This window comes from Chiloscyllium plagiosum, chromosome 9, assembly GCF_004010195.1.
Source record: "Chiloscyllium plagiosum isolate BGI_BamShark_2017 chromosome 9, ASM401019v2, whole genome shotgun sequence".
Classification (NCBI taxonomy): domain Eukaryota; kingdom Metazoa; phylum Chordata; class Chondrichthyes; order Orectolobiformes; family Hemiscylliidae; genus Chiloscyllium; species Chiloscyllium plagiosum.
This window is the reverse complement of record NC_057718.1, coordinates 39,476,635-39,595,785: the sequence shown is the minus strand read 5'-3', so window position 1 is coordinate 39,595,785 and position 119,151 is coordinate 39,476,635. Positions and strand designations below refer to the sequence as shown.

The following is a 119,151-nucleotide window of genomic DNA, read 5'->3' as shown; positions in this document are numbered from 1 at the left end:
GATGTCAGGGGTAGGTTCTTTACCCAGAGAGTGGTGGGGGCATGGAATGCGCTGCCTGTGGGAATGGCAGAGTCAGAATCATTGGCGAACTTTAAGTGGCAATTGGATAGGTACATGGATGGGTGCTTAAGCTAGGACAAATGTTCGGCACAACATCGTGGGCCGAAGGGCCTGTTCTGTGCTGTATTGTTCTATGTTCTACGTTCTATGTTTATGACTTGTTCTTGTGAATTAGCTAAAGTTTTTACAGGGCTGACAGATTTCATTTTTAAACTACCACACAACAAAATAAAGCTTAAATAAGCAGCTGTCTCTTCCAGAAAAACAATATTATGCCTCTCAAACTCACAAAAGTGACCTTGCCATTATTGTGAGGGACAAAGCATTTGAAAAACTAGTGAGACTAAAAGCAGACAAATCACCAGGACCTGATGGTCTGCATCCAAGGATTTTAAAGGAACTGACTGCAGAGATAGGCACTGGTCAAAATATTCCAGAACTGAGTAGATTCTAGGAGGGTTCCAGAAGATTGGAAAATCGCTAATGTGACACCCCTATTTCAAGAAGGGAGACAGAAAGTAGGAAACAATTGGTCAGTTAGTCTAACAACTGTCATTGTGAAATGCTAGAGTACATTATTTTGGAAGAAATAGCAGGACAGTTAGAAAAACCTTTGGAAAGTGGCTGGTGCATTTTTCATTCTAAAGGGCATTGATTTAAATTGATATTGCAAAAGCAGAAACAAACTTTATGATGTAAGTTTAATTTAGATAAATGCGAGGTGCTGCATTTTGGGAAAGCAAATCTTAGCAGGACTTATACACTTAATGGTGAGGTACTAGGGAGTGTTGCTGAACAAAGAGACTTTGGAGTACAGGTTCACAGCCCCTTGAAAGTGGAGTCGCAGGTCGATAGGATAGTGAAGGCGGCGTTTGGTATGCTTTCCTTTATTGGTCAGAGTATTGAGTACAGGAGTTGGGAGGTCATGTTGCAGCTGTACAGGACATTGGTTAGGCTACTGTTGGAATATTGCATGCAATTCTAGTCTCCTTCCTGTTGGAAAGATGTTGTGAAGCTTGAAAAGGTTCAGAAAAGATTTAAGGATGTTGCCAGGGTTGGAGGTTTTGAGCTGGAGGGAGAGGTTGAATAGTCTAGGGCTGTTTTCCCTTGAGCGTTGGAGGCTGATGGGTGACATTATAGAGGTTTATAAAATCATGAGGGGAACAGATAGAATAAATAGACAAAGTCTTTTCCCTGGGGTGGGGGAGTCCAGAACTAGAGGGCATAGGTTTAGGGTGAGAGCGGAAAGATATGACAGAGACCTAAGGGGCAACTTTATCACACAGAGGGTGGTACATGTAGGGAATGAGCTGCCAGAGGAAATGGTGGAGGCTAGTACAATTGCAACATTTAAAAGGTATCTGGATAGGTGTGTGAGTGGAAGCATTTGGAGGGATATGGGCCAGGTGCTGGCAGGCGGGACTGGTTTGGGTTGGGATATTATGGCTCTAAAAGCTGAACAAATCAACAGTCAACATGGTTTTGTGAAAGGAAGATCATGTTTGATAAATTTGCTAGAATTCTTTGAAGATATATCAAGAAGAATTGAGAAAGGGGAACACACACACACACACATATATATACACACACACACATATACACATATATATAGCATTTGGATTTTCAGAAAGCATTCAAATAAGGTATCATATGAAAAATAGGAGTCATGACATTAAGGGTGATGTATGAGCATGGATTGAGGATTGCTAAGATATATCAAGAAGAATTGAGAAAGGGGAACATTATATATATATTGCATTTGGATTTTCAGAAAGCATTCAAATAAGGTATCATATGAAAAATAGGAGTCATGACATTAAGGGTGATGTATGAGCATGGATTGAGGATTGCTTAACACACAGAGAACAGAGTTAGGATTAATTTTTCAGGTTGGAAAGAAGTAACTAGTTGGGTGGCCAAGGATATTAATGACTTGGAGGAGGGGAGAAAGCGTAATGTAGCCAAACTTTCTGACAATCCAAAAAGTAGATAGGATGGCATATTGTGATGAGGAATTAAGGAATCTGCAAAGGGATACAGATTGGCTGAGGGGAAAATCTTGACAGGTGGAGTTTAATGCAGGAACGTGTGAGGCCATGCAGTTTGGTAGGAAGAATCAAAAGGCAGACTATTATAGAAATGGAAAGAGACTCCAAGCATGCAGTACAAAGAGATCTGGATGTTCATATGCATAAAACAGAAAAGAAGCATGAAACAAAGAGGCAAATGGACTTTATTGTTAGGGGCTGGAGTTTTAAAAATAGTAAAGTCTTGGTACAATTGCACAGGGTGTTGGTGAGATCGCATCTGAGAAAGGACTGTGTGGTTTTATTTAAGAAACACTATATTGGCATTGGAGACATTCCAAAGAGATTGATTAGACTGATTCCTGGAATGAAGGGTTGACTTATCAAAAATGGCTCGAAGTTTTAGGGCTTTATTCATGAACGTTAACGTTGTGGGCGGCACGGTGGCACAGTGGTTAGCACTGCTGTTTCACAGCGCCAGAGACCCGGGTTCAATTCCCGCCTCAGGCGACTCTCTCTGTGGAGTGCTAACCACTGTGCCACCGTGCCACCCACTAGGAGAATGGGTCTGGGTGGGTTACGCTTCGGCGGCTCGGTGTGGAATTGTTGGGCCGAAGGGCCAGTTTCCACACTGTAAGTAATCTAATCTAATCTAAAAATGAAAGGTGGGGGATCTTCTTGAAACATACAAGATTCTGAGGGGATTTGACAGGGTAAGTGTTGAGAAGAGGTTTCTGCTAGTGAGGGAATCTTGATCCAGGGGGTATACTTAAAAGGGGATACTCAGTTAAAACTGAGTGCAAAGGACACTACCCAGAGGATAGTGAATGTTTGGAATTCTTTCCTCCAGTGAGTTGTGGAAGCGACATCACTGAAAGTACTTAAAAGAGAAGTTGAGGTTTTTGAATTATTGGGAAGTTAATAAGCTGGCACAAAAGAAGAGTTGAGGCTGGGGCAGATTATCCATGATCTCGTTGAATAGCACAGCAGACCTGAGGGCTGAATGGCCAACATCTGTCCTTATTTCTAATACTCCAAATAGCAATTTTCTTTCTAATAGCATTTGGTTGGCACTAATTTTTCAAGAATGTAATGTTACTTGGTTAGAATTTAGGATTGAACAGAATATTCATCCATGACAGACCCTGTTTTAAGATCCTTTGATCGAAAGTGAGATTACGGAGTACTTGGATGTGAATGATAAATAGGGCTGAATCAGCATTGCTTCATCAAAAGGAGGTCATGCCTGACAAATCTGTTAGAATTCTGTGAGGAGGTAACGAACAAGCAAATTTGACAAAGGAGACCCAGGGGACATGATCAATTATGGATTTCCCAAAGGCCTCTGACAAGCTGCTTCACGGAAGGTTGTGAGACAAAATAAGTGGCCATGGTGTTAGGGGCATGATGCTGGCATTGATACAGGATTCACTGACTGGCAGAAGGCAGAAAGTGGTATAAAGAGGTCTTTCTCAGGATGGCAGCTGGTGACTTGTGGAGCTCCGCATGTGTCAATACTGGGACCACAACTGTTCATATTATACATCAATGATCTAGACGAAGGATCTCAAAGTATTGTTGCTAAGTTTACAGATGACACAAAAATAGATGGAGGGGCAGGGAGTGTTGAGAAGACAGAGAGGCCGCAGAAGGAGAGGCTTGGAGAGCGGACAAAGAAGTGGCTGATGGAATACAATGTGGTAAAGTGAGAGGTTATGTACTATATAGAACGAATAGAGACGTAAATTATTTTCTAAATGGGGAAAGGCTTTGGAAATCTGAAACACAAAGGGACTTAGAAGACCTGGTTCAGGATTCTCTAAGGTTAACACGTAGGTGTTACAGTTCGGAAGGCTAATGCAATGTTAGCATTCGTTTCAAGAGGGCTAGAATACAAGAACTGGGATGTATTACTGAGGCTGTAGAAGGTTCTGATCAGACTGTTTTTGAAATATTGTTAGCAGTTTTGGGCCCCATATCAAAAGGAAGGATGTGTCGGCCTCTGAGGGGTCCAGAAGAGGTTTACAACAATGATCCAAGGGATGAAGGGCTTGTCACAAGAGGAGCGGATGAGGACTTTGGGTCTGTACTTGATGGGGTTTAGAAGGATATTGGGGGGGGGGGGGGGGGGGGGTCGGTGGGGGAGTCCACATTGGATCTTACAGAATACTGAGAGGCCTGGATAAATTAGACATGAATAAGATGTTTCTACCCTAGGAACTGACGGCACAACCCCAGAGTGATGGGTTGACCTATTAAAACTGAGATGATGAGGAATTTTTTCAGCCAGAGGGTTGTAAATCTGTGGAACACATTGTCGCAGAAGACTGTGGAGGCCAAATCATTGAATGTATTTAAAACAGAGATAGATAGATTCTTGATTGGTAAGGGGACCAAAGGTTCTTGGGAGAAGGCAAAAGAATGGGTTTGAGAAACATATCAGCCACGATTGAATGGCGGAGCAGACTCAATGGACTGAATGGCCCAATTCTGCTCCTATACTTTATTGTCTCAGGTAACTCAAAACGCAAGTTCTCCTGAAATCTGCAGGAAGAAAACAATCCAAGATCTCCAATAAGTTTTAGTTTTGTTATTATGACTCCAACATATTAATTTTGTACTGTGCAACATAGTCCTCAAAAGTACATGTCATGCATAATTCCACACACAAGCATTTAAAGGAAATGACTGAGGAAGGAACAAACTCAGTATCTGTTGAGTTCTTGTTAAAACTTAGGAATTACCCAGTCTAAAGGTACAAATAAGAAGTTATTCAGTGATTGTCATCTCCAATAAAAACAGTGATATTAGCAATAATAAAATCATGCATTCTGTTACTTTTACCCCAACTCTTTCATTCCAGTCTTTGAAACATAAAAGGAATAAATTAATTCTTCCTGTCCATTTACTCAGTTTCTATCAGCTATTATGTTGTGTGTGAATGAGGCAGAGAGAAGGAAATGGGGATTGGGAAGTTGTCAGGAGGATAGAGTTTCAAAATTGACAAGCTTCTGCCCAACACTTTGATAGCTAGGCCTTCACTGTTGCAACAGAATCATGAGTCTCACTGACCATTTCATTTTTTTTATTGTTCTACTCATGATACTTCCCTCATACTTTTAGAATACAAGTCTAACATCATAGGGTTTCAAGTAAACATCATATCATTGAGCTTCAAACAGAGGAACTCGGAGGACCATTACATGAATAATTTAAGTCAAATATGCTTCCTAATGTTATGCCCTGAGAACATAATTTTAGGTCAATTAAATAACATCCTATAGTATTAATAATCTTTGTTCAATTCACAGACTATACATATTTCCAGCATAGAAGGAATCCATTCAGCCCATCATGTCGATGCCAGTGAACAAAGATCTGACGACAACAGTCCAATTTACCAGCTCCTGGCCCACAGCCCTGGAGGCAATGGCGATGCAAGTGAATATTTAAATGATGTTTCAATGTTATGAGAGTTTCCGACTCAACCTTTTTTTTCAGGCAGTGAGTTTCAGACTCACCCCCAACCTTTGGGTGGAGGAATTTCTCCTTAAATCCCCACTTAGCCCTCTATTTCTTACCATAAATCTATGCTATGGTTACTGACCCATTTACAAATGGAAAAAGTGTGTCCTACCCACCATATCAATGTCCCTCATAGTCTTATCTACCTCAATCAGGGCTCCTTTCAACCATCCAAAGAAAACAACTCCAGGTTATTCAATCTTCCCTCATCGCTCAGACCTTCCAGCCCAGGAACATTCCATTAAATTTCCTCTGCATCTTCTCCAGTGCAATCACATCTTTCCTATAATGTGGTGACCAGAACTGCACACAATACTGCAGTTGTGACATAACTAGCAGTTAATACAGTTCCAGCATAACCTCCCTGGTTCCTGTATTCTATGCCTCAACAAACAAGAGCTAGAATCCCATAAGTCTTCCTAACCATTGTTTCCACCCACTCTGCTACCTTCAAGAATTTATGGATATTCACACCAAGGCCCCTCTGATCTTCAGTAATTTCCAGTGCCTTATGATTCACAGCGTAATCCTTACCTTGTTAACATTCCTAAATAAATTACCTCACACTTTTTGAGATTGCATTTCATTTGCCACTACTTTGTCCACCTGACCAGTCTGTTGATATCCTTCTGCAGTTTATGACTACCCTCCTCACTATTTATCACCCTAGCAATTTTAGTGTTCTCTGCAAACTTCTTGATCACACCCCCTACATTTCAGTCCAAATGATTAGTATACCACAAACAGCAAGGACCCTCACACCAACTCCTGTGGAATCCCACTAAAAACAGACTTCCAGTCACAAAAACATCCCTCTACTACCAACCCCATTCCATGCCTTTCAGTCAATTTCAGATCTAACATGCCATTTTGGTTTGAATTCCTGACCTCTGATTTTTTTTTTGTCCAGTCTACCATGAGGGGCCTTCTCAAAACCCTTTAGTATAGTCCATGTAGATCATACTAAATGCTTTACGCTCATCAATTTTCCTACATACCTTCTCAAAATATTCAATCAAATCTGTCAAACATAATCTTCCCTTAACAAATCAATTTTGACTATTCCTGATTGATCCATGTCTCTCCAAGTGCAAGTATATCCTATCCCTCAGAATTCTTTCTGTCAAAACCCTCCATCTTACAGCCGATCTCAGTCATAACTATGATATCATACTCCCATATGGCAACTGTGGCCTCAGCTTGTTTGTTTTATTCCTTCGGTACTTTGCATTAAAATATATCCCATTTATCTTTGCAAAACTCACTTGTTTCTTACCTAGCCTATATTTCCTCTGCCTTTCAGCATTTTAACTTCTAATTCCAACTCTGCTCTCTCCCCTCTAAATTACTTGTCAGGATCCCAACCCCTGTCAATCTAAATTAAATACAGCACAACAGCCACACATTGGCAAGCCTCCGCACCAGAGTATCAGTCACATTCCTGTTCAGATGTAACCTGTCCAACTTTTACCGTCCCACCTCCCCCAGAAATGAATCCAGTACTTTTGGAATCTAAAGCACTCTCTCCAGCATCACCCCTCTGGCCATGTTTTTATCTGTTCCACACTTCTATTCCTATACTCTCTACTGCTTAGCACCAAATAGAATCTGGAGATTATCACCTTTGAAAACTGATTTTAAATTTCTTACATATATCTGTAATGTCGGCTTGTAGGATTTCATTTCTGTTTCTTTCTCTGTCATGGGTCCAAACATGAACCACAACCATTGGCTGTACACCCTCCCCTTTAGGAGGCCTTGCAGCCATACTGTGACATCTTTGACCCTGGCACCCAACAGGCGACAAATGTCAATTATATATTAAGAATGTGCACTCATGTAGCTTTGAACTCATTTAATGCCTTTCCTAAAGCACTATATAATCTATTGCCCTCTTTCTGAAGTGCAGTCACTTCTGCTAAAGATAGCAGTAATTTTCATAGATCCAAAATCTACAAACAGTAAATCAATCGACGATCAAATAATTTAGCTTGGGTGGAGATGTTTCAGAGATAAATGTTAGTTAGGAAACTAAAGGGCTATGCGTTCTTTTTCAATTAATGTTGTGGAAAATTTATGTGCAGCTGGACAGATGGACTTTTTGATTAACAAAAAAGACAATGGCCCAAATCTTCCAATGTCTGGAGCAAAATCTGGATTTAAATCCCTGCTGCCTGTGACGAGTGTACGAAAGTCCTGGTGCACTATATTTGCTCACGAATTTTATACTTCCGTTAGGCTGATTGCCCTCTCCTTCTTGGGATTTGGCCAAAAATGTTGGATTTACCTAATATTTATGTTACGGGAATGTTACAGTTCAAAATTATATTTTACCTTGGGTTACATTTTAGCTTACTTGTTCTAAAAATCAATTTAGATGGGACAGATCCTCAATGACAACACCTTGCATTTATAAAGTCTTTAATGTGGTGTAATGGCTGAAAGCCCTTTCTAGGAGTATTATCAAACAAATCTAACAGTGTGCCAAATTAATAGATAGGTGCAGCGTGTGCGGGTTGGTTTTATGGATAAATACATTGAAGAATTGACTAGAAAACATGCCATCCCATCTGGGTAATGTATAATCAGAAAGGAATAATTAGCAATGTAACTTTTCAGGTCCAGTGACCCTTCCTCAGAAAATGTGAGATTATCCATTTTGATAGCGAATACAAGGCAGCAGATTATCATCTGAATGGCAATAGTTTCGGCAAGGGATTAAGTGCAATGAGACCTGGGTGTCCTCATGTCCACAATGAAAGTAACCAGTCAGATGCAGCAGGCATTGAAGATGACAAATGGTATTTTGTCCTTCATAGCAAGAAGATTCGGGCCTAGGAGTATGGATGTCTTGCTGCAATTGAGTAATGTCTTGTTGAGACCACACCTGGAGTATTATACACACTTTTGGTTTCCTTATCTGAAGAAGGATGCTCTGGCTATGGACAGACAGTGACAAAAGTTTACAGGACTGATTCCTGGGATGGCAGGAATATCATTTGAAGAGACTGGCTTGGTAAGGTCTACATTCACTGGAGTTTAGAAGAATGAGGGGATAGCTCAAAAGCCAATAAAATTCTAACTGGACTGGACAGAGTAAATGCAGGAAGGGTATTCCCAATGACCAGTCAGTTCAGAACCCACGATCACAGTTTAAAGATATGGGGTAGGACTGAGATGAGAAGAAACTTCTTCATGCAGACAGTAGTGAAATTCTCTTGCCACTGCAAGTGGTTGATGCCAAAACATTGAATGCTTTCAAGAAGGAACTAGACATAGTTCTTAGAGCTAAAGGGAACATAGGGCACAGAGAGAAAGTGGGAACAAGGTACAGTGTTATGTGATCAGCCATGATAATATTGAGTGGTGAGCAGGCTTGAAGGGCCAAATGGACTACCCCTGCTTCTACTTTCTATATTTCTATGGACGAGAACCAAATACTATCTTAACCTTGCATTATTCCTAGTTTAAGTTTTACTTCTTACACAAAAGTAAGTAAAAGTGCTTCACGTGTATATTTACTAAAGAACAACCATAGCCAGTGTGAAACTTGGTAGTCTTTCATCAAGGTTTGGAATTCCAGCATCAATTCAAAAGACAGGCCACATCTGAATATATCTTTTGTCCAGAAGTTGTAAGTGAAACTTTGGCTTCATCAGAGTGATTGCTGAGAATGTTCAGTCAATTTACAATATATCCCACACCCATTGCTGCTATTATTAGGTTTACTTTTCCTATTGGCATGGAACAGTCGTTCTGAATGGTTGAGTTGGCCATAATCACAGTTGCCCTTTCTGTACAATTTTGCTAGTTTCTCCATTATGTTGAAAATACTGGTTTCCTCCTGAGCTTTCCTCTAACTTAATTTTGTTGGTAATGTTTTTTAGAAAAAGACTAACAACTAATTCATAAAACAGTCACATCTTTAAAGGAAATACATGGTAGTATTTTGAACTTAGTGGACCTTAAATGAAAAGTCAAAATGTTCCTTAAAGTCAAAGTACATAGATTCACTAATTATCTTTCCTCATTATTTTTGATAAAGCATCTAAGTCAATTTGAGGCCAAGTTGAACACAGACAGATCCTGTGAAAGTTATTATGAAGTTTCTACTAGCAATCTTAATTGCTTTCTAATTTCTAGGTTGTCCTTCATCTTTCTTTGCACAACACGATTACAAACCTTCAAGTACAACACTATTTTCTATCATTTTATTTTCTGTATTTTCTTGATGTTGCATTAATTTCTATTTTATACATCTAGAATATATTTTACTTATTTTGTTCACAGGCTGGAGTGTTTGCATGATTTCCCCCCAAATAAGAAGGGACCACAAGTTTACTTGTTAAATTTGCTGAAGGCACAAAGGTAGGTAGAAAAGTAAGTTGTTGCAGATATTGTATAAGACATTGGCCTGAAAGGGTTCACTCAAAAGCTTTGCACACTGATAAGTGGCTGCCTGCGAGGGGTTAGTCAGATATTCTACATTAGTTCTAAACTAGTCAGTTCTACAGACTACAATCATATAGAAAGACTTAGCAAACACTTCTCATGGGATAATGATGTATCTTGTCTACCATTAATGCCAGTTTGCTCAGTTAGCTGGACAGCTGATTTGTTATGCAAAGGAACACCACTGCTCTGGCTGAGGTTACCATGAAGGTCCTACCTTGCAACCTCACCCCTTACCAGAGGCTTAGTGACCCTCAGATTAAACTCACCACCAGCTACCTCTCTCTAAGTGATCAGCCCTACAACTTGCTGGGACTTTAGTGACTTTATGTAGGAAAGCTAATAGAAGTTTACTGTTAATTGTGAAGAGAATTGAAAAAAGCAGAGATGTTATGCCTTGAATGTGGAGGGCATTGGTAGGGGTCTTATGGCACAGTGGTAGCATTCCAACGTCTAGGTTGAAGTCCCACTTGCACTGGAGGTATGTCATAACATGTCCAAACAGGTTGATTAAATTAACTACTGAACATTATGATACCACATCTGGGGTACTGTGAACAGTAGTGGCCTCTTTAATTAAGGACAGGGGTAAATATGTTGGAAGCAATTCAGGGAGGTTTCCTAGTCCAATATCATGAATGGGCAGGTTGCCATTCGTGGACAGGGTACAGTTACATCCACTGGAAGAATTAGAGTCAAGTTGACTGAAGCAAACTTGATTGAAAGCAACTTGATCCATCTCGACGGATGTAAAGACAATGTTCCTTCTTACAGGAGAATCTAGAACTAGGGGTCACAGTTTAAAAATCAGGGGCCAGGCTTGATCTTATTGAGTGGTATAGCAAGTGGCTTACTCCTGATTTGAAAACATGCCCATAACCACCTGACCAGTAGGCGACTGAAGTCAAACAAATGAAACCTAAGAATACAAAATTGGTCAAATGACCTGCCCTGCTGTTCTCTCGACCAATTAGTTTTAAAAGTTGAAGAATGCTTCATTTAGTGATAATCCCAGTTGCCATATGTGGTTGTCCAGTTACAAACTGATTACAATTGATGGGAGTGGCTTACACTCAAGTTTACTTTGCACAGAAACCTCGGCATAGCTTCGTGTTGTTGGAACCTGTAGAGTGGCTGCTCATTTTGAGCCCATTTTACCAATAGCCTCCTACTGCAAGAGAGTCGACACCAGTCACTTATATATAAACAAACACATTTTACAATAAAATGAGGGACATGTTAAAGGGCTTTTGCTGCATCCTGCTAAATGTCTAGAATTATTACAGAAAAAAAAGTCTCTCAGATCACTGGAACAAAGTTGTGAACGAATTAAATTAAGCATCTTTCTCGAACACATTGTTTCCCCCACCCTGACCACTGTGGTTCGGCTGATGGTTGAGTCAACAGGTCATGAGTTCAAATCCTGCTGGAGGGCTTGAGCACAAAGCTTAATAAGGCTGATACTCCACCGCAGTATTGAGGAAAGAAGTGCTCTGCTGTTGGAGGTGACTTTTCTTTTGGTTGAGATGCTAAAGTAAGGCCCTAACTTCCTTTTCAGGTAGATGCAAAAGATTTCGTAACCTGAAAATGAGGAAATGGGTTATCCACAGAATGTCAGAGCCAGTTTGTAATCCCTCTGTCAACATCAGGATCATTGTTGCATTGCTGCTGAAAAAGTTAGCAAGTTTCCCAAGTTGCAACGACAATCACAACTCACATAAAGTACTTAAATGATTGTAAAGTGTTTTGGACTACCCTATGGTCCTACTTTATTGACTAGTGAAACATTGCAACGGCTGTAAACAAATTTGCATATTCTTGCTTTCCGCCGTTGCACCATTATTTAGAGAGAGAAATATGCTGTCGGTTGTGAATTTCGGCTTAAGGCGGTATGAAAGCTTTGAATGTATTTGTCACCAGACTTAACAACAGAACTTTCATTATTTTCGATATCGTTTGTTCTCACCTAGGAAAAAATGTTCATTTTGAAAGCCAGATCGAAATGAAACGAGCTCAGATCCACAGAAGGCAGCGAGGAAAGAAGAAAGTTCTTTCTTGCCTGCCGCAGACTGACGCCAATGGTAGATGATTGGAAATCCCCGCGCTTTCCGCTGGCTCCCAGAGAGTAGCAGCACTGCCGGCAGCAGCTTCAGCACTACCACATCCGTCCGCCAGCGTCAGCAGATGCTCTCGCCCCAAACCGAGCATTCATTGCACGGAGTCAAACACACACGAACCAGATTTAGCAACATCGGGCAAATTAATAGGCAACATTGCACATGAATTTTAAAAATATGTATTTTATCTATATTCCAGTATGGGATATGGAAAGAAAAACAGTTCATGGATACACATTTATTAAGACAAATGAACAAAACGTGTGCCATTCATGATAGCAACTCTCACAAATCTAATCAGACTTGACCTAACACGAAACAGAACCGTGAGTAGGTTATTTGTCTCTTTGATCCTATTCATCCATTTCTATGAAAATCGCTGCTCTTCTACCTCAATTTTACCTTCCTACTGTCGCCCATGTTCCTTGACTCACTTCGATTCCAAGAATTTATCATTTTTGATCTGAATAAGTTCAATGATGGAGTATTATAGTTTTTAGCATAGGCATTTCCAAAGAATTTGATTATTATAAGACTGTAATCCCTCATTTGAACTCTTCAGACTGAAAACAGCATGTCCCATGGTTTAATTTGTGGGTACCACATTCAAAAGTAACTGTGATAGTACAACACCTTAAATTAAAGCTATCATTTTTTTCAAAAATAGAGGATATGCTGGAGGATTTTGTTGATTAGAATATTGTTAGGATAATTTGTTACTGCTGAATTAAAAGTGGTATTCACAAACATACATGAAGACTATGAGATTTATGATATTTTCCTGCTGTAGGAATGGATGATTAGTGTGTCAGTGCCTTGTGAGTGAGAGTTAGTACAGAAGAGAGTACAGTAACACGCTGGAGTAGTTAAAAATGATTAATATTCCAGAAGGATGAAATGAAATAACTGGAAGAGCTTTTTTTCCACAGAATCAATCTTGCAAAGTTATCATTGTTTTGATATCATGTGTTGCCATTTGATTATTAAAGAGGCTAATGTGATGTCAGACCAGTCACATTTTATCCACTTTCTTTGCATTATTTAGAATGAGACATTGATACATCATGATTCTACCAAAATTCCCCATTGTACACTTAAACAAATAATTGGATCATTTTTAAAAGTAATCCATTGGAGCACATTTCACCATTGAAAATAGTAGTTTCAACTTTTTTGATGTATTTAAAAAGTTGTCACCACAAATCTTACTGAGTGGACAATTTCAAACTTAATAAGAAGGCGGTGCAAGTATAAAGTTTGTGATTGCTGTATATATTTTCTTGTCAGTTAGCAAGCAGCAATGATTTTTAAAAAGTGAATGATTGATATTACACATGATGTGAAATTACTGAGTGATAGTAACAGCTTGAGCCTAGCACTCTTTCAAATTATGTATTTGTGAAGCACACAGATTTAATATAGACACCGAAGAATGGCATTTAATTGTTTGGGTACCTAAATACTACTGATGCATTGCAAGAGATTGTTGGGCTGCAGCTAAGTCAGGTAAATCATTTTGAGCAACTATCAATAGACCAAAAGGTCCAGAACCCCATCATTTTGAGGCCCTAGTACTCAGCCTGCTTGACTGAGGCCTTAGAATCAGGTTTTGGGAAGTTGATAAAATGTAAATTGCAGGAGGGGATTATAAACGTGGAGGGTGGGTTTCTGGGTGGTAGCACCAGAAAAACAAACCTGCACCTCAGCAGCTCACAGAATAAGTCAACATTTTCATTTTGGTGGGCCTTTTCAGTTTCATTTGCCCACGAAGCTGATCATAGATTACATGGTGCAGACTTAATCAAGGCCCAACAAAAAATAACATTTGCAGTCCTGTATGTATCACATGACAACCAATTTCCATATTAAAGTGGAGGTTGCAACTTTCACAATAGGGACAAACACCTTGCCACTGTTAATGAGGCAGTCAACCGCCAACCTCATTTTGAGCCTTTTACCATCTATTAATGCTATGTGAAGGCATCTAAATCACCTGTTAAGTCCAAGACTAGGTCTTTGGGTGAAGGTGAAACTTTCAAGTGTATCACAATCAGAAAGTTATATTTATATTGCACCTCAAATATAGGAAATCTCAAAGCTGTTCACAAATCCAACAACAGACAAAATAAGACACCAAAGCATGTAATGACGTAATAGGACAGATGACCAAAAGCATAGACAGAAGTAAACATTAAGGAGCATCTGAAACAAGCAAAGGTGGACAGGTTTAGGAATGAAGTTTCAGAGATTACAGCCTCAGCAGATGAAAGCACAGGCATCAAGAGTAACGCCATTAAAAGCAGGGATGTAGAAGAGGCTAGAATTGATGAAGTGAAAAAGATCATGTGAGGTTTGTCGGGCTGGAGGAAATTACAATGAATAGAGTGGGCATGGAGGGAATTAATTATAAGAATGAGAATTTTTAAAGTTTATGAGCTGTTGGAACTGGGCTCCAATATGTTGCAGTGGATAATGTACCAAAGTAAGCAATGTGAGATGAAGATTTAATTTGATATTATGTAAAGTTTTCATAAATGTCTATTGAAACTAGAAGAAATGTAATGGCTCAAAGTTATTCATTTCTGGTTTCTCCAAGGTTCAATTTGTCATTGTACAATTTTAGCTGACACAGTGCTTTAATTGTTTGCTGAAACTATAGGGTGTATGATTTATATATTTCCATGGTCATGTTAGGAAACACTTAGCTAAGGTTGTTTTGAGATGAGAAAATGGAACAGTAAAGATAGGATAAGAACCAAATTGGTACCTTCAGGTTTGCAGGAAATACTTTCTTTCTCGGACTCTTTTTCACAATAATATTTGTTAGGGGGCATATTTTTAAGGTGAGAGGAGAAAGATTTAAAAAAGACATGAGGAACAACCTTTTTTACATGGAGTGTGGTTAGACTGTAGAATGAACTTCCAGAGGAAGTGGTGGCTGCGATACAGTTGCAATGTTTAAAAGACATTTGGATAATACATGAATAAGAAATGTTTGGAGGGATATGGGCCTAGCACAAGCAGGTGGGGCTAGTTTAGTTTGGGATTATGGTTGAATTAACTGGTTGGACCGAAGGGTCGGTTTCCGTGTTGTGTTACTATGACTATGAGAAGAGGATGTAATTTTGTGAGTTTTTCTTCAACAATTTGTACAAAAGAACCAGGATTAGAAAAGACAAACAATGACTGGATTTTGTCTATACCCGAGGAAGGAAACACAATCGTATTGTTTTGTTTCTCTGTACATCCATTGTTAAAAAATGTTGTTTGTATTCAAAGTTTGTGAGAAGATTTGTATCTGGTTTTGATCTGGTATCAAGTATAACAAATGGAGAATGTTGCAAATGGTAATCTGGTATCAGGAATCTTAAGAATATAAGAACTAGAATCGGCAATTCAGCCCCTTGAGCCTGTTCCACCATTTAATATGATCACGGGCTGATCTCATCTCAACTCCACTTTCCTACCCACTCCCCATAATCCTTTAACCAATACAAAATAAAAATCCATCTATCTTCTCCTTAAATTTACTCAACGACCCATGATCTACCATACTCTATTGAATACCACTGATTCATGACCCTTTGAGAGAAGTAATTTCTCTTCATTTCCATTTGAAATCTGCTATCCTTAAAACCATGACCTCTTTTTCCAGATTTCCCCACAAGGAAACCTCCTTTCTACGTCTACATTGTCAATGCCTTTTAGCATCTTATATTAAATAGATCTTTTTTCATTCTTCTAAACTCCAAACAGGATAGGCCTAACCTGCACAATCTACCTTCATAAGACAAATCCCTCATCTCTGGATCAATCTAGTTATATAGTCCCATTTGCCTCCAATACAATGACAACTCTATCAAGTAAGGGGATCACAATTGTACAAAGTACTGCAGGTCCTCAAAACTTGTCACATGAATGCATTAAGACACATGAAACTTAATTTGGTAGACAAATTTAAGAATGTTATTGTGAAGTGTAAGCTTTTGAATTTCATATTTGGTTAAAAACTTAATTTGGACTTCTAAATTTCAATTGCATCTTTTAAAAAAACAAGATAAATTTGAATGATCCATTATCAAATCTGATGGTAAATATTACACGTGGTTTCCAGTATAAGCTCATAGAAAACTCAGATTGTCACCTGTATATAAGAATACCATGAAAAGTGTTTTTTCATGTGTTATATGTAAAGTGTCGCATGCTCCAGTGGCATCTTGAAATACGGAACATAATGCAAGATTTTACTGCAATAGAGTTTACTTTTCGCTCTTCTTGTTCCTCCTCTGTTGCTCCTCCAGTCACTGTTTGACATGAGCCAGAGTCTCTGAAATAGGCTACTGAATGTCTGTACTGGACTCTTGGGTCTCAGTTCCTCTATCGCCACCATTCCTGTGACCGCCATGTCTGAGCTGGACCCATGTGCCCGGGGATGGGTGAGTCCACCCCTCCTGTTCCCATCTGATGCTGCCATTGGTCTGCCATCCATCCCTTTCACTGCTGAAGGATGTTTATCTGTGCTGCAGACGTCTGTGACTCTGTCAGCAGCACGGAGACTTTCTGTGCTACTGACCTCTGTGACCAGGCAGATTGCCTGAATGACCCTGGACAACCTAACTGATTTGACATGCACAGACACCTATGGCAGATTGACTAGATGCACTCCAAATCCAGATTAAAATTGCCACATTAAAAGAGACTTTACACCTGAAATAACAATTGGCAGGAAATTTGGAGTTGCCAACCAATCTGACTGCTGAATGTAGACGATGAGGTTCTGTCTAGTGTGTTGGTCAATAAGGTCAAGTCTGTTTGAAGGTTGGTGATCCACCTCTGTTACTGTGGTCACTTATGTGCACGGCAACAGAGTGGACACTTGTTTCATCTGCCTGGGCAAGGAAACATTTTTTTGGCAGAATATCACACACCTATCTGATAGATGTACTTTGGGAGGGAATCTGCAATTGGATCTGACTGCTGTACACAAAAGAGTTTCAATCAAAGGATAGGAATCAGAAAGCTTCCGAATCGGATCTGGAGTCAGGCAGGGTTGTCCTCTCTCTTGCCTTGTTTGTGTGTTGCACTGAGGCTTTCACGGAGTCCACCAAGATGAATGCAGGCTTTAGCAGAATGATAATTGCGGGCAGCAGAGGCCTACAGGTCAAGGCTTCCTGTACATGGATACATTGCTGCTTTCTGCTCAGATCCACTGTCAGTGTGCAGACTTGATAAGCATCTGTAACGAGTTCAATCTGACCTCAGGAGCCTTGGCCAATCAAGGCAGTGGTGAGACCAAGTTCTTAGGGAGCTAATTGACCAATCTTTTATTTTCTGCACCATCATGTCAGATTACTTGAAAATGCTAAGAATCTGGTTCAGAGGGGCAAGCTAAAAATGGGGAGGAGCAGAAACTGGGCACTTGCGAGTGCAGATCCCTCTCCAAATTGCATAAAAACCTTGTCACTGGGTATGAGCTGCTCTTGTTCATGCATGTGGCACAGCTCTGCCCCATTCCCTGATCCTGCACCACAGCTGGGGGGGGGGGTAGAGTTACCATATCAAAGTCTCTGGATAGAGTGTGAAAAATGTGCTAATGTCAACCTCACCATGACGGTCACATTTGTGTGTGGCTGCATCAAGCTGTGCCTAGACAGTGTGCAATCATTTAGTGTCACCACATGCAGAGATTCTACCTGTGAAGGGTGGGTCTGGCCATGTTGCAGGGGAACACAGTAGTTGGACCACGTTGCACCACTATCCCTCATGGAAAAATTTATACTTGCAAGCATCTTTGACCCACAAATCCATATGCAGCAGTCAGTACATAAAATCATCACAGGGAAAGATGATGTTTGATCTGTTAGATGGTTGTCTGAGCAGAACCATCAAAATAATTTGGCAGAATGTCTCATTGGCAGAATTTTCCAACAAGCACGGAGATGTAGTTTGGCTGGTGGTGAGAAGGGCACTACCTGTCAGATTTTTAATGTAGGCCTGGACTCTCTGCACCTTCAGAACAGTAGTACTGGTGAATAAACTGGCATACATTTCATTCTGGAATGTGTCTTTGCAAAGAATCCCTGAAGTGAGATGCAGAGGTTTTTGTTGAGGTTCATCCCAGGGAGATCTGTAACACAGGACTCTGTGCTCTATAGACTCTGTTCTGGGACATACATCAAGACAAACATCAACTGCGCCTGGAGATCCAGCAACTTGATCAAAGATGCTCTTTGGTCTGTCTGAAACTCGTTTGTCTTCCAGTGCAAAGAGTTGTTCTCAACTGAGTTTTAAAGACTGACACATTCTAAGGTGTACGACTGAGGGACATACTAAAGTTTGGGGAATCCACTGCCAAAGCACTGTAGGAAAAGGTCACCATCCAAGGCCTGTCTGCTATAATATACCGAGGGGCTGACAACATATTGAACACTTTGTGGCTAACATTGAAACGTGCATAGTTTCTGGTCCACATTTAGTAAATGTTTCAGTTTTGTATTTGGTTTGAAGCATTCAAGAGTGTAAAGTGCTTAACTGAGAAATGTAACTTTTCATTCTGTAATGTCCAACTAGAATTATTTTGTAATGAACTTGCAGATCATTTATGAATAAAGGTTAGTTTTGCAAATAGAACAATTGGAGGCCCATTGACACTACTGCAGATGGATGAGATGAGTACTGCAAAAGTACTTCAGATTGTGACTGACTGCATCATGACCTTCATGCTAACAATTAACTCGAACCAAACTAGAGGCACTTAAGGAACTGCGAACAATATTTTTACTCATCTGAACGAGGAGCAGGGATTCTTCTGGATCTGCCCTTTTACTGTGGGCTGCTGTTGGTAATATTTGCCCTCCCTTTCATTTGCACTCCCTCTATCCAGACTTACTGAAGATCTGGTGTACAGCTCACTGATGCTTCTCTTCATCAGGATCACTACATTTAGCTCTTGGGGTGCCACCAGTTCTCCTGACAGATTGTCACAGCTTGATGATGCAAGGAGACCCAGTGTATGTATCCATTTGCTGTCAGCATCAAGAAGGGCTTATGCCCGAAACGTCGATTCTCCTGTTCCTTGGATGCTGCCTGACCTGCTGCGCTTTTCCAGCAACACATTTTCACCACTGAGCTTAAGCCTGAATTGGGGTGTAAATCACTTCCTAGGCCAATGTTTCTGTTATAAACATTGGCATGATGAGATAGGATTTTGGTATTATAAAATATTTTACTTTTTTTTAAACAATTATAAACCATTATAGATAACACTGTGCATAGCAAATGTGATCAATACACAAAATAGAGTCACAGAGATGTACAGCATAGAAACTGATCCTTCGGTCCAACTCGTCCATGCTGATCAAATATCCTAAATTAATCATTGGCCCATATTCCTCTAAACCCTTCCTGTTCATATACCCATCCAGGTGCATTTTAAATTTTGTAATTGTACAAACCTCAACCACTTCCTTTGACAGCTCATTTCACCCTCTGCATGAATAAGTTGCCCCTTACATCCCTTTTAAATCTTTCCCCTCTCATCTTAAATCCATGCCCTCAACTTTAGACTCCCCCACCATGGGGAAAAGACAATGTTTAAAAATATCTGGATTATAGTGAAGCAAGTTTTGTAAACTAAATTTTATTTTGCATTATAATATTCTTATCATTGAAGGATTACAATAGAAACATTTTTATTTGACAGTGACTTAATAGGTCCAACTTTTCATAATAATAGGACTTAAAAAATCGTGACCAACTGGAGTTTTTAACAATTTAACCTATTTTTCTAATCAATCTATTCAGAGATGTTATTACTCACCTCTGAAGCAGGTGGGACTTGAACCTAGGTTTCTGGGTGTAGAGGTCAGGACACTACCACTGTACCACTCAAAGGAAATTGTTTTAAAGTATTCTGGTGGTAATATAATTCTAATAATTTTGCAATTGCTAATACTTCAAATATCTGCCATGAGTGCAATATGCAGTGGGTGCTGAATTAAAGTCTTCAACTGCAAACTTGATTATATCATCAAAGATTACAATGGTAATTATGAATCATTTTTTATGAAAAATAAATAGACAAGGTCTTTTCCCTGGGGTGGGGGAGTCTAGACTGGAGGGCATAGGTTTAGGGTGAGAGGGGAAAGATTTAAAAGGACCAAAGGGGCAACATTTTCACACAGAGGGTGGTGTGTGTATAGAATGAGCTGCCAGAGGAAGTACAATTACAACATATAAAAGGCATCCGGATGAATATGTGAATAGGAAGGGTTTTGGAGGGATATGGGCCAAGTGCTGGCAAATGGGACTAGATAAATTCAGGATAGCAGTTGGCATGGATGAGTTGGACTGAAGAGTCTGTTTCTGCGCTGTACATCTCTGTGACTCTATGTATAAGCTGAAACTCCAACCTGAGATGTTTTCTGGTATTTGTTTCCAGATTTCAAATCTTTTTGAATTAAATCTGGAGATGGTACGGATGGGGGTAAGAGACATCAACACAGAGGTGATAAATTATACCAGCTCCTCACTAGTTAAATGCATTGACTAATCTGTAGTCGTTCTTTATCTACCAGAACTCAATAGTCACCATTGGCAGAATTATTTATGCATTTGTGTGGTATTCCTGCATCCACTATTTTAATCCAGCTAATCCATGGCCTATATAAATAGAAAATAAAGGATACCCTATTCTTGCAAACATTGTTTTAATCCAGGTAATCCATGACCTTATTAATAGAAATTAAAGGAATGTCCTGTAAACGTGGTGAGCTTTTATCCACTGACATCACCAGCAATAATTTCTAGGTGAACATTGCAATATTAAAAGACACAATAAACCCTTGCCTGGTGCCATTAGGAATTATAAAGTTAAATCTACTGAGGAAACTGTAGAAAGCAATAGAGAAATAACACGATTCTCTCGCACAAGAAACTCACATGACCGACAGATTTACAGAGCCTTACATTTTGCTGTTTCCTCCTGTCAATGTTTATAGTGCAGTGCTTGGCTCAGGGGCAGGATGCAGGGTCAACTCCAGGGACCCGGCGGCAGTAGCAGCTGCCCGGCCCATAACAATAATAATAAACCAAAGTGTGTCGAGCAGTTAATGTTGGGGATGAACAGGGAAGGCAAGCAATGTTAGGATCGCACACCTCAGCGCCATTTTAAAGGCGACAGGAACTCTCCTTTTCGCCCTCAGATAGGAAAACGCCCGAATTTCACTCATAACGGGTTAGTGATTACAACCGCGCGTTACAAAGAAAGAAGTTCTCGAAGCAACCAGCGTACGTTTATCCCTGAAAGTCAGTCCACGAATATGAGGGGACTGAGATTTCCGACAGGTCGCCAGCGCTCCAACAAGGTGCCAAATAAATCACGGTGAAAGCCGCCTTACCTCCCGGAGCTGCTGAAGCTGGACTCGGGGGAAACCTTCGCATTACAGTCGGTGATGTGCTCTCCACTCGCAGCGCACTGTGTCAGCTAGACACTTTCAGGAAGTGGCAACATCTAAAATCGAAACTGACTGTAAAGGGAAACGCGGCAGCAGTCACCCACGTACAGTCAGCGCCTGGATTTCGACTTAGCCCTTTCCACTCTCAGCCATTCCAAGTTGTAACCATTCGTAATCACCACAACCCAACCACCCACCTCTTTGTGGGTGTTTTTGTTTCTTTCATCTCCACTTGCTTTTACTGACAACTATTGGCACAATGAGCTCACCACATTCAAAATCTAAACTTGTCGCTCTAATTCCATTCCCACGTCAGTGGACATGATGTGGAGTCGCCGGTGCTGGACTGGGGTGTACAAAATTTAAAAATCGCACAACACCAAGTTATAGTCCAACAGGTTTAATTGGAAGCACGAGCTTTCGGAGCGCTGCTCTTTTCTCAGGTGGTTATGGAGAATAAGACTGTAAGACACGGAATTTATAGCAAAAAGTTTACAGTGTGACGTAACTGAAATTGTATATTAAGAAAGATCTGGATTGTTTGTTAAGTCTCTCATATTTTAGAATCACGATGTTGCTTTCAGTTCTTTCATGTGTAAATCACAAAGCTTTTTTTAAAAGTTACATTCTCAAGTGAACTTTAACAATTGGTGTCATGTTGGCCCAGATAATCATTGAAGGTGTTAGCATCCCTGTGTGAGGCTGTTTGTGCCACAATGGTCAGACTGATTCTAATCTTAAGAAATGGATTTATAGAATGTAACATGGTTTCATGCAGTTTTGAGCAAAGTAAAATGTAATTCTGCAGTACAAATTCACCCCACAAACTTATATGTGTATGTGTGCTTGTGGGTGTGTGTTTGTGTGGGGGATAGTAATGAGTGTGAGAGAGAGTGTGTGTATGTGTGTGAGTGTAAAGGGATATAAGTCTGTGAGAGGGTGTGTGTGGGAGTGTATATATGAGCATATGAGAGAGTGTGTGTGTGTATAGTGCAATGGGGTCACCTGTAGTGTGACATGAACCCAAGGTCCCGATTGAGGCATCCCCATGGGTACCGAACATGGCTGTCAGCCTCCGTTCGTCCACTTCGCGTTGTTGCCTATCCCAAAGTCTGCCTTGGAGGACAGTCACCCGAAGGTCCGAGGTCGAATGTTCCGGACTGCTGAAGTGTTCTCTGACTGGGAGGGAACATTCCTGTCTGTTCATTGTTGTGCAGAGTCCATTCATCCATTGCTGTAGCCTCTGCTTGGTCTCACCAATGTACCATGCCTCAGGGCATCCTTGCCTGCAGCATAGATGAGATAGACAACGTTGGCTGAGCCATGTACATGTTAGGAGGTGTCCCCACGCGTAATAGTGGTATCCGTGTTGACACATTTTTCAGCATCCAACATGACAAGGTTGTATGGTATTGTCCTGAAAGCCAGGCAGTTTGCTACGAACAATGATCTGTTTGAGGTTTGGTGATTGTTTAAAGGTGAGAATTGGAGGTATGGGGAAGGTCTTGGCGAGGTGCTCATCCTCATTGATAATGTGTTGCAGGCTGCAAAGAACGTGGTGTAGATTTCAGCTCCTGGGAAGTACTGGACAATGAAGGGTACCCTGTCGGTTACAGCACGTGTCTGTCTCCTGAGGAGGTCATTACAGTTCCTCGCTGTGGCACATCGGAACTGGTGGTCAATGAGTTGAGCATCGTATCCCATTCTTATGAGGACATCCTTGAGTACTTCCAAGTGCCCCCCACATTCCTCCTCATCTGAATAGATCCTGTGTATGTGCAGGGCTTGTCCATAGGGGATGGCTGTTTTAATATGTTTCGGGTGGAAGCTGGAGAAGTATAGCATCAAGAGGTTATTTGTAGGTTTGCGATAGGATGAGGTGCTGAGATGCCCATCCTTAATAAAGATTCATGCGTCCAAGAATGAGATAGATAGTAGAGAGTTGTCCATGGTGAGTTTGATGGTAGGATGAAACTTGTTGATATCACTGTGTAGTTTTTTTCAGTGACTCCTCTCTATGGGTCAAGCGGAAGAAAATGTTGTCAATATACTTGGTGTATAATGTTGGTTGGAGGTCCTGCGTAGAGAAGAAGCCTTGTTCGAATCTGTTCATGAGAATGTTGGCATATTGGGGTGCAAATTTGGCCCCCATGGCTATTCCATGTGTCTAGATGAAGAACTGGTCGTCAAAGGTGAAGACGTTGTGATCGAGGATAAAACGGATGAGTTGTAGGATGGTGCTCGGAGATTGGCAGTTGTTGGTGTTGAGTACTGAGGCTGTTGTCACGATGCCATCCTTGTGGGGGATGCTGGTGTAGAGTGCTGAAATGTCCATTGTGACGAGGAATGTTCCCAGTTCGACTGATCTGTGGGTGATGAGTTTCTGTAAGAAATCCATAGTGTCGCAACAGAAGATGAGGGTCTCCTGTACAATGGGTTTCAAGATGCCTTCGACATAGTCGAAGGCAGGGAAATGTGTCACCCTGAGTCCCATTGCCTGATATGATAGGACATGCTGGTGTATTGGTTTTGTGTATCTTTGGAAGGCAGGAGAAATTGCCTATGTGAAAAGTACGTGGGATGTGTGCGCATCTCCATCAAGGATGGGCACCTCAGCACCTCATTCTACCGCAAATCCACGGATAACCTCATGATGCTACACTTCTCCAGCTTCCACCCAAAACATATTAAAACAGCCATCCCCTATGGACAAGCCCTACGAATACACAGGATCTGTTAAGATGAAGAGGAATGTGACGGGCACTTGGAAGTACTCAGGCTTGCTCTCATAAGAATGGAGAATGATGCTCAACTCATTGGCCGCCAGTTCCAATGTGCCACAGCGAGAAACGGTAATGACCTCCTCAGGAGACAGACACGACTTGCAACGGACAGGGTACCCTTCGTTGACAAGATTTAGAGTGGTGCTGGAAAAGCACAAGCAGGTCAGGCAGCATCCGAGGAGCAGGAAAATCAACGTTTTGGGCAGGAGCCCTTCACCTTCCTTGTCCAGTATTTCCCAGGAGCCGAAAACTACTCCATGTTCTTCGCAGCCTGCAACAAATTATCAATGAGGATGAGCACCTTGCCAAGACCTTCCCCACACCTCCACTTCTCACCTTTAAAAAACCACCAAACCTCAATCAGATCATTGTTTGGAGCAAACTGCCCAGCTTTCAGGACAATAGCATACAACCTTATCGCAGTAGATGCTGCAAGATGTGTCAGAATATCAACATGGATACCACCATTACTTGTGGGGCACCTCTCACCATGTATGTGGCAGGTACTCATGCGACTCAGCCAACGTTGTCTATCTCGTACGCTGCAGGCAAGGATGCCCTGAGGCAAGACAAGCAGAGGCTACAGCAACAGATGAATGGAGACTGCACAACAATCAACAGACAGGAATGTTCCCTCCCAGTCAGAGAACACTTCAGCGGTCCGAGACATTCGACATCAGACCTTCGGGTGACCGTCCTCCAAGGCGGACTTCGGGACAGGCAACAACAAGAAGTGGGTGAACAGAGGCTGACAGCCACGTTTGGTACCCATGGGGATGCCTCAACCGGGACCTTGGGTTCATGTCACACTACAGGTGACCCCATTGCACTATATACACACACAGACAGACTGACACACACACACGTGCAGACCCTCTCTCCTATGCTGACACATACACTCCCAGACACACCCTATCACAGACTTCGGTGTGAAAGATAAGGCTAAAGCTTTTACAGCAGTCTTCAGGCACAAGTACCAAATGGGTGATCCATTTTAGCTTCCTCCAGTGGTCCCCAGCATTACAGATACCAGTCTTCAGCCAATTTGATTCACTTTAAGTGACATCAAGAAATGGTTGAAGGCTCTTGTTGCTGCAAAGGCTACGGGCCCGGACAACATTCTGGCAAAAGTACTGAAGACTTATACTCCAGAACTTGCTGCTCCCCTAGCCAGCTCTTCCAGTACATTTACAATACTGGCACCTACCCAACAATGTGGAAAATTGCCCAAATATGTCCTGTACATAAAAAACAGAACAAATCCAACCCAGCCAATTACCATCCCATCAGTCTACTCTCAATCATCAATAAATAAATGGAAAGTGTCAACAGTGCTATCAAGCAGCACCTCAGCAATAACCTACTCAGTGGTGCCCAATTTGGGTTCTGCCAATGCCACTCAGCTCCTGACCTTATTACATCCTTTGTTCAAACATGGACAGAAGTGATGAATGGCAGAGGTGAGTAAGAGTTACAGCCTTTGACCTCAAGGCTGCATTTGACTGAGTGTGGCATCAAGGAGAATCAATGGGTATCTGGGAGAAACTCTCCAGTAGTTAGAATCATATCTGACACATAGTGAGATGGCTGTGACTGTTGAAGGTCAGTCGTCTCAGCTCCAGGACATCTCTGGAGGAGTTCCTCAGGGTATTGTCCTAGTCCCAAACATCTTCAGCTGCTTCGTCAATGACCTTCCCTCCATCACAAGATCAGAAGTGGAGTGTTCAACGATGATTGCACAACGTACAGCACTATTCACAGTTCTTCAGACACTGAAACAGTCATGGAGATGTACAGCACAGAAACAAACCCTTCAGTCCAATTCATCCATGCCGACCAGATATCCTTAATTAATCTAGTCCCATTTGCCAGCACTTGGCCCATATCCCTCTAAACCCTTGCTATTCATATATTCACCCAGATACCTTTTAAACATCGTAATTGAACCAGCCTCCACCACTTCCTCTGACTGCTTATTTGGCCACACTTTGAGTATTGTGTACAGTTCTGTTCACCGCATTCTAGGAAGGATGTGGAAGCTTTGGAAAGGGTTCAGAGGAGATTTACTAGGATGTTGCCTGGTATGGAGGGAAGTTCTTATGAGGACAGGCTGAGGGACTTGAGGCTGTTTTTGTTAGAGAGAAGAAGATTGAGAGGGGACTTCATTGTGATATATAAGATAATCAGAGTGTTAGATAGGGTGGACAGTGAGTGATGGTCAGCATGAGGGGACATAGCTTTGGATTGAGTGGTGATCGATATAGGACAGATGTCAGAGGTAGTTTCTTTACGCAGAGAGTAGTAGGGGCATGGAATGCCCTGCCTACAACAGTCGGAGACTCGCTACCTTTAAAGGCATTTAAGTGGTCATTGGAACAAACATATGGATGACAATACTATAGAGTAGGTTAAATGGATTTCAGATTGATTTCACAGGTTGGTGCAACATCGAGAGCCGAAAGGCCTGTTCTGCGCTGTAATGTTCTATGTTTTACATTCACCACCCTCTTTGTGAAAAAAATTGCCCTTTAGAACCCTATTAAATCTTTCCCCTGTCACCCTAAACCTATGCCCTCTAGTTCTGGACTCCCCTACCCCAAGGAAAATACCTTGTCTATTGACCCTATCCATGCCCCTCATGATTTTATAAACCTCTATAACCCCTCACCCTCCGACCCACCAGGGAAGATGTCCAAATGCAACAAAATGTAGACAATATCCGGGCTTCGGCTGACAAGTGGCAAGTAACATTCATGCCACACAAATGCCAGACTATGACCATTATCAAAAGACAATACAACCGCTGTCCCTTGATGTTATCATCACTGAATTCCCCACTATCAACATCCTGGGGGTTACCATTGACTTGAAATTCAGCTGAACTCACCATATAAATACAGTGGCTACAACAGTAGGTCAGAGGCTAGGAATGCTGCAGCTAGTAACACACCTCATGACTCCCCAAAGCCTGCCCATCACCTACAAAGCACAAGTCAGGAGTGTAATGAAGTACTCCCCACTTGCCTAGATGATTGCAGCTTCAGTAACGGTCAAGAAGCTTGACATCATCCAGGACAAAGTAGCCCTCCTGATTGTCACTACATCCCCAAGTATCCACTCCCTCCACCACTGATGCTCAGTAGCAGCAGTGCGTACTATCTACAAGATGCATGCAGAAAATCACCAAAGATCCTCAGACAGCACCTTCCAAATCCACAACCTCTTCCATCTAGGAGAAGGGCAGCAGATATATAGGAATACCGCCACCTTCAATTTCCCCTCCAAGCCACTCACCATCCTGATTTGGAAATATATTGCTGTTCCTTCACTGTTGCTGGGTCAAAATCCTGGAATTCTCTCCCGAATATAGGGTCAGCCTATAGCAGGTGGACTGCAGCGGTTCAAGAAGGCAGCTCACCACCATCTACTGAAAGGCAACTTGGGATCAGCTATAAATGCTAGCCAGTGAGTGAATCTCACATTCCACAAATGAATGAAAAAACTCTATCCAGCTTTCTTGGCATTCTGTAATTTTCAATGAGACTTTCCCCACCGTCCTAAAATCCATTAAGTACAAACCAATATCCAATTTAAACTCACTGACTCCCACGGTTACATTAATTTTATATCCTCAAACTCTGCTTCCTGTAAAGACTCTGTTCCATTCTCTTAGTTTCTATTGCATCTGTTCTGATGATGTCAGTTTCTGAAATGTCCACCACCTTCTTCAACCAAGGTTTCCCCACCACTGTGGTTGACAAGGCCCTCAACTATGTCTAACCCTTTTCTTGCACTTCTGCCTTCACCCCTTCTATTCCCTCCTAGAAAAGCAATAGGGACCCCTTGTACTTATTATCTACTCCACCAGCATCCACGTCCAAAGGATCATTAGCCACCATTTCTGCCACCTCCAGCTGATTGTTATCATCAGACATATTTCCCCTTTCCTCCTGTCAGCCTTCTGCAGGGACTTTTCCCTTTGGGATATTCTGACCACTCTTCCTCCACTCCTAACATTTCCAAGCTCATGGCACTCACATGCAATCGCAGAAGGTGTAATAACTGTCTGTTAATTTCCTCCTTCCTCGCTATCCATGATTCCAGACACACTTTCCACGTGAAGCAGCACTTTACGTGCACTTCACTGAATCTCGTCTACTGTATTTGCTACTCACAATATGGTCTCCTGTACATAGAACATAGAAAAATACAGCGCAGAACAGGCCCTTCGGCCGTCTATGATGCGCCGACCTGTGAACTATTCTCAGTTTGTCCCCCTACACTCTCCCAAAATCATCCGTGTGCTTATCTAAGGATTGTTTAAATCTCCCCAATGTGGCTGAGTTGACTATATTAGCAGGTAGGGCATTCCACGCCCTTACCACTCTCTGCATAAAGAACCTGCCTCTGACATCTGTCTTAAATCTATCACCCCTCAATTTGTAGTTATGCCCTCTCATACAAGCTGACGTCATCATCCTAGGAAAAAGTATTTCACTGTCTACACTATCTTATCCTCTGATCATCCTGTATGTCTCTATCAAATCCCCCCTTAGCCTTCTTCTTTCCAATGAGAACAGACCCAAGTCTCTCAGCCTTTTCTCATAAGACCTTCCCTCCAGACCAGGCAACATCCTGGTAAATCTCCTCTGCACCTTTTCCAATGCTTCCACAACCTTCCCAAAATATGGGGACCAGAACTGTACACAATATTCCAAGTGTGGCCGCACCAGCATTTTGTATAGTTGCAGCATGATATTGCGGTTCCAGGACTCAATCCCTCTACCAATGAAACCTAACACACCGTACGCCTACCAAGGATCTTTCCACTGACCCAGTACTCTGCCTTCCTGTTATTCTTCTCAAATTGCATCACCTCACATTTAGCTGCATTGAACTCCATTTGCCACCTCTCAAGTCAACTCTGCAGTTTATCCAAGTCCCCCTGCAACCTGTAACATTCTTCCAAACTGTCCACTACTCCACCGACTTTAGTGTTGACTGCAAATTTACTAATCCATCCACCTATGCCTGCGTCCAAGTCATTTATAAAAATGACAAACAGCAGTGGTCCCAAAACAGATCCTGTGGCACACCACTAGTAACTGGAAAAAGTGAGTACTGCAGATGCTGGAGACCAGAGTTGAAAAATGTGGTGCTGGAAAAACAAAGCAGGCCAGGCAGCATCCGAGGAGCAGGAGAATCGACGTTTCAGGCATAAGCCCTTCTTCAGGAATGAGCATTCCTGAAGAAGGGCTTATGCCTGAAACGTTGATTCTCCTGCTTCTCGGATGCTGCCTGGCCTGCTGTGTTTTTCCAGCACCACACTAGTAACTGGACTCCAGACTGAATATTTTCCATCAACCACCACTCGCTGTCTTCTTCCAGAAAGCCAGTTTCTAATCCAAACTGCTAAATCACCCTCAATTCCATGCCTCTGCATTTTCTCCATCAGCCTACTATGTGGAAACTTATCAAAGGCTTTACTGAAGTATGCCACGTCAACTGCTCTACCCTCATCTACATGCTTGGTCACCTTCTTAAAATACTCAGTGAGGTTTGTGAGACACGACCTGCCCTTGACGAAACCATGTTGACTATTTCTTCTGAAGCAGTCCACCAAAACTTGTCACCCTTTGACTGAGTGCAGACAGGTTGGCCTGAAACTCTCAGATAAGCAGCAACTGTGCTTTCAATGGCAGAAGGAGTGACCCACGCAGGCTATCAAGCTTATCCAGTCCCTGAACTCCCTTTCAGCTCTGATTGCATTCGCGGTCCAGACTGCCCCCAACAAGAAGCTGAACCTCAGTTCGTTTCTGTGAAATACTGCAGTTGCTGGAGATTTGAAATGAAAGCAAAACTGTCTGTTCCCAGAACCCATTACAGACTTCATCATGTTCCCGGCCTCAGGCTGATCTTCCACTCTCAGACCAGTTCTCCCTCTCATTTGCTGCTGACAGACTAACCAGTAATCCTGCAACAGCACACATGGGAGAGAAAACTACCTCTGACTGGAGGAGCAGCCCTCTCAAAACGAGTAACCAAATTTCAAATGAAGCCAGACATTGAGTCATGTGAATTGCTGTGGCAGCCCACGTGTGGGTCATGGGTTGTAGATAGGGCACCCCCCCCGTCAGGTCAACTGAAGTTCACAAGTCATAAAGTCAGATGTACAGCACAGAAACAGACTCTTCGGTCCAACTCGTCCATGCCGATCATATTCCAACACAATCTAGTCCTACTTGCCAGCACCCGGCCCATATCCCTCCAAACCTTCCTATTCATAAACCCATCCAGATGCCTTTTAAAATGTTGCAATTGTACTAGCCTGGCAGTTCATTCCATACACATACCACTCTCTGCGTGAAAAAGTTGTCACTTAGGTTTCTTGTATCTTTACCCTCTCACCTTAAATGTATGTCCTCGGGTTCTGGACTCCCCCACCCAAGGGAAAAGACCTTGCCCCTCAGGTTTTTACAAACCTCTAAGGTCACCCCTCAGCCTCCAACACTCCAGGGAAAACAGCCCCAGTCTATTCATCCTCTCCTTTTGCTCAAATCCTCCAACCCTGGCAACATCCTTGTAAACTTTTCTGAACACTTTCAAGTTTTACAACCTCCGATAGGAAGGAGACCAGAATTGCACGCAATATTCCAAAAGTGTCCTGACCAATGTCCTGTACAGTCACAGTATAACCTCCCAACTCCTGTACTCAATGCTCTGACCAATAAAGGAAAGCATACCAAACGCCTTCTTCACTATCTTATCTACCTGTGATTCTACTGTCAAGGCGCTATGAACCTGCACTCCAAAGTCTCTTTGTTCAGCAACACATCCTCAATGAGTAATTAAGAACCATTAGTATCTGTGAATCCATATTGCAGCTAGAATCAATTTTCTTAGCATACGATAAAATAAGTTTGCAAAAGATGGCATTACTCGTTAAGAAAAATATCATAGCTGCACTCAGAGGGCACTTTGGAGGGCTCTTCCAGCAAGGCTACTATAGAAGGATCTCAGGAATAAAATGTGGGGAGACAAAACATAGATCGGGTAACTGTTTCATGAAACACTTATATTCTATCCATAAAAAAGACCCTGAACTTCCTGTTGCCCATTATTTCAACACACCGTTATTTCAACATACCACTGTTCCCTGGCCAACATTTCTGCCTCCGGCATGCTGCGCTGCTCCTGCAAATCTCAATATAAGCTGTAAGAAAAGCATCTAATTTCCTGTTTGTGAACCTTGCGGTCTTCCAGTCTCAATATTGAGTTCAATAATCTTTGGTTCTGAGTGCCTTCTTCCAAGTTCTTACCAACCCTCACACCCCTAACTCTGTCAAAACATGGGCAGCTTTCATCACAGCCAACCCATTTTCACCCACTAATGGTCTCCATAAGCAGCTTTTCTTTCTCCTCCCCTCATCATTACCCATCCCTTTATCTGCCTAACTTCTGTTCTCTCTCTTTGTGTTCCATCTCCATCTATCATTCACTCCTTGACCACATTGTCCGCCTGCCCTCTGTCTTTAGCACAAATTACACCTTTTCCTGGTATAATCACTGAACCCAAAACATTGACTTTGCTTTCTATTCATGGTTTGTGCCAGATTGGCTGAGTTTATAGAGTCATAGAGTCATACAGCATGGAAACAGACCTTTTGTCCAACTCGTTCATGCCAGCCAAGTTTCCCAAACTAGACTAATCCCACTTGCCTGTGTTTGGCCCATATCCTTCTAAACCTTTCCTATTTATATACCAGTCCAAATATCTTTAAATATTGTAATTGTATCTGCATCTACCATTTCATCTGGCAGTTCATTCCACATATGAACCACACTCTGTTTGAAAAAGTTGAACCTCGTAGGCATAGTTTTAGAAAGACCTCCCTATTTTCACACTCCATTCCATTTGAAATAAATGGCAAAACTATACTTGCCTTTCCTATTACTCAATGAACTTGGGATTCATGCATGCAGACCCCTAAGTAATTCTGTGCTGAAGCTTTCTGTAGCTTCTCTCCATTTAAATAGATTAGATTCCCTACAGTGTAGAAACAGGCAATTTGGCCCAACGAGTCCACACTCACCCTCCAAAAGAGTTGCCTGCCCTGATCTATTTCCCTCTGACCAAATAATATTCAGCTTTTCTATTCTTCCTCCAAAATGCAGAACAACACATTTCTTTTCTTCTTGGAGTAGCCTGCTTTTGTTACCACTTTGACTTTGCAGGAATTGATAATGATCTTTGTGCCCCATCCAGTTTTGGCATCATCACATTAGGTAAACCTCAACTGCTATGACTCAATTGAAAAATGTTGTTCATCCACAACTTAATCTCTTCCTTTCCTTGAGTCAGCCTCTCTGAATTGAATCTGTAAGGATGTTGTTTCACAGGTAATGCCCCCACATTAATCTCCTAAACAGCCAAAACAAAATTTATTGATTATTCTGTAATTGCTTTTAAAAGTCATTTTGATAGTTTTCTGAAAGATAAAATTGATACACTTTAACCTTTTAAACACATCTGTATCTAAACTATTACTGGAAGGCCAATTTTTGAATTTAGAATTTCTGACTCATTCTTCAAATGTTTTGATATTTCTCTTGCTACTTCTTTCACTACTGAAAGTATACTTGCCCCAGCTATCTTCTCTCAGATAATACCTCTTTAACTTAATATTTTAATGACACACTCACTGATATTTTTCTCTTGTTCTGGAATACTCACTATATAATTCACATCGAGTTTATTTTTGATTTGATAAGGTCCAATGAACCATTATTTTAATGATTCCACAGAGGCAGGTAACAACACTAACACTTAGACATCGGCACCAAAATTTTGAATTTTAGTTTTCATTGTTTTTTTTCACACTTTTCAAATGCGTTTAACCAACTCGCATGTTTGGTCAGTTTCTTTCTGTAGAAACTTCTGTTCTAGCTGGAACTGAAATCTCTGAATTTGGATTTATCAATTTGTCATTAATTAATTTAAGTGGCCCTCTCACCTCATGTCCATATATTATTTTGAAAGGACCAAATCCTGCAGACTCATTTGGAACATTCCTAATGGCAAATAGTCATAATAAATTTTTAAAATCCCAATCATCAGGACATTCTTGACGACAAGCTTTAATCATGCCATCTTTCCAATGTACATTGAGCTTGTGAGTGATAAGCAGAAAAATAATTGTTTTATTCCAAAATTAGCCATTATGTTTTGAATATTTGCAAACTAAAACTTGAATCTTGATATGATTGTATTTCTTTGGGTAATCCAAATGTTGTAAAACAAAATTACTTACTCCTTTTCCACTAGAGGTTTTGCAGTTGTTTTTTCTTAAAGGCACTGCTTCATGAAATCTTGTGGAAATATCCATAATTGTTAAAAGATACTAATTTCCATTCCTGACTTTAGTGGCAATCCTATGCAATCTATTTTTCAAAGTTGGCATCAGAATTAAAGGTGCTGGTTTAATTGATGGTGTTTCCCCACTACCTGACATGAATGGCCTATCTGGCAAAATGTGAGTACATATTTAGGTAATCCTGGCCAATAAAAATGTTCTAATATTTTAACCTATATTTTCCTAATAGTTAAGTGACCTGCCATTGGAATTTAGAGATCCACTCATAAGAATTTGTTACAATGCCTCTAATGCAACTATCCCCTAATAGATTCATTAGTACTTTGTTTTTCCAATAATAGCATTCAGGTATTGTTTCTGATTCAATTTCTCAATAGGTTGCTGGTATCTCTTTCAGTTTGGAATCTGTTGCATTTCTATTAAAGAGGGTGAGCTTAACATTCTCTTTAATCTGTTTTAGCTACATTTTTGAAAATTATATCTGATAATTGAATTTTCTAAGTCATTCCTAGACTCCTTTTCTTCCAGTCTAATGCTAAGGGTCTGAGATCTAGTCTGCAACCCAGTCAAGAAACAATCCAGGACGTTGCTGCTGTAACATTTCATTTCTTTTTCCTCCATTGGTTGTTTCACTGCTCTTAGCAAGGCCAATATTCTTGAAACTGCCTGTTAATTTCCCAAAGTAAAGTCAATTTATTTGACATGAATCTGTTTCACTTTTCCAACTATGACTTCTCAATTTACCAAAGTGTAAAATGAGACTGGTATATCATTTGGGGCAAGCTCATTGAGGTGGCTTACTTTTATCCCTCTCATGGAAAAAAATATATTTCAAAAAGATAGGAACACAGAATATTCAGGAGTTTTTTTTAAAAACAGTGTTGTCATGTTGCTTGTGACTCATTGCTTTAACTTTCTCTTCCATTCCTATTCTGAATGGTCAGTCTTGGCCATGTTCCAATTAAGCTCTAAACACCGGTACCTATGACTCCCATTCAGTGATTTCTGAGAGGGGTGGAGAACGGTGTTGATGAAGCCGTGATGTCAACTCAATGAATTTCAATAAGCGATCAGGGCTAACAATTTTGCCTTTTAGGTTTTCCATTTCCAAGATTCATGGTAGGCAATCTGAAGCAAGGAAGAATGTACCAATGGAAATTAGAGCTTGTCAAACAAGGATAGCACCTAGGTACAAAGATGCATGACCAAAATTACTGCTGCATACAGTCAGGAGCAGCAACGATATACATTTCCCAGAAATGAGAAGAAACCTCTGGTTACCATTAAAAATATGATTACATGTAGTGAGGTGTAGGGTCATAATTTTGTGCCTGTTCCTGAATACAATGAAAGAAGCAATTCAGTGATCTAACCACATAAGGGTTTTTGGGAGTACAAGTGGTGATTCTTCCCAGTTCAATCCATCTCATCCACACTTATTTTCTATGTATTTCATGAACTTCCCTTCATTCATCCACCAGTCATCTTAATCCAGATTGCAGTGATGCATCTATCTCATAGTCACCATTCATTTAACAAGTGCTAATTGCCAGGTTATACATTACCAAAATATTCAGCTGCTGCTCTATTAAAAATTACTTATGTATATTTCTATTCACATGCTTTAGTGTGGTCTCATCCTTGCTATTCTTAACTATGTTTTCTTGGACTTTGTAATGTATCCTGACATCTGTGTAACACTGCTTTGATTTTTTTTGTTAATACAATCCATACCTGAAGTTTCCTTCTTGGATGTAACTCAGAAATTATATTGAAAATTGCAGGCAATTTCTAGACATCAAATTACACCCAAGTATCTTCCTAATCTCCGAATGCACCTGAATTTGGGCATAAATCAGCCTGAGCTGAAAATGTGTTGCTGGAAAAGCGCAGCAGGTCAGGCAGCATCCAAGGAGCAGGGGAATCGACGTTTCGGGCATAAGCCCTTCTTCAGCCCGTTTCCTGAAGGGCTTATGCCCGAAACGTCGATTCTCCTGCTCCTTGGATGCTGCCTGACCTGCTGCGCTTTTCCAGCAACACATTTTCAGCTCTGATCTCCAGCATCTGCAGTCCTCACTTTCTCCTCATAAACAAACAGAAAACAATGTAATGCCAAATTGAAATATAATAATCTCCCTCATTCATGCAAATCAGGTATAGCATGACTGACAGCCTCCAAATGGAAAAGCTTTCCAATTTTAAATGTTTTAATTATTTTACTATACAAATGCATTCAAAATTTAATCTGTCAATGGGATAGTACTTCGATTTGAGAGTTGAGGGCTGCAAGTAGAAATTTGTTTGGAAAGGTCAATTATGAATATAAAGTTTAAAAAGTCAAGAGTACCTGGGTCACATTGTCATTGAATATGTAAGTAAGAGCCATAGAGATGTACAGCATGGAAACAGATCCTTTGGTCCAACTTGTTAATGCTGACCAGATATCATAACCTAATCTAGTCCCGTTTACCAATATCCAAAATTTTGCAGTCTTTTAAGTGATTAGTTTGCATCAAGCATTTTCCTAATTATCAGAAAGTGTCTGAACTTTATATGGGCAGAAAACATACTACAAACCCATATCAATATATGTCTCCCCATTCACACAAATCAAGTATAATTGACAATGTCCAGTTGGAGAAACTTTCCAATTTTCCCAAATCTGAAATGGCAAGTTTGTCATACAAGAAAAGGTTTTCAGTCATATTGTATTAATTATAGTTTAAAAGGTTAAGAAGGAATCTCATTGAAACATAAAATTTTGATGCACGTTTCCCCCAGTCAGGGGTCCAGAACAATGGGTTATGGTCTCAGGATATATGAAAGGCTATTTTGGACTGGAATGAGGAGAAATTTCTTCACAGGGTGGTGAAACTGTGGATTTCTCTATTACACTAGGCTATGGAAGCCAAGTCCCTGAATATATCTGAGAAACAGGTAAGATATCTAAAGACTAGAAGTGTCAAGATGCACAGTGAGAGAGTAGTATAGCATTGAGATAGAGAATCAACCACTACTATGTTCAATGTAATGTTGGTCCAATAGCTTACTCCTGCTTCTATTTTGGAGGCCTTAATTTCTGTCTTTCTTGCATCTTACTCTTGCATAAAGGTTCGTCACTCCAAGTACCAAATTAGACAGACTAAAGCAAAACTACAGAAATTAGAAAACATTTTGCCGTGCAATATTCAGTTGCAAATTTTCAGTTGCAGAATTAACTTTTTATGGAGCATAAGAGGTCCCAATATAAAGCAGTAAAATCTATTTATAACAATGTGTTAACTGCAAACCTATTAAAAACCTTATTAAACACAAAAAAATCATTTCCAGATAAAAGTTTAATACAGCAAAGGAGCAAGCACACAATTTCTCACACTAAAAATATTGCTTAAAAGTACATGCAGAAGGTCTGATTTAACAGATAAATAAGGAAGCTGACTGTACATGCGCAGTTGTTACATATCCTATAAACTAAAATAAGACAAAATTCATGACATTATATACAGTAAACTACTTTGAGGTTTTATAGGTTCTTCTTTGTGCTATCGTCTACAAATTACAGTATAATTTCATTTTAGTATTTTTAAACATCTTACACTGAAAAAGAATTAATGCATATCAATACAGTCTCAAGCCATTCTGGATGTAGGTTTGCTCGTTGAGCTGGAAGGTTCATTTTCGTCACCATACTAGGTAACATCATAAGTGAGCCTCCAGATGAAGCCATTTCTCAAGCCGTTTTTACTAAAAATTAACTATTTGAAAAATTCTCACACCCACTCCCTCTATTTCCCTACAGGGCACAATCTACATTTGCCTTTTTCTGGGAGAGAATGATTCTGCAGACTGTCTTCTAATACATGATCATGGTTAATGGCCTTCTGCTAGCAGCCAACTGGAGGCACATTTCTAAAGTAAGGCAATTGTGCCTGGGCTACCCTGGCCACTTTCCCCTCACAGTAAGTATTCTATCATATTCAACTATTCAATCTACTGGCTAGACTGAAAACTAATAAAAGTTCATACTCAAAGGTGTACAGTAGTATCCAGTTATGGACACCTTTACAACTCAGACTCATGATCTCTTGGCTTGTGAATAACTGTTCAAGGACCTATTCTTGGCCATCAATTTCAATAATCTTAATAACATTGAGTTGATAATGTGATGAATGTACCCTTAGTGATGTTCATTTCCCTGTGAACAGGACTCACGTCTTGTACCCTAGGAGGTAATTATTTTAATTTAAAAGAATTGCATTATCATGAGGTTAAAATATGTTTGCTACAAAAATACAGCAATTGCCACATCTTAGTAGCTATTAATCATTTTATAAATACATTTTTTAAAATGTAGGCATAATGACAGATTTTGATTAGCTGAGATCAGATATTTAAATTTATTGTAATTTTGATCAACAGGAAGATTATATCTGGAGTTATCCTAAACCAAGTGCACCTCTTTGGTATGAAAACCAATAAAATGCAGTAACTATCTCACTTTCAGCTATGTTATATTTTACAAAATTCAAATTATATGCAATAAATTGAAAACATCTAATAAATTAAAATTAATTTTCTGTCTGACTGGATGTTTCAAATCAAAAGATTTATTTTGGAATTAAACTGAATTAAGTGCACTTCCTTGCGACCAGGTTTTTGACTTGTACAACGAGGAGTTGATGCTGTCAAATCCAAAAAGTTTTAACCATAAAAAATACAATTTCAAAAGACTGTATTTTATACAACACAATCTTTTATGTTTCCTGATGTTTAATCTTTATTAACTGAATACTGTAATTTCAAATATAATAAATTAGTACAGGGCAATAAAATAAGGATTGTGGTGCACTAGCTTGCAAAAACAACTGCAAAAAACATTTTTCTTAAGTTCCTCAGGTGTCAATGTTATTGATTTTCATTTTCTGTACAAAAAGACATGGACAGACAATAAGTAATCTAATTTAAAATATTGTGTTGTCAGGATTTCAATTCACCCAAAATAAAGAACTCGCAGAGATGCAGTATGTCAAGATACAATTAGCTAGTGTTAAACATTCATCTTAGTTGGTGAATTTTGGGACATGTTGAAACAACTTTAATTAAACAAAGCCACACAAGCAAACTTTTCTGTTTTAGTTACGTCAAAAACAAAGAAAAATTAAGTCAATGTAAAGATGAAGGCTGTGATTCCGATTGAATTCCAATCAGCGATGGAGGCTGCTGCAGTACTGGCCTAGGGTTCAAGCGGGGTGGAATAGGGTTACTTGGACGTATTAGTGGGGGTGGAGGTTGGTTAAGAGTTGGTCTTGGCTGTAAAAAACGAGTCTGTTGCTGGAGAGGAGGTGGCTGACGATGAAGAGCAGGAGCTGCAGGAAGCACTGGTCGAAGCAATGGTGGAGGCTGGTTTAAAGTAGCAACGCATGTAACAGCAACAGTAACTGGAGTTGGAGGTGCTGGGCCAGAAGCTGGAGGAGGTTGAACCTGTAAAAGAAATAAGGAGAAGAACTAGCCATAACTCACATGAAAACAAATAGCCTTTAGATATCTAAATTAGAATAACTTGTGCCTACAACTTGGAAATATGCCATTAGTATAGAGCACATGAAATGTTCAGATGTAACTGTATTAAGAAACTAATATATTTTTATTCATAAAAATTATATCAAGGTCCCCAGTTTTTCTTTCTATTGTTTTCTAGAAATCTCTATTTTCAAATTAGAGACCCGATGAGAACTTTTGCAGTGTTTTTACTTTTACAGTATTGAAGTGTAACCAGTAAAAAAATTCTTAGTTCATCTTCTGACATTGGAAGAGTGCTCAACTGGTAACACTTTCATCTCGGAGTCAAAAGGTTGTTCCACTTGAGCACAAAAATTAAAGCTGACATTCTAGTACAGAGATAGGGACAGCTACATTTGTTAGATGACTTTTGTTTAAATGAAATGTCAAATCAAGGCCACCTGCCTTTTCAGGTGAAGTTAAATGATTCCATTATATATTGATAATAAGGGTGGCTCAGACTCCCAGAAAAGGATTATCTCTGTGGCACAGCTGAGAAGAAGGGAAAATTCTGCCTGATTGACAGCTTATTAAAATATTATAAAGCTATATTTTTGTCTGTGATCTCTTCTGCAAAGGCTGAATATTTATTTGGACAAGTTAAATTAGTATCAAATGCCTACTATTACCTGGTCTTTAAAATGTCTAGTTGACACTTTTATATGTTTGTAGATGCAGGTTTTTATTTTATAAATAAAATTATAAATAAGTGCTTTTTAAGTAGTTCCTCACAGACCACTGTTTCCACAGACTGTACACTGGGTGAATAGGCATGGAATTGTTTTGAGCTGACATGGAGGGTATGAGGGTCTTTTGGGGTTTGGATAGGAGGGCATGTAATTAGCATGGGGAAGGATCAGGGTATAAGGGATGAGGTAAGAGAGCCTGAACAAAATAAAGAAATAAGTGAAACAAATTTCCAGAGAATCAAAACAGGTCTTTTAAACAGCTTGCCTTGGCATTCAGCTGCCGTGGTTACCACTCCTAATCTAATTCTTGGACAGCGAACCTGACTTTATCTCACATATCCTGCGAGGCTAGAGCAAACATCTGGCCTGACGGGGCACCTTCAATAAAGAAGTTCTACCACCTGCTTTGGTAATGAAAACCCAGCCCTTACTATTTCTTTTTAAATGCTAAAGTACACTTACAATAGAAACAAAGGATGGGATGAAAAACTTACTACCTCCTCCTCTACATCTGGACTTTTTGCTGGAACAGAAATCAAGGTGGGCTTTCCTTCATCCCCTGATGTGGGAGACACTCCATTAGATTCTTGTGTTCCTTGTTCTGCCTCCCATTCCTGTAGGACTTCTTCAAGATTAAAACGACGTCTGTAGTTAACAAAAAAGTTCTTCACTTGTCCAACAGTCTTGTTTCCAATCACGTCTGCGATGGCTTGAAAGTCCTTTCCATATTTACGGACACCTGCAGTCACACAAGACATTTTTAGATTATGACTTCACCTCCTGATAGTGAAGCAGTAAGAGGGAAATATCTCTGAACATCTAAACACAAAATTAGAAAAATAGTAAATATAAGGTCATAAGATATAGGAGCAGAATTTGGCCATTCAGGTCAGTGAGTCTGCTCTGCTATTTCATCATGGCCAATATGTTCCACAACCTCATACTCCTGCCTTCTCTCTTTAATATATTTGACATATGGAGGAGTAAACAGAAAGACATAGGTGGAAGGTTGTGCTGTTTGCACATTGTGCTGGGTGTACAGTTTACGAAGTAAATTCACATGAATAATCTCCTGGACCTGTTATCCAATTACCAATGTGAAGGATTACAAGTAAAAAAGTTTTCTTCAATGTATCAAGGATCCTTATTTTAAATGAGTCGCATCTAACTTCTGTTGCAGAGATAAATCATACATGTCAAAAACAGTAAAACCTCAGTGTTGCTAATGGAAAGGGCTATTTGTCTAAAAAGGATGTAGACTGGCTCAGCCAAACTAACACAATAGTCTCAGTAATCTTTATCACTGAGATTACAAAGTTTGAAATCCATATACTTGCAGTCCTGAAAGTTGGGTAAATTGCCTTATTAATGTACAAATCTTTAAATGTGTGTTGCAGCACTCTACATTTAAGTTTACAGGGCATTCTAGTGTTGGAACATTTCAGTTGACTATTTCTACCTATTTTTAAATCATCCAATATCAGTGAAATAAGAATCCATAGTTTTAAAGATGCTCTAATTTTCCTGTGCCAATACAGGTTGGATATTTAGTGTTAGTAATTTCTTGTGCATTGTGAATAATATACAGTATATAGAAGTCAGTTACGAAGAGGAGGATGGCTAATTTTCATGGTATTAGGCAAGGACTTTCAAAAGCTGATGGGGACAGATGTTGGAAAATGGGAAGCCTTCAAAAATGAGATAACGAGAGTCCAGAAACAGTATATTCCTATTGGGGTGAAAGGAAAAGCTGGTGGGTATTGGGAATGCTGGATGACTAGAGAAATTGAGGGTTTGGTTAAGAAAAAGACAGGAGAAATCGAGCGAATCCTTAGAATAGTACAAAGGCAGTAGGAGTATATTTAAGAGGGAAATCAGGAGGACAAAAAGGGGACATGAGATAGCTTTGGCAAATAGAGTTAAGGAGAATCCAAAGGGCTTTTACAAATACACTAAAAACAAAAGGGTAACCAGGGAGAGAATAGGGCCTCTTAAAGATCAGCAAGGAAGCCCATGTGTGGAGCCATAGGAGATAGGGGAGATACTAAATGAATATTTTGCATCAGTGTTTACTATGGAGAAGGACATGGAAGATATAGAATATGGGGAAATAAATGGTGACATCTTGAAAAACATCCATATTACAGAGGTGGTGTTGCTGGATGTCTTGAAACGCATAAATGTAGATAAATCCCCAGGACCTGATCAGGTGTACCCTAGAACTCGGTGGAAAGTTAGGGAAGTGATTGTTGGGCACCATGCTGAGATATTATATTACCGATAGTCACAGTTGAGGTGCCGGAAGACTGGAGGTTGGCTAACGTGGTGGTAAGAAAAAGTCAGGGAAATATAGATCGGTGAACCTGACATCAGTGGTGGGCAAGTTGCTGGAGAGAATCCTGAGAGTCAGGATTTACATGTATTTGGAAAGGCAAGGACTGATTAGAGATAGTCAACATGGCTTTGTGTGTGGGAAATCACATCTCATGGACTTAACTGAGTTTTTTGAAGAAGTAACAAAGAGGATTGATGAGGGCAGAGCGGTAAACGTGATCCATATGGACTTCATGTGTCATAATGATTGCTGCTGGGTCTACTGGTTTTCTGGATGTGAAAATAGGAGGTATAGTTAGTAAGTTTGCAGATGACACCAAAATTGGAGTGTAGTGGAGAGTGAAGAAGGTTACCTCAGAATACAACTGGATCTTGGTCAGATGGGCCAATGGGCTAAGTAGTGGCAGATGGAGTTTAATTTGGATATATGCGAGGTGCTGCATTTTGGAAAAGCAAATCAGAGCAGGATTTATACACTTAATGGTAAGCCCTTAAAGCTGAACAAAGAGACCTTGGAGTGCAGGTTCATAGTCCCTTGAAAGTAGACTGGCAGGTAGATAGGATAGTGAAGACGGCGTTTAGTATGCTTTCCTTTATTGGTCACAGCTTGAGTATAGGAGTTGGGAGGTCATATTACGGCTGTACAGGACATTGGTTTGGACACCTTTAGAACATGGCACGCAATTTTGGTCTCCTTCCTATCGGAAGGATGTTGTGAAACTTGAAAGTTCAGAAAACATTTACAAGGATGCTGCCAGGGATGGAGATTTGAGCTATAGGGAGAGGCTGAACATACTGGGGTGTTCTCCCTGGAGTGTCGGAGGCTGAGGGTGGCCTTATAGAGGTTAATAAAATCATGAGGGGCATGGATAGGATAAATAGACAAAGAATTTTCCCTGGGGTGGGGGAGTCCAGAACTAGAGGTTTAGGGTGAGAGGGGAAAGATATAAAAGGGACCTTAGGGGCAGCTTTTTCACACAGATGATGGTTCGTGTATGGAATGAGCTACCATAGGAAGTGGTGAAGGCTGGTGAAATTATAGTATTTATAGCATCTGGATGTGTATATGAATAGGAAGGGTTTAGAGGGATATGGGCCAAGTGCTGGCAAATGGGACTGGATTAGGTTAAGATAACAGGTCGGCATGGACGAGTTAGACCGAAGGGTCTGTTTCCGTGCTGTACATCTCTATAACTAATTAATGCTAATATTTTACTTATAACTTTAGGTTTCAAATTTTTGCAACAAGTTCAAGAATCAAAAACACTGGCTAAACTGTTTTGGAGGAGTTACTCAGCCATAAAGCTTGAGGGAGCTGAATTAGCACACCTAATTTAAGTAAAAGCATCTCTGGACTAAAGGTGCAAAATTTGGATTTGTTATGATGTGCCAGTCAGGATCAGGAGCATACACAAATAGTGATGCAGGATGACCTGATTAAGAAATGGAAAGCATACAAACAATGCACAGAATAACTTAATGGGAAGGCAATTGTCACATTGTCTGGTAGTTGCAAACCACATCAATTCACCACTGTAAACCTTTTATGCAGAATACACGCACATTCTTTCTGTTTCTGTAAAGATAATACCTCTGCGCTGCAATTATTGTACTGGAACACAATTATCAGCCCACTAGCGGCCATTATTCTGTGGCTTTTGCCTAAATACCACTGAGTTGTAACTAATAATGAAAACATATGTAAACTGTGCTCACTTGAATCTTGCTGAAGAAGCATTTGGACTGACCAGTGTTGGCTCCCAGCAAGCAGAATAAAAGATACCTCTTGACTACTGCAATGGGACTGAGTGTTAAAATTTTATAACAGAGTATTTCTTGAACAGTTTATGAGTATGTCTATAAATGCTAAATCAACCTCTTAAATTCAAAATTGCTGTATCTCCAAATCTCTGTTATAAAGCTGACTGCAAAAATTGTAACTCAGAAAGATAATAAAAGTTTAAGAAACTTAAGATTAAAAATAAAATTTCCAAAAATTAAAGAAATAGAACACACTCTTATAAATGGCCATTTCTTTGAAAAAAAAAATTAAATAGCAGTGGAAAACTGCAGGTTGGACTCTGGCTTTTAACTTTGGTTTAAATTCATTCACACGAGCTGGTGGAAACAGTTTACAGAAATTAGAATTGGTCTCTGCTGGCTCAGGACTGCAACAAAATAAAGAATATGGTACAATCCTAATCCAGAATGGAATGGGAAGAGGGCTCCCTAGCTCAGACATGCTCATAATTCAGCAATTGAAAATCTTATTTTGGAGGCCTCAGCATAGCTCTGTGGGAAACAGAAAAATATCAATAAAGTACTGTAGATGGTGAACTTCTGATGTCAAGGTTAAGCACAAAAACCCATGTGTTAGCATACACAGGTTATCTTTAAATGGGTCATGGGTGCACCTGATTCAGCTGTCAGTGTAGATGTCTGGAGTGATTTTCTAGCATTGGCAAATGAAGCAAAATTTAAAGTGCTTGAATCCAGCTCCAATTTGAGACCAATTTCAGTGCCAAACTAATGTTTTTGTTAAAAAAAAAACCTCCGAATTCCTGTCAAAAACAATTATGGATGTCGCAAGATTCTGATAATTTGCATAAATTTTGCTCACTAGAAAGACACACAGAAAATAACATGTTTAATGAATTCCTGCTTTTCTTGATTTAAAACTTCACTGAGGGATCAGGGATAGTGGGAAAAACATAGTAAAGGTAGACAATTGGCTTTGATCTGTCAAGGTGATGGAGGAGGCTCAACAGGCTGGGTGGCCTGCTCATGCACCTACTTCCAATGCTTCTACAAGCTTAATTGTAATTGTGTTCCCTGTTGTAATGAATACTTGACATATCAGCAGAAGTTCATATGTCAGCCGAGGTTAATTTAAAAAGCAAATAAAGTAGTACTGATTATGAAATAAACAAGTTCTGAATTCCAGAAAAAAATTCTCATTTTTATCCTAAGAGTGCTGTTGGCTAAAGAACATGTAGAAGCAGCTAAGTGTAATGTAAAATCCACCATGTTTAAGAGGCCTTGGGTTTTTTGTTTGATTACTTCATTAATACCCATAAGATGCCAAAGGAATAGGAACATTTGTCAAATCCCAGATTCAGATGAAGCTCACCTTGTACTGCAAGCAGCTGCTCCTCCGTTGTCCAGCGTGCATTGATTTTCTGAGTGGTCTGCAAATGGAACATGAGGAAATAAAAGTCAATTGTCTTGCATTAACCTCCACAAACCAACAAACTTTAATATGTCTGAAATTACTTATTTGTCAAAAGTCTGTTGATCACAAGAAATTCAGAAAAATTGGAGTGTATTTTCTTGTTAATAAAGGTAATCAAGATCTAGAATCAGCAAATAAATTGAATAAAACGAGGAAGGAAATGGACACCACTACATTCCTTCTTCAGATGTACAAAAAGGCTCAAAAGCATTCAACAGCATGGCATTTTCTCCCCAAGGGCATCAAAACAGATTCAATCTCTTACTGGCCCAGTCAATTTTGACACCAATGTTCTGTTTGAAGAAAAGTATCTACATTTAAAGACAATACAGACTTTCTTCAAACAATGACCTGCTCTTTATTAATATTGGTACAACGAACACTTCAGTATTGTTAAATAAATCTCAAATCAATTATTTCCTCAAAAAAGAAAAATAATCAAGGAACTCGGATAGCATTAAAGTCCGGCGTTCTGCAGTTCTCTACAGCAGTCACAAGTTTGATCTTCACTGTTTGCTAAGACAACTCATTCCAGCACAAAAACCATAGCTGTGCCAAAGTTTCCAGTTAAGGAAACACGAGATTGGGGATTGGAATTAATGAAATAAAGGTGAGAAAAAAAAATTAGGCAGAGTTATGACCCAATTACTACAGATTAAGACTTATTGGTTGTCAAAATAACTGGGTTGAATTGAGAAGGTATCCACACTTGATACTTAAGTCTTGAATCTTAATGAAACAAGATGGGATAGGATGAGCTGAATAGTGAATTATCCTAAACTCAACAGTCTCTGGGACCTGGTATGTTATGGCAATGGTGTTGTGAGTGACGGTTGAGGGGTCTTGGATACTGGATACCTAACTGTTCTTCATGGGATATTTTTACTCCCCTGCCCCATAAGGAAATTAAAATAAGGCTAAAGCAAAATTATCTGTTTTAGTTTTTTCTGACTGTAGCTCTTTCCCATCATATTCACCCAGCCAGGATAGCCACAACTGCTTCCCTGCTTCGGCCATGAAGTGAAATACAATGTTGGATATGATTAGGTCATTGCAGGTTGTTATGTTAATTTAAAGCATGACCCCACTGATTTTCAGCAGGTGTCTTCTCACTTGCTACTCATTGAAACAGGAAGGACATTGTCAAATAACTTTCCTGGGTGATTTTAAATGTCTAGTTTATGGCCAGTGTCTCGGCTTAGGTAGGGGATGAGCAATCAAATAAAATATGGAGTGGCTTAAAGGCACTGCGTTTCACAAAGTCCTTACACCAGTGGAAGAAAAAGCCATAGACATATCAATAAATACAATGAAGGTAAGTTCCCAGCAACATTCAAAACAAGACAAGAACATGCATTCACTTAGAATAAAAAGAGCATAGAAAATTCTGCACCAAAATCATCATCCTGCAAATTTATTTATTCATCATGTAGTTCAACAAACGTTTTAGTTGCCATATTGTAAGAAAAAGTGATTTATAAATCCAATAAGGAATTCAGAAGAGAGTTATTAAAAATGGGATTTGCTACCAGAAAGAATAATTGATATAAAAGCATCAACGTATTTAAGTGAAAGCTTGGTAGTTACAAAGGAGAAAGGAACATAAGCATAAGTTGATATACATTGATGAGGTTTAATGGGAGGAAACTGATGTGTAGGATAACCATTGGAATAAATTAGTTAGGGCAAATTCCCTGTATAGGTTCTGCAAATTTTCAGTAATGAAATGTTTTATATTTGCATGCTATAGTTACATACCAGATTTTGCTTGGTCTATTGTACCTCCTTTGTGTATTAATTTTTAAGCTGGTCACTATCTAGATGGGTATCAACATATTTCATTTGTTTGAAATTACATAAAACTTGCACTTCATGAGATTTGATAAATATACTGCAGAATGATCAAAAGTCAATAAAACTTGCCAATGGAATGTATTGCTCTATTAGTGTATTATGGGCAATTAACTCATTTTTCCAGAAAAGTTTCATTTACACACACTAATGTAAAACCAACATTTTTCATGTAACGATTTATATAAAAATTAGATAATAAATTAATAATTGTTTCATAATAACAATGTAAAATCCATTCTATCATAAGTCAACAGTCAACATGTTTGTACTCTACAAATGTGTTTGCAATTGTTGATTCCAAGATACCCCCCAACTCAGCATTGATATCTGTTTGATATTTAAAATGTAGTCTGTGTTGTAGGTGACTTGAGTGGCAGTACCTGGGCAGCAAAGTGCATTACTCATAAAAATATTGTAGTGAATACTTGTTGAGGTTTACTGCATAATGTCAAAAGACATTTCCCAGCCATGTGTTAGGGTGAATGTTGAAATCTGAAATACACACTGGGTGACTGTTGGAAACCAATACAGTATAGAAAATGCTGGAAGGTATACTATCAGCTAAGATATCTGAAACAGAATTTAGGATTAACAATATAGATAAAACAAAACTAAAAAGAATCTCAGTGAAAATATTAATTTTTGGAAGCGGACTGCCTGGCTGCCTCTTGCCAGTTTAACAGAACTAATAATCAAAATGTATCTGTATTAGTAAGCACATGATCAAAATCTTTGTTTAAATTATTAATGATCTGATGTATCTTCAGGTGTATCCATACACTTCATTCTAGGCTTTTAAGACAGTTTCGAAAAAATCCTTAAATTTGAATAATAATTCAAGTATAGGAATATTGTTGAGAATCTGTCCAGAAAGTGTATCTTTAAAAATAGTAGCTTATTAATCAAAGACTCCCGCTGGAAACGGAGATTTTTGCCTCCTGAAATAAACTTTTCGATTACACATCCCAATTCTGGCAGAACAATGTTAGAAATAAAAATATTTTCCAAGACAGAAATTGATGCCCTCCTCTTTTATTCACCCCTTTCAACTCAACAACAAGCAGTCAAGATACAGAAATCAATACAGACAGCCTACAAGGTGGGTTTTTTTTTAAATGATTTAATGAAAATACGCAAGAACCTAACATACAGACAAATACTAATAAACCTCACAAACAAGCTTCTGGAGTACTTCCCATTTCCTTCCTTAACCAAACTGTATAACACCTTAACAAAATACTGGCACTTGCTCTAAGCAGTAAATAATGCATGCACAATGCTCAACAAAAATGCTGCTGAAATCTGCTTGTAATAATTTATTAAGTCAAATCACCTAATATTCTGTACCTTATTTACATCATAATTGAGACAAGCTAAGTCTGATCAATAGGGGAATTGCATTTACCTCTGGCATCAAATTTCTTTAGTGAGAGCAATATTGTGCATTTTTTGACTAATCCAGTTCTCATACAAAATACTTAGAACACTTGTACTTGGTTTACTACTTACAGCTGTATTTCAGGAGCATGCAAACGAATTTAGCACAAATACAATGAGCGACATCTTTCAGTCTGTGAATTGTTGGAATTCAGATGCAAAACTGAAGATGCCATTTGGGCATTTGTGGAAATCTTGATGTGTGGATATATGTGGAAATTTCCCAAGTTGTTTAAGCTCTCTGCTTTCTGTTTCCCTGACCCTCCATGAAGTGGAGACTTTGGACAGTTCTGCAGTATCTACCTGGGTAGCTGGCCAGAAGATGTTTGACAGATTAAAATCTAGAATAACATTTTGGTAATGACACTTGAGACCCCGGTCAATCCCTCAGGCAGCCATGCACTCCATGGCCCAAACTATTTCCTGATCATTGAACACTCCCTCAATCATACTTGAGGACCTGATTAAGCCCAGACACCACCGCACAGAATACCTGACCAGGACCCAATGTGATTGCTTCCCGGACCCACTCCCATCCTGACTCCATGACTACTCATGATCAGCTGACTGCACCCCCCCACCAACACATCTGATTACACAATAACATGACTACTCCTGATGTACTATTTTACCTACCCATTCACTTTAACAGTTAAACTGTACCTTTAAACTTACCACATGGCAGCTAGTGCCATTAAAAGAGATGTGTCCTGTCTCCTCCCCATCCCTCCAAGTCCCAACGGAGTTCCAAGGGACATTGCACAGTGCAAATCTTTGATAGCTGATATCTGATGATCCTGCAGAAATGGAGTATTTGTAAGCAGCATGGCAATCTGACAAATAATGCCATTTTTGGGAAGATCCAATCAACTAAATGTTTGTCCTACAGCAGTGGCAACTGGAAATTGTATTGCGAACCCATTGTGCTTGTTGTCTGCTTTGCATAATAAAGAATCCAGTGATATAGAATCATAGAAAGCTTACAGCGTAGGAGAACATTGGCTCATCTACATGTGCCAGCTCTGTGCAAAACAACTTATCTTGTTCTATTCTCTTGCCCTTCCCCACAACCTTGCAAACATTTTCTGCTCAGGTTTATCTGCATTTCTGTTTTGAAAGTATTGTTTGCATCTTCTGTCACTACTGTCATGGGAGTGCCTTCTAGACTCTAAACACTTGGTATGTAAAAATCTTATTCCTCATGGCACAGATAGCTCTTTTAACAATCATCTTAAATCTGGCACTTCACCCTTCTACCAAATGCAACAATTATCATCTATCTATTCTTGTCATAGATTTCATAATTTTTGAATACTCATCAAATCTCTTCTCCAAAGGAAAACAATTAGTTCCTCTAATTTACCAATGAACTGAAGTCCCTCATCTCTGGGCAAAAAGCACAAAGATCTGCAGACTGTGGAAATCAGAAACTAAAACAGAAGCTGCTAGGAAAATTCAGCAGCTTGAGTTGCATTTGTGGAGGGGAAGTAGTCCAGTGACCCTCCTTCAGAACTGAACTGAACTGAACTGAACAGTTCTGAAACACGGTCATGGATGCAAAACATTAACTCTGCTTTCTCTCCACAGATGCTGCCAAACCTGTTATGTCTTCTCAGCAAGTTCTATTTTATCCCTCATCTATGGAACCTTTACATTTTTGTAACTCTTTTCTGCACCCTCTCTAAAACCTTCACATCCTTCTAATACCATGGCTGCCAGAATTAGACACAGTAGTTCAACTAAGGTAAATCTGGAATTCTATAAGATTTTATCATACTGTCCTTGTTTTTGTTCTTTATGATTCTGTTTATAAAGACCATAATCCAGCATGCATTTTAAACACTTCCTCAACCTGCCTTGCCATCCAATTTATGCACAATAAAATAAACCTGTCTGTTTTTGTTTCATGTTTGGATTTGCCTCCCTTATTTTCAATTGCTTTTCTTCATTCTTCCTATCAAAAACGTACCACTTCACAATTCTACGCCAGATCTGCCCATTCCAGCAGCCTAAGTACTCGTGAGATTTATCACAGTCATCCAACAGCTCGCAAAATTTCCAAATTTTGAAATTGTGCCCTAAACACGCAAAACTCAGTCATTAGTATATATCATGAAAAATAGTGGTCTTATAATGAATGCTTCAGGAACCCCAATGGATACCTTCATTTAGTCTAAGAACAACCATTCCCCATGATACGCAGTTTCCTGACAGCCTGGATGAAAAGTTGGTTGGGTGTCACTTTCCCTTTTATTTCATAGGCTTCAATCCTGCTAAGAAATCTATTATGTGACAATTTATCAAGAGTTATTTGAAGATCCACAAGCACCATGCCAGCCACTTACCCTTAACAATCATCTCAGTTATTTCATCAAAACATTTAATCAACTTAGTTAACCACAACTTGCCTTTAACAAATCTCCCTGGCTTGCACTAATTAATCCAAATTTATCTAAGTGACTTTAATATGTGCCAGATTATCATTTCTGAAAGCTTTCCACCACGAAGATTAAACTGATGGGTCTGTAAAGATTGGAGTTATCCTTGCATCTTTTTGATTAAGGTTTAAAATTGGTGTTTCTCTATTTCATTGGGAATTCATTGTTATGCCATCCTGTATCTAAGGAGGATTGGAAGAATATGGCCACTGCCTCTAATTCCCTCCATTCTCTTAGAATTCTCAAATGCATAACATCCAGTCCTGGTAACTTACCAATTTTTAAGGACAGCCAGACTTTCTAATACAGTCTATCAATTTTTCATATAGTACCTCAATGAACATCTCTTAGAGTAGGACTCAGACACCTTATAGGTTGTTCATAAAGGAGAAAGTGAGGTCTGCAGATGCTGGAGATCAGAGCTGGAAATGTGTTGCTGGAAAAGCGCAGCAGGTCAGGCAGCATCCAGGGAACAGGAGAATTGACGTTTCGGGCATAAGCCCTGAAGAAGGGCTTATGCCCGAAACGTCGATTCTCCTGTTCCCTGGATGCTGCCTGACCTGCTGCGCTTTTCCAGCAACACATTTCCAGGTCGTTCATAAAGACAGATGAAAAGTACTCATTTAGTTATTCAGTCACGTCATCTGCCGCCTCAGATTAATTTGCAGAAATACAAATCAAGATACTCTACCTGAAGATCAACGGATTATCTTAAAGGTGTTTATACCTTTCAGTTACATAATAAATTGTGCTTAGCTTCTCTGAATAAATCGTCGCAATTAAAATTTCAACTTACTTAGTGAGACGCTTTAAGTTTGTTAAATTAATAAAACAAAAATGGAGAGCTAAGGATAGCAATTTTTGTGACAAGTAGGTTCTCTGGTTCCTTTTCCTTCCTAAGGGCATCACTGGTCTCTGGTACTTCTGCCAAAGCTCGTATCCCTCATATGGACCACAGTATTTTATTACAGGACAGGGATTTCAGTCTAATCCTGTCCATAGGCAAAGTCAGTATTTCCATGACTAGAGTTCTGGCTACCAATAAGGATGGGAAACCGAAAACTGAATTTGTGTAAACTGTAAAACTAAATTCCTCTTCCTTCTTTTCATCTGACCTTCGCACGGATTGGAAACACACATGAACTCTTACTGAGGTAGGGGTTGCCATCATGTGGACCATGAAAAATTCAATTTCCTTCTCTGCTATTTTTTCATGCACTGGAAGCTAAAAAATACTTTGAGGGGTCATGACCAGTCAAGAAAGATAGCTGTCAGAATGTTTCTGATTCTTCAGCAATGTGTTAGATGTTTAAACACCTTCAAATGTCACTATTAGATGTCATGTAATGCAGATGTGTTTTAAATGAATAGCTGATCATAGGACTCTGTCCTGTACAGGTAAATCAACCAGTACATGGATTAGCATTGCGAAAATGCTGGGACGTGTTAAGGAACTTTTCTCTTTCGCATGGATGAAATGCCATAATGCATTCAAAATCGTAGGAGAATGTGATGGTGAACTCCACCTTCATGTTTTGGACTGAAGCTTAAATGTACAAACATTTTTGTACTTTGAAGAAAATTGCCCTGCTGTTAAACGTTAAGAAAATCTAACGACCAGCTCCATGCCATTGATTGACAGGTAATCTTCTTTTGATATGGAACAAACACCATCTGTTTGTTTTGATAGCTTTTGCCATTATGAATGCTTGACCAAGCCCCAAAAATGTTAGGCTACAGTGTTGATACAGCTGCTCAGGGATGTGAATAACAGTTAGAAGAGATTATTATGAGATAGTCATGATTTGATTGATACTCAAACTGATGATTGTTTGAGTCACACAACTCAATCGGCACTTATGGGAATAACCAACGTTTTTTCAAAGACAACTTACTTTCTCCAGCTATCCACTGTTTTTACGTGGATCGGGGACTGTTTTTACATGGATATTGGGTGAGAGGCAATGGAGGATGCAAGTGGTATATTGGGAGGTTGCAGCAGGGTAAAGGGGTGGTTTGGCTGCATAAGAACGATACAAGATTCTGCCCTGTTGTCCCAGAGAACCAAGATGAGCGTTCCAATTAGCCTACTGTGGTATCCACACTTCTCCCAAAACTGCAGATGGAAACTGCAAACTGTATGAAAAAAAGAAGTCCTGAAGAAAGTCATGTATCAGATGTGCTTTTTGGAAGCAACAAAAAGGGCTGACTCATATTTCACGAGTCCAGGAGGAAAATCTGGACCACAGTCTTTCATGGCAAGATCATCTTCAAAACCTAACCAGGTCTACTCTCTTATTTCCAAACCCAGGACTACTAATTGCTGTCTACCAAGATCGGTTATCTTTATACAGTACAGGTTTACATATCCTGACTATCACAAGAGGGTCTGTACTCAGCAAGTATTAAAAGAAGAGACATTTGATCAAAAGTTGAATTGCTAAGAAAAGGACAAGTCTCTTTAACAGTCTCATACAATTTGTACTAACTGATACAATCAGGCCACAATAAATGCTAACATTGCTTCAGTCACAGCAATTCAGGTAAACAAGAAATTAGCAAATTCCTGCTGGAACATTAACTATCCCTTCACAGTTAACTTTAAGTATACTATTTTACTTAGAAATAACTCCCACTAATATAAAAATTGGAGTGGATATTATACATCAGGGAGAAAATGGTCAAAAAATAGTTAAAGGCTCAAACAAAACAGAGCTGACTCTTTGTTAGTTTCTTGCTGCAGTTAAACATGTTTGTATTGCACTCATCAGGGTAATTAGCAAAAATATATGATTGGCAGTTAACTGCCACACTGTTTAAATTTCAAATCAGGCAGGTTGACTGATTGTTCAGGACATCACCCTCAGAAATAAATCAGTGAATGGCTGTTACCTACTTCATAGAGTTGAAACAGGTGCAGTGTAGGTTATTCTTCTACTTCATGCCCAAAACCAGAGGGTGGTAAATGATCAAATTTCTGCCCCACCCATTAACTCCTCTTGTCATGCTCAAAAATTGACACTGGGGCATGTAGCAACCCTAGCCTACACAAAATTGCAGACAGATCAGTGTGGGCATGAGGACAGCAAATACCCCTTAAATGCAAAGGTCTGTAAAGAGTAGCCCTATATTTCAGTACTTCTCGATTTCTGGCCACTTGCACAACCCCAGTTTTTTTTTTTTGCTTTACCTTTGGCTGTGCCTTCAACTATCTAGAATCCCAGTTCTGGAAAACTTTCCCTCAGCACTCTGTTTCCAATCCCCTCTTCTCCCCTAAAATGCTCATCAAAACCTGCTTCTTTAACCAGGATTTTACACACCTGTCTTGATACTCCTCTAGCACAGTGCACAAGTTTGTATTTGATAATCATTCCTATGAAGTGCCTTGTAATGTCTTACTATGTTACTGAAAATTTCTCAAGTTAAGTTGTTGTCATTGTAGAGAGGAGAACTCCAAGGTACTAACAATCATTATGAAGGTTTCACTGAATGCTTGGAGAGACCAGAAGATTAGGAACTTGTCAATATTGTTCCCATATTCAAAAGGTGCATCAAAATAATTAAGGACAACCACATCAGAATTACTTTTATACCAATGAAATATACCAAATATACCAAAAATATACCAAATATACCAAAAAAAATGTCAATTATGTCTACAAACTTAAAGATTATCTGTGTCATAATAATTTCATTAACAGCAGTGAACATAGATTCAGAAGGGCAAGACCACTGCCTGACCAATGTCAATGATATCTTTGAGAAAGTAGCATTTCTGGTCAACTATGAGAATCCCTAAAGTGTATTATTTCTAGATGGTATCTGACAAAAGAAGAAAGTGAAGACTGCAGATGCTGGAGATCAGAGCTGAAAATGTGTTGCTGGAAAAGCGCAGCAGATCAGGCAGCATCCAAGGAGCAGGAGAAGCGACGTTTCGGGCATGAGCCTGAAAGAAGGGCTCATGCCCAAAAACGTCGATTCTCCTGCTCCTTGGATGCTGCCTGACCTGCTGCGCTTTTCCAGCAACACATTTTCGGTATCTGACAAAATTAAGCTAAGTATCAAGCTCAAAACTAATTCAGGATAGATGTTAACATAATTAAATTCTTAGCTTGAGGTTACAAATTATGAGGTAGTTAGTAAAAATGTGATCTTTGGTTGATGTGGGGAGAGCATTGAGTATGGTGCCTCAGGAATCGATGATGAGACAAACACAATCTCTAATTTATATTAATTACTTGAACTCAGAAACTCAATGCAAATTAAAATTAGACATGACAGGGAAGCCAGTAAAATCTTATGAAGCAGATCAACAATTACAGAATTAAATGGACGAAATTTAAAAGTAGGTAAGGAAATGGCAGATGAAGTCTGAAAGAGACAAATGTAAACACAAAGGAAACTGGACAACATATGACTGCCATGAACAGTCTTTTAATTGAAAAAAGATTTGGAAGTGTTAATAGATTTAGAACTCAAAATGTCATAGGTATAGCAATCAGTATGCTAAATCAGTATGAGTCATGATAAAAATATACTATACTCTGGTCAGTCTAAAACGTGCCTGGTGACCTTGCCAAGTTCTGGTCAATGAAACACAAGGGAAACATTCATCCAATGGACTTATGCAGAACAAAAGCCTTAAACCTGTTCCCCAGACTTGCAGGTGTTTCTTAGACTAAGATTTTTTGATCCTGCCATGACATGCCTGGGAGGTCTACTGTAGAAATGTACAAGATTATAAACAGTATGGATAATGGTATATTTGCAAAAATTATTTATGGATAAGGAGTTGCCGATTACTACTGTAATGCAAATCCAGAACTAATATTGGTTAAGTACGTCTTAACATTAAATAGTGATCAATACCCCAGAATAGATTTCTTAAAGATCTAACTCAATGTTACAAAGAGGGAATTTTAGAAGCTTTATGGATAAATGGTCCGAGATGAAAATGTTGGCTGTCTCATCATTTGCTATCACGATCTTATAAATTTTTTTTCAAATGCCTGCTCTTAGAAAGTGGAGTACTATTGGCATCACAATCAGGTCAAGATTTACACCTTACAGCAGCAGGGTTGACTTACACCTTAATACTGTAAACATCTTTGACCTTTCTTATAATTCTCCCACTGGTCATCTGTCAATTTGCAAATTCTGCAGATGAATATTTTATTGCAAAAAAGAATTTAATCTAAAAGTCAAGTTGCTTGATAATACTTACCAGTATTTCTAAGCAATTTGTCAGGTAAATGATGTAATTCCTAATCTTTTTACTTTGTTATTTGGTCAAATGTTTTCAGTAATCTATTTTAAGTTTGGTAATGTGTACTACTACTAGCACTACAAAACAATGACTTAAGACAGACTAGGTTTACTCTTTCAACATATTATATTGGTTTCCAACAAGACGTTTATTTTACATACTCCCTATAAAAACATTTTTCTAAATTTCTGTAAAATTTCCAAGTCCCTTTCTCAAAGGTTTGAAAAACACGTCCCCTCTATAATCTCAGGCACACTAGAACCTACATTTGTAGCAAAATAAAATCTTCCACTTCAAGCCTGATACACACTGATTTCCACACAGTGCTTGTCCAATTATTAACTGTGTGTAAAAAGATACCCCAGAAAGAGAGAATCCATATTCAATTGAAATAGCTATTGGGCTATTGATTTTTCCCATCTGTAAAGGACACAGAAACTATTTACTTTTTGTCTAATTTTTGAAACATTTGTTCTGGTTTCCCCAGGTCTAAATTGCACACACTTTATTCCCCAAAATAATAAAATGAGAACTGCCCCATAAATTTGTCTAGCTGCAAACGCAGATGTACCTCAGGTATGAACACAGATGTGCATTGCACCAGCACATGTACAGAAGATCAAGAAAGGTCATTGCACATTTGGAATGCCACTGCATTCAATGCGGATGCATTCATGTCATTATTTATGCCACGTGATAGAGTAATTTCTTGATACAGAATTCCACTTTTGCCACAGATCTCTAGATCCATCTAGTTTTAGACGTAGTCAATGAACAGAGGAATACTTTAATATAACGTATAAAACTACAGATCTAAAACTGTACACAAAACAACACAAGAGAATTACATTGGTTGTGAAATTATAAGCACCATATTATTTACCTCAGATGGTCTGAATTCTTCTATGCCTCCTTCTAATTTCAGCTTCAGTGCACTGTTAACTTGCTTGGCATTTTGTACCTGGGAAACCATTTCAAAATTAGACTTTTACCTATCGTTTTATAATCAATTTTGAAATTAACATTGCTCCTTTAGGCAGCATAATTTTTCTCTATTGATTAAAATTAATTTAAGCAATTTATAAAATATTGCTATAACCAGATTTTAATTTTGCAAAATTAAGACATAGGATCAAAAAACAGTTGCGGGAAGAGGCGAAGTAGAAGCTTTTACTTCTGAGAAAATCTGTAATAATTATTGACATAGGTGACAAGCAGTAGTTTCATTTATGCTCAGAACAATATGACTGTTTGCAAAATGCAAGCACTTTTTTTAAAGCAGGGTGGCAACTGAATTAAAATAGAGACATTAAGGCTGTCCCAAAATTTACTCATCAAATCACCAAGTGGGGAAGGATTGATGTCCCATAATTCCATATTGTTGACTTGCGTATGGGCTCATATGCATCAATCTACATGTGAACCAGTTTAGGGAGGGTGGGTCAGCCACAGCTATAGGTTATTAAATTAAGTCACTAAAAGGCCAATTGTTAGTTTAAAAAAAATCAATTATGTAACAGAGATCTTATAAAATTTTCTAATTTTCCAATTGATTGTAGGTCATCTGCTGAATCGAGAGAATGGTATCTTTCTGAAGTCAGTCACCTGGGAGCAAACTGGGGACACCAGTGTTTCAGAGAAACTCCAAGTTCCCCTTATCCTTCTGCATTCCCCCCACTCTGGATTTATCTCTTTGGTTTTAGCTACAGCTACAACATCATTCTTTAGGGGGAATTTCCCCATTGTCTACTGTGGCTGGACAACTAGGACACTTGGTAATTTTACATTCTTAAAGCCGTAGTCTCCATATGCAATGGCAGACTGTAACATGTTGTGTTTCAGGTATTCATATCTCCCCCACCCACCAAGAAACCACCACCTGCCATCCTTAATTAGATAGTGATTGGCCTTTGACTGCTGCTATCAGGTCAATCAAGAGAAAGAACATGTTGAGTAATTGATCCCAACAGTGTAATGTCAGGACCCAAAGTCTGGATCCTGATCCAAAGTGCAGAGTTCTCCTCATGGAATCAAGATTAGGAGTCTCAAAGTTGGATATCTAGCCAAAGTAAGATACAGTGGGCCCAGTGACTTGTTATGATAGCACATTTATAATACATGAAATATTTTTACAATGGATTCTTCAATTTGCGAAGTTTTGTTTAAAAAAAATTCTCAATCCTTAATTCACTAATTACATTGTCACTGCTTTAGTGCAACATCCATTACTCTATTGTTAGTGAGAAGAATACTATCACTTGTTGCTTGCATGCTTACCAATTATTTCACTCCATGTGTGTTAAGGGAGAAGAAAACTGAAGGCTAAGAAGATGCTATTTGAACATTTTGTCTATAAAAATACTAACCTTAGATAACTGAAATTGCCACAAATGTGTGAATCTTAGTTTAGTTGTGCGTTGGTATTAGAAATCCTTTGGCAAAGTAGAAAAACAGTTAGGTCCACATCTGAGGAGTGGAAGACCAGAGGCTCCCTTGTCAATTTACCTTCCCCCACTTTTTACCTCAATTGGGTAGAACATGGTATGAAAAATACAGATATCTGCTGGAGAGGAGTTCAAATGGTAGTAAATACAGATCCTCATCACATAATCTCAGCCTCACTCCTCAAACTTTTGGGTAAACTTCCAAAGGGATCTTGGTAATTAGCACTTCCTATTAAAAAAAATCTAAGAACCGTTGCAAAGAAGGGAGCTGAAAAAGAAAGAAATTGAAGGTATACAGATAGTATATGTTTAAAGTTGGGTTGGGGCAGAGGAAAGAGTCATAAAAGGTTCAACTGTATATATAGATCATTGAAAAAAGATAGAGACAAGACTTTGCACTATTTTGTTCAGTTTTCAGAAAACTCCTATAGCCATGGAAAAGCTGTAATGTTGATTTATGAGGATGGTACTACAGATCAGAGGATTATAGTTGTGATGAGACATTTGAAAAGCTGCAAACCTGAAATTACACCATCTGATATGCATGATTGCTTAATATGCTCTTCTGGAATTGTTCTGTTATTTTAGTGGAAGTGTTAATTCATTTAAAATAAGAGAGTTAATGCATCAGCAAAAATCAGTAGGAAAACAGGAACTTTGGACAAAAGAACCAAGTTTTCACGTGATATTATCCCACATCATTTTGGGAGTTATGACAATAATCACTAGAGCTGAGGAAGTAGGAGGGAATCTAACAGAAGTGCTAGAAATTTTGCAAGGATTAGGGAGGGTAAACAATTATTTGCATTAACCACTGAATTGGTTTCAGAGCACAAATTTAGGATTAGTACCAAAGGCACGCAAGGTATATTGGAAGAAATTTTTATTTCAATAATAACAAAAATGGAATACATTACTCCAAATGTCTACTGAGTGCCAGTAACTTAGAGGGAAGACATTCAGGTATTTGAGAGCAGTGGAAATATTAACAGTCTCTGAATTAAACTACCAAAATCCAACACATGTAAGATTTGTTTTTTTAATTATGTACATGTACATGCCTCAGTAGTCAAGTTATGCAAGTTTTGAAACAATGATGAGAGATTGGCAGAACCAAGCCTCAAGGATCCCAAAGGTGATGAAAGATGCTGCTGCAGTTTAGAACCAAATTCATGACCTTCATCCCCATTACAATATTTAATATTTTGCCATGTCTTCCCATGGTCATCAACACAGGCCAAATCAGCTTCTTTGCAACCTTAACATACAACTCAACCGTGAGATGAGTTTTTAAAGCTAGACTTTATCACAAAACCTCCAAAGCATTGTCTATTGTTTTCCATCTGCCTCTAAAACTATAATATGTGTATTTTCTCCCTGCAAACTAGATTACTGCACCTCAGCTCAGCCAAAATCCTGCTTCTTGCATCCAGTTTCACACCAAGTTCATCTCATCCACCAAGCATGTGTAGGCTACCTTGGTTCTCATTTGTCTAATGCCATCAAGTTAAAATTCTTACAGTTGTCTTCAAAATGTCATGTGGCCTCAGTTTTATTTTTAATCTCCTCCAGCCCCACAACATCTACTACCATTGTTCAGCAAGCGTGTACGTGCCCACTTCCCTTTAACCTGATGGCTGTAATTTCACCTGGCTCACTGTGAGACTCCTGCCTCTCCATCATCTCCTCCTCCTTAAATTCTACTTCTTTGACAATTTTTTTTTGTCTTGTCTTTAACGTCTTCTTTTTGACGTAGTGTTCATTTTCTTCACATCTTTTCAATTATCTTGGGGAATTTTTATGTTAAACATACAAGTGTAAATGTTTTGCCATTTAACTTCCAGCACAGACCACTGGCAAGTTACCTGCTACTTGTTCACAGGGGCATTGATTTTCAATGTTACTTAGAGGGAAGTGGGAAAAATCCCAGCTTCTTTCCAGGTTCCATTTATGAGCCAGACTAGCCCGTTAATCATCCAAATTTGCATGATGATGCACAGACGTGCATGGTTAAGGCATCAGATGGCTTAGTTTGCTATGCAGGTTTGATATTAATCTGGATTTCTAACATTGAGTATACCACCTCAAAGCCACATTTATTTGAAGGAGACCTTGCTTAATATATCCCTCAACTTTTGGATAAATTTGAAGAGGAAGAACAAATTTTAAATGAATATGAGGAAAGGGCAGGAAAACAGATTAGATATACCTAACTCTAAGTGCAACCAGTAATTTCACAGGCACAATGAACCTAATGATCTCATTCTGCTGCAAAACTGCTATGATGAAGAACTAACGCACTAATTTTAACCTTGCCAACCTGGCATAAACCAAACAGGTAATGAGGTAAAATGAACAATGCAACTTATATACACTGGTCAAGCTGCCTCCCCATTTTTTGTGATCATAACCTGTGCTTCTAAGCACACAAGAGGTACACCAGTCAGATGATTCTTTAATGATTTAAATCAGACTAAGGTGGCACTGTTGGGGCCTCAACTGTCTGTACCACACAGGAATGCCATCATGGTATGCTCAAACAGCCAAGCTAACAGAAACAGCAACCAAGTCAGAAAGTCTAGTGGATTTTTTTTTAAATGTGGGGCCAGATGGAACAAGACTGAAGAAATAAAGGATAAACATTTTAACCAAAATGTCTGAAGTAAAGATTTAATGTTTTCTTAAATTTTTTTCAACTCCAACATCACAGCCAATTTGACAGTCTGCATCGCTGCTTCCAGCTTCATCTCCTCCATTATATAAGGAATACATCAAGATGTTGCAGAGAATGGTACAAAACTATGATGTACAGATGGTAATTTTAGTTTAATCACATTAACCCAAGCAATATTAAAATCGCTTATTGAGGCTAAAGAGTGCAGTTTGCAGTTATTACATCCTTTCATATTGCATAAGAAACTACAAACAGTCAACAAAAGCATGGTTCCTTACAATAAAGGACTGCAACAACTGATTGAATAGCCTGCTCCTCATACATCACATCACAGGAAATTGTTTGATTGAAGTTACATATAACCTCCAACTTTTAAGGTTTAATTTTGAAAAACCAAAATTTGTCAAAAACAGATGTACATCAGTTGCATAAACTTCACTCCAAAACTTTGATTCAAAAATGGCTTTTCAACTATTTCGTTATTACTCCTATAATACAATAGTGCAGATTACAAACAAATGCACTATTTAAAAGGTTTGAGTACTCTATGGAATTGCAACATCTTCCAGTCTATCCTCTTTTGTAAAACTTAATCCAAATTACATCAAGTTCCTTTGTTGTTTTCACTGCATCCTCAATCCCTCAGGTGTAGTCTTCCATTCCCTAAATGTATATATTTGTAAAATACTGCACCGTAACATTTGACATTCTCTGAAATTGCTCTACCACATCTGTTCTTGGCTTTCCTTCTAACACTCCTTTAATCTATATATATTTCTGTCCTTACTGGTTTTAAAACTCTCATACACCAGTTTCTTCAATATTAATTGATTTCTCGCCTCTATTTATCCAAAGATCTACTCGAAGTTGTTTTTTTAAATTGAATTATTCAATTTCTTTATCAAGTGCATCTCCAGTTGTTATACATTCTTATATGCTAATTTCACTTGTTACTTGCTAATTTCACTCTAACATGCTCTTTATCTATCTAAGATTTTTCCCAAACCAATCTGGAATTTTAGCTTTTTTACTGATCATTTTCACTTTCAAGTTGGATCTTAAACCAAATCATATTGTGATCACTCGTTGTAAAACGCTCACCCCATTCGATGTATTTAATTATTCCTAACTAGATCTAGCTACTAATCCACCTTTCTAGGTGTACTGACATACTGCTTGAGAAAGGAACTCCAAAAATGTGAAAGGCACTATGCAAAAACAATTTCCTTCTCATTTACATTCACTAAATGGAGGTATTCTAGTTGAAAGAAATAAACCTTCCTGACCTCAAAATCAAAAGTTACTTCATAGCCAATTAACTACATTTGAATGCAGTTATTGTTGCTATATAGGCAAACAAGCAGGCAATTTATACACAGCAGGATGTCACAAACAGCATGGACATGGATAAATGTTGAGTTAGTCTAATGGTGTTGTTTGAAGAATAAATTATGGCCAAAACACTGGGAGACCTCTATTTTGAGCAGTGCCATGGGATTTTTAAAAAAGCCATCTGAACAAGTTATGTAGCCTTGCTATAACCCTCACCAGATATATGGTGTCCTCATTTCTACTGCATCCTTCAGAACTGCACTGACGAGTGAGCCTAGATTATGTGCTCAAGTCCCGAGAGTGGGGCTTCAACCCATGATCGTCAAGGATGCCACACATTAGCCAGGTTGACACTTGACATTACTGGATTAGAAAGCAAAGATACTGAACATGCAAATCAAATAAAAGCCTGGTGCTGAAGTTTTAAACATTTGTTCAAGTATGAATTAACACTTGTTGGATTAATTGTATAAAGTCCATCTTTATTTAGCAGTGAGAAGATTATAGCTTTTGTTATGAAACTCATTACTTTATACACGGTACACAAGAAACAAAATTTACGTCTGGGGAGTTTTAAAACTACACTACAGGTATCCAAATACCTGGCGCTTCAATGAGATTAGTTCCATATCAAGCTGTCTAAGAATGGTACTTGCTGCATTTGGGCTGCAGGACATGGCTCCAACATCTTCTTGGCTAAGATACATTCCTTTTGGTGGTCGGCATTTGGATCGAAGAGGGTGGTGACGATGCTGCAAACTTGGAAGCTCACGCCTGACTGAACCAACTCTGCTGACCTGCACGGGTGGATCAGGATTACCCTAACAGAAAAAAGGAGAACAAGAATACAGGCAGATGTTACATGTACTTTAGGAGAAGGAAAAGAAAAAATCAACAAGTAAATAATTTTAGTTGTTCAATAAATGTCCAGATGATGTCAGCAGCAATGAATTTTGAAGACATCACCAGCGAATCAGCCTAGATAATAGATAATAAACAACACTTCAAAATTATCATGTGAGGTGCTTTAAGACAGCAATATACTCAAACACAATGCAAAACTAAGTTACAGGAATTACTAAGATGCGAGTTAATCAAAAATGACATAACATTTAGCCCAAAATACTTCAAATTCATTGTTTTAATCAGTTAACTTGGTTCTAAAACAAATGTTAAAAATTAAGTGTGAATGATAACCACTGCCTGTACCACTTCAAACTTTAAACAAGATCTAAACAATCAGATCTCTTCTTCAACACTGAATTCAGAAGGGCCAGAAAAATGTAATCATCTGAGAATCCAAGCTTTCTCTACTTTTGATAGGAGGCTTTTATAATCTGGAGTAGCCAAAGTATTGATTAAGGCGAATTTACAGAATTTCTGGACTTCTGGGTAGCACATTCATGCCAGTGACAGCACTATAGGACTTTCAGAAATCCAGTGATCATATGTTTGAACTTAATTTTAATGTTTCCCCTACACTCACCATAAGTCAGCTGTTGCGATAGTACTCAGCACGTGATTAGTACAAAACCCTGAAAACACACAACTCTTGGTCAGTGAATCATAAAACAAATACTGAGCTTCCATTTAGAAGAATTGTATGTTTTAAATTTTCTTACAATAGTTATGATGCTAAGACAGAAGATTACTAATGCGTTCTAAAGGCAAGCAAAACTTAAGTTCACATTTTCAGGTATGGTTTTGCTTCCTCATTGGCATATTTAAAACAAATTAAGTTATAGTACCTGTTTGTAACTAACACTTAACTTATTTTCATACATTGAACTGCATCATGCAGACTTATGGGGTTCCCCAATTTACAAATACTTGTACTTAACGAACACGATCCCATATATGGTTTTAATGTTTAAAGATCTGACATACCAGTATTTTCTGTACTTACGAACACCTGCTTTCCACTGTCCTGCATTATGTTTTGACTTGTGAATGGACTCCAGAACGGAACCTGTTTGCAAACTTGGGGACTGCATGTGCTTTATTTTCTTGAACTAGTAATGATCATCCAGTTTGTGGATAGGAAAGTAAGTCGGAGTTCAGATATATTTTGAGGGAGTGAGATAAGCGTACAGGTAGCATATCTGTACAAAGTACTCCCAACCTGACGAGTTTCACTTGCAAGTTAAACACTTTAAAGACCCCACTATTTTCATGTGCTGAATGTTATAGCCTCCACTTGCTTATTTAAAGGCGGAGGATTGTAAAGTAAACAAATAGCCTTCTCGTCCCTTTGCTGCCCAGCCTGGACCTGTTTCCTACATTGTTGTCAGCAGGGCATGTGTCAAGCAGCCCGTCAACCCTGAGAGTCAAGTGTCAATAAGGGCCCCATTCTGCTTGTTATTATTTTAAATGTGTCAAGACAAGACACAAAAAAGCTGGTAACCTTTACAGGTTACATTGGGGCAAGAAAGGAGGTACCATATTTAGAAGCTCTCATGTGCCTATCAGAGGCAACCTCCCCCAACATCAGATGCCTCCATAGCCCTCTCTCAGCACCTCCTACTTTAACCTAACCTGGCTTTTCCAACTCAACATCCCAACCTATCATCTTCCCGATGATGGGGATCTTCGGGTTAGGACTATAAAACTATGCCTGGAGACTTTGGAGACATAAAATCAAAGATGTACTGGAGATTTACCAGGATGTTAATTTACTTGGAGAGTTTCAGTTACGAAGAGAGAGATTGGACAGACTAGATGTTTCCCTTAGAGCAGGGGAGATTGAGAGGGGACGTATAAAATTGAGGTTATAGAAGGGGGAGCCAGGAAGAAATTTTTCCCCTTGATAGCAGGATCAATGACCAGGGTAGATTAAGGAAGGGGCAGAAGGTTTACAGGAGATGTGAGGAAAAGCTTTTCCACCCAAAGAGCAGTGGGGAATGTGGAACTCACTTCCTGTAGAGGCAGACATCCATGTAACATTTAAGAAGCATTTAGATATACACTTTCACTGCCAAGGCATACAGGCTATGGACCAAGTGCTGCAAAATGCGATTAGAAAAGTGGTTGGTTTTTGACTGGTGTGGACAATTTAGGCTGAAGGGTTTTTTCTTCTGTGCTGTGGACTTCTCGGACTACTCTCTGATCCTGACTTCACAAATTTTCTTCCTCAGGGACTGGCTGTAGTCCCAGCAGTGGCCATTGCTCAATCCTGGTTCTGCAGGGACTAAAGAGCTGCCAGCTCCTTAGTATAGGATATCCTCCCAGACGGGAACATAATGAATCAACTGTTGTTCTTCCCAGCATATTATCACTGTGTAACAGATCGATTTTGGTGGGTTCAATACTGACTTTCCTATTGATGATGATGGTAATGGGCAATGGGGAATGTGTTGAGCCATAAAATCCAGTCCATGGAGTCAGATCCATTTTAGTAGGACATGTTATTCATTGTAGTTCAGCCAAGTTGCAAACAACAGGATATTCCTATTTTGTTTTCAGGAACCTTCTAAATACAAAAAGATGTTGACAACTGCACATAATGGCACAATGGTAACAGATGTCAAGGGGATTGCAAGTTCATTTATTGTAAAGGTTTCACAACCTTTTCAGCTTCAGAAGTACATCAGACATTTCCCAAAATCATTATAGAATTTAGGGGCTGTGTGTGTGTATTGGATGCACTGATGTGTATTGGTGAATGGGCAACAGAAAGAAGGAGTGAAGGAAATTGGGGTGATTGAAAAGATATAGAATGGACTGAGGAACTATGTAGGTGTGTAGCAGAAAGGGCTTCATGAGGTGAGAAGCTGTTGAAGGAGTGGAAGGGTGAGGATTTCGGGGCCTTACACTTAGCTTCTGATTTGGGCTAGTGTTCTATTGAATGGAGACAAATCTTCTAAACTGTTTACCTCAGCATCCATCCACTCTGCCTTGCTTCAGAATACTGTGATACACAAATTCCAGTCTGTCGCTACCACCCCACATCTGAAAATAGCATGATAAGGACTGCCGCACAGGGGGAGGAACTGCGACATTGGTAAAAGTCCCAATTCATGATTCTCAACAAGGTAAATATTTTGCTGAGAAGCAGTTTCTCTTTTGGGACAAGTTGGCTTAAGTGCCACATCCAGCAACGAGGGACAGAAAACAAATGGATACTCCTAATTAATATAAAGATCTGATTCTGAAGACAGGCTGAATCGCAATACTCGCATCTGATGATTGATTTCATTAAAAGAGGTGACCTCAAGTACTGTCACTGGGATTGGAATCCTTCCCACCAACTCCAGATATTCCTGAAAGCCAATGCACTGCATGTTAAGGTGATCCTGGATGGTACAAAAGCAAAAAAAAAACAAAATCATGCCACCTGTTGGAAACTTGCATGTTTTATAGTTATTTGAACTCCAGCAGTACTTTGGTGTATAGTTGCGGTAAGGAGCCTCAACTCTTGAATCTTTTTAAACAATGTCAAATTCCTGTGGTCAAACAGATCCTAATGTACAAGCATCCAGATCATGTTTGGCAGACTGAAATGTCAGGCATATGGATTTCTTAGCAGGATCATTTAGAAACTCTAGAACAGATGACGAGTTGTAATCTGCTGCAGAATCTGTTCTTTTGCCATTAAAGCCAATTCTAAAACAACTGCTGTTATCCATCACACCCTCAACAATGTAACTAATTGCTTTTATCCTTCTGCAGATTTTTCTTTAAGTACTTGGTATTTTGTATCCAACATTCCAGTTAATATTTTCCTCATTTCATTCCTTATGTAAAGGCAACCTCTCCTCTTTGCTAAAACTTCCAAGAAATAATTTTGAGTGGTGGCACATTTCCACCCTCCTCTTTTTGTTTAATACTATTATCCAGTTTTATCACGTCCTAAGAATGGGAACCTGCTTATTTCTGGGAGAAGTAGATTTTTAAAAGTGATTTCTAGGTTCAGGAGGCAGCCCATAAATCAATGAAGCAATGGAGCATCACCATATTTGCTCTAAGTTATACAGTATGCTTTTAAAATCAAGATGCAGAATACATGAATCACACAGATATCCAATAGCTATGGAGAAGTTCTACTTTGCTTCAGTCAATCTGCATACACTCAAAAAAAATGTTGAGTTGTAGGAATAAGAATCAGTAGAAACAAGGTATCAGTGCACAATGCTATTTTATACAATCACTTCACTGTCACTTGCTATAGCAAACACCTTTGCAACAAAATCATTTTCATCTAATCCTTTTCTTGCGCAAATCATACAATCTGGAAAAAGAAATAAGTAATTCAATACAACATATACACAAACATTTATCAGCCAATCAAATATTTGCACTACCAGTTTTCTCTGATTACCTCTCTCTACTTAAGGTGATGACTTGCGCTTAAACAGCCCTACAGTACCTTGCACTAGTGTTTACTCCTCATGTGAAGTTGGGCAAGGTGCGTCCCCCAGCTACTGCAATGTGAAAGATATCACAACTACGTTGCCCTGTCCCATGCAATCTCTGCAAGTACATTCCCAGCTGAGACCAGTAGGGAGGGAAGTATTAATGTTTCTCTCCTCTTCCAAGTTTCCACATAAATGCTTCATTTGCTAAACAGGAAGTACTCATTTCCTTCTCTTTGGTCAACGGCACATGTAGAAAGTCATCATCATATTTAAAGGCCTCCAAAACAAATCACCAATTCACATAGTAGACATTCCATTTGCTAACTCTCCACATGCTTTTATATATAAGAAAGGATGGGCATAATGGACAAAATGCATTTTTAATCTGTGTTTATATACAATGAGTTTATGAAAATAATACTCTTTTGCAAGCTATACTGAAGGCTCTAGAATTAAAATTTAATGCCTGCCTTCATGGCAAGTTTGGAGGAGGTGGGCACTTTATTGGCAAGACCCAGCTTTTCACTGATTAGGTCTGGAAGGCCTGCAGCCCTTCAGAAGCAATTAATGCCCACTTGAGGGTGTCAATCCACATCCAATGATGTTCATCCACCATTATGAAGGAGACTTACCATGTAGGAAGCCTGAAGAATTTCACTGGAGTTACTGGAGGCCTTTCAGGTGGGTGTCATTCAAAGACATTCATTGCCTGATCAAATGACACATAATCAGAAAGAAGGGAGCCAACAGAGAGCGACACTCCTTGACACCCCTCCTGCCATTTCTCGTGGCTTGGGTCCTGTAGCAATCTTAAACATTAGTTTAAGTCCATTATCAGCAGAACAGTCATCATTCTGCTTGCTTTTGTTGCCAAGCAATGAAGTGCTGTCAGTCTCTGATCAGCCAGAATTTCTGCCCAGGGAATGCCCATTTATATACACATCTTTAAATCTAAAGAAGAATGTAAATGATATAAGGCCATTGTGGAACCTTAAAAGCATTAAGGTTTCATAATGTTGAAAATCTAATTGCAGCAAACCTTTGCTTTCACAATCTTAACTTTTAATCAAATGGCACATGTAGAAATTATGAACTTTCACAGTTCAGTGACTGAATCTTCAGCTGGAAACTTGGCTTTGTTTCTTATATACATTCAAGGGACAAGGGCATCACTGGCTAGGCCATCCCTAATTGTTGTGGGTCAGGAGCCAGACCAGGTGACATTTATGAACCAGATGGATTTTCCTGATCATCAACAGTGGTTTCGTGGTCATCATTAGACTATTAACTTCAGATTTAATTTAACTGACTTCAAATTCAACCAATGCCATGGCGGGATTCGAACCCAGTCCCCAGAACATTACCTGCATCTCTGGATGAACAGCAGAGCAATAATACTTTATTCATTCATGGGAGGAGGGCGTCGCTGGCTAGGCCAGCATTTATTGCCCATCCCTAACTGCCAAAGGGCAATTATGAGTTAACCACGTTGCTGTAGGTCTGAAGTCACATGTAGGCCACATCAGGTAACAATGGCAGTTTCCTTCCCTAAAGGATATTAGTGAACCAGATGGGTTTTTTCCGACAATTAGCAATGGATTCATGGTCATCATTAGACTCTTAATTTCAGATATTTATTGAATTCAAATGCCACTGTGGTAGGATTCGAATCCGTGAACCCCAGAACATTACCTGGTCTCTGGATTAACAGTCCAGCAATAAAACCATGAGGCCATTGCCTCTTACTTTCCAACAATTTCTCACCTCTTTCTTAGTTTCTTTAGTGGGATCATAATCACTGTCAGCAACATCGTTTGCAGCTCCTTCCTCCATCCCATCATCACTAAAAATCAAGAATCCAGTTTAAATATTATAAATGACATGCATATACTTTTTGTACCTAGAAACATAAAAGAGTTAGAAAACTATAAAATGATCCAATACAATTAATACTGTTGATTAGAGTCTAACTTTATTAAAAGAATACTTATTACCCACAATCATGGAGTCATAAAGCATAGGAAGAGACCCTTCTGTCCAACTTGTCTATGCCAAACAAGTTTCCCAAACTAAACTAGTCCCACTTGCTGTGGTTCTGTTTGCCGAGCTGGAAGTTTTTGTTGCAAACGTTTTGTCCCCTGTCTAGGTGACATCCTCAGTGCTTGGGAGCCTCCTGTGAAGCGCTTCTGTGGTATTTCCTCTGGCATTTATAGTGGCCTGTCCCACTTGCCTGTGTTTGGCCCATAAAACCTTTTCTATTCATGAATCTGTCCAAAAGTCTAACTCCCTTTTCCTCCCATCACTCCTGAGCATGGCCTCAGCAGATAAAAGAATAAACCAGAGTTAAATTGAAGGCACAAATATATCTGCCCTGCCTCCTAGGATTGAGTTGGTCACCTGTCCTTTAAACTTGTGTCAGACAAAGCCATTCTTTATTAGGCAGTCCCTTGGAATTGTGGATAACTTGATTTCACTCCAGATCAGTAGCTTCGAGAACGACCAATAACTCAAACGTGTAATGCGCAGATTCAGTCACAAGCAGGACAGGAGGGACAAGAGGGTTGGGGAGATGGATTCAGCTTGTTTCACCTTTTCAGGGAGGCTTTGAGGACATACGGGTCTCTACTTCTCAGGATCAGGTATTCCTTATTATGGTTATATCATGTAATATGTTTAGCTATTAACCAGCCTACTCTTTTAAAAGCCACTGTAGGGATACTCTACCTAGAAATATTGTCTGAAGAGGTACATTTCGGAGGTCAAGGGCTTATGCAAACCTCTTTTCCAGTCAACAATGACCACACCAAAACCTTGAGCTAAATGCTCAAGGCCTAATGCTATAAAACATGTTTTAAAATTTAAGTATCATTTTATTGAAATATATTCAGGTTCCTAAAGAATACAGACAAATTAATTAAAATATTGAACATATATTTTAATAGAGGGTGTAAGACTAGAACCTAGGAGGAAGAGGATGAAAAGTAGGCAGCAGTGACTGATTCCATGAGTAAAATCAAGAGAGATGTATAAATACCTGATGAAAAATTTACTCAGAGTACCAATTGCAAAGCAGAATTTGATGGATCCAAGACCGAATGGACTACAATAGTCTTGCTCGATCTTGGTGTGAAACATAATTTAGTGTGCACAGTATAATTGTTTCTGCTACTAGTAGACATGAATGCCAAGGAAATAACCATCTGACTTCCCTCACCTTTCATCTTGATTGTTTCGACTTGCTAATTTTCGAGCTTGCCGATCCATCAAACTTGTTCGGGATCGAGTTTTCTTCCAGGAGTAATAGTACTTCACTAGACTTGCAATTGACTTATCTGGTAGCTGAGGCAATGATATAAGAAACCACCAATCAAAACCCTGCATAATATTGATGGTTGCATAAAAACAATCACCGAAACAGGATAGGGAACTGGAGGCAACGAATGTAGAGTTGGGAGGGTGAGGACGGAGAGAGAAGGGGGGGAGTGAGAGAGAGAAGAGAAGAGAGGGTGAGGAGAGAGGCAGACAGAAAAGAGAGAGAGAAAACGTCATATTCTAAATTAATAATTCCTCAAAAATCTTTAACGAAAAAAGGATGCTTTGTTTAACTTTTAAAATGGCTTTCACAATAATTTAGTTTAAAACAGTGATTTATATCACTGTATCCTTGATGGTAGCAGTTTCAGGACTGATGGCCATCTCAACTGGTCATTCAGCAAATATTAGATACCTATGAAAATTATTATGTTTTTCATCTGCGAATATTGTTTTCAAATATTAAGTTATCTCACCACAAAAATCCAAGCCTAGACATCAACGTAGCATACCAATGATTAGTTTGCTTAAATTTCCAGTGGTATAAGGTAATTTAAATATTCTCAGCAATATTTTTCAACTGAGTTTCAACTTGCGAGCTAGAAATTGATAAAAACTAGGTCAATTGAGAAAGGTTAATGGGGAACATGAAAAAAATGAATGAAAAAGGAAAAGAGGTAAATACTACTCAGAGGTATGAATTTTAGTGCCACACCACTAATTAACCACCACTATCCTGTGGAAAGAAACAGAAGACAAGGAAACTTAGGACAGCTTTGCCTACAGGGAAAAACGATTATTTGAATAATTTGCTTATGTCAAAGAATCAAAGATCTACATACACCCACATAGAAAGTTTTATGGGATCGTACTTAGAACTCATTTGATGTTCAGTACATTAATCCAGGAGATTCAAGTCTCTCATAGAATCAATGCAATCTTTACTTTCAACAATTCAGAGATTCACAAAATATTACTCCATTATTCAAGAAAGTAGAGAGTAAAAAAGGGATCTATAGACCAGTCAGGATGAAATCAGTATGGGAAATATTAGAACCTTTTACTAGGTACATAAGATCAAGAGACTTCGAGAACTATAATAGTCAACATGAATTTATGAAAGGGAAATAGCGTTTGACAACTAAGTTTCTTTTTTAAGTGTTACTGTTAATATAGATAAGGAAGAATGAACTGCTGTTGTGCAACCTGCTTTTTAAAAATACCTTCAATAAGGTGCCATAGAACATTAAGACACTTACTTATAACTCACAGCATTGTGGATAATATATGGTACTAGAATTGGCTTGTGAATAAGAACATAAAGTAGGAATAATAGGTCATTTTCAGATTGGTAGGCTTTAATTGATTCTGGATCAGTGGTGCTGGAAGAGCACAGCAATTCAGGCAGCATCCGAGGACAGGCAAAATCGACATTTCGGGCAAAAGCCCTTCATCAGGAATAAAGGCAGAGAAAAAGCTCAGCAGGTCTGGTAGCATCTGTGGAGAGAAATCAGATTTAATATTTCAGGACCCTGATTTCTCTCCATCGATGCAGCTGAGCTTTACCAGCGGTCTCTGGTTTTGTTTCTGATTTTCAGCATTCACAGTTCTTTTGGATGTTATGGTCAAATACAAAGTGACTTGCCAAGATTTTCAGGTAGTTCTGCTAAATCTACACAGTACTCATCAAAGTAATAGCTTATCCTCACTGCCTATTCTCAGGTCAAGGAAAACAGGTCAAAAGACCATTAGAAGTGGGAACATGAGTAGGCCATTCGGCCCCTCGGGTCTGCTCCGCCACCACGCTTCAGGCTCTCTGCCTTTATTCCTGATGAAGGGCTTTTGCCTGAAACGTCGATTTTGCCTGTCCTCGGATGCTGCCTGAATTGCTGTGCTCTTCCAGCACCACTGATCCAGAATCTGGTTTCCAGCATCTACAGTCATTGTTTTTACCTAGGCTTTAATTGACTGTCTAAAGCCCAATCAACATCAATGGTTTAGATGAGGCATCTGAAGATAATGTATCCAAGTTTGCTGCTGATGCAAAGTTAGGCATGAAAGTAAGCTGTGATGAGGTTGTAAAGAGGCTACAATGGGATAGAGTTAGGTTAAGTAAATGGGCAGAAATGTGATATATGGCATACAATATGGAGAAGTGTGGAATTATCCGTTTGGTTGGCAAAATTAATTTAAAAGGTGAGGGATTGAGAAACTGTTTTTCCAGAGGGACCAGGGTATCTCGGCACATAAATCACAAGTTACAATTTGAGGTATTGCAAATAAATTTTTAAAAATCAAATAGCGCATTTGACTATATTACAAAGTGATTAAAAGGTAAGGTTAATTAAGTCTTAGAGAAATTATATACAGCCTTAGTGAGATCACTCCCAAAATACTATGGACAGTTTGGTCTCCTTAACCAAAAGGATTCAATTAGTCTGAAGTGGGAGTGCAGTACAGGTTCAGTAGTCTGATTCCTGGGCTGAAGGACTGCTTTGAAGAGAAATTGAGTTGACTAGGCTTATCTTCCAAAGAGTTTAAACAAATGAAAATTGATTTTCTTGAAATATAGAAGTTTCTCAAATTTCACATTATAGATACTGGATGATGTTTCTCTTGCCAGGATAATCATGAACTGTAGATGCTCAGTGTTGTATACTTCCAAGACAGTGACTGTGATAGCTTTTGAATACAAAGGAAATCAAGGGATATGCAGATAATGCAGGAGAGGGTGGAGTTCAGGAAGATCAGCCACGATCTTACTGAAAGGTACAGCAAGCTGCAACAGCTAAATGCGTGATCCTTTTTTTATTCCTTTGTGGGATGGGGCATCACTGGCTGGCCAACATTTATTGCCCAACCCTAGTTGCCGTGGTGGTGGTGACGATGAGCTGCCTTCTTGAACCGCTGCTGTCTGCATGATGTGGGTTGACCCACAATGCCACTGGGGAGAGAATTCCAGGATTCTGACTCAGCGACAGTGAAGGAACAGCGATATATTTCCAAGTCAGAATGGTGAGTGGCTTGGAGGGGATCTTGAAGTGGTAGTGTTCAGATCTGCTGTTCTTGGCCTTCTAGATGAAAGTGGTCATGGGTTTGAAAGGTGCTGTCTGAGGATCTTTGATAAATCTTTGCAGTACTTCCTGTAGATAGTACATACTGTTACTACTGAATGTTGGTGGTGAGAGAGTGGATGCTTGAGAATGTAGCACCAATCAAGTGGGCTGCTTTACCCTGGATGATGTCAAGCTTCTTGAGTGTTGTTGAGGCTGCACTCATCCAGGCAAGTGGGGAGTATTCCATCACACTCCTGAATTGTACACTGTAGATGATGGATAAGCTTTGAGGAATCAGGTGATGAGTTACTCGCTGCAGTATTTGTAGCCTCTGACCAGTTCTTGTAGCCACTGTGTTTACATAACGAGTCCAATTGAGTTTCTGGGCAATGATAACCCCCCAGGAGGTTTACAGTTTGGTAATCAGTGACGGCAAGTATCATTAAATGTCAAGGGGCGGTGGCTCAATTGTCTCTTACTGGTGATGGCCATAGCCTTGCATTTGTGAGGCACAAATGTACTTGCCACTTTCAGCCCAAGCCTGGATACTGTCCAGATCTTGTTGCACGTGAACATAGACTGCTTCGGTATCTGAGGAGTTGTGAATGATGTTGAACGTTGTGTAATCATCAACTAATATTCCTATTCTGACCTTATGACGGAGGGTATGTCATTGATGAAGCAGCTGAGAATAGTTGGGCCTACAACATTACCTGAAGAACCCCTGCAGAGATGTCCTGGAGCTGAGATGACTGACCTCCAACAACCACAACCATCTTCCTATCTGCAATTTTGACTCCAACCAGCAAAGAGTTTGCCTCATTATCCATTGATTCCAGTTTTGCTAGAGATCGATGCCACACTTGATTGAATGCAGCCTTGATGTCAAGGGCTGTTACTCTCACCTTCCCTCTGGAATTTGGCTTTTTCGTCCATGGTTCAACATGGTTATATGAGGTCAGGAGCTGAGTGGTCCTGGCAGAGCCCAAACTAAGCAGGTGTTGCTTGATAGCACTGTTGACGACACCTTCAAACATTTTACTGATAATTGAGAGTAGTCTGAAGCAGCAGTAAATGGTTGGGTTAGATTTGTCCTGCTTTTTATGTATAGGACATACCTGGGCAATTTTCCACATTATTAGGTAGATGCCAGTGTTGAAACTGTATTGGAAGATTTTGGTTAGATCAGTGGCAAGTTCTGGAGCACGTCTTCAGCACTATTGCTGGAATGTTGTTAGGATCCATAGATTTTGCAATATCCAGCGTCTCCAACCGTTCTTGAGGTCATGTGGAGTGAATCAAATTGGCTGAAGACTGGTATCTGTAATGCTGGGAGACCATGGAGGAGGCAGAGATGCATCACCCACTTGGCACTTCTGGCTGAAGTTTGCTGTGAAAGCTTCAGCTTTATCTTTTCCACTGATATGCTGGACTTTTCCATCAAGGGTGGGTATATTTCTGGAGTCTCCACCTCCAGTGAGTTGTTTAACTGTCCATCACCATTCACAACTGGTGTGCAGGACCGCAGAGTTCAGATCTGATCTGTTGGTTGTGGGATTGCTTAGCTCATCACTTGCTATTTATGTTGTTTGACGTGTAAGTATCCTGTTGGGTAGCTTCACCAAGTTGATATCTCCTCTTCAGATATGCCCAGAGCTGCTCCTGGCATACCCTCCTGCACTCTCCACTGAGCCAGGGTTGACCCACTAGCTTGATGGCAATGATTGAGTGGGGGATTTGTCACATCTTGAGGTTACAGACTGTCCTCTCGCACAATTCTACTGCAGTTGATGGCCCAGAGCACCTCATGGATGATCAGCCTTGAGTTGCTAAATCTGTTCAAAGTCTGTCTCACACAACACGATGGAGCTCATTCGCAATGTGAAGGTGGGACTTCATCTCCACAAGGATTGTGGTTGTGGTCACTCTTACCAATACTGTCATGGACAGACACCTGCAGCTGGCATATCGGTAAGCATGAGATCAAGTATGTTTTTCCCTTTTGCTGGTTCCCTCACTAACTGCCACAGACCTAGTTTTGCTGACCAACTCGACCAGTAGTACTGCTGCTGAGCCACTCTTGGTGATGGACATTGAAATCCCCACCCAAAGTACATTTTGTGTCCTTGACATCCTCAATGTTTCCTCCCAATGTTGTTCAACATGGAGGAATACTGATATTATCAACTGAGGGAGGACAGTACATGGTAATCAGCAGGAGGGCTCCTTGCATATGTTTCATCTGAAGCCACGAGACTTCATGAGGTCCGGAGTCAACTTTGAGGACTCCTTTCCAACTGTATACCACTGTGTCGCGACCTCTGCTGGTTCTGTCCTGCTAGTAGGATAGGACATATCTAGAGATGGTGATGGTAGCATCTGGGACATTGTCTCGAAGGTATGATTTCATGGGTATGACTATGTCAGGCTGTTGCTCGACTGGTCTGTGAGACAGCTCTCCAAATGTTTGCACAAGCTTCCAATAAAGACTTTTCAGGGTCAACAGGGCTGTTTCTCCTATTGTCTTTTCTGATGCCTACAATTGATGCCAGGTGATCTGTCCGGTTTCATTTCTTCGAGACTTCTAAGCAATTGGTATAACTGCATGGCTCGCTAGGCCATTTCAGTGGTAATTAAGAATCAACCACATTGCTGTGGATCGAGTCACAAGTAGGCAAGACCAAATGAGGATGAAATATTCTCTTCTCTGAAGGACCTTAGTAAACCAGATGGGTATTTCTGACAATCAACAATAGTTTCATGTTCATTGGTAGATTGTTCATTCCAGATTTTTTTTATTCAATGCAAATTCCACCATCTGCTATAGCAGAGTTTGAACCCAGGGCCCAGAGCATTAGCTGAGTTTCTGAATTAATAGTCGAGCAATAATACCACTAGGCCATCACGTCCCCCCAATCAATGGGCCCCCAATTCTTAATTCTTATGTTTTACATCACCTAATTGTTCTCCAAATGCATCAGTAGCAGAAATTGCAGTTTACTTTACCTACAGTAGGCTAGAATTATGGGATAGAGGGCACATTCAGGATAAGCAGGGATGATTGAATTTTTAAGTTTGGATCCGACCGCTGCAGGTAACTTGACAGTTTTCTGCAGTGCATCTTGCATATGGTACACACTGCTGCCACTGTCTATCAGTGAGGGTGAAAGTAAATATTTAATCTGGTGGATAAGGTGCCAATCAAAAATGCTTCAAGCGTTCTTGAAGCAGTACTCATTGAGCAAGTGTTGAATATTCCATTACAATTCTGTCCTGTGTCCTAAAGATAGCACACATCTTTTGGGAATTCAGGGAGCACTTATTCACTGCAGAACTCCAAGCCGCTGAGGTTCCCTTTTAGCCACAGAATTCATATGGCTGGTCCCATTAAGTTTACTGTCAATAACAACCCTTGGAATGTTGATGGTAGGGGAATTGATGATATGGGGAGATGGTGGCTTATGTAACTAGACTAGTAATCTAGAGCCCTATTCTAATAAAAGGGCTTGAATTCAATTATTGCAAATAGTGAAATTTGAATTACATTTTTAAAAATCTGGAATTGAAGGCTCACTAGAGGTGACCATATAATTAGCTGATTGTTGTATAAACCCACTTTATCTACCAATGTCCTTTAGGAAAGGAAATCTGTTGTCCTTAACACTCGTCTATATGTGTCTCCAGACCAGTATCAATGTGGTTTGTGCTTAACTGCACCCCAAAAATCAGTTCAGATGCGACTCGGAGTGGACAATAAATGCAAGCCTCGTTAGTGACAACCAAATCTATACAAGACTAAGGTAAAAACAATGCTGCAGAATGTCAAGCAGAAATGGTTAGATATTTTCAGAAATAACATGGTCATTGCCTGGCTTTTGCCTGGCATAAATGTTACTTGCAACTTATCAGTGTGATAGCTTTTGACTCAAAAGCAGTAATGGTATAGCTTCCAGGAATCCCCAACTAATAGAAAGCAAGTTAAAATACAATGACCTCGTGGCAGATAGATGAAGAGGAGCATGGAGATTTGAAAAGAAGTAGTGGTCAGCAAGCTGGAGTTCCAAACAATCGGAAGACATATTCAGGATTGATGCAGCTGATTCTTTCACTTCAAAGTGAATAAATGTCCAAAAATTAGCCATACTGTGTAATGGTGAAGGTGGTTCGATAACCAAGCGGAGCAGAGGATTGAGAAATTCTGGAAAGAAGACTGCCATTGTGAAAGAGACAGAGAGCTGGTTGGGTAAAAGCTCCATACCACGAAGAATTGACAAAGTTCACAAAGGGAAGGAATTATGGCTGAGGAAAATCTGAACTGGGAAGAATTTAATGGCTGAAACTGATGCCAAACAGCAGAATGCTTAACTTGGAAAAGCTGTGAGAACCAAGTCTAAAGATGGAGTGTGTTGTACTCGGGAGGGAAACAGAGTATAAAGTTTGTAATTTTATGGGTGTAACTTGTTAAGAATAGAAATAGAAACTGAGAAACCTGAGTTTGGTGAGTAGTAGGTAAGATTGTGTAATTGGCTTATTGTCAATAGTTGCTAAGGCTCACAATAGCAGGAGAACTCTGCCTCAGAATGTTTTTCCTGTGGGAAATCAGAGGCACGTCCACTGTTCATGGTGACCACATATGCAGGAACGGTGTTCAGCTGCAGCTCCTCATCTGCTGCACTGGAGCTGCGAATGGACTCACTATGGAGCATCCATGAGGCAGAGAACATTGTCAATGCACATTTAGCAAGCTGGTCATATCACCATTACACCATAAGACAGTGGAGCGGAAGTGAGGCCATTTGGCCCATCAAGTCCACTCCGCCATTCAATCATGGATGATGGGCATTTCAACTCCACTTACCCACATTCTCCCCGTAGCCCTTAATTCCTTGTGACATCAAGAATTTATCAATCTCTGCCTTGAAGACATTTAGCGTCCTGGCCTTCACTGCACTCTGCGGCAATGAATTCCACAGGCCCACCACTCTCTGGCTGAAGAAATGTGTCCGCATTTCTGTTCTGAATTTACCCCCTCTAATTGTGTCCATGGGTTCTAGTTTTCTCGCTTAACAGAAACAATTTCCTAGTGTCCACCCTTTCCAAGCCATGTATTATCTTGTAAGTTTCTATTAGATCTCCCCTTAATCTTCTAAACTTCAATGAATACAATACCAGGATCATCAGCCGTTCCTCGTATGTTAGACCTACCATTCCAGGGATCATCCGTGTGAATCTCCGCTGGACACGTTTCAGTGCCAGTATGTCCTTCCTGAGGTGTGGGGACCAAAACTGGAAACAGTATTCTAAATGGGGCCTAACCAGAGCTTTATAAAGTCTCAGTAGCACAACCCTCTTGAGGTAAATGACAACATTGCATTCGCTTTCTTAATCACGGACTCAACCTGCATGTTTACCTTTAGAGAATCCTCGACTAGCACTACCAGATCCCTTTGTACTTTGGCTTTATGAATTTTCTCACCGTTTAGAAAGTAGTCCATGCTTGTATTTTTTTTCCAAAGTGCAAGACCTCTCATTTGCTCACATTGAATTCCATCAGCTATTTCCTGGACCACTCTCCCAAACTGTCTAAATCCTTCTGCAGCCTCCCCACTTCCTCAGTACTACCTGCCTGTCCACCTAACTTCGTATCATCGGCAAACTTCGCTAGAATGCCCCCAGTCCCTTCATCCAGATCATTAATATATACCGAACAGCTGCGGCCCCAACACTGAACCCTGCGGGACACCGCCTGTCATCGGCTGCCATTCCGAAAAAGAACATTTTATCCCAACTCTCTGCCTTCTGTCAGACAGCCAATCCTCAATCCATACCAGTAGCTCACTTCGCCCATCGAAACCAGGAGATTTATCAATTTTAAGACCTTTTAGCTTATCTAGCACTTTCTCTTTTATAATGGCAACCATACTCAACTCAGCCCCCTGACTCCCTTTAATTGTTGGGATATTACTCATGTCTTGAAGTTCTCAGCTATTTCCTTATCTTCCATCACTAGGCTTCCAGCATCAGTTTGAAGTGGCCCAATGTCTACTTTTGCCTGTCATTTGTTTCTTATGTATTGAAAGAAACCTTTACTATCATTTCTAATATTACTGGCTAGCCTACCTTCATATTTGATCCCAAGTAAGAGCTACACAGACAGAAGTGTTGGGAGACCATGAGGAATACTACTTAGTATGGTCATGCAGTGCAGGAGTACCCTGTAGTTATTCCCCTTTCAAACACACATTGTTTTGAACACTATTGTGGAGATATGGCCTCTCAAGGGAAAGCAACAGCAAGATCAGTGGTACCACAATTGGCCCTGTTGTACAGCAAGAAGGATCCATGTGTAAGTTAGGGGACTCTATAGTCAGGGCACAGATAGACACTTCTGCGGATGCAAGTGAGGCTCCAGGATGGTGCACTGCTTCCCTGGGGCCAGGGTCAATGATGCTTCAGAGCAGACACAAGATATTCTGAAAGGGGGGTAAGCAGAGATTGAGATCATATTGGTAATAACAGGTAAGCATTAAGAGAGATGAGATCTCGCAAAGGAAAATTAAGGCGTTAAGTAAGAAGTTGAAAAGCAGGATCTCTAGGTTGGTCCCTGTGCCATGTGTTAGTGAGGCCAGAAATAGGAAGGTAACACAGTTGAATGCATGGTTAAAGATCTGGTGTGTAGGAAGGAGGACTTCAGATATATTGGAATTTCCTCCAAAGCAGGAAGGATCTGTACAAAGAGGACAGGTTGAACCTAAACTGGAGGGGCATTGATATCTTTGCAGGGAGGTCTGCTATTACAACCGGCAAGGGTTTAAATTAGTGTGGCAGGAGTTTGGGGGAACAGCAGTAAGTCAGCATGTGGAATGATTGAGGAAAAAGTAAGTCAGTCTAATAAGGAAGAAGTGTCAGAGCCAGATTAACGAACATGGAGGGACTGGTGGTCTGATGTTTATTTTTTCATGTAAGAAATATAAGAGGCAAAGCAGATGATTTTAGAGTCTGGATTAGTACATGGAACAATCATGCAGCTCAATACTCCAGGGTTTTGATGTTTCAGGTGAGATATAGAGTGATGTAAAAAGGGTTCAGGAGCTGCAGGACTAATTAAGGAAAATGCCACACCTGCACTAAAAGAGGACATTTTGGAGGGCTCATCCAGCAAGGCCATATTAATAGACCTTGGGGAGTAAGAAAAGTGCAATCACTATAATGGGGTTAAGATCAGCTTCCCAATGGCCAGTGCAAGATACAGGAATAGACATACAAGCAGATCATGGAAAGATGTGAAAGCAAAGTTGTTGTAGTGGGTGATTTGCTCATCCCTAGTATTGACTGGGACTCCAGAAGTGCCAGGGGCTTAGATGGGGCAGAATTTGTTAGGTGCATCTGGGAGGCTTCTTGAAATATGTGGAGTTCAACTAGGGAAGGGGCCATACTAGACCCTAAATTGCAGAATGAGTCTAGCCAGGTGATCCAAGTTTCAGTGGGGGAGCATTTTGGGAACAGTGATCATAATTCTTTAAGTTTTGAGATAGTCTGGACCAGTGTTAGGCAGGAACTGGAGAAATCAGATTGGGGTGGCTGTTTGAGGGTCAATCCACATCTGACATGTGGGAGTCTTTTAAAGGCAAGTTGATCAGAGTTCAGGACTAGCATGTTCCTGTGAGGATGAAAGATAAAGATGATAATCAGATGGGCCAATGGGCTGAAAAGTGGCAGATGGAGTTTAATTTAGATAAATGTGAGGTGCTGCATTTTGGGAAAGCAAAGCCATTGTTGGAATATTGCGTGCAATTCTGGTCTCCTTCCTAACGGAAGAATGTTGTGAAATTTGAAAGGGTTCAGAAAAGACGTACAAGGCTGTTGCCAGGGTTGGAGGATTTGAGTTATAGGGTGACCTTATAAAGGTTTATAAATCATGAGGGGCATGGATAGGATAAATAGACAAGGTCTTTTCCCTGGGGTGGGGGAGTCCAGAACTAGAGGGCATAGGTTTAGGGTAAGTGGGGAAAGATATAAAAAAAGAGACCTAAGGGGCAGCGTTTTCACACAGAGGGTAGTACATGTATGGAATGAGCTGCCAGAGGGGTGGAAGCTAGTACAATTGCAATATCTAAAAGGCATCTGGATGGGTATATAAATAGGAAGGGTTTGGAGGGATATGGCCAAGTGCTGGCAGGTGGGACTAGATTGGGTTGGGATATCTGGTCAGCATGGATGATTTGGACCAATGGGTCTGTTTCTGTGCTGTACATCTCTATGACTCTACGATAAGATTTGGGGACCTTGGATAACAAGATATTGAAAGCTTAGTCGAAAATCAACAGGACGCACATGTGAGGTTTTTTTTAGATTAGATTACATTACAGAGTGGAAACAGGCCCTTCAGCCCAACAAGTCCACACCGACCCGCCAAAGCGCAACCCACCCATACCCCTACATTTACCCCTTACCTAACACTACGGGCAATTTAGCATGGCCAATTCACCTGACCTGCACATCTTTTGGATTGTGGGAGGAAACCCACGCAGACACGGGGAGAACATGCAAACTCCACACAGTCAGTCGCCTGAGGCGGGAATTGATCCCGGGTCTCCGGCGCTGTGAGGCAGCAGTGCTAACCACTGTGCCACCGTGCCGCCCAAAATAAAATCAAATAAAATCAAAATAAGACCCTTGAGTACAAATGAAGCCAAAAAGAAACTTAAACAAGAAATTAGGAAGGCTAAAAGGGGTCATGAAATGGCATTAGCACACAGGATTAAGTAGAATCCCAAGGCATATTGTAAGTATTTTAGGAACAAGAGGGTAGTGAGGGAAAAGTTGGGTCCAATCAACAATAAAGGAGGGAATTTGTTCACGGAACCAAAGCAAATAGGTAATGTCCTTAATGAATATTTCACATTTGTATTCACCTGGAAGGATATGGATGACGGGAAGGTTAGGGAGGGGTATGTTGGGCATGTCAACATTAAGAAAGAGGTGGTGATGGGTGTCTTGAAAAACATTAAGGTTGACAAGACTCCAGGGCCTGTGGGGATCTACCACAGGATACTGAAGGCGGCAAAGGAGGAGATTACTGGGGTATTGACATAGATCTGAGATCTTTCTTTCCTTTTTAGCTACAAGTGAGGTTCCAGAAGACTGGAGAAAGCCAATGCTGTTCCTTTGTTTAAGGGAACAGGGATAATCCAGGAAATTATAGGCTGGTGAGTCTTATATCAGTGGTAGAAAAATTGGATAGGGTTTACTCGCATTTTGGGAGGTCAAAGAGGAAAGTATACAAAAATGGCAAGACTCTTAGAAGTACTGCTATACAGAGGAATCTTGGGGTACAAGCGCATTGCTCCCTGAAAGTAGCAACACAAGTGGATAAAGTGGTAAAGAAGACATACGGCATGCTTGCCTACATTGATTGGAGCACTGAGTATAAAAGTTAGCGAGTCATGTTGCAGCTATATAAAACTTTAGCTGCCACACTATTGGAAGTGGAGGCTTTGGAGATGGTGCAAAAAATTGTTCATCAAGATGTTGCCCAGGTTTGAAATGTAATAGCTATAAGGAAAGGTTGTTCAAACTTTGATGTTCGAGCAAAGACAATATGAGGCTGAGAAGTGATCTTATAGAAGTATATAAAATTATGACAAGCATGGATAGAGTGGATTTTCAGCCTTTTTCCCTGGAAATAGGGTGGAAATATCAAATTAGGTTGCATAGGTTTTAGGTGACAGGGGCAAAATTTAAAGGAGATTTGCAAAGAACCTTTTTTATTTAAGAAAACACCAAGAGTAGTAGTTGCCTAGAACACGATCTCAGGGAAGGTTGTAAAAGCAGAGTCCATTGCAATGTTTAACAGGCACTTAGACACATGAACAGGCAGGGAAAGTATATGGACCATGTGCAGGCAGAATAAGATTAATTTAGGATGGCATCACAGTCAGCACAGATTTGGTGGGCTGAAGGGCCTGTTCCTGTGCTTTACTGATCTTTGTTCTATGTTATTGCAAATGCAATTTACTGTTAGTACTAAGTATGATTTGCCTGCTAATGTTTTTCTTAAAATTGATTCTAGTTTGTATTGAAATAAAAGCCAAAAGAAAAAGTAAAACTTTTATCAGTAATTGTTTTCATTTGGCGTGTCATTTGTTTTACACATGCATACAGAATCATACTATCAGCTGAAGATGAATGCTATCCAGGTCTTTTGGCATATGGCTCATAGACTTCTGAAATATCTAAGGAATGGTGAATGTACTGAAAACTGTCCAAATATCAGTAAACACCCTCATTTGTGATCCTAGGATAGATGCAAGTTTATTGACGAAGAAGATAAAGATGGTTGGACCAAGGATATGGTCTTGAAGAAACCATGCAGTAATATCTTGGGGCTGATATGATTGGCCTCCAACAATCAGAAGTCTTCCTTTGTGCTAGCATGATTCCAACAAGTGGAGAGATTTGCAGGTTCACTTTTGATGCCACATTCAGTCAAGTACTGTCTTGATGTCAAGCAAATTATTCTCACTTCACCTCTCAGGTCATGCTGGGACTAAGGCTGTAATGAGGTTAGGAGCTGAATAGCCCTGCAAATCCAAATGGAACTTCTGTGATCAAGTTATTGGCGTGTAAGTGCTGCTTGATATAGATAGCACTGTCAGTAACACCTTTGACACTACGTTGATGATCAAGATTGGGCTTGAGGGTTGATAATTGGTTGGATTGGATTTATCTTTCTTTCTGTGACAGGACATGGCATGGGCAAATTTCCACACCATCAAACAGCTGTCAGTACTGTAACCATTCTGGAATAGTTTGGCTAGATTATCACAGTCAAATTGGATGAAGACCAATCTAAAATTCCAGGAATCTCAAGAGGAGGTCAAGATGGGTCATCCACTTGTCATTCTTGCTGAAGGTGTTTGCAAGTGCTTCAGTCTCATCATTTGTACTAATGTTGTAGGCTCCACCAGTATTGAAGATGGAGATATCAGTGAAGCCTCTACCTGCAGTCATTTGTTAAATTATCCGCTATCAATACTAACCAGATATGGGGAAGCCTTGAAGAGCTTTAACTGATCCTCTGGCTTATGGCACTATTCAGCTCTGTCTTACACCATTTCACAACATGTAGCGTTGCAATGTAGTTTCAACGGTTTGGCACCTTATTTTTATATATAAAAATGTAACTTCTGGCAATGCAGCTTCTAGGCTTGGTGCCCATGCTGTTCGGAGGTTCTGTGCATGCCAATTAACATGAAAGCACCTTGACAACCAGTAGCAGAAGCTGCTGTTATGTACAGACCTCAGAGCTCTGCACACTGCAGTAAAAGTGACAGGGTGCATAGATGTCTGGTGTTGCTCATGGCAGGCTTTCTTGCAATTCTCATTGTACTAGGGTTGCTTGTTAGCATAATGGTAGAATGAGGGATATGTCAGGTTAATAAGATTGTAGACTGTGATTGGATATAATTGTGCTGCTGCTGATGAATCACAGCACCTAATGAACACAGTTTGAGTTTATCCTAAATAGTACTGTGGTTTTGTCACACAACACAGTGGAGGCTCTCTCATGTGAAGTTGTGACTTGCTCCTCACAAAGATTGTGTGATGTTAATCTTACCTATACTGTTATGAACGGATGCATTCACAACAAGTGGACTGACGAGGACAAGGTGTAATAGGTTTTACCTCAACAACCACTGCAAACACAGTCCAGTAGCTATGCCCTTCATGGATCAGCAAGGTCAGCTAGTAATGGTACGATACGGTCACTCTTAGTGATAGATGTTAAAACCCCCACTCAGGGTACATTCACTGCTTCTTCCAATTGATGTTCAACATGGAAGAATACTGATTCATCTGCTGAGGGAAGGTGATAATTGACAACCAACAGGTAGTTTCCTTGCCCACGTTTGACGTGTTGCTATGTGATTTCAAGGAGTCTGGAGTCAATGTTTAGGACTTCCAAGTAAACTCTCTCCCAACTGAATACCTCTGTGCTGCCCAACTATGGTGGGTCTGCCCTGTTGGTGGGACAGGACATATCCAGGAATGATGATGATTGTGTTTAGAACATTGTCATACTCCACAAATCATATACTTTATGGCCAATGTCAGGCTACTGTTTGACTAGCTCACCCAAGTTTGGATCAAGCTCCTAGAGGGGATTTTTCAGACTCAACTAGATAGGGTGGTGCTGTTGTCATTTCCCATGCTTAGGTCAATGCCAGTGATCCATCTAGTTTTATTTCTTTTGAGGTCTGATACAATTGAGACCATTTCAAATGTATTTATGGGTCAACCGCATTGAAGTCACATGTACGCCAGACCAGGTAAGGTCAGCAGATTTAGTTCACTAAAGAATAATAGTGAACCATTTGTGAATGACAATTCAATTTACAAGATTACCCTTGATACTAAATTTTAATTCCAGATTAGCCAAATTAAAATATCAGATACTGTATTGGTATTTGAATGTGTTCCTGTAACATTAGAGTGGGTATCAGGTTTATTACCCAGAGCATTGGCCTGGGTCTCTGGATATACTAGTCCAGTAACATTACTGCTAAGCAACTGTCCCCTAACTTCTCACCCCCATGGTTTCTGCCAGGTGGGATAGAATAATGAATTAAAACCTATTTAAAGATTTCTCAAAATCAAAAGAATTAATCTTATTAAAAGCAAGAATTTGGCTTGATCTAAAGTGATGAAAAGCCAGCAATCTTACATTTCTTTCTCTCAACAATTGGTACTAAACCTGAAAATTTACAGCAATTTTTTTGATATTTCTCATTTCCAGAGTCTGTAGTATTTTGCTTCTATATTAATATATTCACCATTCATCTTTTTCAGCAGAATACAACCTGAATTCAGTGTCAAAGGAGGTTACAGTAAAATTGAGGAAATAAACTACAAAAGGTAATTACCATTTGCTGAATTCTGTGAAAGCTCTTTCCATGGAAACTGAAGGCCTGTTCAAACAGAACCTTATCTTCTACTGTCCATTCATCTGGAAAAGGGGTGAAGTTTGGCAAGTCGGCCAATGACTTCTCTATGTTGTGTTTGTGCCAGAATAACATCCCCAAAGCCTATTTGAGGTACACATTAAGTAACAAGTATTAGAAAACCACAAATTTAGACAATATTTGTCAAAGCAAGTAACAACTTAAGGGCAAACTTTTTCTCCCAAAGAGCTACTGGATTTTCCCACATTTCGCTGGACAAAAGTGAGGCACTGACCATTCAATCTATAAGGACACATTAGAGGGTTCTCAGGAAGTTCATGGTTTTTCTCACAATTCTGTCCCTTGAATATCAGAATTTGTCTTTGCACAGCTGATGACTTTCTCCTCCATTCCCCCTTTGCTTTTTTTCCCTCACCTGAAATGCCAACTTTCCTGCAATAATATAGTAAAAGGGATTTTAACCACCTGCCTACAACCCTTTTTTTCCCCCTGGAAGAGGGTTAAACAATGTAAAAGTCTGAAACTCAACTTCAATCTGCAATGAATTTGCCAACTTCCAGTTTAACTGGGGTAGGACAGGACACAGGCAAGTAGCTTACCCTCAAGAGGCTGGATAGCAATTAAAAAACATACTAATGAAGGTCTGCACCTCACAGTTTAGTAGCACATGTATTTAATTACATCTGGTTGAAAGCCAGGTTTCCAGGATTTGGGAAATCTAGTCACTAAAGGAGTGAAGATCTGCCAGACCTAGCAGTTAACTGCTTTTCCAGTATTGCTGTGGGTCATCAGAACTTAAGCCAATCTGCTGCAAAACCATCTCCCTGCAACTGGTACTGCGACAGCTCATCCCACTAGGTCTTCCCAATCATCAGCTGGTCAGTCTTTTGGTTTGATTGGTAGTTATCTAGCAAATGGAAGTAAATATTTCAAATGTGATCCTGCTATTAAATTTGTTAAGATCTCTCCACTTACTAGTTGTCATAAGTAACTCCTCAAAATATTGTCACCATATTGTCTATTCAACAGTGCATGAAGCAGCTGATCCCAAACTCATCCTCACCCAAAATTACAAAAAGGGTCATGAGGAAGCAGGTAGAATGGACAATTTTAAGAGTTTTCTCCGTAACTCAAAAGGTTCTAGAGAAATTTTAATCAACATAACAGTCTGTTTGGTTTATTTGCCTAATTACTCAAATCAGAATGGAAGCTGGAGTTTTTGAGTCAGATGGTATGACATCACATAATGAATTTATTCTTTAATTACATTTATACAATAAACATGTGGTACAGATACAACTCAGTGCAAATGACATAATTTATGTCCAACCTCATAATGATAATCTCTCATAATAGAACAAGACTGCCTACTTTGCAATAAAGTCAGATCAGGCGCTAATTTAGGATTTATAACGTGTTTATTGCTGGCATAAAATGTAAACACTTTGCACCAACATTAAATTCTTAGTATAAAATGTATATCTGATGAGAAAATAGTTTCACTGATGGAATTCAGGCAGCCAAATACGATCTGACAACTAAAAATACATGGTTTATTTAAGTGATTTAAATGTCTCAATGAAATAAATCCTTTCTGTTTAATGTGGTTAAACATTATAAAAAACCTTAAAACAACAAGAAACCAAAGTTTTGGACTCTAAATTTGAAGTGTGCAATCTGCCTTCTAAGATAACTATTGGAATAGTTTTTTCACAAACCTGTTCCACATTATAGCCATGCTTCTCCTTTGCAACTGCAATATACTCATCCACTATAAAAACAAACAAAAATACAGAATTTTTAACAAGTATTACACAATACAGACTTTTGTTGAAAATCATCATGCTAACATCAGCATCAGTTACTCTTAAAAGGAAAACTAACCTCCATCCACAGTGCAGCAAGACAACAATTCCAGTCACATTCATGCCAGTCTGCAATATTAAAAACTAACAGAGGAAAGAAGTCTATTGTTGTTACAAACTACTGATGAAATAAAAATCTGTCTTCAACACTCTCAATGTGCGAGAGGACAATATAAATTTCAAGCGAAGAGGGCCTAATGAAATTTATAAAGTAGTGTCAAGTTGAACAGAAAACATCATGTGTTTTAGTGATTTATAATTTGCAATGTAGAGGGGACATACTTTAAAAATACGAAGTGATCAGTGCTTTCCAAATTGGTGTAATCTGCTTGCTAAATGTATCATGTTTACTTTTAATCAAAATGGTTATTTTACATCTCCTTTAAATTTGCTATGGCCAAATCTGTATTAGGTATGCAATTATTTTCCAAATGATTTTCTGTAGAATATATTACAGCAACATTTTGTAAAAGCATTGGTGCTCTGCTAACATCTGTACAATGCTAAAAGTCACGACTTACAACAAATTCAATAGTCTGACTAAGGATTATGGTTTGCTTTCAAATACAGCCTCAACTAAGATTTATTACTAATTAGCTGGAAGTATAAATAATAGCAAGTATAAATTATTTTCTAAAAAGAAGATTGCTATAGTTGAAATCCTCTTGTCGGGGAAATGAAAATAGTAGTTGCTAAAGTTACAGTGCTTTGTTGAGGAAAGGAAGTTTTAGTTTGCACCTATCTGGTGTTATACCAGATCTTGGCACACTTGATACTAGCAATGGATGCGGAATTTTTAAAAAATGGTCCATCGATCCCTCACATCAATCAATCAATAGAACATCTTAAAGAAGTAATCAATAATTATTACCCCTTCTATAAAATGTAACAGAACATTTTGAAATAAAACAAATGCATTAAAAGTACAGTACGTCCAACAGTATCTGAGGAGAGAAAATATCAATTCTCAATATTGCTACTTCTGAAGAAGGTTGGCTCAGAAAGTTAGCGCACTCTCATTTTTTTTCAGATGCTAATAGACCTGATGTTTATTGGTTGAATTTTAGTCATAGAGATGTACAGCACGGAAATAGACCTCTCAGTCCAACTTGTACATTCCGACCAGATATCCTAAATTAATCCAGTCCCATTTGCCAGCACTTGGCCCATATCTAGCTAAATCCTTCCTATTCACATACCCATCCAGATGCATTTTAAATGTTGTTAATTGTCCCAGCATCCACCACTTCCTCTGGCAGCTCATCCCATACACACACCACCCTCTCACCCTAAACCTATGCCCTCTAGCTCTGGCCTCCCCACCCAGGGAAAATACCTTGTCTATTTACCTTATCCATGCCCCCCATGATTTTACAAACCTCTAGGAGGTCACACATTCCAGGGAAAACATCCCCAGCCTTTTCAGCCTCTCTCTATAGCCCAACCCTGGCGACTTGCTTGAAAATCTTTTCTGAACCCTTCCAAGTTTCACAACATCCTTCTCATTGGAGGGTGACACAATATTCCAAAAGTGGCCTAACCAATGTCCTGTACAGCTGCAAAATGACCTTCCAACTCATAGACTCAATGCTCTGACCAATAAAGGAAAGCATACCAAACACCTTCTTCACTATCCTATCTACCTGCAACTCCACTTTCAAGGAGCTATGATCTGCACTCCAAGGTCTCTTTGTTCAGTAACACCCCCCAGGACCTTATCATTAAGGAACAGAAGTCAGGTTTTCTTTCAGATTTAAATACATAGATCCATGTTGCTTAATTCATTTGATGCACATGAATTGCAATTTCAAATAGAAAATGCAAAATTGACCAAATCTACGAACATCAATAGAGTGCCCACGAAGCATCTCTACAAATGGTGGCACTCAATGTTTAATAGTCATAAAAATCCTTAATTCCCTTCCCTGTCAATAAGCAGAATAATGCAGATAAAGAGCAAACATCAGTTTAGGCGCAAAAACCAAAGTTGCTGGAAAAGCTCAGTAGGTTTAGCAGCATTTGAGGAGAGAGGTCAGACTTAACCCTTCAGTTTTGGGTCACTGGACCAAAAACATTAACTCTAATTGCTCTTCAGATGCTGACAGACCTACTGTGTTTTTCTAGCAACTTTGATTTTCGTTTCCGATTTATAGCATCCGCAGTGCTTTTGGTTTTTAATCAGTTCAGGTATCCCATTTAATTCAACTGGATTGCTTCCTTTTTTATAAGATTATTTGAAAAGAACTTATGACTTTGTTAATGCTAACATCAAAATGGATTTTGCAGATATTAAACAAGTATAGCATTCGCTCATCATAAGCAATGCAATATGAAATACATTTCTTTTGCACTTGGATTAGATTTGTAGCATTCCAAGCGTAACAGGTGAGATTTTCTGAGGAGTAGCAGCCTGTCCTTTTTTTTTTAAAACGAAAGGAGACAGTTCCACATTTCTGAGAGGCTGATCAGCGCTCCTTCAGAAATATGGAGCTATGATAGTTCTCTCATAGCACAGAATGGTTGGAGAAGACAAACCATGTCCTCTTTTCACAGTGGTCAGCTACCTTATTCTTAAATTTAAATCACAGCTGTGGTCAAACAATAGTAAAAGCTAACTATGAAGTTAAGAGTACTGGGAGAATAGGTGATCTGCTGCTTGGTAAGTTGAGTGCCAGATGGCAAGGTGGTGCCAAGGTAAGTTTTGCAGTGTTTAGTGTAGGTTACAATAAGTGCGAGAAATAAGATCCAGCAGGGGCAGGGACAGTTGGATTTTGAGTGGGGGTCAGGTTTGGCATGGGTGGAGAATGATCTGCTTCACAGATTTCAAGTCAGAGGCTGGAGGAGGTGCATTTGGTAGTGTGCAAGGTAAGCATTGGGTCGTTGAATAGTTACTCAGGCTGTATTTAACAGCCTAACATTTATGGAGTCATTTTTACTTGATTTCATCAGAACCTTCCAAATTCTGATTGAAATGGAGACTTTCAAAAGGTTGCAGATATAGAAGAATCACTCAGCAGAATCTTCAATTTACCAATTTCTTTTTTAAACTAATTCAAGGGATGTGGGCATTGTTGGCCAGGCTATCATTTATTGCCTAACATAGTTAAAGATGGTAACAAATTGAAAGCAAAATCATACAATATTGCAAAGATTAGTGATAAACCATGAATTGGGAAAGTTCCAAAACCAACGTAAGATGCCCAAAGAAAAGGGGTCGAAAAGAAATTTGAAGGTAAACTTAGGAAGTAATATCAAAATGGACAGTACGAGCTCCTTCATATATATATATATATATATAAAAAAAAAGAGAGAGAGAGAGAGAGCGCGCGCGTGAGAGAGAGAACGAGAGAGAGGCCAAAGTGAACATAGGCCATTGGAGGATGAGCCAGGGGAAATGATAATGAGAAACCTGAAAATAGCAGGACATTGAATAAAAACGTTACCCTCGTCTTCACAGTAGAAGACAACATTACTGGCATTCCAAAAGCACTTAACAATCAAGGAGCAAAAGGGGAGGGGAAATAAAAACAATAATTATCACTAGAGAAAAAGTACTAAGGAAACCAAAGGGGCTACATGTGGAAATGTTCCCTAAACTTGATGGTTTGCATCAACTGATATTAAAGGAAGTAGCAACAGTGACAGTGGACATATGGGTAGCAATCCTCCAAGATTGCTTGGATTCTGGAAATATCCCAGAGGCTTTGAAAACTGCCAATGTAACACCATAATGAAAGCAAGACGATGACAAAAAACAGGTAACAAAAAGCCAAGGAACTTATTATCTGTCATGGCTTAGAAAGGGTGGATGTTGGGAATTTGTTTCCATCAGGCGGGGATACTAGGACCCATGGGTTAGAGAGGGTCAATTTAAAATGGAAACGAGGAGACATTCCTTCAACCAGAGAGTGGTGGGCCTACAGAATTCATTGCCACGGAGCGCAGTGGAGGCCAGGACGTTAAATGTCCTCAAGGCAGAGATTGATAAATTCTTAATCTCGCAAGGAATTAAGGGATAAGGGGAGAATGCGGGTAAGTGGCACTGAAATGCCCATCAGCCATGATTGAATGGCGGAGTGGATTCGATGGGCCAAATGGTCTTACTTCCACTCCTATGCCTTATGATCATTGGGAAAATGTTTGAGCCCATTATTAAATGATAAAATAGCCAACCATTTAAAAATACATAATATAATCAAGTAGAAGCAGTACATTATGCCTTAGAGATTTATAAGAAGACTTCCTTTATGGTGTTGAAAAGAAAGCTAAATAAAGGGATAAGAGTACATATAATTTTCTGTATTCTAATTTTCAGACATTTGATAAAGGTACCTTAATAAGATAAGAGACTGGGGTATTGAGGGTAAAATATTTTAACATGGATTGACGATTGGCTAATTAATAGAAGACAGAGACATGGGATAAAGAGAGAATGTTTAGAATTGCAAGCTGGGTGCCACGGGGTTCATTTTTGGGGCCACATTTACAACATGCATTAATGACTCAGATGAGCAAAGTGAATGTACTATTGCCAAGTTTACTGATGATACAAAAATAGGTGGGAAGACAATTGGATGACACGAGAGTCTAAACAGGCACATAGACAGGTTAAGTGAGTCAGCAAAAACTTGGCAGATGTAGGAAAGGATCTGAATATTATTTAAATGGAGAAGGACTGCAGAGAACTGAAATTATGGGTCCTCATACATAAATCACAAGAAAATAGCAAACGAAATGGGAGTATAAAAATAAGGAAGTCTTGTTAAAACTATACAAGGCACTAGTTACACCACATTTAGAATACCATGAACAGTTTTGGTTGCCTCATCTCATTCTGTCATGGGAGACAGTCCATGAAGGGTTCACTAGATTGATCGTGGGTATGGAAAAATGTTCTTATGAGGAGAGGTTGAGTATGCCGGGCATGTAATCAGTGGAGTTTAGAAGAATGAGAGGTGAATTTATTGAAAGACACAAGATTCTTCAGGGGTTAGACAACATAGATGCTGAGAGATTCTTCCTCTTGAGGGAGAGTCTAGCTCCAGAGGGTACATCCCAGAGTAAGGAGGGGTCACTCAATTAGGACAGAGGTGAAGAAGAAATTCCTCTCTCACAAAGTAGTGAATCTGTGGAATTCTTTATCAGAGGACTATAGAAACTGTAGCATTAAGTACATTCAAGGCTGAGATGTGCAGATTTTTGAACAGTAAGGAAATTAAAGGATGTGGGGAAAGGGCAGTAAAATGGTGTTGAGGATTATCTGATCAGTCATGGTTTTACTCATTTCTGATTTGGACATTTACTACAGTACAATTTCAGTTTGGCTGTTGTCTTCATTTGAATCACCAATAAAGTGCCTCATTGCAGAAGTTCATGTGATAGCAAATGTACACTATACTGTAATACATTTAAATTGATTTTCTGTTATACTACTCAGCAGAATTATCAGAATATGTAATCATTCTGCCAAAACAGTGTGATTGATAACACACAGTTCACAAGAATGTTGTCAGGGTTGGAGGATTTGAGCTATAGGGAGAGGCTGAAAAGGCGAGGGCTGTTTTCCCTGGAGCATTGAAGGCTGATGGGTGACCTCACAGAGATTTATAAAATCATGAGGGGCATGGATAGGATAAACAGACAAAGTATTTTCCCTGAGGTGGGGGAAGTCCAGAACTAGAGGGCATAGGTTTAGGGTGAGAGGGGAAAGATATAAAAGAGACCTCAGGGGCAACTTTTCACTTAGAGAATGATGCATGTATGGAATGAGCTGCCAGAGGAAGTGGTGGAGGCTGGTACAACTGCAAGATTTAAAAGGCATCTGGATGAGTATATGAATAGGAAGGGTTTAGAGGGATATGGGCCAAGTGCTGGCAAACGGGACTAGATTAGGTTAGGATATCTGGTTGGCATGGACCGAAGGGTCTGTTTCCATGCTGTACATCTCTATGATTCGATGACACAGTTTAGCAAGTTAAGTTATCCTTTTTAGGTCAGAAAATTTAATTGCTACATAAAGAAACTAAGCTGAAGTCCTTTGATTTTAACTATTGTTTGATAAGAAATCTGGAAACTAGAGTGTGCTGAGAAGTTCTCAACATTTAAAGACAGCTTTATATTTGATTGGCGTGACAAGTTTATAATGACCAAAAAGCTGTTTGATACAACAGTCAATGGATTTTTTTTGCTGTTTAGATGACATGTTTCTTTTACTACAGATTATATAAACAAAAACGTAGTTCAGAGTACAACTGCTATTCAAACTGCAGGACCTAAAAAAAAACTCATGAGATCAATTGAGAGCCATTCCATGTTGGAATTTTAAAGATGTGTTATCCAAAAGAAATTGCTGAACCACAGCGGTGGCTGAAGCAATGTGCAACAAACAAACAAAATTAAAATAGATATGCCACAATAATGAGTAATGAAGTTACATGTTCAGTGTGTGTTATCTATGCATTTTTCATTTCTAAAAGAATTCACAATTTGTCATAACTGAATTTATAAAATCATGAGGAGCATAGATAGGGTAAATAGACAAGATCTTTTCCCTGGGGTGAAGGAGTCCAGAACTAGAGGGCATAGGTTTAGGATGAAAGGGGAAAGATATAAAAGGGACCTAAGGGGCAACGTCTTCACTCAGAAGGTGGTACATGTATGGAATGAGCTGCCAGAGGAAGTGGTGGAGGCTAGTACAATTGCAACATTTAAAAGGCATCTGGATGGATATATGAATAGGAAGGGTTTGGAGGGATATGGGCCAGGTGCTGGCAGGTGGGACTAGAATGGTTTGGGATATATCGTCGGCATGGACGGGTTGGACCGTAGGACCTGTTTCTGTGCTGTACATCTCTGAGTCTATAACTGTGTGTAGCTGTGACTAAACCACTGGACAACAGTGCTTTAGTAACTCACTTAGGTCATTTTTTCATTTATATTTTTTGAAATAGAATAAATAGATAGTTTAGTGCAACTTCAAGCTGTTAGGAACAGGAAATGGACATCAAACTGCTATTACAATATATTGTTTACCACAACATCCCACAGCATGTTCTTGCAAGACAAATTCACTCACTGTACATGATGGTGGCTAAACCTATTGCACTTAGTAACACTTATGATTTTGAAGGAGTAAAGATCTTAGACTTGCTAATCTGGTTAAAATTGGTGGATCCACTGCAGTATATTAAATCAATCTCAAAGCAAATGACCATTTATTTAAATCAGTAAATCTCAAACAATCAGCTTCTTACACAGTTAGCAAATTTGGCAGTCAATATGTGCAAATTTCAGGGAGTCTCAATTAGTTAGGCAGAGGAACATACTCGTGAGTGTGGTGCTGTAAAAGCACAGCCAGTCAGTTGTTTATTCCTGATGAAGGGCTCCTGCCTGAAACATCGAATTTCCTGGTCCTCGGATGCTGCCTGACCTGCTGTGTTTTTCCAGTATCACTCTAATATTGACTCTGGTCTCCAGCATCTGCAGTTCTCACTTTCGCCTAGTTATCATCATTTGTCTGATATAGATGGTCGCAGATAATTAGCCTGGTCGACGTGTATTTTAGAGGCTGTGTTGCAATGTATTAAATCATATAAACCTAATGCACACAGATACATGTTTGGGTGCCAAGATTATTTTTGCATTCAACTACTGGATCTTTCTGCACTGCAACCGGAAAGTGGCAAATGCAATCAAATATGCCAACATTCATAACTACATAATTGGTATTAATAACGGAGCCTACCTTGATATTTTTAAACCAATTTGTTGAGATTTGTTGTGACAAAGATGGGATGTGAACCCCGATCTTCTGACCAAAAGTAGACACACTTCCACCGCACTATAAGGGTCACAATGAGCCTATGTACACTTATCAATTAAATTTTGTTGTCTTAAAGAGGCATAATTCTCTGACTTCTAAGTTGTGCATCTGATGAAGTACCACACATGTCTTGCTAAACATTTAGCTTACTTTGAGCATTGCACTGGCAAATATACAAAATTGTACATAATTAAGATGCAAAAATATTGAATTCATCAAAGGTCAAGATTTAATTTTTAGGTACTTTATAGCAGAAAGTGGATATTTTTAAATATAAATGTAATCTATGTAAGCATAATAATTGTAAGTAAATAAAAGTTGTTGTAATTTGTGCACTGGAAACTACCAGTCTGTTTTTTCAAGTTCAAAGTGGTGATAACATGGAATACCTCCACAGTTCTTATGTCAATTAAATTCATGTTTCTGTAGTGCTCCCCTATCTACTGTTCTGTTTAAAATTTCCAGTAATATGGCAGAAACCAAGTATCGCTGTGTTTACCAAACCCTGAGACTGTGCAACAGATTTCAGAATCTGGCCTAAAGTTCCCAAAAGGTCCCAGATTTTAGCTCAATTAAATTTTCATTTCCTGAAAATTATCATACATTTTGAAGAGTAATTTCATATACTGAAAAATAAGATTTGAAGAAATAATATCTAAGAAAGGAGAATAAAAGATGATTAATTTACTTACATTTCATATCTGGAATGACATGATAAGGGGACCAAACCAGCATGCCACCAATTTCTTTATCGTTATATTTCGTAGCACCTGAAAGAAAATTGATAAATTACTTTGAGATTAAGATTACAAAGAAATAGTTTTCAGACATCAAGACTATGACTTCCATAGTCTATGTACAACTATTGCCATCGGGGAGTAATGTCTCAGTTCAATCAAGATGGACCTTTTATTTGTTGACGTATAAATAAATATAGTGGGCCAGATATTCATCTCCCAAAGGAGATGCAAACTGGGTTCCAAAATGCTGAATCTTTTTTGATGGGAAAACAACCTTCCTTTGCTTCTTGTCTCCATACTATTTTCATGTGGCATTTTTGGCAGGCTAGGATGAATGTGGTGGAGGTTCCACTTGTAAAGACCATAAAAAAACTTGAATTTCCTCCAATACACTACCTCTGTATTGGTGTGTGTTTTGGAAATACTAAACAATTGCATCCCCTTTGAAGAGTTCAAGACCACTGATATGTTGCCATGCTTTGCAACTCTATGACTACAATGAAGGAAGGGGTCAAGGATAACAACAAAAAGGCTTCTTTTCTTGTACTTCTGGCCCAGAGTGGTTAAATTGAAAAAAAACTCACCTTCTGTTGGCAGTATTTCATGTACTGCAACAACTATTTAATCTTTAGTGGTGACGGGTTGGACCAAGGAGTCTGTTTCCATGCTGTACATCTCTATGACTCTATGATAGCCCTCCTCATTGTACACTAATTTCAGCAAAGACACCTATAACATGTACTGAGCACCTTTTAAATAATCAAGGGACCTAAAGCTCCTGTTTTAGAGGCCCAAGGAACACCTGAACAGCAGTGCATTCATTTTAGAGATCTGCATTTTAATGTCATTTTTGATGCAGATGGTATTAGTCTTCAAATTTGAGCCTCATTCAAATAAAATCAGAAGTCTGGCAGCATCTTTGAGGAAAGAAACTGAGTTAACATTCTGAGTCCAAAATTTTTGAGTTCACTGGAATGGAGAAGTTGTCTTTGACTTGAAACATTAACTCTGTTTCTCCCTCCACAGACAGTACCAAACATCCTGAGTTTCTCCCGCATGTTGTTTTATTTCAGATTTCCAAATCTGTAGTATTTTGCTTTTATTTGACCCTTAACTGTGTCTGTTTCACCCAAAGCCCAAATTCAAGCCTAATGAGGTTAACTGTGAATGACTAATATCTGGAATGAAATCAACTGACAGAATAAACTAATGATCAAATGAAGAATCTCCAAGTGCTCATGCTAAATCAGGAAAAATATTAATATATGCTATATGACATAGGAAAGGAAAAAGCAGTGCAATTCTGTTGATGAAATTTATTACGTGTAGTTTAACTGAAGTTTCAACAGGCCTTTGATAAGGCACCCCAAAACAACCTAATGAATATATGTTTAAATATGTGGAGTCCATAACCATTATAGAATGGATTGTTATAGAATGGAAAAAGAGAGCAGGAGAGTGGAGTAAAGGAATATTTACAGTGAAAGAAAATGAAAAGCTATGTTTCAGATTTTCCTAGCTGCAATCCAGACTACGGCTTCAAAATTTGCAGATTACAACAAACTGGTAGAGATAGTCAATACTCAGGATTGCCACAAAGAGTCATAGTGTCACAGAGATGTACAGCATGGAAACAGACTTCCCTCCAACTCGTCCATGCCAATTAGGTACCCCAACCTAATTTAGTCCCATTTGCCAGCACTTGATGTATATCCCTCTAAACCCTTTTTATTTACCCATCCAGATGCCTTTTAAATAATGCGATTGTACCAGCCTCCACCACTTCCTCTAGCAGCTCATTCCACACATGCACCACCTTCTGTGTGAAAAGGTTGCCCCTTAGGTCTCTTTTATATCTCTCCCTCTCACCCTGAACCTATGCCCTCTAGTTCTAGACTCCCCCACCTCAGGGAAAAGACCTTGTCTATTTATCCTATCCATGCCCCTCATGATTTTATAAACCTCTATGAGGACACCCCTCAGCCTTCCACGTTCCCGGGAAAACAGCTACAGCCTATTCAGCCTCTCCCTATATTTCAAATCCTCCAACCTTGGCTACATCCTTGTATATCTTCTCTGAACCCTTTCAAGTTTCACAACATCCTTCTGATAGAAGGTAGACCAGAACTGCACACAATATTCCAACAGAGGCCTAACCAATATCCTGTACAGCTGAAACATGACCTTCCAACTCCTATATTCAATACTCTGACCAATAAAGGAAAGCATACGAAACGCCTTCTTCGTTATCCTATCTACCTACGACTCTACTTTCAAGGAGCTATGAACCTGCACTCCAAGGTCCCTCTGTTGAGCAACACTCCCTAGGACCATACCATTAACTGTATAAGTCCTGCTAAGATTTGCTTTCCCTAAAATGGAGCACCTCATATTTAAATAAGTTAAACTCCATCTGCCACTCCTCAGCCCATTGACCCATCTGATCAAGCTCCTGTTGTAATCAGAGTAACCTTCTTTGCTGTCCACTACATCACCAATTTTGGTGTCATCTGCAAACTTACCAACTATACCTCTGATGCTCACATTTAAATCATTTACACAAATGATGAAAAGTAGTGGACTCAGCACCGAACCTTGTGGCACTCCACTGGACACAGGCTTCCAGTCTGAAAACAACCCTCCACCACCACCCTCTGTCTTCTACCTTCGAGCTAGTCCTGTATCCAAATGGCTAGTTCTCCCTGTATACCATAATATCTAACCTTGCTAATCAGCATCCCATGGGGGACCTTGTCGAGTACCTTACTGAAGTCCACATGGATCACGTCAACCGCTCTACCCTCATCAATCCTCTTTGTTACTTTTACAAAAAACTCAATCAAGTTTGTGAGACATGAAATCACAGGAAAATATTAATAAAGTGCACAAAAATGGGCAAATAAATTGGGACTTGACGTTCAACACAGATAAATGTGAGATGGTGCATTATGGAAGACGAATAAGAAGGTCACGGCGGCACGGTGGCACAGTGGTTAGCACTGCTGCCTCACAGCGCCTGAGATCCGGGTTCAATTCCCGCCTCAGACGACTGACTGTGTGGAGTTTGCACATTCTCCCCGTGTCTGCGTGGGTTTCCTCCGGGTGCTCCGGTTTCCTCCCACAATCCAAAGATGTGCAGGTCAGGTGAATTGACCATGTTAAATTGCCCGTAGTGTTAGGTAATGGGTAGATGTAGGGGTATGGGTGGGTTGCGCTTCGGCGGGTCGGTGTGGACTTGTTGGGCCGAAGGGCCTGTTTCCACACTGTAAGTAATCTAATCTAATCTAGTCATTTATTACTTAGAAAGTGGAAATCTTGGTTGGGAGAAGAAACAAAGGGCTCTTAAGAGTACAAAATCATCAATTACTAAAATGTTGCACAACAGGTTAACAAGATCATAAAAATGAACTAAGCTTTATGACTTGAGGGATAAAACTGAAATGTAAGGAAGGTTTGCTCGACATACGTTGAACATCGATTAAACTACATTCAAGTGTGCAGTTCTGGCCACCAGATTATATGAAAGCATACTGATGCACTTGGAGAGAAGGTTTACAGGGATAATAATAGGAATGTTTGCATACATATTTCATGGACAGCAACTGAGGGGTGATCTATTGGAGGTCTTTGAATTATCAAAAGTTTTGATTAAGTGAATAAATGTTTCTCCTTATAGAAAAGAGCAAAAGCACAAAGGAACTGGACTTACCATATAATTACTGATCAGAGGCTTGGAAACTTGCAACGAATACCTCACCTCCTAACTGCCTGTCCAGCAGGCACCAGTCAGGAGTATATTGGAACATTCTCCACTTGCTTTGATGACTGCAACTCCAAGAACATTCAAGAAGAGTGGCACCATCCACGACTCTCTAGCCCTTCTGATTGGCACCACATCCATAAACCTTCATTCCCTTTTACCACTAATGCATATCACACAAGGTTGCATGGTCACTATCTTGTGGTCATCATCTGCAAGATACACTATAGAAATTTTCTAAGATTCTTAAGATAGCACCCTCCAAATCACATCCAGTACCATTTAGAAAGGAGGGCAGCAGATACATTTGAACACCACTACTTGCAAGTTCCCTTCCAAGCCAGACACCATCCTGGCTTAGAATAAATCATTGTTCCTTTACTGTCACTGGGTTAAAATCCTGGAAGACTCTCCCTAACAACATTGTGAGTGTCGCCATATCAAATAGTCTGCAGCAGTTCAAAATGGCAGCTCACCACCAAGAGCAACTGGATACAAGCAATAAAAAATGGCCCGCCAATGAAGCTGACGTTCCATGAATGAAGAAGAATCATGCCAGAGGAAATAGTCCCCAAGAAAATTAATTGGCAATTTTGTATTAAAAAAGTTACAGAGTGGTGAAAACGTAACCACAAGAAGTGGTTGAATATTTTAGATGAATTGATAGAAGAGGCATATGAGGGATACCATGATAGATGTAGATCACCAAATGGCCTATGCCTGTGCTGAATATTTTATGTGACTTGATATAATTGCGACAGTCACACCTGCTTCAAGATTTAACCCATATGATCTTGCCTGAAGGCAATGTCACTAACAATAAATTCTGTATTCAAGTTCACACCAAGTATTATATTTTTCACTTTGAAATATGCTCTCACATTTACAAGTTTAGCAAGTTGTTTAATGGGAGAAAGTTAGGAGTGCAGATGCTGGAGACCAGAGTTGAAATGTGTGGTGCTGGAAAAGCGCAGCAGGCCAGGCAGCATCCAAGGAGCAGGAGAATCGACATCGATTCGCCTGCTCCTCAGATGTTGCCTGGCCTGCTGCGCTTTTCCAGCACCACACTTTTCAAAAGTTGTTGAATGGCTCATGTTTTCATACTTTAAAGAAATACTTAAATGTAGGTGGCATTGCTGGTCTGAGACTATTTTTGGCAACTGTGCTCAAGAGGTAAAGAGGGGTAAAATACATTCTAACGCAAAATACCAATGCAAAAACAAATAACCAGTTTAGCTAAAATTGCAAAGGATAAGCAGTTGATAACTGAGGGAAATAAATAACCAAATAAAAAAGGTTCAATTGGGAAGATAGACAACATGCAGTACATCCCCAATAGGCAAGCATTGCCACTAGCTCGAGAGTCCCAGAATGGATTTGAACAGCCTCATTCTAAATCAGGTGGCAGTGCGCACGCTCGACAGCAACCGGCCGCAGTGCGCATGCTCAGGTACCTCCCAGCCTATTTAAAGAGCCGGTTTCCTGCCCGGGGTGGCTTCGGTTCTCTGCCGCTCGCAGTCATTAAATGCCCCCTCCACACAAAAATAAACAAACAAAATCCAGCCCTTCGCAGTGACAGCAAACAGCTGTTCAGTTCATCCCCCTCGCGCAGGAATAACCAGCCGAAAGTTTGAACGGCGAAGACCTTCCCTACACCCCCCTCCAGACCGCCACTCAGGGAAGAGGGGGGTCACGTACAACCGGAGCCGAGGCTAACAACCCTCACGATCAGTTCCAGAACAATCTAGGGTCACATCACTAAAGAGTCACTTTATTAATAGTATCGTCAGTCTGAGATTGATTCTTTACCGGGGTTAAATTCTGGAATGGATGCCTGATAGTCAGAGCCCACTCGCATTCCGACATCTGTAACAATAAAAAGGAAAGTAAAAAAATAAAACATTAGGATATGCAAACTGAGGAAAAGTAATAAACGGCGTCCTGCTACCGACACCGAAAGATTTCAGATTTTAAAGAATTCAACAGCTGCGAATGAAGTTTGATTTTAATTTTTCGCATAGCGTTCGAGGCTACCACCGTGCTCGTCGTCGCTGCCACTCTCTTCAGAATAGTGTCCATTGGAAGAGGCTCCAGCCGGGCTCTTGGTGCCGTTGGATCGGCCTTTCCCCAGGTATTCCGACCCTTTCTCCATCATTCCGGGCATTGCAAAAGCGTCTGATTGCAGAAGTTATAATATACAAGCAGACTACTGCAACTCGATGTGAGTTGGAAACAATGGAAGGAGGCCGATGTGGGGTTGTGGGTGGAGCTGCAGGAGGGGGTGAGGACGGCAGCGAAACTTCTTTGGCGCGGAGGATTGACAGGCGGAGCGGCGGATCACCGCCCGACAACAAGCAGCGGGTGGCCTGAGCACCGCGGGTGTTTTGGGGGCGGGTCGGGTGAGGTAACAACGCAGCCTCCCGCCCCCTTCTTCTCTCCACCCCCCCCCCCCACAAGGGTTGACCTTTGACCCCCAAACTGCACGTCTGCTGCAAGGACCCATTTCCCTTCTCTCTCTTCCCCACCCGAAATAAACCGCCAACTGGACAATTGCAGCGCGCGCGGCGGCGAATCCCTCACCGCGCCTAACTCTCCCTTCGCACTCTTTTCTCTCTCCGCCCCCACCCACTCTGCACCCGACCGCGGAAGGTCGAGCTGTCGATGCAACCCGTCAGCGGTGAAGCGGCCGTTTAAAAAAACCAGAGCTACTGCACGCACACACACAAACACAAAGAGATAGCTAATATTGAGTTTTTAATTCAACTGTATGCTATATTGATGTGGTGCTCTTTTGACGAAGTTGTTCTGTCGTTTCCAATTTAGCTTGGAAGAAGTTGCACAATAATAATTTACAAGCGTATTAGTGCATTGGAATCGAGTGAATTCGAATATTTCGAGTTGTTTGGAAACAATTGGGATATCCATAAACAAACACTTTTGCAGGAATTTGACAACCTATAGTTTATGTTGATCTATTTTACCAAAACAAAAAAATTGCATTATACACATTTCATAGAATCCCAACCGTGTAGAAAGAGACCTTGCAGCCAATTGAGTTTGCACCACTCTCCAGGGAGCATCCCACCCAGAATGCCACCCCATCTCCAAACCTAGCCTGCACTTCCAAATTCACTTAACCTTAAAATCTTTGGTGTGTGGGAGGAACCCACTGTACCCAGCTGGAATCTACACAGATGCACTCACCCAAGGCTGTAATCAAACCCAGGTCTGTGAGACAGCAGTGCTGAACACTGAGCCACCATGCTACTCTTGTCAATTATAACTAAATTGTACCAATTGCCTGAAAAAAAACTCTCAAGGATTAAACCTCAATGGAAAATGGTATTCCCTTGTGTAGATGCATGACTTACAGGACAAAGTGAGGTCTGCAGATGCTGGAGATCAAAGTTGAAACTTTATTGCTGGAACAGCACAGCAGGTCAGGCAGCATCCAGGGAACAGGAGATTCAACGTTTCAAGCACAGGCCCTTCTTCAGGAATGAGCAGAGAGTGTTCAGCAGGAGAAGATAAAAGGTAGGGAGGAGGGACTTGGAGGAGGGGCGTTGGAAATGTGATAGGTGGAAAGAGGTCAAGGTGAGGGTGATAGGTCGGAGTAGACTAACTATCCGTGATCCCAGTCTGGTTCACTGTGATCCTGACCTAATTAAATGTGATCCCAGTCTGCTTCACCGTGATCCTGACCTAACTATCCGTGATCCCAGTCTGCGGCTGCAGCGGACGCAGTAGATGATGTGGGTGGAGGTGCAGGTGTGCAGTTACAGACAACCCGGTCCACTTGCAAGACTACCACTCTCACACCTCCACAGCACCTCACTATGTAATCTCAGAAGGTGTAATATCTGTCTGTTTACTTCCCCCTCTTCAATATCCAAGGCTCCAGACACACCTTCCAGGTGTAGCTGTGACTTACCTGCACCACTCTAGTCTGCTGCATTTGTTCCTCACAATCTGGTGTCATGTAAGCTGGGGAGACAAAATGCAGGCTGGACAACTGCTTTGCAGAACATCAACGATCTGTCTGTAAAAATGACCCAGAGCATCCTGTTGTCTTCACACATTACTGTGCTCCCTAGCCAATGTTTCTGTCTTGGGTATGCTGTAGTATTTCAGTGAAGTTCAGTAGAAGAACAGCATTTTCTTTTTGGGGACCCTGAGGCCTTCAGGACTCAATATCAAATAATTTAAAGCCTGAACATCTTCTTCCATGTCCTTAATCCACCCCCACACTCCAGGTCCTGTCATCACATGGGCTGTTTTCATCACAACCAACCCATTTTCACCCACTAATGGTCCCTATTGTCAGCTTTTCTTTGTCCTCGCTCACAATTATCCATTCTTTTCTCTACCTTAATGGCTGTTCCCTCTCTCTGAGTTCCATCTCTACCTATCATTCACTCCTTTTCCACACACCCCACCTTTAGCATATACAGTATAACTACAATTTTCTGGATACAATTAATTCTGAAGAAGATTCACTGGACTCAAAATATTTCTTCTGCTTTCTGTCCACAGATGTTACCACAGATGCTGAGTTTCTCCAAAAATTTCTGATTTACTTTCAGATTTCTAGCATCCACAGTTCTTCGTTTTTGTTAACCCTGCCCTTAAACAGTAAATGTGTCTCCAAATTGCTTTTCTCAACCAAAGCATAGCAAATATTAGATAGCTAACATTTTCACATTTTTACACCAGTTAAGTGAGGGCAAAATCACTATATCTCATCATCAAATTCATTGCAGCAATAGAAATATTGTGACAATCAAAATAGCTTGCTAATTCATTTTCCATTGAACATCTGTTTCTTGGATGGGGTAACACAAGCCTAGAAAATGCTACACTACAATTTTGTCTCCCAGAGTGAGTATTAGGGACTGAAAAGTAAGATGAAAGTACAAAACTAATATGATTAAGACTTACAGCAGAAACAGAAGATTCTTTTACTGTGAACCATGGGAGATTCAAATCCCCCTCGGAAGTACATTGATCTCTGTAGTTTGTTAACCCAACTCAATTCCCCAATTTGACACTGTAGTGTACCAACTCAATGAAAATTTCTACACTGTTTCTAAAATCTGCAAACTAAAATACTCAGAAGGATCAGGGCAGCTGATTCATGGGAACACCACCAACTCCAGTTTACTGTCCAAGCTGCACAACATCCTGGCATGAAAACACATCCTTATTCATTAATCATCGCTAGATCAAAATTCTGGAAGTTGTATTATGTAAGTGTTTTCTCCAAAAGGACTGCTGCAGTTCAAGAAGCAGTTCACTTTTTTGAGTGCAGTTTGGAATGAGCAATAAATGCTGACCTTGCCAGTAGCCCACTGTACCGTATGTATTAATTTCCAACAGGAATTTTCTCTGGTCAGGTTCAGAAAACTTTCCTTCAAAGCTGAATTTATGAGATTACCTGGTCATATGTCTCATTATTATTTGTGTGTTCTGTCTGTGCCTTTCAAAGGCAACCCCTTCATCTGCGCCTTGGAGCCTGAGCAATGAGTGAAATATGATTGATCAAAATAAGGTGAAGTATGGTGGGACTCTGTTTTTTTAAATGGAGAAGTGCTCTTACACGCAACCACTTTTTTTCCCCATCTCCAAATCACACATGGTATTTTTTCATCTATTAACCACCTCCAGTAAATCACCCGTGTTCTCCAATTTCTATCCAAAGCCCGATAAGGGCAATGCAGACCATCAAAGGTAAGTGAGAGGGGGACGGGGCTAAATAATTAGACTTAAAAGGGGTTCTTTATACATATATTGCTTTAGTAATTGTGAACACATGTTTAGCACACTTTATGTACTCAGCAGACGAGGCATTGCAAACAAGCCTTCCATTATAGAACAGGCAGAGGAACATGTGCCATCTGGACTATCACTACGGCTGTGTTGGGTGATCAAGTATGCAGGAGAACAATCTCCCATTTCCCTTACAAATCACCTTGGTTTCCTTGCTGTTCAAGGATTATATTTTATGAAAACTCACAGGAAGCTGGTGTACTGTCTTCTTACAGGCAATTTCCTTTTGAGCAGATCCTCCAAACCCTACAGTGATTAGCAAGTGGTAATGGGAGCAGGATTGTGTTGTCTGGAAGTTTTGGATTATGATTAGGTGTAGAGGTGACAGTTACAAGATGATCAAGTAGCATTTAGGATGCTTTTCTGCAGAGTTAACTGCAACTGAACAACTCTTTAGGACCCACTCTACTTACTTCTTGTTGGGGAGGGGGCTAGAAAAGGTGCCCGGAACGTATTTTATCTTTCCTATCCCAACAAATAGCCAGATCTAGATGGATCACCTTCTGCAGTGGAGACACACAAAAGACATGTAATAAAGTTTCAGCCTGGAATAATAGAATCTTCATGGACAAATCCACAAGTGAATGCCCAGAACATTACACTGCATTTATGACTGGAAACACTAGCAATATGAGGTCAGCATTGCTGCTCTGAGTGAGACCCAGCAAGCTGAAGCGGGACGGCTCAATGGCCATGCAATATTTATGCATTCTTCTCAAAGGGAAAATCGAAAGAAGAATTCAGAATCCATGAAACTGATATGCCATCGAAAGTGAATTTGTCAACTAGTTTCATGAGTTCCCTCTTGGAAGTAATACATGCCTAATGACTCAAACTGACAAAGCAAAGCCCTTGCACTAATGTGATCTATTCATATGCCCAACTGCAAAAACCACTGATGAAATTAAGGAAGGTCTTGCCAAACCTAACAAAATTGTCCAAAGGAGGGCAAACATATTCTGCTTGGAAGAGATTTCAAACTCTGGAATACAGCTATTGTCAGGGAAGAATTAGAAATGTCAATTCTGACAGCATTCATCTCCTCATCAAATGAGCAGAACATGGGCTCATAATCACCAGTACCCCTTACCACCAAAGAATGAGTACAAAACATCATGACAACATCCAAGGTTCAAACACTTACACCTCATTGATTGCATTATCATTTATGCTCAGAATCATAAAGAAGTCCATTACACCAGAACAGTGACTGATGGTGATTGCTGTAGCAATCGCTGACTAATTCATTCAATCACATCCATCAAACTGACTCCCAAATGATGGATGCACCAGAAGAGATGTCCAAAAATAGATCAATGACAAAATTCTGAAGGATCCAATCAAAAGAAACCAATTGAAACAATTCCTTAGAGAAAAACTTTCACATTTCAATCAAGAACAGAAGAAGTGTTCACAGCACTTTGGACGTCCTTAGGTTCAATATTGCCAATGCCTTCTAAAAGTTATTTGGATATTCTGTCAGGAAACATCAGGTCTGATTTGATGAAAATTATAAGAATGTTAATTTATTGATTGCAAGCAAAAAACTTTCTATGCTTGGTGGAATTACCCAACACGGAACAAAAGAAATTGACTCTCCAACAAGCAAAGGCTGAGTACAGTAGACCACTCGTGACATGAAAACAGGTGGCGGGCAGACAAGTCAAAGGAAATTTAACATTTCACTAACATGAATGAAATCCGTGGTTTCCTAACTGCCACAGAAACAATTTATTGTTAAGGGCTACAGAGGGCTTCTAAGGCTGAATCATGAGGCAATGTTTTGGAAATAATGTATGGAGTTTGCTAGGGTCTTTTTACACCCTATAATTTTATAACTCGTATTTATCCACGCCCGCTTTGTGATCTGTCTTATTACTCCATTTCACTCACTGCATTGTTCACTCATAACAAGTAAGTCCTTCTTCTACTATTGCTGTACATTTTTGCATGACATGATTGTTTTTTTCCACAGTCTTATGATGACAATACCATTACTAGTATTGAACTTTCTAAGGACTATTATGGATTTAGAGAAAGAATATGCTAAAAAAAAATATAAAAGGTACCTCAAGAATTTGGCGACCTACTGGTTTGGCTTAGAATCCATATTCAAATCTAGGCACATCTACTTGGCTATGCCTTAGGAGGACTATCTTTAGTGCAATATGCTTCACAAGCTACCACTCTCATGCTATCTGGGGGAGTATTATTTACAGTCATGATTTTGCACAGAGAAAGCCCTAAAGCTCATTACAACATTAATTTTGTGCTCAACCATATGGGTTTTGAGTTATATAAGAGCTGCACTGTTAAAACAATTTTAGAAAATTTGTGTTTAAGACAATAACAGTGTAATTAAGTTAAAATACAAATTGTCTCAGTATTTCAGCCCAATAACTGCATTATTATAGCAACAGTGCTGAAGACAATGAGGGAATTACGGGCACACCTTTCCTCCTTCTGATATTCACATGCACTAATTCAATCATTTATTGACCAATCAGAATAATACATCTTGTGGCAAGCAAGCCTTTATTTAGTGACTGTCGTTCGACAGAAACTTAGCAAGCAATTATAATGAGCAAACTTTTAGTGGCTTGAGAAAAGCCGTATTTACATATTAATTATAAATTGAATATGCAGCTATAAATTCTTCTGGTAAGACAAGCTAGAAAAGAGTTAGATCTCTCCCTGCTCTTTGTATGTTGTCTGGTCTTGAATCATAGTTCAAGACAACCTTGCGCTGGTCCCAGATGGGAATTAGCTGTTAGCTATGAAATTGCTTTTGTCCGCAGAGTGCTGCGTTAGAGGACCGAAGGTTCCAATTAGCATTAAAATGCAATTTATTTGAGACCTTATTAGTATTATCATAATATCATTTTTAGAATGCCATTGGATATAATTTACATCATATATTTTTGAGCACTACAGAATTAGGAATTCACGATTAAAGCTAAAATGAGAGCTGTCTGTAAACCGGAGCTCTCAGGTCTATGTTGCCCCAACTCACAACCTTAGTGAGCAAGATAACTTACCAGCTTTGGAACTCTTTTTGGGGACTCTTCTATTAATGGCTGTAAAGGTAGCACTGCAGGTTTGTGAAACATTTTTGCAAGCTTGCATAGGTGTCAAAACTGTTTTCCTGAAAAATATCTGTGACACCATGTTGGAAACTCTTTAAGATTCCTAAAACATTGAATAAAGTATTTTTCATAACCAAGAATTTCTGCTTTGCATGCTAAGTAGTGTACAAATCTGTTTGAAAATTGAAATTGATCCAGATCTGCCACTTGCCATCCTTTCCTTTGTAGCTATTTCTTTCCAGCCTTCTCCTTCTCACTTGCACTGGGTTCTTCACTAAGCCAAATGTCCTAACTCTCCTTCAGTATCTCTTGATTTGGACATATAGGAGCTTGTGCTCAAGGTCAGGGTTCTTGCATGATATCCCAGATCCTTGACATGCTGTTGGACATGGACCTGTTCATACGCAAAAGAAAAAGAGGAATAAGTGTTGACATAAGGTATACAATAAATTCATCTGTACATAGCAGTGAAACTAATGGTATGCTATCTATGGTTCAGTTGGTAGTCATCTTGCCTCTGAGTCAGATTGTTGTGAGTTCAAGATTCTGACACTCCAGTACTGAACTGAGGGAATGCTATACTTTGAAAGATGCTAATTTTCAGTTGAGATGCCAATCTGAGTGCTCTCCCAGGTGTATGTAAAAAGCCCTAAGTCTTATTTCAAAGAAGAGAAGTGGGGTTATCCCCAGGGGCCTGGCCAAAATTTATTCCTCAAACCTCATTACAAAAAAAATTGTCATTATTACATTGCTGTTTGTGGGAGCTTGCTATGCAGAGATTGGTCTTGCATATACTAAATTATAAGAGACTATACTACAAAAAGTCAATGGCTTTGGAACGTGACTGTACAAGGTGATGTGTTTATGAAAGACTTTCCTTCAATATGACTTTGAAGGACAAGAAAGAGAAAGTTGAAGAGGACCTATACCTTGTTGGAGTTTCGGAGAGAAAGCAAGATTTCTTTTACCTATACCCTCAGTGAGCTCAACCCCAATCCGTTTCACCAATTTTCAAGCTCAGTGAGGCAACCCACAATAGTACTATGGCAGCAATCTAGGATCTTTCTTCATCATTATGGCCAGCTTCTGCCCTTATAAATTAACAAACTGTATGATTTTAATAAAACAAAGAACTGTGGATATTGGACATCTGAGTTTCAAGTCCATTGACCCTTCTCCAGAACTCCACAGAGAACACATTGTATATAATTGCCAATCCCTCAGGATCATCACAGCACCTCTCCAGGCCACTTGCAGGATCCTTAGAACGTACTGCCCTGCATTGCAAGGCACAGACTTGGAAAAGCTGCTGCAAGGAAACTTCACATGCAGGGATAGGCACTTGTGAATTCACTTTAGATTCCATCTTAGGACTGATTCTCATAGTATTGCCCCAGGTTCCACATCTGCAGTGAAGTGAAAGTGAGCCTGTTCAACAGTGGATCCCATTTCATCTGGTAATGCCAGGGTGTTTGTCTAGAGGACACAGAAATGCTGAGAGTCTCCTTGTCAGAGACAAGTTCAACCACCTCAGATTGAACTTCTAAAGGTTGGAGAAGGACATGTAGGATGGAGGTAGAGGGAATGACCACCTCTAGTATTCCCTGAGAAAAGACTTCTGAGGGTTGTGTGTGGCTGTTCTGGCTGGGTGCCTCCTGGCACCATCATATCTTTTTGAGAAGAAGGGACACTGGGATTGAGCATCAGGTTTCCTATGCTCCCTGTTGCTTTGTGTTTGGTTATGTTGACCAATGGCTGTGGAGTTATGAAGTGCATCTCCAGGAGACCCTGAGAGTGTTTGACCTGGTTCTCCAAGACGCCGCCAAACAAGCTTGAGGTAGCTGGTCCCCAAAGTGTAGCTGCATGCCTGTAACCTTTGGACAATGAGGCTCATTGCCACCCATTGCCTGTTGCTCCTATTCCTCCTTGTGTGTTTGGATGAAGTTACTGATTGCCAACACTATTTCATGCAATAATGAGCATGGTGGAGCATGTGCCTTGTTTGGAGGTGAGTGAGGTAGTAGAGATAGAGGGAGTATGAGTACTCACCCTGGTGGATCAGAGGTTATTGATCTTATTGAGGCACTTCCAGCCATTTCTATAGATACAGCATTGACCCAGTGTTGGCGCCCTCTGACCAGGCTGTCAGGATTTGGTGGCTCAGTATCTTCTACCAGCCTCCCAGAAAGAGGACACCCAATCTCTGAACCACACAAGGACATCTGGTTTCATGTTGGAGTATCACAAATCCATTTTCCCCTTCTCACACATCTCAGACAGGAAAGACTGTCCTTAACAAGCGGGGCAGCTTTGAAATGACAATGTTTGTCTGGGTGCATGAGGCCTTTTACAAATGGCATAGACACCAAGATGCTAGTCATTCAGCAGATATCTGGTGAATGGTGAGTTCTTCTGGGATTAGCGCGTAGTTAGGATTCGGCTAGATCAGACAAGAGTGCCAAAGGGGTAGGTTAGGTTGTTGATGAGGTAAGTTTGATTAAATGTGACAAGAGATATTGGTAGGCCTATCAGAGAGAAACCCTCCTTGAAATTCAACCAAACATAAGATTTAGCCCAATGTAAATGAGTTGCTGATTCATTAGGATCCATTTCATGTCCCAACCCATAGAGAATATGTTGCCTCTCGTTCTCTGTTCATAGAATCATAGAGATGTACAGCACAGTAACAGACCCTTCAGTCCAACTTGTCCATGCCAACCAGATATCCTAGCCGGATCTATTCCCATTTGCCAGCACTTGGCCCATATCCCTCTAAACCCTTCCTATTCATATATCCATCCAGATGCGTTTTCAATGCTGCAATTGTACCAGCCTCCACCACTTCCTCTCGCAGCTCATTCCATACACACACAATTCTCTGCATGATAAATTGCCCCTTAGGTCCCTTTTATATCTTTCCCCTCTCACCCTAAACCTATACCCTCTAGCTCTGGACTCCCCCACCCCAGGGTAAATACTTTGTCGATTTATCCTATCCATGCCCCTCATGATTTTAAAAACCTCTATAAAGGTCACCCCTCAGCCTCTGACACTCCAGGGAAAACAGCCCCAGCCTATTCAGCCTCTCCATATATGTTATAATAAAGTTTGCTATTATAGATATATCATCTTCAAAATTTAAGTGCTAAACACAAATTTGTTACAATATTTACATTTGCCATTTTTTTCAAATTTTGCCTTCCTGTTGTGTCTGTTTAAATTCTAAAGCATATCCTGACATTATCCACTGGTTGAAAGTGAATCAAATTATTTATTGGATGATGATAATAAAAGTTAAATATCTTTGTTTCAATAATACTTGTGTTTTCATTGTAATTCAATAAAATCTGAAATTTGAAATAATAGAATTTGTAATTCTGCTTAAAATTCATGTTTTTTAGCTAACAATTTGAATATTAGCTAAACCAGACACAGAATCCAAAGGCTCAAACTCATTCAGTCTCTTTAGATCACGTAAGAATAAATATGACTGTCCACCATGATAAATCTAGAGAGAACCGAGAGAGATTAAATTTAAATCATCAGAGACCTGCTGCAGACAGTGAAGTCTTCCTTGCCTATAGGCACCACCTATAGGCATCCCTATAGGGGATTTGCAAACATTCTCATTAATGTATCAAAAACTGAGTCTTGTTCCCTATCCATGGGCTCATTGGATGAAGCAGACACACCAGACAGGTAAATACCTATAAATTTCCCAAAAGGTTACTGTAGAAATCAGGCAAATACTTATCAATGAGCTGCAAGCAGACCTAAGTCAGACTCTAGGGACCTGAATCCCCCCCTCAGACTGCCAGCTGGTACATAAAATGTTTTTAGCATTTAACTTTTCCTCAGATATACCCCTCTAATCCTTCCTCCACCGAAAGTAATGATGTTGCAATACCAATCCCACAGGAGCAGCCCTCTTCCAACAAGCAATTCTTTACCACTGAAGTTAGATAGTAAACAATAGGGGTAGAAATCAGTCTGGGCTTATTTTCGTTCTGAAATAGATTGCAACATAAGCAACAGATCATCACCAACTGTAGTAAGCAGTTGGAGAGATGGGTGGAACACTACCTTGAGTTACACACTAAGGAGAAAGCTGTCACCGAGAAAGTTTCAAGTGCCATAGTGCGCCTGTCTGTCATGGAAAAGCTGGGTATCCAACACACAATAAATGAGGGAAAAACTACTGATTTGCTTGATGTGGACAAAGCTGCAGATGCTGAAACTATATCACCTGAATTTGTCAAGCACGGGAAAATGGAAATCTGGCAGAAGGCAATATCCCTTGATACACAAGATGTAAAGATTGTGAGCTTTTGCAAGAACAAGGACAACCACAGTAATTGCAACAACTGTTGAAGTATTTCCCTGCTAAACATGGTGGGAATCATATTTGCCTATGTTGTCCTTGTCAGTTTAAATATCCTGACTGAACATGTGTAAACAAAGGCAGAAGAGACCATCACCAACTGTAGTAAGCAGTTGGAGAGATGGGTGGAACACTACCTTAAATTGCACACTAAGGAGAGCGCTGTCACCAAGAAAGTTTCAAGTGCCATGGAAGGCCTGTCTGTTATGACTTTTCCCCAAAATGTCAATTTTCCTGCTCCTCGGATGCTTCCTGTCCTGCTGTGCTTTTCCAGCACTACTCTAATGTTGACTCTAATCACCAGCATGTGCAGTACCCACTTCTGCCCATATGTAAACAAATTCCTAGCATAGTTTTAGACCTGGATACTCAACATGACTTTCTCAGTCCAGCAGCTACATGAGAAATGCTGTCAACAAAGAAGATTGTGATACATTGTCTCTATTGGTCTCATCGAGGCATTTAACTTTGAAGGCAGAGACCGTCAGTTTAACAACGACTGACCACTGGAAATGATCGATATGTTGTCCTCTTTCCATGACAACATGATGAATAAAGATAGCTGTGATGGGGCAATATTGGAGCCAATTGTGATTCACAGAGGAATTAAACAGAGTTGTGTTCTGACACCAGCACCGTTTTCCATATTCATCACTTTTCCACTGTCATGTACCTTCAGGTCATTTTCAGAGATGTTTAATTACTTCCCAAACTGACAGAAAGCTGTTCAGCCTTTTTCACTTGTGATCTGAGACAAATGTACACTGAATTCTCAATGGGGGTTGCTCTCTGCTGATTATCTACAACAGCATACAAGGAACATCTTCAGCAACAAATGGACAGCCTCTGCTATTTTTCCTTGTACTTTAAGCCAATACTGCTACCTATTCATTGATATTCCAGTCTATAGGCTGTATATCTGCAGATACACTTCTCTGATACTTCTTGCTCAGGCTCTTCAACTCTTTATATACTGTAAAACACCTTTATTTTCATCCGTTCATAGAAGGTTCTCCAATACAGCTCTCTAGTGCAGTGTTATAGACTTCTCTTTTCCCATACTTATTTTAAACTGATGTCTTTTGTCATACTGATGACAGAGAGATGTCCTCAGTTACATCATCATGACTGACATAAATCTCATTGTTGAAAATGTGTTGCTGGAAAAGCGCAGCAGGTCAGGCAGCATCCAGGGAACAGGAGAATCGACGTTTCGGGCAAAAGCCCTTCTTCTGCCTCTTTCCCAAAGGCATTTCTCCAGTTGTTTTACCTTCTCATGGTCTTGAGAGGTTATGTTTGGCCTGAGATTGTGGTCTAATGCTGGTAAATCTATTTTTGACTTCCTTCCCATTAACAATTCGCTGGCGAGTGCCCATTATTCAATGGCAATGCTCTGTAACTGCATAGAGCTAATTCCCAGTTTGGATTCTTGGCATCAGCGACTTCACAGTCTTGACTGCTCTTTTCACATCTTTATTTCACTGAGGATTGAATGGAGAACTTGTCACATCATCGATTGCTGTCTCCAGTATGATCTTCTGAAAATCTTTGGTCACAAATTGAGCTCCATTTCTCAACATTAAATCTTTCAGGGAACCTTGTATTGCAAAGATTCATTTCAGTGTTCTGATTACTGAGTCTGCTATGGTTCAATAAAGTTTTGACATTTCTTTCAATCTATTTTGAATAATAGTCAATTAGGACTAAATACATTTTTCTTTAAAAATTAAACAAATCTGACATTAGATTTTCCCATGGTTTTTCTGAAAATCTTGACAAAGTAATTGGTTTTGTTGGTACTTGATTGTGTACAGTATTCATTTGGTATGAAAAAAATGGTTAACTTGTAACGTTTTTTGAGATTCCTAGCCAGCACACTGATTGTTGTGTTCTTGCCTTGTACTTTGTCACACTGAACTCTCCCACATGGAGTTTCTGTAGGATTACTCTTCTCAGGAGTTGAAAGAACTTTTCAATGCTCAAAAAACAACAAATCTTCCACGAAAAGAACTGCGGATGCTGTAAATCAGAAACAAAAATGGAAGTTGCTGGAAAAGCTCAGCAGGTCTGGCAGCATCCGTGAAGAGAAATCAAAGGTAACGTTTGAGGTCTTGATCTGAGGAAGAGTCACTAGACCCAAAACATTGATTTCTCTTCACTGCTTTCACATCTGCTGAGTTTTTCCAGTAGCTTCTGTTTTAATTTGTGAGTAAATCTTCCACCACTGGCAAACACTGCTTGTGCGCATAATACTGACTCAGCACTCTATTTTACTGGTCTTGTAGACAGTTGTCTGACCTTTGTTTGACAGCTCTGCACTTCTTGTCAGATGTTTGAGGTGCACAGGTGTGTCTGAATTTTCCCACAGTAAAGTGTTGATTCCTACTATAGAACGAGACATATTTTTCTGCTCGCCTGGGCTGGAACAGTCTATTCTCTATCGCATCTCATCAGACTAAGCCAAAACATTGAATTCATAGAGGCATCTTTAAAATACTTTTTGATTCCAATAACATTATCAAAGATTTATAGTCTATCGCAACCTGAAATTAGAGTCACATGAGACAATCTGTGACCTTTCCAATTGCAAATGCTTCCTTCTCTATGGTTGCATAATTCTGTTCAGTGTCAAAGTTCTCAACATAAAGTAGACAAGCTTTCATGTCCTGTCAGTTTGCACTTGGATGAGTATTACTCCTAGTCTTGTGGACATTTATGATTACTTTCATTAAAAAGCCTGGATTGTAATGTGTTAAAACAAGTAGAAAGTAGCTTCTCTTTAATCCATTCAAAAGCTGCATTAGCATTCCTAACTCTATAATACCACTGCTGCTCTTTTTTCAAATGCTAACATATGAGTTGAGTAATAATGACTAAGTTGGAGATAGACTTCATCCTATGATTCACCATGCTTAAGAACCATGTTATATCATTTCAGCACTTTAGGACCAGAAGTTCACTGAAGACCGTTATCTTCCATCAGTCCACCATGATGCCTTGTTCTTGGCTAATGCAACCTGGACATTGGAGAACTGGCATTTCACACTTAGAGTACAGTTTATGTTCTGCATCACCTTTAACATACCCCTGATGCTCTGGTCATTTTCCTTCTTCATTTTTCAGCACACTAGGATATCATTCATAAGGCAGATGGTTCTCTGCTTCCCTTTCAGGTTTCTCAACATTGTTCTTTGAAAAATCTGTCTTGATTCTTGGTCCAAGAGTATCTGCCAGATTCCACTGGTGGTATCCATATCTGTGAAAAACATACCTGTGGCCAATTTTGCAAACTATCGTTCACAGATAAAAAAGGACAGATTTCTTTTCTAACTTCTTTGCTTAACTGAGTGACATCTACACAGAATCTTAGATCCCCATTTGGCTTGGGAACAGTTAGTAGCCTTGAACATCATTCCATCAGTTTTGTTCCTCGCGAAATGACCCTGCTTTCAATCATGCTGTCTCAGTGAGGTTTTATTTTTTCCATCAAAGACTGAGAATTTTTTTTCTCTCTGGGAATGTACAAGCAAATAGATTTAGTACTGCGATACTCCTGCTTTAGTTTATCTAAACCTTTGAATACCTTCTGCAACGTCTTGCTGAAATTTTCTCCAATCTTCATCCTGAAATACTGTATTCTATTTAAGAAAACTACATAAATACATGCACTTCTGCTCAAAAAGGAGGTATTGTGATTCTTCAGTATAAATAGTGTTCTCATTGACATTTTATCCTCTGTGACTTAGAGTCATAGAGATGTACCACCTGCCAGCACCTGGCCCATATCCCTCCAAACCCTTCCTATTCATATACCCATCCAAATGCCTCTTAAATGTTGCAATTGTACCAGCCTCCACCACTTCCTCTGGCAGCTCATTCCATACACGTACCACCCTCTGTGTGAAAAAGTTGCCCCTTTTATATCTTTCCCC

The 119,151-nt window shown here is 39.8% G+C and overlaps 2 protein-coding genes across 8 annotated transcripts in view; both read right to left on the bottom strand.

Annotated features, from left to right (window-relative positions):
• The window catches only part of LOC122552801 (TNF receptor-associated factor 5-like), a 67,978-nt gene extending 46,174 nt beyond the window's left edge, over window positions 1-21,804 (bottom strand). For 2 of the 3 annotated variants that reach the window (XM_043695758.1, XM_043695760.1), the window contains exon 1: window positions 21,580-21,804. The gene's annotated coding sequence lies outside the window, so the exon portion shown is untranslated. Of the gene's footprint in view, window positions 1-21,148; window positions 21,544-21,579 lie in introns of those variants that run through there. The other variant, XM_043695759.1, reaches the window with a different exon arrangement.
• Window positions 21,805-37,113: 15,309 nt separating this feature from the next.
• Window positions 37,114-104,375, bottom strand: rcor3 (REST corepressor 3). Of its 5 annotated transcripts, none has more exons than XM_043695752.1 (12): window positions 103,961-104,375; window positions 103,736-103,792; window positions 98,119-98,196; window positions 89,458-89,510; window positions 87,701-87,862; window positions 71,621-71,745; window positions 70,171-70,249; window positions 63,655-63,873; window positions 57,486-57,563; window positions 45,506-45,563; window positions 40,536-40,780; window positions 37,114-39,274 (listed from the first exon to the last, which is right to left on the bottom strand). In XM_043695752.1, the coding sequence occupies exons 1-12, from the start codon at window positions 104,088-104,090 to the stop codon at window positions 38,957-38,959; spliced, it is 1,602 nt and encodes a 533-aa protein (XP_043551687.1). In that variant the 5' UTR covers window positions 104,091-104,375; the 3' UTR covers window positions 37,114-38,956. The 5 variants fall into 5 exon arrangements, with proteins under 5 accessions (XP_043551687.1, XP_043551688.1, XP_043551690.1 ...); XM_043695753.1 differs by having other exon boundaries at window positions 103,964-104,372; XM_043695755.1 differs by having other exon boundaries at window positions 40,539-40,780; window positions 103,961-104,371.
• Between the last annotated feature and the right edge of the window lie 14,776 nt (window positions 104,376-119,151).

Bases quoted from the DNA above. Each gene is read 5' to 3' on its own strand.
- rcor3 (XM_043695752.1), bottom strand. From the start codon at position 104,090: ATGCCCGGAATGATGGAGAAAGGGTCGGAATACCTGGGGAAAGGCCGA. The intron at 70,250-71,620 runs GTGAGGGAAGTC...CTTGATTTTTAG, and splicing joins CGAAACAATCAAGATGAAAG to TGATGATGGGATGGAGGAAG. The intron at 40,781-45,505 runs GTGAGCTTCATC...GTGTGACTGCAG, and splicing joins GCAGCTGCTTGCAGTACAAG to GTGTCCGTAAATATGGAAAG.